The sequence below is a fragment of the Phalangium opilio genome, unplaced genomic scaffold, assembly GCF_054372755.1.
Source record: "Phalangium opilio isolate 3A_F unplaced genomic scaffold, DU_Popi_V2 ptg000230l_1, whole genome shotgun sequence".
Lineage (NCBI taxonomy): Eukaryota > Metazoa > Arthropoda > Arachnida > Opiliones > Phalangiidae > Phalangium > Phalangium opilio.
The window spans coordinates 232,814-355,492 of NW_028324221.1; the positions used below are offsets into that span (position 1 = coordinate 232,814).

Below are 122,679 nucleotides of genomic sequence, written 5' to 3' on the forward strand. Positions count from 1 at the left end.
AATAGCAAGTGCTATTTTGCGTTAATTTAGCAGAGCGTAGTTTCGACCCACGGACCTCTGGGTTACGGGCCCAGCAGGTTTCCACTGCGCCACTCTGCTTACATGATCATTGTATGAACAAACTAACATATATCAAAATAGCAAGTGCTATTTTGCATTAATTTAGCAGAGCTTGGTTTCGATCCACGGAACTCTGGGTTATGGGCCTGCACGCTTCCACTGCGCCACTCTGCTTACATGACCATTGTATGAAAAAACTAACTTATATCAAAATAGCTGGGGCTATTTTGCATTAAATTAGCAGAGCGTGGTTTCGATCCACGGACCTCTGGGTTATGGGCCCAGCACGCTTCCACTGCTCCACTCTGCTTACATGATCATTGTATGAACAAACTAACTTATATCAAAATAGCTGTGGCTATTTTGCATTAAATTAGCAGAGCGTAGTTTCGATCCACGGACCTCTGGGTTATGGGCCCAGCACGCTTCCACTGCGCCACTCTTCTTACATGATCATTGTATGAACAAACTAACTTATAACAAAATAGCAAGTGCTATTTTGCATTAATTTAGCAGAGCGCGGTTTCGATCCACGGACCTCAGGGTTATGGGCCCAGCACGCTTCCACTGCGCCACTCTGCTTACTTGACTATTGTATGAACAAACTAACATATATCAAAATAGCAAGTGCTATTTTGCGTTAATTTAGCAGAGCGTAGTTTCGATCCACGGACCTCTGGGTTATGGGCCCAGCACGCTTCCACTTCTCCACTCTGCTTACATGATCAATGTATGAATAAACTAACATATATCAAAATAGCAAGTGCTATTTTGCACTAATTTAGCAGAGCGTAGTTTCGATCCACGGACCTCTGGGTTACGGGCCCAGCAGGTTTCCACTGCGCCACTCTGCTTACATGATCATTGTATGAACAAACTAACATATATCAAAATAGCAAGTGCTATTTTGTATTAATTTAGCAGAGCTTGGTTTCGATCCACGGAACTCTGGGTTATGGGCCTGCACGCTTCCACTGCGCCACTCTGCTTACATGACCATTGTATGAAAAAACTAACTTATATCAAAATAGCTGGGGCTATTTTGCATTAAATTAGCAGAGCGTGGTTTCGATCCACGGACCTCTGGGTTATGGGCCCAGCACGCTTCCACTGCTCCACTCTGCTTACATGATCATTGTATGAATAAACTAACTGATATCAAAATAGCACGTGCTATTTTGCATTAATTTAGCAAAGCGTGGTTTCGATCCACGGACCTCTGGGTTATGGGCACAGCACGCTTCCACTGCGCCACTCTGCTTACATGATCATTGTATGAACAAACTAACATATATCAAAATAGCAAGTGCTATTTTGCTTTAATTTAGCAGAGCGTAGTTTCGACCCACGGACCTCTGGGTTATGGGCCCAGCACGCTTCCACTTCTCCACTCTGCTTACATGATCAATGTATGAATAAACTAACATATATCAAAATAGCAAGTGCTATTTTGCATTAATTTAGCAAAGCGTGGTTTCGATCCACGGACCTCTGGGTTATGGGCACAGCACGCTTCCACTGCGCCACTCTGCTTACATGACCATTGTATGAAAAAACAAACTTATATCAAAATAGCTGGGGCTATTTTGCATTAAATTAGCAGAGCGTGGTTTCGATCCACGGACCTCTGGGTTATGGGCCCAGCACGTTTCCACTGCGCCACTCTGCTTACATGATCATTGTATGAATAAACTAACTGATATCAAAATAGCAAGTGCTATTTTGCATTAATTTAGCAGAGCGTGGTTTCGATCCACGGACCTCTGGGTTATGGGCGCAGCAGGCTTCCACTGCGCCACTCTGCTTACATGATGATTGTATGAACAAACTAACATATATCAAAATAGCAAGTGCTATTTTGCATTAATTTAGCAGAGCGTGGTTTCGATCCACGGACCTCTGGGTTATGAACCTAGCAGGCTTCCACTGCGCCACTCTGCTTACATGACCATTGTATGAACAAACTAACTTATATCAAAATAGCTGTGGCTATTTTGCATTAAATTAGCAGAGCGTAGTTTCGATCCACGGACCTCTGGGTTATGAGCCCAGCACGCTTCCACTGCGCCACTCTGCTTACATGCTCATTGTATGAACAAACTAACTTATATCAAAATAGCTGTGGCTATTTTGCATTAAATTAGCAGAGCGTAGTTTCGATCCACGGACCTCTGGGTTATGGGCCCAGCACGCTTCCACTGCGCCACTCTTCTTACATGATCATTGTATGAACAAACTAACTTATAACAAAATAGCAAGTGCTATTTTGCATTAATTTAGCAGAGCGCGGTTTCGATCCACGGACCTCAGGGTTATGGGCCCAGCACGCTTCCACTGCGCCACTCTGCTTACTTTACTATTGTATGAACAAACTAACATATATCAAAATAGCAAGTGCTATTTTGCGTTAATTTAGCAGAGCGTAGTTTCGATCCACGGACCTCTGGGTTATGGGCCCAGCACGCTTCCACTTCTCCACTCTGCTTACATGATCAATGTATGAATAAACTAACATATATCAAAATAGCAAGTGCTATTTTGCATTAATTTAGCAGAGCGTAGTTTCGATCCACGGACCTCTGGGTTACGGGCCCAGCAGGTTTCCACTGCGCCACTCTGCTTACATGATCATTGTATGAACAAACTAACATATATCAAAATAGCAAGTGCTATTTTGCATTAATTTAGCAGAGCTTGGTTTCGATCCACGGAACTCTGGGTTATGGGCCTGCACGCTTCCACTGCGCCACTCTGCTTACATGACCATTGTATGAAAAAACTAACTTATATCAAAATAGCTGGGGCTATTTTGCATTAAATTAGCAGAGCGTGGTTTCGATCCACGGACCTCTGGGTTATGGGCCCAGCACGCTTCCACTGCTCCACTCTGCTTACATGATCATTGTATGAATAAACTAACTGATATCAAAATAGCACGTGCTATTTTGCATTAATTTAGCAAAGCGTGGTTTCGATCCACGGACCTCTGGGTTATGGGCACAGCACGCTTCCACTGCGCCACTCTGCTTACATGATCATTGTATGAACAAACTAACATATATCAAAATAGCAAGTGCTATTTTGCGTTAATTTAGCAGAGCGTAGTTTCGACCCACGGACCTCTGGGTTATGGGCCCAGCACGCTTCCACTTCTCCACTCTGCTTACATGATCAATGTATGAATAAACTAACATATATCAAAATAGCAAGTGCTATTTTGCATTAATTTAGCAGAGCGTAGTTTCGATCCACGGACCTCTGGGTTATGGGCCCAGCACGCTTCCACTGCGCCACTCTGCTTACATGCTCATTGTATGAACAAACTAACTTATATCAAAATAGCTGTGGCTATTTTGCATTAAATTAGCAGAGCGTAGTTTCGATCCACGGACCTCTGGGTTATGGGCCCAGCACGCTTCCACTGCGCCACTCTTCTTACATGATCATTGTATGAACAAACTAACTTATAAAAATAGCAAGTGCTATTTTGCATTAATTTAGCAGAGCGCGGTTTCGATCCACGGACCTCAGGGTTATGGGCCCAGCACGCTTCCACTGCGCCACTCTGCTTACTTGACCATTGTATGAACAAACTAACATATATCAAAATAGCAAGTGCTATTTTGCGTTAATTTAGCAGAGCGTAGTTTCGATCCACGGACCTCTGGGTTATGGGCCCAGCACGCTTCCACTTCTCCACTCTGCTTACATGATCAATGTATGAATAAACTAACATATATCAAAATAGCAAGTGCTATTTTGCATTAATTTAGCAGAGCGTAGTTTCGATCCACGGACCTCTGGGTTACGGGCCCAGCAGGTTTCCACTGCGCCACTCTGCTTACATGATCATTGTATGAACAAACTAACATATATCAAAATAGCAAGTGCTATTTTGCATTAATTTAGCAGAGCTTGGTTTCGATCCACGGAACTCTGGGTTATGGGCCTGCACGCTTCCACTGCGCCACTCTGCTTACATGACCATTGTATGAAAAAACTAACTTATATCAAAATAGCTGGGGCTATTTTGCATTAAATTAGCAGAGCGTGGTTTCGATCCACGGACCTCTGGGTTATGGGCCCAGCACGCTTCCACTGCTCCACTCTGCTTACATGATCATTGTATGAATAAACTAACTGATATCAAAATAGCACGTGCTATTTTGCATTAATTTAGCAAAGCGTGGTTTCGATCCACGGACCTCTGGGTTATGGGCACAGCACGCTTCCACTGCGCCACTCTGCTTACATGACCATTGTATGAAAAAACAAACTTATATCAAAATAGCTGGGGCTATTTTGCATTAAATTAGCAGAGCGTGGTTTCGATCCACGGACCTCTGGGTTATGGGCCCAGCACGCTTCCACTGCGCCACTCTGCTTACATGATCATTGTATGAATAAACTAACTGATATCAAAATAGCAAGTGCTATTTTGCATTAATTTAGCAGAGCGTGGTTTCGATCCACGGACCTCTGGGTTATGGGCGCAGCAGGCTTCCACTGCGCCACTCTGCTTACATGATGATTGTATGAACAAACTAACATATATCAAAATAGCAAGTGCTATTTTGCATTAATTTAGCAGAGCGTGGTTTCGATCCACGGACCTCTGGGTTATGAACCTAGCAGGCTTCCACTGCGCCACTCTGCTTACATGACCATTGTATGAACAAACTAACTTATATCAAAATAGCTGTGGCTATTTTGCATTAAATTAGCAGAGCGTAGTTTCGATCCACGGACCTCTGGGTTATGAGCCCAGCACGCTTCCACTGCGCCACTCTGCTTACATGCTCATTGTATGAACAAACTAACTTATATCAAAATAGCTGTGGCTATTTTGCATTAAATTAGCAGAGCGTAGTTTCGATCCACGGACCTCTGGGTTATGGGCCCAGCACGCTTCCACTGCGCCACTCTTCTTACATGATCATTGTATGAACAAACTAACTTATAACAAAATAGCAAGTGCTATTTTGCATTAATTTAGCAGAGCGCGGTTTCGATCCACGGACCTCAGGGTTATGGGCCCAGCACGCTTCCACTGCGCCACTCTGCTTACTTGACCATTGTATGAACAAACTAACATATATCAAAATAGCAAGTGCTATTTTGCGTTAATTTAGCAGAGCGTAGTTTCGATCCACGGACCTCTGGGTTATGGGCCCAGCACGCTTCCACTTCTCCACTCTGCTTACATGATCAATGTATGAATAAACTAACATATATCAAAATAGCAAGTGCTATTTTGCATTAATTTAGCAGAGCGTAGTTTCGATCCACGGACCTCTGGGTTACGGGCCCAGCAGGTTTCCACTGCGCCACTCTGCTTACATGATCATTGTATGAACAAACTAACATATATCAAAATAGCAAGTGCTATTTTGCATTAATTTAGCAGAGCGTGGTTTCGATCCACGGAACTCTGGGTTATGGGCCTGCACGCTTCCACTGCGCCACTCTGCTTACATGACCATTGTATGAAAAAACAAACTTATATCAAAATAGCTGGGGCTATTTTGCATTAAATTAGCAGAGCGTGGTTTCGATCCACGGACCTCTGGGTTATGGGCCCAGCACGCTTCCACTGCGCCACTCTGCTTACATGATCATTGTATGAATAAACTAACTGATATCAAAATAGCAAGTGCTATTTTGCATTAATTTAGCAGAGCGTGGTTTCGATCCACGGACCTCTGGGTTATGGGCGCAGCAGGCTTCCACTGCGCCACTCTGCTTACATGATGATTGTATGAACAAACTAACATATATCAAAATAGCAAGTGCTATTTTGCGTTAATTTAGCAGAGCGTGGTTTCGATCCACGGACCTCTGGGTTATGAACCTAGCAGGCTTCCACTGCGCCACTCTGCTTACATGACCATTGTATGAACAAACTAACTTATATCAAAATAGCTGTGGCTATTTTGCATTAAATTAGCAGAGCGTAGTTTCGATCCACGGACCTCTGGGTTATGAGCCCAGCACGCTTCCACTGCGCCACTCTGCTTACATGCACATTGTATGAACAAACTAACTTATATCAAAATAGCTGTGGCTATTTTGCATTAAATTAGCAGAGCGTAGTTTCGATCCACGGACCTCTGGGTTATGGGCCCAGCACGCTTCCACTGCGCCACTCTTCTTACATGATCATTGTATGAACAAACTAACTTATAACAAAATAGCAAGTGCTATTTTGCATTAATTTAGCAGAGCGCGGTTTCGATCCACGGACCTCAGGGTTATGGGCCCAGCACGCTTCCACTGCGCCACTCTGCTTACTTGACCATTGTATGAACAAACTAACATATATCAAAATAGCAAGTGCTATTTTGCGTTAATTTAGCAGAGCGTAGTTTCGATCCACGGACCTCTGGGTTATGGGCCCAGCACGCTTCCACTTCTCCACTCTGCTTACATGATCAATGTATGAATAAACTAACATATATCAAAATAGCAAGTGCTATTTTGCATTAATTTAGCAGAGCGTAGTTTCGATCCACGGACCTCTGGGTTACGGGCCCAGCAGGTTTCCACTGCGCCACTCTGCTTACATGATCATTGTATGAACAAACTAACATATATCAAAATAGCAAGTGCTATTTTGCATTAATTTAGCAGAGCGTGGTTTCGATCCACGGAACTCTGGGTTATGGGCCTGCACGCTTCCACTGCGCCACTCTGCTTACATGACCATTGTATGAAAAAACAAACTTATATCAAAATAGCTGGGGCTATTTTGCATTAAATTAGCAGAGCGTGGTTTCGATCCACGGACCTCTGGGTTATGGGCCCAGCACGCTTCCACTGCGCCACTCTGCTTACATGATCATTGTATGAATAAACTAACTGATATCAAAATAGCAAGTGCTATTTTGCATTAATTTAGCAGAGCGTGGTTTCGATCCACGGACCTCTGGGTTATGGGCGCAGCAGGCTTCCACTGCGCCACTCTGCTTACATGATGATTGTATGAACAAACTAACATATATCAAAATAGCATGTGCTATTTTGCATTAATTTAGCAGAGCGTGGTTTCGATCCACGGACCTCTGGGTTATGAACCTAGCAGGCTTCCACTGCGCCACTCTGCTTACATGACCATTGTATGAACAAACTAACTTATATCAAAATAGCTGTGGCTATTTTGCATTAAATTAGCAGAGCGTAGTTTCGATCCACGGACCTCTGGGTTATGAGCCCAGCACGCTTCCACTGCGCCACTCTGCTTACATGCTCATTGTATGAACAAACTAACTTATATCAAAATAGCTGTGGCTTTTTGCATTAAATTAGCAGAGCGTAGTTTCGATCCACGGACCTCTGGGTTATGGGCCCAGCACGCTTCCACTGCGCCACTCTTCTTACATGATCATTGTATGAACAAACTAACTTATAACAAAATAGCAAGTGCTATTTTGCATTAATTTAGCAGAGCGCGGTTTCGATCCACGGACCTCAGGGTTATGGGCCCAGCACGCTTCCACTGCGCCACTCTGCTTACTTGACCATTGTATGAACAAACTAACATATATCAAAATAGCAAGTGCTATTTTGCGTTAATTTAGCAGAGCGAAGTTTCGATCCACGGACCTCTGGGTTATGGGCCCAGCACGCTTCCACTTCTCCACTCTGCTTACATGATCAATGTATGAATAAACTAACATATATCAAAATAGCAAGTGCTATTTTGCATTAATTTAGCAGAGCGTAGTTTCGATCCACGGACCTCTAGGTTACGGGCCCAGCAGGTTTCCGCTGCGCCACTCTGCTTACATGATCATTGTATGAACAAACTAACATATATCAAAATAGCAAGTGCTATTTTGCATTAATTTAGCAGAGCGTGGTTTCGATCCACGGACCTCTGGGTTATGAACCTAGCAGGCTTCCACTGCGCCACTCTGCTTACATGACCATTGTATGAACAAACTAACTTATATCAAAATAGCTGTGGCTATTTTGCATTAAATTAGCAGAGCGTAGTTTCGATCCACGGACCTCTGGGTTATGGGCCCAGCACGCTTCCACTGCACCACTCTGCTTACATGCTCATTGTATGAACAAACTAACTTATATCAAAATAGCTGTGGCTATTTTGCATTAAATTAGCAGAGCGTAGTTTCGATCCATGGACCTCTGGGTTATGGGCCCAGCATGCTTCCACTGCGCCACTCTTCTTACATGATCATTGTATGAACAAACTAACTTATAACAAAATAGCAAGTGCTATTTTGCATTAATTTAGCAGAGCGCGGTTTCGATCCACGGACCTCAGGGTTATGGGCCCAGCACGCTTCCACTGCGCCACTCTGCTTACTTGACCATTGTATGAACAAACTAACATATATCAAAATAGCAAGTGCTATTTTGCGTTAATTTAGCAGAGCGTAGTTTCGATCCACGGACCTCTGGGTTATGGGCCCAGCACGCTTCCACTTCTCCACTCTGCTTACATGATCAATGTATGAATAAACTAACATATATCAAAATAGCAAGTGCTATTTTGCATTAATTTAGCAGAGCGTAGTTTCGATCCACGGACCTCTGGGTTACGGGCCCAGCAGGTTTCCACTGCGCCACTCTGCTTACATGATCATTGTATGAACAAACTAACATATATCAAAATAGCAAGTGCTATTTTGCATTAATTTAGCAGAGCGTGGTTTCGATCCACGGAACTCTGGGTTATGGGCCTGCACGCTTCCACTGCGCCACTCTGCTTACATGACCATTGTATGAAAAAACTAACTTATATCAAAATAGCTGGGGCTATTTTGCATTAAATTAGCAGAGCGTGGTTTCGATCCACTGACCTCTGGGTTATGGGTCCAGCACGCTTCCACTGCTCCACTCTGCTTACATGATCATTGTATGAATAAACTAAATGATATCAAAATAGCACGTGCTATTTTGCATTAATTTAGCAAAGCGTGGTTTCGATCCACGGACCTCTGGGTTATGGGCACAGCACGCTTCCACTGCGCCACTCTGCTTACATGATCATTGTATGAATAAACTAACTGATATCAAAATAGCAAGTGCTATTTTGCATTAATTTAGCAGAGCGTAGTTTCGATCCACGGACCTCTGGGTTATGGGCCCAGCACGCTTCCACTGCGCCACTCTGCCTACTTGACCATTGTATGAACAAACTAACATATATCAAAATAGCAAGTGCTATTTTTCATTAATTTAGCAGATCATGGTTTCGACCTACGGACCTCTGGGTTATGGGCCCATCACGCTTCCACTGCGCCACTTTGCTTACATGATCATTGTATGAACAAACTAACTTATATCAAAATAGCTGGGGCTATTTTGCATTAAATTAGCAGAGCGTAGTTTCGATCCACGGACCTCTGGGTTATGGGCCCAGCACGCTTCCACTGCGCCACTCTTCTTACATGATCATTGTATGAACAAACTAACTTATATCAAAATAGCAAGTGCTATTTTGCATTAATTTAGCAGAGCGTGGTTTCGATCCACGGACCTCAGGGTTATGGGCCCAGCACGCTTCCACTGCTCCACTCTGCTTACATGATCATTGTATGAATAAACTAACATATATCAAAAAAGCAAGTGCTATTTTGCATTAATTTAGCAGAGCGTAGTTTCGATCCACGGACCTGTGGGTTACGGGCCCAGCAGGTTTCCACTGCGCCACTCTGCTTACATGATCATTGTATGAACAAACTAACATATATCAAAATAGCAAGTGCTATTTTGCATTAATTTAGAAGAGCGTGGTTTCGATCCACGGAACTCTGGGTTATGGGCCTGCACGCTTCCACTGCGCCACTCTGCTTACATGACCATTGTATGAAAAAACTAACTTATATCAAAATAGCTGGGGCTATTTTGCATTAAATTAGCAGAGCATGGTTTTGATCCACGGACCTCTGGGTTATGGGCCCAGCACGCTTCCACTGCGCCACTCTGCTTACATGATCATTGTATGAATAAACTAACTGATATCAAAATAGCAAGTGCTATTTTGCATTAATTTAGCAGAGCGTAGTTTCGATCCACGGACCTCTGGGTTATGGGCCCAGCACGCTTCCACTGCGCCACTCTGCTTACTTGACCATTGTATGAACAAACTAACATATATCAAAATAGCAAGTGCTATTTTGCATTAAATTAGCAGAGCGTAGTTTCGATCCACGGACCTGTGGGTTATGGGCCCAGCACGCTTCCACTGCGCCACTCTTCTTACATGATCATTGTATGAACAAACTAACTTATATCAAAATAGCAAGTGCTATTTTGCATTAATTTAGCAGAGCGTGGTTTCGATCCACGGACCTCAGGGTTAAGGCCCCAGCACGCTTCCACTACGCCACTCTGCTTACTTGACCATTGTATGAACAAACTAACATATATCAAAATAGCATGTGCTATTTTGCATTAATTTAGCAGAGCATGGTTTCGACCTACGGACCTCTGGGTTATGGGCCTGCACGCTTCCACTGCGCCAATCTGCTTACATGACCATTGTATGAAAAAACTAACTTATATCAAAATAGCTGGGGCTATTTTGCATTAAATTAGCAGAGCGTGGTTTTGATCCACGGACCTCTGGGTTATGGGCCCAGCACGCTTCCACTGCGCCACTCTGCTTACATGATCATTGTATGAATAAACTAACTGATATCAAAATAGCAAGTGCTATTTTGCATTAATTTAGCAGAGCGTGGTTTCGATCCACGGACCTCTGGGTTATGGGCCCAGCACGCTTCCACTGCTCCACTCTGCTTACATGATCATTGTATGAATAAACTAACATATATCAAAATAGCTGTGGTTATTTTGCATTAAATTAGCAGAGCGTAGTTTCGATCCACGGACCTCTTGGTTATGGGCCCAGCACGCTTCCACTGCGCCACTCTGCTTACATGCTCATTGTATGAACAAACTAACTTATATCAAAATAGCTGTGGCTATTTTGCATAAAATTAGCAAAGCGTAGTTTCGATCCACGGACCTCTGGGCTATGGGCCCAGCACGCTTCCACTGCGCCACTCTTCTTACATTATCATTGTATGAACAAACTAACTTATAACAAAATAGCAAGTGCTATTTTGCATTTATTTAGCAGAGCGCGGTTTCGATCCACGGACCTCAGGGTTATGGGCCCAGCACGCTTCCACTGCGCCACTCTGCTTACTTGACCATTGTATGAACAAACTAACATATATCAAAATAGCAAGTGCTATTTTGCGTTAATTTAGCAGAGCGTAGTTTCGATCCACGGACCTCTGGGTTATGGGCCCAGCACGCTTCCACTTCTCCACTCTGCTTACATGATCAATGTATGAATAAACTAACATATATCAAAATAGCAAGTGCTATTTTGCATTAATTTAGCAGAGCGTAGTTTCGATCCACGGACCTCTGGGTTACGGGCCCAGCAGGTTTCCACTGCGCCACTCTGCTTACATGATCATTGTATGAACAAACTAACATATATCAAAATAGCAAGAGCTATTTTGCATTAATTTAGCAGAGCGTGGTTTCGATCCACGGAACTCTGGGTTATGGGCCTGCACGCTTCCACTGCGCCACTCTGCTTACATGACCATTGTATGAAAAAACAAACTTATATCAAAATAGCTGGGGCTATTTTGCATTAAATTAGCAGAGCGTGGTTTCGATCCACGGACCTCTGGGTTATGGGCCCAGCACGCTTCCACTGCGCCACTCTGCTTACATGATCATTGTATGAATAAACTAACTGATATCAAAATAGCAAGTGCTATTTTGCATTAATTTAGCAGAGCGTGGTTTCGATCCACGGACCTCTGGGTTATGGGCGCAGCAGGCTTCCACTGCGCCACTCTGCTTACATGATGATTGTATGAACAAACTAACATATATCAAAATAGCAAGTGCTATTTTGCATTAATTTAGCAGAGCGTGGTTTCGATCCACGGACCTCTGGGTTATGAACCTAGCAGGCTTCCACTGCGCCACTCTGCTTACATGACCATTGTATGAACAAACTAACTTATATCAAAATAGCTGTGGCTATTTTGCATTAAATTAGCAGAGCGTAGTTTCGATCCACGGACCTCTGGGTTATGGGCCCAGCACGCTTCCACTGCACCACTCTGCTTACATGCTCATTGTATGAACAAACTAACTTATATCAAAATAGCTGTGGCTATTTTGCATTAAATTAGCAGAGCGTAGTTTCGATCCATGGACCTCTGGGTTATGGGCCCAGCAAGCTTCCACTGCGCCACTCTTCTTACATGATCATTGTATGAACAAACTAACTTATAACAAAATAGCAAGTGCTATTTTGCATTAATTTAGCAGAGCGCGGTTTCGATCCACGGACCTCAGGGTTATGGGCCCAGCACGCTTCCACTGCGCCACTCTGCTTACTTGACCATTGTATGAACAAACTAACATATATCAAAATAGCAAGTGCTATTTTGCGTTAATTTAGCAGAGCGTAGTTTCGATCCACGGACCTCTGGGTTATGGGCCCAGCACGCTTCCACTGCACCACTCTGCTTACATGCTCATTGTATGAACAAACTAACTTATATCAAAATAGCTGTGGCTATTTTGCATTAAATTAGCAGAGCGTGGTTTTGATCCACGGACCTCTGGGTTATGGGCCCAGCACGCTTCCACTGCGCCACTCTGCTTACATGATCATTGTATGAATAAACTAACTGATATCAAAATAGCAAGTGCTATTTTGCATTAATTTAGCAGAGCGTGGTTTCGATCCACGGACCTCTGGGTTATGGGCCCAGCACGCTTCCACTGCTCCACTCTGCTTACATGATCATTGTATGAATAAACTAACATATATCAAAATAGCTGTGGTTATTTTGCATTAAATTAGCAGAGCGTAGTTTCGATCCACGGACCTCTCGGTTATGGGCCCAGCACGCTTCCACTGCGCCACTCTGCTTACATGCTCATTGTATGAACAAACTAACTTATATCAAAATAGCTGTGGCTATTTTGCATAAAATTAGCAAAGCGTAGTTTCGATCCACGGACCTCTGGGCTATGGGCCCAGCACGCTTCCACTGCGCCACTCTTCTTACATTATCATTGTATGAACAAACTAACTTATAACAAAATAGCAAGTGCTATTTTGCATTAATTTAGCAGAGCGCGGTTTCGATCCACGGACCTCAGGGTTTTGGGCCCAGCACGCTTCCACTGCGCCACTCTGCTTACTTGACCATTGTATGAACAAACTAACATATATCAAAATAGCAAGTGCTATTTTGCGTTAATTTAGCAGAGCGTAGTTTCGATCCACGGACCTCTGGGTTATGGGCCCAGCACGCTTCCACTTCTCCACTCTGCTTACATGATCAATGTATGAATAAACTAACATATATCAAAATAGCAAGTGCTATTTTGCATTAATTTAGCAGAGCGTAGTTTCGATCCACGGACCTCTGGGTTACGGGCCCAGCAGGTTTCCACTGCGCCACTCTGCTTACATGATCATTGTATGAACAAACTAACATATATCAAAATAGCAAGTGCTATTTTGCATTAATTTAGCAGAGCGTGGTTTCGATCCACGGAACTCTGGGTTATGGGCCTGCACGCTTCCACTGCTCCACTCTGCTTACATGATCATTGTATGAATAAACTAACATATATCAAAATAGCTGTGGTTATTTTGCATTAAATTAGCAGAGCGTAGTTTCGATCCACGGACCTCTCGGTTATGGGCCCAGCACGCTTCCACTGCGCCACTCTGCTTACATGCTCATTGTATGAACAAACTAACTTATATCAAAATAGCTGTGGCTATTTTGCATAAAATTAGCAAAGCGTAGTTTCGATCCACGGACCTCTGGGCTATGGGCCCAGCACGCTTCCACTGCGCCACTCTTCTTACATTATCATTGTATGAACAAACTAACTTATAACAAAATAGCAAGTGCTATTTTGCGTTTATTTAGCAGAGCGCGGTTTCGATCCACGGACCTCAGGGTTATGGGCCCAGCACGCTTCCACTGCGCCACTCTGCTTACTTGACCATTGTATGAACAAACTAACATATATCAAAATAGCAAGTGCTATTTTGCGTTAATTTAGCAGAGCGTAGTTTCGATCCACGGACCTCTGGGTTATGGGCCCAGCACGCTTCCACTTCTCCACTCTGCTTACATGATCAATGTATGAATAAACTAACATATATCAAAATAGCAAGTGCTATTTTGCATTAATTTAGCAGAGCGTAGTTTCGATCCACGGACCTCTGGGTTACGGGCCCAGCAGGTTTCCACTGCGCCACTCTGCTTACATGATCATTGTATGAACAAACTAACATATATCAAAATAGCAAGAGCTATTTTGCATTAATTTAGCAGAGCGTGGTTTCGATCCACGGAACTCTGGGTTATGGGCCTGCACGCTTCCACTGCGCCACTCTGCTTACATGACCATTGTATGAAAAAACAAACTTATATCAAAATAGCTGGGGCTATTTTGCATTAAATTAGCAGAGCGTGGTTTCGATCCACGGACCTCTGGGTTATGGGCCCAGCACGCTTCCACTGCGCCACTCTGCTTACATGATCATTGTATGAATAAACTAACTGATATCAAAATAGCAAGTGCTATTTTGCATTAATTTAGCAGAGCGTGGTTTCGATCCACGGACCTCTGGGTTATGGGCGCAGCAGGCTTCCACTGCGCCACTCTGCTTACATGATGATTGTATGAACAAACTAACATATATCAAAATAGCAAGTGCTATTTTGCATTAATTTAGCAGAGCGTGGTTTCGATCCACGGACCTCTGGGTTATGAACCTAGCAGGCTTCCACTGCGCCACTCTGCTTACATGACCATTGTATGAACAAACTAACTTATATCAAAATAGCTGTGGCTATTTTGCATTAAATTAGCAGAGCGTAGTTTCGATCCACGGACCTCTGGGTTATGGGCCCAGCACGCTTCCACTGCACCACTCTGCTTACATGCTCATTGTATGAACAAACTAACTTATATCAAAATAGCTGTGGCTATTTTGCATTAAATTAGCAGAGCGTAGTTTCGATCCATGGACCTCTGGGTTATGGGCCCAGCATGCTTCCACTGCGCCACTCTTCTTACATGATCATTGTATGAACAAACTAACTTATAACAAAATAGCAAGTGCTATTTTGCATTAATTTAGCAGAGCGCGGTTTCGATCCACGGACCTCAGGGTTATGGGCCCAGCACGCTTCCACTGCGCCACTCTGCTTACTTGACCATTGTATGAACAAACTAACATATATCAAAATAGCAAGTGCTATTTTGCGTTAATTTAGCAGAGCGTAGTTTCGATCCACGGACCTCTGGGTTATGGGCCCAGCACGCTTCCACTGCACCACTCTGCTTACATGCTCATTGTATGAACAAACTAACTTATATCAAAATAGCTGTGGCTATTTTGCATTAAATTAGCAGAGCGTGGTTTTGATCCACGGACCTCTGGGTTATGGGCCCAGCACGCTTCCACTGCGCCACTCTGCTTACATGATCATTGTATGAATAAACTAACTGATATCAAAATAGCAAGTGCTATTTTGCATTAATTTAGCAGAGCGTGGTTTCGATCCACGGACCTCTGGGTTATGGGCCCAGCACGCTTCCACTGCTCCACTCTGCTTACATGATCATTGTATGAATAAACTAACATATATCAAAATAGCTGTGGTTATTTTGCATTAAATTAGCAGAGCGTAGTTTCGATCCACGGACCTCTCGGTTATGGGCCCAGCACGCTTCCACTGCGCCACTCTGCTTACATGCTCATTGTATGAACAAACTAACTTATATCAAAATAGCTGTGGCTATTTTGCATAAAATTAGCAAAGCGTAGTTTCGATCCACGGACCTCTGGGCTATGGGCCCAGCACGCTTCCACTGCGCCACTCTTCTTACATTATCATTGTATGAACAAACTAACTTATAACAAAATAGCAAGTGCTATTTTGCATTAATTTAGCAGAGCGCGGTTTCGATCCACGGACCTCAGGGTTTTGGGCCCAGCACGCTTCCACTGCGCCACTCTGCTTACTTGACCATTGTATGAACAAACTAACATATATCAAAATAGCAAGTGCTATTTTGCGTTAATTTAGCAGAGCGTAGTTTCGATCCACGGACCTCTGGGTTATGGGCCCAGCACGCTTCCACTTCTCCACTCTGCTTACATGATCAATGTATGAATAAACTAACATATATCAAAATAGCAAGTGCTATTTTGCATTAATTTAGCAGAGCGTAGTTTCGATCCACGGACCTCTGGGTTACGGGCCCAGCAGGTTTCCACTGCGCCACTCTGCTTACATGATCATTGTATGAACAAACTAACATATATCAAAATAGCAAGTGCTATTTTGCATTAATTTAGCAGAGCGTGGTTTCGATCCACGGAACTCTGGGTTATGGGCCTGCACGCTTCCACTGCGCCACTCTGCTTACATGACCATTGTATGAAAAAACAAACTTATATCAAAATAGCTGGGGCTATTTTGCATTAAATTAGCAGAGCGTGGTTTCGATCCACGGACCTCTGGGTTATGGGCCCAGCACGCTTCCACTGCGCCACTCTGCTTACATGATCATTGTATGAATAAACTAACTGATATCAAAATAGCAAGTGCTATTTTGCATTAATTTAGCAGAGCGTGGTTTCGATCCACGGACCTCTGGGTTATGGGCGCAGCAGGCTTCCACTGCGCCACTCTGCTTACATGATGATTGTATGAACAAACTAACATATATCAAAATAGCAAGTGCTATTTTGCATTAATTTAGCAGAGCGTGGTTTCGATCCACGGACCTCTGGGTTATGAACCTAGCAGGCTTCCACTGCGCCACTCTGCTTACATGACCATTGTATGAACAAACTAACTTATATCAAAATAGCTGTGGCTATTTTGCATTAAATTAGCAGAGCGTAGTTTCGATCCACGGACCTCTGGGTTATGGGCCCAGCACGCTTCCACTGCACCACTCTGCTTACATGCTCATTGTATGAACAAACTAACTTATATCAAAATAGCTGTGGCTATTTTGCATTAAATTAGCAGAGCGTAGTTTCGATCCATGGACCTCTGGGTTATGGGCCCAGCATGCTTCCACTGCGCCACTCTTCTTACATGATCATTGTATGAACAAACTAACTTATAACAAAATAGCAAGTGCTATTTTGCATTAATTTAGCAGAGCGCGGTTTCGATCCACGGACCTCAGGGTTATGGGCCCAGCACGCTTCCACTGCGCCACTCTGCTTACTTGACCATTGTATGAACAAACTAACATATATCAAAATAGCAAGTGCTATTTTGCGTTAATTTAGCAGAGCGTAGTTTCGATCCACGGACCTCTGGGTTATGGGCCCAGCACGCTTCCACTGCACCACTCTGCTTACATGCTCATTGTATGAACAAACTAACTTATATCAAAATAGCTGTGGCTATTTTGCATTAAATTAGCAGAGCGTGGTTTTGATCCACGGACCTCTGGGTTATGGGCCCAGCACGCTTCCACTGCGCCACTCTGCTTACATGATCATTGTATGAATAAACTAACTGATATCAAAATAGCAAGTGCTATTTTGCATTAATTTAGCAGAGCGTGGTTTCGATCCACGGACCTCTGGGTTATGGGCCCAGCACGCTTCCACTGCTCCACTCTGCTTACATGATCATTGTATGAATAAACTAACATATATCAAAATAGCTGTGGTTATTTTGCATTAAATTAGCAGAGCGTAGTTTCGATCCACGGACCTCTCGGTTATGGGCCCAGCACGCTTCCACTGCGCCACTCTGCTTACATGCTCATTGTATGAACAAACTAACTTATATCAAAATAGCTGTGGCTATTTTGCATAAAATTAGCAAAGCGTAGTTTCGATCCACGGACCTCTGGGCTATGGGCCCAGCACGCTTCCACTGCGCCACTCTTCTTACATTATCATTGTATGAACAAACTAACTTATAACAAAATAGCAAGTGCTATTTTGCATTAATTTAGCAGAGCGCGGTTTCGATCCACGGACCTCAGGGTTTTGGGCCCAGCACGCTTCCACTGCGCCACTCTGCTTACTTGACCATTGTATGAACAAACTAACATATATCAAAATAGCAAGTGCTATTTTGCGTTAATTTAGCAGAGCGTAGTTTCGATCCACGGACCTCTGGGTTATGGGCCCAGCACGCTTCCACTTCTCCACTCTGCTTACATGATCAATGTATGAATAAACTAACATATATCAAAATAGCAAGTGCTATTTTGCATTAATTTAGCAGAGCGTAGTTTCGATCCACGGACCTCTGGGTTACGGGCCCAGCAGGTTTCCACTGCGCCACTCTGCTTACATGATCATTGTATGAACAAACTAACATATATCAAAATAGCAAGTGCTATTTTGCATTAATTTAGCAGAGCGTGGTTTCGAATCACGGAACTCTGGGTTATGGGCCTGCACGCTTCCACTGCGCCACTCTGCTTACATGACCATTGTATGAAAAAACAAACTTATATCAAAATAGCTGGGGCTATTTTGCATTAAATTAGCAGAGCGTGGTTTCGATCCACGGACCTCTGGGTTATGGGCCCAGCACGCTTCCACTGCGCCACTCTGCTTACATGATCATTGTATGAATAAACTAACTGATATCAAAATAGCAAGTGCTATTTTGCATTAATTTAGCAGAGCGTGGTTTCGATCCACGGACCTCTGGGTTATGGGCGCAGCAGGCTTCCACTGCGCCACTCTGCTTACATGATGATTGTATGAACAAACTAACATATATCAAAATAGCAAGTGCTATTTTGCATTAATTTAGCAGAGCGTGGTTTCGATCCACGGACCTCTGGGTTATGAACCTAGCAGGCTTCCACTGCGCCACTCTGCTTACATGACCATTGTATGAACAAACTAACTTATATCAAAATAGCTGTGGCTATTTTGCATTAAATTAGCAGAGCGTAGTTTCGATCCACGGACCTCTGGGTTATGGGCCCAGCACGCTTCCACTGCACCACTCTGCTTACATGCTCATTGTATGAACAAACTAACTTATATCAAAATAGCTGTGGCTATTTTGCATTAAATTAGCAGAGCGTAGTTTCGATCCATGGACCTCTGGGTTATGGGCCCAGCATGCTTCCACTGCGCCACTCTTCTTACATGATCATTGTATGAACAAACTAACTTATAACAAAATAGCAAGTGCTATTTTGCATTAATTTAGCAGAGCGCGGTTTCGATCCACGGACCTCAGGGTTATGGGCCCAGCACGCTTCCACTGCGCCACTCTGCTTACTTGACCATTGTATGAACAAACTAACATATATCAAAATAGCAAGTGCTATTTTGCGTTAATTTAGCAGAGCGTAGTTTCGATCCACGGACCTCTGGGTTATGGGCCCAGCACGCTTCCACTTCTCCACTCTGCTTACATGATCAATGTATGAATAAACTAACATATATCAAAATAGCAAGTGCTATTTTGCATTAATTTAGCAGAGCGTAGTTTCGATCCACGGACCTCTGGGTTACGGGCCCAGCAGGTTTCCACTGCGCCACTCTGCTTACATGATCATTGTATGAACAAACTAACATATATCAAAATAGCAAGTGCTATTTTGCATTAATTTAGCAGAGCGTGGTTTCGATCCACGGAACTCTGGGTTATGGGCCTGCACGCTTCCACTGCGCCACTCTGCTTACATGACCATTGTATGAAAAAACTAACTTATATCAAAATAGCTGGGGCTATTTTGCATTAAATTAGCAGAGCGTGGTTTCGATCCACGGACCTCTGGGTTATGTGCCCAGCACGCTACCACTGCTCCACTCTGCTTACATGATCATTGTATGAATAAACTAACTGATATCAAAATAGCACGTGCTATTTTGCATTAATTTAGCAAAGCGTGGTTTCGATCCACGGACCTCTGGGTTATGGGCCCAGCACGCTTCCACTGCGCCACTCTGCTTACATGATCATGGTATGAATAAACTAACTGATATCAAAATAGCAAGTGCTATTTTGCATTAATTTAGCAGAGCGTAGTTTCGATCCACGGACCTCTGGGTTACGGGCCCAGCAGGTTTCCACTGCGCCACTCTGCTTACATGATCATTGTATGAACAAACTAACATATATCAAAATAGCAAGTGCTATTTTGCATTAATTTAGCAGAGCGTGGTTTCGATCCACGGACCTCTGGGTTACGGGCCCAGCATGCTTCCACTGCGCCACTCTTCTTACATGATCATTGTATGAACAAACTAACTTATAACAAAATAGCAAGTGCTATTTTGCATTAATTTAGCAGAGCGCGGTTTCGATCCACGGACCTCAGGGTTATGGGCCCAGCACGCTTCCACTGCGCCACTCTGCTTACTTGACCATTGTATGAACAAACTAACATATATCAAAATAGCAAGTGCTATTTTGCGTTAATTTAGCAGAGCGTAGTTTCGATCCACGGACCTCTGGGTTATGGGCCCAGCACGCTTCCACTTCTCCACTCTGCTTACATGATCAATGTATGAATAAACTAACATATATCAAAATAGCAAGTGCTATTTTGCATTAATTTAGCAGAGCGTAGTTTCGATCCACGGACCTCTGGGTTACGGGCCCAGCAGGTTTCCACTGCGCCACTCTGCTTACATGATCATTGTATGAACAAACTAACATATATCAAAATAGCAAGTGCTATTTTGCATTAATTTAGCAGAGCGTGGTTTCGATCCACGGAACTCTGGGTTATGGGCCTGCACGCTTCCACTGCGCCACTCTGCTTACATGACCATTGTATGAAAAAACTAACTTATATCAAAATAGCTGGGGCTATTTTGCATTAAATTAGCAGAGCGTGGTTTCGATCCACGGACCTCTGGGTTATGTGCCCAGCACGCTACCACTGCTCCACTCTGCTTACATGATCATTGTATGAATAAACTAACTGATATCAAAATAGCACGTGCTATTTTGCATTAATTTAGCAAAGCGTGGTTTCGATCCACGGACCTCTGGGTTATGGGCCCAGCACGCTTCCACTGCGCCACTCTGCTTACATGATCATGGTATGAATAAACTAACTGATATCAAAATAGCAAGTGCTATTTTGCATTAATTTAGCAGAGCGTAGTTTCGATCCACGGACCTCTGGGTTACGGGCCCAGCAGGTTTCCACTGCGCCACTCTGCTTACATGATCATTGTATGAACAAACTAACATATATCAAAATAGCAAGTGCTATTTTGCATTAATTTAGAAGAGCGTGGTTTCGATCCACGGAACTCTGGGTTATGGGCCTGCACGCTTCCACTGCGCCACTCTGCTTACATGACCATTGTATGAAAAAACTAACTTATATCAAAATAGCTGGGGCTATTTTGCATTAAATTAGCAGAGCGTGGTTTTGATCCACGGACCTCTGGGTTATGGGCGCAGCAGGCTTCCACTGCGCCACTCTGCTTTCATGATGATTGTATGAACAAACTAACATATATCAAAATAGCAAATGCTATTTTGCATTAATTTAGCAGAGCGTGGTTTCGATCCACGGACCTCTGGGTTACGGGCCCAGCAGGTTTCCACTGCGCCACTCTGCTTACATGATCATTGTATGAACAAACTAACATATATCAAAATAGCAAGTTTGACCCAAGGACCTCTCGATCTGCAGTCGAATGCTCTACCACTGAGCTATTCCCCCTTGTTCATAGCCGTAATTTCGATTTAACTAAAATAAACGGAATGATCCGTGCTTTTACATTGGGAACTTGGGTTTGAACCAAGGACCTCTCGATCTGCAGTCGAATGCTCTTCCACTGAGCTATTCCCCCTTGTTCACAGCCGTAATGTCGATTTAACTAAAATAAACGGAATGATCCGTGTTGTTACAGGGGGAACTCGGGTTTGAACGAAGGACCTCTCGATCTGCAGTCGAATGCTCTACCACTGAGCTAGTCCCCCTTGTTCAAAACCGTAATGTCGATTTAACCAAAATAAACGAAATGATCCGTGCTGTTACAGGGTGAACTCGGGTTTGACCCAAGGACCTCTCGATCTGCAGTCGAATGCTCTACCACTGAGCTATTCCCCCTTGTTCAAGGCCCCAAAGTCGATTTAACTAAAATAAACGGAATGATCCGTGCTGTTACAGGGGGAACTTGGGTTTGAACCAAGGACCTCTCGATCTGCAGTCGAATGCTCTACCACTGAGCTATTCCCCCTTTTTCAGAACCGTAATGTCGATTTAACAAAAATAAACGGAATGATCCGTGCTGTTACAGGGGGAACTCGGGTTTGAACCAAGGACCTCTCGATTTGCAGTCGAATGCTCTACCACTGAGCTATTCCCCCTTGTTCAAGGCCGTTATGTCGATTTAACTAAAATAAACGGAATGAAACGTGCTGTTACAGGGAGAACTCGGGCTTGAACCAAGGATCTCTCGATCTGCAGTCGAATGCTCTACCACTGAGCTATTCCCCCTTGTTCAAGGCCCCAAAGTCGATTTAACTAAAATAAACGGAATGATCCGTGCTGTTAGAGGGGGAACTCGGGTTTGAACCAAGGACCTCTCGATCTGCAGTCGAATGCTCTACCACTGAGCTATTCCCCCTTGTTCTTAACCGTAATGTCGATTTAACTAAAATAAACGGAATGATCCGTGCTGTTACAGGCGGAACTCGGGCTTGAACCAAGAACCTCTCGATCTGCAGTCGAATGCTCTACCACTTAGCTATTCCCTTTTGTTCAGAGCCGTAATGTCGATTTAACTAAAATAAACGGAATGATCCGTGCTGTTATATGGGGAACTCGCGTTTGAACGAAAGACCTCTCGATCTGCAGTCGAATGCTCAACCACTGAGCTATTCCCCCTTATTCAAGGCCGTTATGTCGATTTAACTAAAATAAACGGAATTAACCGTGCTGTTACAGGGGGAATTCGGGTTTGAACCAAGGACCTCTCGATCTGCAGTCGAATGCTCTACCACTGAGCTATTCCCCCTTGTTCATAGCCGTAATGTCGATTTAACTAAAATAAACGGAATGATCCGTGCTTTTACATAGGGAACTTGGGTTTGAACCAAGGACCTCTCGATCTGCAGTCGAATGCTCTTCCACTGAGCTATTCCCCTTGTTCAAGGTCGTAATGTCGATTTAACTAAAATAAACGGAATGATCCGTGCTTTTACATTGGGAACTTGGGTTTGAACCAAGGACCTCTCGGTCTGCAGTCGAATGCTCTACCACTGAGCTAGTCCCCCTTGTTCAAAACCGTAATGTCGATTTAACCAAAATAAACGAAATGATCCGTGCTGTTACAGGGGGAACTCGGGTTTGACCCAAGGACCTCTCGATCTGTAGTCGAATGCTCTACCACTGAGCTATTCCCCCTTGTTCAAGGCCCCAAAATCGATTTAACTAAAATAAACGGAATGATCCGTGCTGATACAGGGGGAACTTGGGTTTGAACCAAGGACCTCTCGATCTGCAGTCGAATGCTCTACCATTGAGCTATTCCCCCTTTTTCAGAACTGTAATGTCGATTTAACAAAAATAAACGGAATGATCCGTGCTGTTACAGGGGGAACTCGGGTTTGAACCAAGGACCTCTCGATTTGCAGTCGAATGCTCTACCACTGAGCTATTCCCCCTTGTTGAAGGCCGTTATGTCGATTTAACTAAAATAAACGGAATGAAACGTGCTGTTACAGGGAGAACTCGGGCTTGAACCAAGGATCTCTCGATCTGCAGTCGAATGCTCATCCACTGAGCTATTCCCCCTTGTTCAAGGCCCCAAAGTCGATTTAACTAAAATAAACGGAATGATCCGTGCTGTTACAGGGGGAACTCGGGTTTGAACCAAGATCTCTCGATCTGCAGTTGAATGCTCTACCACTGAGCTATTTGCCTTTTTCAGAGCCGTAATGTCGATTGAACTAAAATAAACGGAATGATCCGTGCTACTACAGGGGGGAACTCGGGTTTGAACCAAGGACCTCTCGATCTGCAGTCGAATGCTCTACCACTGAGCTATTCCCCTTGTTCAAGGTCGTAATGTCGATTTAACTAAAATAAACGGAATGATCCGTGCTTTTACATTGGGAACTTGGGTTTGAACCAAGGACCTCTCGGTCTGCAGTCGAATGCTCTACCACTGAGCTAGTCCCCCTTGTTCAAAACCGTAATGTCGATTTAACCAAAATAAACGAAATGATCCGTGCTGTTACAGGGGGAACTCGGGTTTGACCCAAGGACCTCTCGATCTGCAGTCGAATGCTCTACCACTGAGCTATTCCCCCTTGTTCAAGGCCCCAAAGTCGATTTAACTAAAATAAACGGAATGATCCGTGCTGATACAGGGGGAACTTGGGTTTGAACCAAGGACCTCTCGATCTGCAGTCGAATGCTCTACCACTGAGCTATTCCCCCTTTTTCAGAACCGTAATGTCGATTTAACAAAAATAAACGGAATGATCCGTGCTGTTACAGGGGGAACTCGGGTTTGAACCAAGGACCTCTCGATTTGCAGTCGAATGCTCTACCACTGAGCTATTCCCCCTTGTTCAAGGCCGTTATGTCGATTTAACTAAAATAAACGGAATGAAACGTGCTGTTACAGGGAGAACTCGGGCTTGAACCAAGGATCTCTCGATCTGCAGTCGAATGCTCTACCACTGAGCTATTCCCCCTTGTTCAAGGCCCCAAAGTCGATTTAACTAAAATGAACGGAATTATCCGTGCTGTTACAGGGGGAACTTGGGTTTGAACCAAGGACCTCTCGATCTGCAGTCGAACGCTCTACCACTGAGCTATTCCCTCTTTTTCAGAACCGTAATGTCGATTTAACTAAAATAAACGGAATGATCCGTGCTGTTACAGGGGGAACTCGGGTTTGAACCAAGGACTTCTCGATCTGCAGTCGAATGCTCTACCACTTTGCTATTCCCTTTTATTCAGAGCCGTAATGTCGTTTTAACTAAAATAAACGGAATGATCCGTGCTGTTACAGGGGGAACTCGCGTTTGAACGAAGGACCTCTCGATCTGCAGTCGAATGCTCTACCACTGAGCTATTCCCCCTTGTTCAAGGCCGTTATGTCGATTTAACTAAAATAAACGGAATTTACCGTGCTGTTACAGGGAGAACTCGGGCTTGAACCAAGGACCTCTCGATCTGCAGTCGAATGCTCTACCACTGAGCTATTCCCCCTTGTTCTTAACCGTAATGTCGATTTAACTAAAATAAACGGAATGATCCGTGCTGTTACAGGGGGAACTCGGGTTTGAACCAAGGACCTCTCGATCTGCAGTCGAATGCTCTACCACTTAGCTATTCCCTTTTGTACAGAGCCGTAATGTCGATTTAACTAAAATAAACGGAATTATCCGTGCTGTTACAGGGGGAACTCGCGTTTGAACGAAGGACCTCTCGATCTGCAGTCGAATGCTCAACCACTGAGCTATTCCCCCTTGTTCAAGGCAGTTATGTCGATTTAACTAAAATAAACGGAATTAACCGTGCTGTTACAGGGGGAATTCGGGTTTGAACCAAGGACCTCTCGATCTGCAGTCGAATGCTCTACCACTGAGCTATTCCCCCTTGTTCATAGCCGTAATGTCGATTTAACTAAAATAAACGGAATGATCCGTGCTTTTACATTGGGAACTTGGGTTTGAACCAAGGACCTCTCGGTCTGCAGTCGAAAGCTCTACCACTGAGCTAGTCCCCCTTGTTCAGAACCGTAATGTCGATTTAACCAAAATAAACGAAATGATCCGTGCTGTTACAGGGGGAACTCGGGTTTGACCCAAGGACCTCTCGATCTGCAGTCGAATGCTCTACCACTGAGCTATTCCCCCTTGTTCAAGGCCCCAAAGTCGATTTAACTAAAATAAACGGAATGATCCGTGCTGATACAGGGGGAACTTGGGTTTGAACCAAGGACCTCTCGATCTGCAGTCGAATGCTCTACCACTGAGCTATTCCCCCTTTTTCAGAACCGTAATGTCGATTTAACAAAAATAAACGGAATGATCCGTGCTGTTACAGGGGGAACTCGGGTTTGAACCAAGGACCTCTCGATTTGCAGTCGAATGCTCTACCACTGAGCTATTCCCCCTTGTTCAAGGCCGTTATGTCGATTTAACTAAAATAAACGGAATGAAACGTGCTGTTACAGGGGGAACTTGGGTTTGAACCAAGGACCTCTCGATCTGCAGTCGAACGCTCTACCACTTAGCTATTCCCCCTTATTCGTAACCGTAATGTCGATTTAACTAAAATAAACGGAATGATCCGTGCTGTTACAGGGGGAACTCGCGTTTCAACGAAGGACCTCTCGATCTGCAGTCGAATGCTCTACCACTGAGCTATTCCCCCTTGTTCAAGGCCGTTATGTCGATTTAACTAAAATAAACGGAATTAACCGTGCTGTTACAGGGAGAACTCGGGCTTGAACCAAGGACCTCTCGATCTGCAGTCGAATGCTCTACCACTGAGCTATTCCCCCTTGTTCTTAACCGTAATGTCGATTTAACTAAAATAAACGGAATGATCCGTGCTGTTACAGGGGGAACTCGGGTTTGAACCAAGGACCTCTCGATCTGCAGTCGAATGCTCTACCACTTAGCTATTCCCTTTTGTTCAGAGCCGTAATGTCGATTTAACTAAAATAAACGGAATGATCCGTGCTGTTACATGGGGAACTCGCGTTTGAACGAAAGACCTCACGATCTGCAGTCGAATGCTCAACCACTGAGCTATTCCCCCTTGTTCAAGGCCGTTATGTCGATTTAACTAAAATAAACGGAAATAACCGTGCTGTTACAGGGGGAATTCGGGTTTGAACCAAGGACCTCTCGATCTGCAGTCGAATGCTCTTCCACTGAGCTATTCCCCCTTGTTCACAGCCGTAATGTCGATTTAACTAAAATAAACGGAATGATCCGTGTTGTTACAGGGGGAACTCGGGTTTGAACGAAGGACCTCTCGATCTGCAGTCGAATGCTCTACCACTGAGCTATTCCCCCTTTTTCAGAACCGTAATGTCGATTTAACAAAAATAAACGGAATGATCCGTGCTGTTACAGGGGGAACTCGGGTTTGAACCAAGGACCTCTCGATTTGCAGTCGAATGCTCTACCACTGAGCTATTCCCCCTTGTTCAAGGCCGTTATGTCGATTTAACTAAAATAAACGGAATGAAACGTGCTGTTACAGGGGGAACTTGGGTTTGAACCAAGGACCTCTCGATCTGCAGTCGAACGCTCTACCACTGAGCTATTCCCCCTTTTTCAGAACCGTAATGTCGATTTAGCTAAAATAAACGGAATGATCCGTGCGTTTACAGGGGGAACATGGGTTTGAACCAAGGACCTCTCGATCTGCAGTCGAACGCTCTACCACTGAGCTATTCCCCTTTTTCAGAACCGTAATGTCGATTTAACTAAAATAAACGGAATGATCCGTGCTGTTACAGGGGGAACTCGGGTTTGAACCAAGGACTTCTCGATCTGCAGTCGAATGCTCTACCACTTAGCTATTCCCCCTTATTCGTAACCGTAATGTCGATTTAACTAAAATAAACGGAATGATCCGTGCTGTTACAGGGGGAACTCGCGTTTCAACGAAGGACCTCTCGATCTGCAGTCGAATGCTCTACCACTGAGCTATTCCCCCTTGTTCAAGGCCGTTATGTCGATTTAACTAAAATAAACGGAATTAACCGTGCTGTTACAGGGAGAACTCGGGCTTGAACCAAGGACCTCTCGATCTGCAGTCGAATGCTCTTCCACTGAGCTATTCCCCCTTGTTCACAGCCGTAATGTCGATTTAACTAAAATAAACGGAATGATCCGTGATGTTACAGGGGGAACTCGGGTTTGAACGAAGGACCTCTCGATCTGCAGTCGAATGCTCTACCACTGAGCTAGTCCCCCTTGTTCAAGGCCGTTATGTCGATTTAACTAAAATAAACGGAATTAACCGTGCTTTTACAGGGAGAACTCGGGCTTGAACCAAGGACCTCTCGATCTGCAGTCGAATGCTCTTCCACTGAGCTATTCCCCCTTGTTCTTAACCGTAATGTCGATTTAACTAAAATAAACGGAATGATCCGTGCTGTTACAGGGGGAACTCGGGTTTGAACCAAGGACCTCTCGATCTGCAGTCGATTGCTCTACCACTTAGCTATTCCCTTTTGTACAGAGCCGTAATGTCGATTTAACTAAAATAAACGGAATGATCCGTGCTGTTACAGGGGGAACTCGCGTTTGAACGAAGGACCTCTCGATCTGCAGTCGAATGCTCAACCACTGAGCTATTCCCCCTTGTTCAAGGCCGTTATGTCGATTTAACTAAAATAAACGGAATTAACCGTGCTGTTACAGGGGGAATTCGGGTTTGAACCAAGGACCTCTCGATCTGCAGTCGAATGCTCTACCACTGAGCTATTCCCCCTTGTTCATAGCCGTAATGTCGATTTAACTAAAATAAACGGAATGATCCGTGCTTTTACATTGGGAACTTGGGTTTGAACCAAGGACCTTTTGGTCTGCAGTCGAATGCTCTACCACTGAGCTAGTCCCCCTTGTTCAAAACCGTAATGTCGATTTAACCAAAATAAACGAAATGATCCGTGCTGTTACAGGGGGAACTCGGGTTTGACCCAAGGACCTCTCGATCTGCAGTCGAATGCTCTACCACTGAGCTATTCCCCCTTGTTCAAGGCCCCAAAGTCGATTTAACTAAAATAAACGGAATGATCCGTGCTGATACAGGGGGAACTTGGGTTTGAACCAAGGACCTCTCGATCTGCAGTCGAATGCTCTACCACTGAGCTATTTCCCCTTTTTCAGAACCGTAATGTCGATTTAACAAAAATAAACGGAATGATCCGTGCTGTTACAGGGGGAACTCGGGTTTGAACCAAGGACCTCTCGATTTGCAGTCGAATGCTCTACCACTGAGCTATTCCCCCTTGTTCAAGGCCGTTATGTCGATTTAACTAAAATAAACGGAATGAAACGTGCTGTTACAGGGGGAACTTGGGTTTGAACCAAGGACCTCTCGATCTGCAGTCGAACGCTCTACCACTTAGCTATTCCCCCTTATTCGTAACCGTAATGTCGATTTAACTAAAATAAACGGAATGATCCGTGCTGTTACAGGGGGAACTCGCGTTTCAACGAAGGACCTCTCGATCTGCAGTCGAATGCTCTACCACTGAGCTATTCCCCCTTGTTCAAGGCCGTTATGTCGATTTAACTAAAATAAACGGAATTTACCGTGCTGTTACAGGGAGAACTCGGGCTTGAACCAAGGACCTCTCGATCTGCAGTCGAATGCTCTACCACTGAGCTATTCCCCCTTGTTCTTAACCGTAATGTCGATTTAACTAAAATAAACGGAATGATCCGTGCTGTTACAGGGGGAACTCGGGTTTGAACCAAGGACCTCTCGATCTGCAGTCGAATGCTCTACCACTTAGCTATTCCCTTTTGTACAGAGCCGTAATGTCGATTTAACTAAAATAAACGGAATGATCCGTGCTGTTACAGGGGGAACTCGCGTTTGAACGAAGGACCTCTCGATCTGCAGTCGAATGCTCAACCACTGAGCTATTCCCCCTTGTTCAAGGCCGTTATGTCGATTTAACTAAAATAAACGGAATTAACCGTGCTGTTACAGGGGGAATTCGGGTTTGAACCAAGGACCTCTCGATCTGCAGTCGAATGCTCTACCACTGAGCTATTCCCCCTTGTTCATAGCCGTAATGTCGATTTAACTAAAATAAACGGAATGATCCGTGCTTTTACATTGGGAACTTGGGTTTGAACCAAGGACCTTTTGGTCTGCAGTCGAATGCTCTACCACTGAGCTAGTCCCCCTTGTTCAAAACCGTAATGTCGATTTAACCAAAATAAACGAAATGATCCGTGCTGTTACAGGGGGAACTCGGGTTTGACCCAAGGACCTCTCGATCTGCAGTCGAATGCTCTACCACTGAGCTATTCCCCCTTGTTCAAGGCCGTTATGTCGATTTAACTAAAATAAACGGAATGAAACGTGCTGTTACAGGGGGAACTTGGGTTTGAACCAAGGACCTCTCGATCTGCAGTCGAACGCTCTACCACTTAGCTATTCCCCCTTATTCGTAACCGTAATGTCGATTTAACTAAAATAAACGGAATGATCCGTGCTGTTACAGGGGGAACTCGCGTTTCAACGAAGGACCTCTCGATCTGCAGTCGAATGCTCTACCACTGAGCTATTCCCCCTTGTTCAAGGCCGTTATGTCGATTTAACTAAAATAAACGGAATTAACCGTGCTGTTACAGGGAGAACTCGGGCTTGAACCAAGGACCTCTCGATCTGCAGTCGAATGCTCTACCACTGAGCTATTCCCCCTTGTTCTTAACCGTAATGTCGATTTAACTAAAATAAACGGAATGATCCGTGCTGTTACAGGGGGAACTCGGGTTTGAACCAAGGACCTCTCGATCTGCAGTCGAATGCTCTACCACTTAGCTATTCCCTTTTGTTCAGAGCCGTAATGTCGATTTAACTAAAATAAACGGAATGATCCGTGCTGTTACATGGGGAACTCGCGTTTGAACGAAAGACCTCACGATCTGCAGTCGAATGCTCAACCACTGAGCTATTCCCCCTTGTTCAAGGCCGTTATGTCGATTTAACTAAAATAAACGGAATTAACCGTGCTGTTACAGGGGGAATTCGGGTTTGAACCAAGGACCTCTCGATCTGCAGTCGAATGCTCTTCCACTGAGCTATTCCCCCTTGTTCACAGCCGTAATGTCGATTTAACTAAAATAAACGGAATGATCCGTGTTGTTACAGGGGGAACTCGGGTTTGAACGAAGGACCTCTCGATCTGCAGTCGAATGCTCTACCACTGAGCTATTCCCCCTTTTTCAGAACCGTAATGTCGATTTAACAAAAATAAACGGAATGATCCGTGCTGTTACAGGGGGAACTCGGGTTTGAACCAAGGACCTCTCGATTTGCAGTCGAATGCTCTACCACTGAGCTATTCCCCCTTGTTCAAGGCCGTTATGTCGATTTAACTAAAATAAACGGAATGAAACGTGCTGTTACAGGGGGAACTTGGGTTTGAACCAAGGACCTCTCGATCTGCAGTCGAACGCTCTACCACTGAGCTATTCCCCCTTTTTCAGAACCGTAATGTCGATTTAACTAAAATAAACGGAATGATCCGTGCGTTTACAGGGGGAACATGGGTTTGAACCAAGGACCTCTCGATCTGCAGTCGAACGCTCTACCACTGAGCTATTCCCCTTTTTCAGAACCGTAATGTCGATTTAACTAAAATAAACGGAATGATCCGTGCTGTTACAGGGGGAACTCGGGTTTGAACCAAGGACTTCTCGATCTGCAGTCGAATGCTCTACCACTTAGCTATTCCCCCTTATTCGTAACCGTAATGTCGATTTAACTAAAATAAACGGAATGATCCGTGCTGTTACAGGGGGAACTCGCGTTTCAACGAAGGACCTCTCGATCTGCAGTCGAATGCTCTACCACTGAGCTATTCCCCCTTGTTCAAGGCCGTTATGTCGATTTAACTAAAATAAACGGAATTAACCGTGCTGTTACAGGGAGAACTCGGGCTTGAACCAAGGACCTCTCGATCTGCAGTCGAATGCTCTTCCACTGAGCTATTCCCCCTTGTTCACAGCGGTAATGTCGATTTAACTAAAATAAACGGAATGATCCGTGATGTTACAGGGGGAACTCGGGTTTGAACGAAGGACCTCTCGATCTGCAGTCGAATGCTCTACCACTGAGCTAGTCCCCCTTGTTCAAGGCCGTTATGTCGATTTAACTAAAATAAACGGAATTAACCGTGCTGTTACAGGGAGAACTCGGGCTTGAACCAAGGACCTCTCGATCTGCAGTCGAATGCTCTTCCACTGAGCTATTCCCCCTTTTTCAGAACCGTAATGTCGATTTAACTAAAATAAACGGAATGATCCGTGCTGTTACAGGGGGAACTCGGGTTTGAACCAAGGACTTCTCGATCTGCAGTCGAATGCTCTACCACTTAGCTATTCCCCCTTATTCGTAACCGTAATGTCGATTTAACTAAAATAAACGGAATGATCCGTGCTGTTACAGGGGGAGCTCGCGTTTCAACGAAGGACCTCTCGATCTGCAGTCGAATGCTCTACCACTGAGCTATTCCCCCTTGTTCAAGGCCGTTATGTCGATTTAACTAAAATAAACGGAATTAACCGTGCTGCTACAGGGAGAACTCGGGTTTGAACCAAGGACCTCTCGATCTGCAGTCGAATGCTCTACCACTTAGCTATTCCCTTTTGTACAGAGCCGTAATGTCGATTTAACTAAAATAAACGGAATGATCCGTGCTGTTACAGGGGGAACTCGCGTTTGAACGAAGGACCTCTCGATCTGCAGTCGAATGCTCAACCACTGAGCTATTCCCCCTTGTTCAAGGCCGTTATGTCGATTTAACTAAAATAAACGGAATTAACCGTGCTGTTACAGGGGGAATTCGGGTTTGAACCAAGGACCTCTCGGTCTGCAGTCGAATGCTCTACCACTGAGCTAGTCCCCCTTGTTCAAAACCGTAATGTCGATTTAACCAAAATAAACGAAATGATCCGTGCCGTTACAGGGGGAACTCGGGTTTGACCCAAGGACCTCTCGATCTGCAGTCGAATGCTCTACCACTGAGCTATTCCCCCTTGTTCAAGGCCCCAAAGTCGATTTAACTAAAATAAACGGAATGATCCGTGCTGATACAGGGGGAACTTGGGTTTGAACCAAGGACCTCTCGATCTGCATTCGAATGCTCTACCACTGAGCTATTCCCCCTTTTTCAGAACCGTAATGTCGATTTAACAAAAATAAACGGAATGATCCGTGCTGTTACAGGGGGAACTCGGGTTTGAACCAAGGACCTCTCGATTTGCAGTCGAATGCTCTACCACTGAGCTATTCCCCCTTGTTCAAGGCCGTTATGTCGATTTAACTAAAATAAACGGAATGAAACGTGCTGTTACAGGGGGAACTTGGGTTTGAACCAAGGACCTCTCGATCTGCAGTCGAACGCTCTACCACTGAGCTATTCCCCCTTTTTCAGAACCGTAATGTCGATTTAACTAAAATAAACGGAATGATCCGTGCGTTTACAGGGGGAACATGGGTTTGAACCAAGGACCTCTCGATCTGCAGTCGAACGCTCTACCACTGAGCTATTCCCCCTTTTTCAGAACCGTAATGTCGATTTAACTAAAATAAACGGAATGATCCGTGCTGTTACAGGGGGAACTCGGGTTTGAACCAAGGACTTCTCGATCTGCAGTCGAATGCTCTACCACTTAGCTATTCCCCCTTATTCGTAACCGTAATGTCGATTTAACTAAAATAAACGGAATGATCCGTGCTGTTACAGGGGGAACTCGCGTTTCAACGAAGGACCTCTCGATCTGCAGTCGAATGCTCTACCACTGAGCTATTCCCCCTTGTTCAAGGCCGTTATGTCGATTTAACTAATATAAACGGAATTAACCGTGCTGTTACAGGGAGAACTCGGGCTTGAACCAAGGACCTCTCGATCTGCAGTCGAATGCTCTACCACTGAGCTATTCCCCCTTGTTCTTAACCGTAATGTCGATTTAACTAAAATAAACGGAATGATCCGTGCTGTTACAGGGGGAACTCGGGTTTGAACCAGGGACCTCTCGATCTGCAGTCGAATGCTCTACCACTTAGCTATTCCCTTTTGTTCAGAGCCGTAATGTCGATTTAACTAAAATAAACGGAATGATCCGTGCTGTTACATGGGGAACTCGCGTTTGAACGAAAGACCTCACGATCTGCAGTCGAATGCTCAACCACTGAGCTATTCCCCCTTGTTCAAGGCCGTTATGTCGATTTAACTAAAATAAACGGAATTAACCGTGCTGTTACAGGGGGAATTCGGGTTTGAACCAAGGACCTCTCGATCTGCAGTCGAATGCTCTACCACTGAGCTATTCCCCCTTGTTCATAGCCTTATTTCGATTTAACTAAAATAAACGGAATGATCCGTGCTTTTACATTGAGAACTTGGGTTTGAACCAAGGACCTCTCGATCTGCAGTCGAATGCTCTTCCACTGAGCTATTCCCCCTTGTTCACAGCCGTAATGTCGATTTAACTAAAATAAACGGAATGATCCGTGTTGTTACAGGGGGAACTCGGGTTTGAACGAAGGACCTCTCGATCTGCAGTCGAATGCTCTACCACTGAGCTATTCCCCCTTTTTCAGAACCGTAATGTCGATTTAACAAAAATAAACGGAATGATCCGTGCTGTTACAGGGGGAACTCGGGTTTGAACCAAGGACCTCTCGATTTGCAGTCGAATGCTCTACCACTGAGCTATTCCCCCTTGTTCAAGGCCGTTATGTCGATTTAACTAAAATAAACGGAATGAAACGTGCTGTTACAGGGGGAACTTGGGTTTGAACCAAGGACCTCTCGATCTGCAGTCGAACGCTCTACCACTGAGCTATTCCCCCTTTTTCAGAACCGTAATGTCGATTTAACTAAAATAAACGGAATGATCCGTGCGTTTACAGGGGGAACATGGGTTTGAACCAAGGACCTCTCGATCTGCAGTCGAACGCTCTACCACTGAGCTATTCCCCCTTTTTCAGAACCGTAATGTCGATTTAACTAAAATAAACGGAATGATCCGTGCTGTTACAGGGGGAACTCGGGTTTGAACCAAGGACTTCTCGATCTGCAGTCGAATGCTCTACCACTTAGCTATTCCCCCTTATTCGTAACCGTAATGTCGATTTAACTAAAATAAACGGAATGATCCGTGCTGTTACAGGGGGAACTCGCGTTTCAACGAAGGACCTCTCGATCTGCAGTCGAATGCTCTACCACTGAGCTATTCCCCCTTGTTCAAGGCCGTTATGTCGATTTAACTAAAATAAACGGAATTAACCGTGCTGTTACAGGGAGAACTCGGGCTTGAACCAAGGACCTCTCGATCTGCAGTCGAATGCTCTTCCACTGAGCTATTCCCCCTTGTTCACAGCCGTAATGTCGATTTAACTAAAATAAACGGAATGATCCGTGATGTTACAGGGGGAACTCGGGTTTGAACGAAGGACCTCTCGATCTGCAGTCGAATGCTCTACCACTGAGCTAGTCCCCCTTGTTCAAGGCCGTTATGTCGATTTAACTAAAATAAACGGAATTAACCGTGCTGTTACAGGGAGAACTCGGGCTTGAACCAAGGACCTCTCGATCTGCAGTCGAATGCTCTTCCACTGAGCTATTCCCCCTTTTTCAGAACCGTAATGTCGATTTAACTAAAATAAACGGAATGATCCGTGCTGTTACAGGGGGAACTCGGGTTTGAACCAAGGACTTCTCGATCTGCAGTCGAATGCTCTACCACTTAGCTATTCCCCCTTATTCGTAACCGTAATGTCGATTTAACTAAAATAAACGGAATGATCCGTGCTGTTACAGGGGGAACTCGCGTTTCAACGAAGGACCTCTCGATCTGCAGTCGAATGCTCTACCACTGAGCTATTCCCCCTTGTTCAAGGCCGTTATGTCGATTTAACTAAAATAAACGGAATTAACCGTGCTGTTACAGGGAGAACTCGGGCTTGAACCAAGGACCTCTCGATCTGCAGTCGAACGCTCTACCACTGAGCTATTCCCCCTTTTTCAGAACCGTAATGTCGATTTAACTAAAATAAACGGAATGATCCGTGCTGTTACAGGGGGAACTCGGGTTTGAACCAAGGACTTCTCGATCTGCAGTCGATTGCTCTACCACTTAGCTATTCCCCCTTATTCGTAACCGTAATGTCGATTTAACTAAAATAAACGGAATGATCCGTGCTGTTACAGGGGGAACTCGCGTTTCAACGAAGGACCTCTCGATCTGCAGTCGAATGCTCTACCACTGAGCTATTCCCCCTTGTTCAAGGCCGTTATGTCGATTTAACTAAAATAAACGGAATTAACCGTGCTGTTACAGGGAGAACTCGGGCTTGAACCAAGGACCTCTCGATCTGCAGTCGAATGCTCTACCACTGAGCTATTCCCCCTTGTTCTTAACCGTAATGTCGATTTAACTAAAATAAACGGAATGATCCGTGCTGTTACAGGGGGAACTCGGGTTTGAACCAAGGACTTCTCGATCTGCAGTCGAATGCTCTACCACTTAGCTATTCCCCCTTATTCGTAACCGTAATGTCGATTTAACTAAAATAAACGGAATGATCCGTGCTGTTACAGGGGGAACTCGCGTTTCAACGAAGGACCTCTCGATCTGCAGTCGAATGCTCTACCACTGAGCTATTCCCCCTTGTTCAAGGCCGTTATGTCGATTTAACTAAAATAAACGGAATTAACCGTGCTGTTACAGGGAGAACTCGGGCTTGAACCAAGGACCTCTCGATCTGCAGTCGAATGCTCTACCACTGAGCTATTCCCCCTTGTTCTTAACCGTAATGTCGATTTAACTAAAATAAACGGAATGATCCGTGCTGTTACAGGGGGAACTCGGGTTTGAACCAAGGACCTCTCGATCTGCAGTCGAATGCTCTACCACTTAGCTATTCCCTTTTGTTCAGAGCCGTAATGTCGATTTAACTAAAATAAACGGAATGATCCGTGCTGTTACAGGGAGAACTCGGGCTTGAACCAAGGACCTCTCGATCTGCAGTCGAATGCTCTTCCACTGAGCTATTCCCCCTTTTTCAGAACCGTAATGTCGATTTAACTAAAATAAACGGAATGATCCGTGCTGTTACAGGGGGAACTCGGGTTTGAACCAAGGACTTCTCGATCTGCAGTCGAATGCTCTACCACTTAGCTATTCCCCCTTATTCGTAACCGTAATGTCGATTTAACTAAAATAAACGGAATGATCCGTGCTGTTACAGGGGGAACTCGCGTTTCAACGAAGGACCTCTCGATCTGCAGTCGAATGCTCTACCACTGAGCTATTCCCCCTTGTTCAAGGCCGTTATGTCGATTTAACTAAAATAAACGGAATTAACCGTGCTGTTACAGGGAGAACTCGGGCTTGAACCAAGGACCTCTCGATCTGCAGTCGAACGCTCTACCACTGAGCTATTCCCCCTTTTTCAGAACCGTAATGTCGATTTAACTAAAATAAACGGAATGATCCGTGCTGTTACAGGGGGAACTCGGGTTTGAACCAAGGACTTCTCGATCTGCAGTCGATTGCTCTACCACTTAGCTATTCCCCCTTATTCGTAACCGTAATGTCGATTTAACTAAAATAAACGGAATGATCCGTGCTGTTACAGGGGGAACTCGCGTTTCAACGAAGGACCTCTCGATCTGCAGTCGAATGCTCTACCACTGAGCTATTCCCCCTTGTTCAAGGCCGTTATGTCGATTTAACTAAAATAAACGGAATTAACCGTGCTGTTACAGGGAGAACTCGGGCTTGAACCAAGGACCTCTCGATCTGCAGTCGAATGCTCTACCACTGAGCTATTCCCCCTTGTTCTTAACCGTAATGTCGATTTAACTAAAATAAACGGAATGATCCGTGCTGTTACAGGGGGAACTCGGGTTTGAACCAAGGACTTCTCGATCTGCAGTCGAATGCTCTACCACTTAGCTATTCCCCCTTATTCGTAACCGTAATGTCGATTTAACTAAAATAAACGGAATGATCCGTGCTGTTACAGGGGGAACTCGCGTTTCAACGAAGGACCTCTCGATCTGCAGTCGAATGCTCTACCACTGAGCTATTCCCCCTTGTTCAAGGCCGTTATGTCGATTTAACTAAAATAAACGGAATTAACCGTGCTGTTACAGGGAGAACTCGGGCTTGAACCAAGGACCTCTCGATCTGCAGTCGAATGCTCTACCACTGAGCTATTCCCCCTTGTTCTTAACCGTAATGTCGATTTAACTAAAATAAACGGAATGATCCGTGCTGTTACAGGGGGAACTCGGGTTTGAACCAAGGACCTCTCGATCTGCAGTCGAATGCTCTACCACTTAGCTATTCCCTTTTGTTCAGAGCCGTAATGTCGATTTAACTAAAATAAACGGAATGATCCGTGCTGTTACATGGGGAACTCGCGTTTGAACGAAAGACCTCTCGATCTGCAGTCAAATGCTCAACCACTGAGCTATTCCCCCTTGTTCAAGGCCGTTATGTCGATTTAACTAAAATAAACGGAATTAACCGTGCTGTTACAGGGGGAATTCGGGTTTGAACCAAGGACCTCTCGATCTGCAGTCGAATGCTCTACCACTGAGCTATTCCCCCTTGTTCATAGCCGTAATTTCGATTTAACTAAAATAAACGGAATGATCCGTGCTTTTACATTGGGAACTTGGGTTTGAACCAAGGACCTCTCGATCTGCAGTCGAATGCTCTTCCACTGAGCTATTCCCCCTTGTTCACAGCCGTAATGTCGATTTAACTAAAATAAACGGAATGATCCGTGTTGTTAAAGGGGGAACTCGGGTTTGAACGAAGGACCTCTCGATCTGCAGTCGAATGCTCTACCACTGAGCTAGTCCCCCTTGTTCAAAACCGTAATGTCGATTTAACCAAAATAAACGGAATGATCCGTGCTGTTAAAGGGGGAACTCGCGTTTCAACGAAGGACCTCTCCATCTGCAGTCGAATGCTCTACCACTGAGCTATTCCCCCTTGTTCAAGGCCGTTATGTCGATTTAACTAAAATAAACGGAATTAACCGTGCTGTTACAGGGAGAACTCGGGCTTGAACCAAGGACCTCTCGATCTGCAGTCGAATGCTCTACCACTGAGCTATTCCCCCTTGTTCTTAACCGTAATGTCGATTTAACTAAAATAAACGGAATGATCCGTGCTGTTACAGGGGGAACTCGGGTTTGAACCAAGGACTTCTCGATCTGCAGTCGAATGCTCTACCACTTAGCTATTCCCCCTTATTCGTAACCGTAATGTCGATTTAACTAAAATAAACGGAATGATCCGTGCTGTTACAGGGGGAACTCGGGTTTGAACTAAGGACTTCTCGATCTGCAGTCGAATGCTCTACCACTTAGCTATTCCCCCTTATTCGTAACCGTAATGTCGATTTAACTAAAATAAACGGAATGATCCGTGCTGTTACAGGGGGAACTCGCGTTTCAACGAAGGACCTCTCGATCTGCAGTCGAATGCTCTACCACTGAGCTATTCCCCCTTGTTCAAGGCCGTTATGTCGATTTAACTAAAATAAACGGAATTAACCGTGCTGTTACAGGGAGAACTCGGGCTTGCACCAAGGACCTCTCGATCTGCAGTCGAATGCTCTTCCACTGAGCTATTCCCCCTTTTTCAGAACCGTAATGTCGATTTAACTAAAATAAACGGAATGATCCGTGCTGTTACAGGGGGAACTCGGGTTTGAACCAAGGACTTCTCGATCTGCAGTCGAATGCTCTACCACTTAGCTATTCCCCCTTATTCGTAACCGTAATGTCGATTTAACTAAAATAAACGGAATGATCCGTGCTGTTACAGGGGGAACTCGCGTTTCAACGAAGGACCTCTCGATCTGCAGTCGAATGCTCTACCACTGAGCTATTCCCCCTTGTTCAAGGCCGTTATGTCGATTTAACTAAAATAAACGGAATTAACCGTGCTGTTACAGGGAGAACTCGGGCTTGAACCAAGGACCTCTCGATCTGCAGTCGAACGCTCTACCACTGAGCTATTCCCCCTTTTTCAGAACCGTAATGTCGATTTAACTAAAATAAACGGAATGATCCGTGCTGTTACAGGGGGAACTCGGGTTTGAACCAAGGACTTCTCGATCTGCAGTCGATTGCTCTACCACTTAGCTATTCCCCCTTATTCGTAACCGTAATGTCGATTTAACTAAAATAAACGGAATGATCCGTGCTGTTACAGGGGGAACTCGCGTTTCAACGAAGGACCTCTCGATCTGCAGTCGAATGCTCTACCACTGAGCTATTCCCCCTTGTTCAAGGCCGTTATGTCGATTTAACTAAAATAAACGGAATTAACCGTGCTGTTACAGGGAGAACTCGGGCTTGAACCAAGGACCTCTCGATCTGCAGTCGAATGCTCTACCACTGAGCTATTCCCCCTTGTTCTTAACCGTAATGTCGATTTAACTAAAATAAACGGAATGATCCGTGCTGTTACAGGGGGAACTCGGGTTTGAACCAAGGACTTCTCGATCTGCAGTCGAATGCTCTACCACTTAGCTATTCCCCCTTATTCGTAACCGTAATGTCGATTTAACTAAAATAAACGGAATGATCCGTGCTGTTACAGGGGGAACTCGCGTTTCAACGAAGGACCTCTCGATCTGCAGTCGAATGCTCTACCACTGAGCTATTCCCCCTTGTTCAAGGCCGTTATGTCGATTTAACTAAAATAAACGGAATTAACCGTGCTGTTACAGGGAGAACTCGGGCTTGAACCAAGGACCTCTCGATCTGCAGTCGAATGCTCTACCACTGAGCTATTCCCCCTTGTTCTTAACCGTAATGTCGATTTAACTAAAATAAACGGAATGATCCGTGCTGTTACAGGGGGAACTCGGGTTTGAACCAAGGACCTCTCGATCTGCAGTCGAATGCTCTACCACTTAGCTATTCCCTTTTGTTCAGAGCCGTAATGTCGATTTAACTAAAATAAACGGAATGATCCGTGCTGTTACAGGGAGAACTCGGGCTTGAACCAAGGACCTCTCGATCTGCAGTCGAATGCTCTTCCACTGAGCTATTCCCCCTTTTTCAGAACCGTAATGTCGATTTAACTAAAATAAACGGAATGATCCGTGCTGTTACAGGGGGAACTCGGGTTTGAACCAAGGACTTCTCGATCTGCAGTCGAATGCTCTACCACTTAGCTATTCCCCCTTATTCGTAACCGTAATGTCGATTTAACTAAAATAAACGGAATGATCCGTGCTGTTACAGGGGGAACTCGCGTTTCAACGAAGGACCTCTCGATCTGCAGTCGAATGCTCTACCACTGAGCTATTCCCCCTTGTTCAAGGCCGTTATGTCGATTTAACTAAAATAAACGGAATTAACCGTGCTGTTACAGGGAGAACTCGGGCTTGAACCAAGGACCTCTCGATCTGCAGTCGAACGCTCTACCACTGAGCTATTCCCCCTTTTTCAGAACCGTAATGTCGATTTAACTAAAATAAACGGAATGATCCGTGCTGTTACAGGGGGAACTCGGGTTTGAACCAAGGACTTCTCGATCTGCAGTCGATTGCTCTACCACTTAGCTATTCCCCCTTATTCGTAACCGTAATGTCGATTTAACTAAAATAAACGGAATGATCCGTGCTGTTACAGGGGGAACTCGCGTTTCAACGAAGGACCTCTCGATCTGCAGTCGAATGCTCTACCACTGAGCTATTCCCCCTTGTTCAAGGCCGTTATGTCGATTTAACTAAAATAAACGGAATTAACCGTGCTGTTACAGGGAGAACTCGGGCTTGAACCAAGGACCTCTCGATCTGCAGTCGAATGCTCTACCACTGAGCTATTCCCCCTTGTTCTTAACCGTAATGTCGATTTAACTAAAATAAACGGAATGATCCGTGCTGTTACAGGGGGAACTCGGGTTTGAACCAAGGACTTCTCGATCTGCAGTCGAATGCTCTACCACTTAGCTATTCCCCCTTATTCGTAACCGTAATGTCGATTTAACTAAAATAAACGGAATGATCCGTGCTGTTACAGGGGGAACTCGCGTTTCAACGAAGGACCTCTCGATCTGCAGTCGAATGCTCTACCACTGAGCTATTCCCCCTTGTTCAAGGCCGTTATGTCGATTTAACTAAAATAAACGGAATTAACCGTGCTGTTACAGGGAGAACTCGGGCTTGAACCAAGGACCTCTCGATCTGCAGTCGAATGCTCTACCACTGAGCTATTCCCCCTTGTTCTTAACCGTAATGTCGATTTAACTAAAATAAACGGAATGATCCGTGCTGTTACAGGGGGAACTCGGGTTTGAACCAAGGACCTCTCGATCTGCAGTCGAATGCTCTACCACTTAGCTATTCCCTTTTGTTCAGAGCCGTAATGTCGATTTAACTAAAATAAACGGAATGATCCGTGCTGTTACATGGGGAACTCGCGTTTGAACGAAAGACCTCTCGATCTGCAGTCAAATGCTCAACCACTGAGCTATTCCCCCTTGTTCAAGGCCGTTATGTCGATTTAACTAAAATAAACGGAATTAACCGTGCTGTTACAGGGGGAATTCGGGTTTGAACCAAGGACCTCTCGATCTGCAGTCGAATGCTCTACCACTGAGCTATTCCCCCTTGTTCATAGCCGTAATTTCGATTTAACTAAAATAAACGGAATGATCCGTGCTTTTACATTGGGAACTTGGGTTTGAACCAAGGACCTCTCGATCTGCAGTCGAATGCTCTTCCACTGAGCTATTCCCCCTTGTTCACAGCCGTAATGTCGATTTAACTAAAATAAACGGAATGATCCGTGTTGTTAAAGGGGGAACTCGGGTTTGAACGAAGGACCTCTCGATCTGCAGTCGAATGCTCTACCACTGAGCTAGTCCCCCTTGTTCAAAACCGTAATGTCGATTTAACCAAAATAAACGGAATGATCCGTGCTGTTAAAGGGGGAACTCGCGTTTCAACGAAGGACCTCTCCATCTGCAGTCGAATGCTCTACCACTGAGCTATTCCCCCTTGTTCAAGGCCGTTATGTCGATTTAACTAAAATAAACGGAATTAACCGTGCTGTTACAGGGAGAACTCGGGCTTGAACCAAGGACCTCTCGATCTGCAGTCGAATGCTCTACCACTGAGCTATTCCCCCTTGTTCTTAACCGTAATGTCGATTTAACTAAAATAAACGGAATGATCCGTGCTGTTACAGGGGGAACTCGGGTTTGAACCAAGGACTTCTCGATCTGCAGTCGAATGCTCTACCACTTAGCTATTCCCCCTTATTCGTAACCGTAATGTCGATTTAACTAAAATAAACGGAATGATCCGTGCTGTTACAGGGGGAACTCGGGTTTGAACCAAGGACTTCTCGATCTGCAGTCGAATGCTCTACCACTTAGCTATTCCCCCTTATTCGTAACCGTAATGTCGATTTAACTAAAATAAACGGAATGATCCGTGCTGTTACAGGGGGAACTCGCGTTTCAACGAAGGACCTCTCGATCTGCAGTCGAATGCTCTACCACTGAGCTATTCCCCCTTGTTCAAGGCCGTTATGTCGATTTAACTAAAATAAACGGAATTAACCGTGCTGTTACAGGGAGAACTCGGGCTTGCACCAAGGACCTCTCGATCTGCAGTCGAATGCTCTTCCACTGAGCTATTCCCCCTTTTTCAGAACCGTAATGTCGATTTAACTAAAATAAACGGAATGATCCGTGCTGTTACAGGGGGAACTCGGGTTTGAACCAAGGACTTCTCGATCTGCAGTCGAATGCTCTACCACTTAGCTATTCCCCCTTATTCGTAACCGTAATGTCGATTTAACTAAAATAAACGGAATGATCCGTGCTGTTACAGGGGGAACTCGCGTTTCAACGAAGGACCTCTCGATCTGCAGTCGAATGCTCTACCACTGAGCTATTCCCCCTTGTTCAAGGCCGTTATGTCGATTTAACTAAAATAAACGGAATTAACCGTGCTGTTACAGGGAGAACTCGGGCTTGAACCAAGGACCTCTCGATCTGCAGTCGAATGCTCTTCCACTGAGCTATTCCCCCTTTTTCAGAACCGTAATGTCGATTTAACTAAAATAAACGGAATGATCCGTGCTGTTACAGGGGGAACTCGGGTTTGAACCAAGGACTTCTCGATCTGCAGTCGAATGCTCTACCACTTAGCTATTCCCCCTTATTCGTAACCGTAATGTCGATTTAACTAAAATAAACGGAATGATCCGTGCTGTTACAGGGGGAACTCGCGTTTCAACGAAGGACCTCTCGATCTGCAGTCGAATGCTCTACCACTGAGCTATTCCCCCTTGTTCAAGGCCGTTATGTCGATTTAACTAAAATAAACGGAATTAACCGTGCTGTTACAGGGAGAACTCGGGCTTGAACCAAGGACCTCTCGATCTGCAGTCGAACGCTCTACCACTGAGCTATTCCCCCTTTTTCAGAACGGTAATGTCGATTTAACTAAAATAAACGGAATGATCCGTGCTGTTACAGGGGGAACTCGGTTTTGAACCAAGGACTTCTCGATCTGCAGTCGATTGCTCTACCACTTAGCTATTCCCCCTTATTCGTAACCGTAATGTCGATTTAACTAAAATAAACGGAATGATCCGTGCTGTTACAGGGGGAACTCGCGTTTCAACGAAGGACCTCTCGATCTGCAGTCGAATGCTCTACCACTGAGCTATTCCCCCTTGTTCAAGGCCGTTATGTCGATTTAACTAAAATAAACGGAATTAACCGTGCTGTTACAGGGAGAACTCGGGCTTGAACCAAGGACCTCTCGATCTGCAGTCGAATGCTCTACCACTGAGCTATTCCCCCTTGTTCTTAACCGTAATGTCGATTTAACTAAAATAAACGGAATGATCCGTGCTGTTACAGGAGGAACTCGGGTTTGAACCAAGGACTTCTCGATCTGCAGTCGAATGCTCTACCACTTAGCTATTCCCCCTTATTCGTAACCGTAATGTCGATTTAACTAAAATAAACGGAATGATCCGTGCTGTTACAGGGGGAACTCGCGTTTCAACGAAGGACCTCTCGATCTGCAGTCGAATGCTCTACCACTGAGCTATTCCCCCTGGTTCAAGGCCGTTATGTCGATTTAACTAAAATAAACGGAATTAACCGTGCTGTTACAGGGAGAACTCGGGCTTGAACCAAGGACCTCTCGATCTGCAGTCGAATGCTCTACCACTGAGCTATTCCCCCTTGTTCTTAACCGTAATGTCGATTTAACTAAAATAAACGGAATGATCCGTGCTGTTACAGGGGGAACTCGGGTTTGAACCAAGGACCTCTCGATCTGCAGTCGAATGCTCTACCACTTAGCTATTCCCTTTTGTTCAGAGCCGTAATGTCGATTTAACTAAAATAAACGGAATGATCCGTGCTGTTACATGGGGAACTCGCGTTTGAACGAAAGACCTCTCGATCTGCAGTCAAATGCTCAACCACTGAGCAATTCCCCCTTGTTCAAGGCCGTTATGTCGATTTAACTAAAATAAACGGAATTAACCGTGCTGTTACAGGGGGAATTCGGGTTTGAACCAAGGACCTCTCGATCTGCAGTCGAATGCTCTACCACTGAGCTATTCCCCCTTGTTCATAGCCGTAATTTCGATTTAACTAAAATAAACGGAATGATCCGTGCTTTTACATTGGGAACTTGGGTTTGAACCAAGGACCTCTCGATCTGCAGTCGAATGCTCTTCCACTGAGCTATTCCCCCTTGTTCACAGCCGTAATGTCGATTTAACCAAAATAAACGGAATGATCCGTGTTGTTAAAGGGGGAACTCGGGTTTGAACGAAGGACCTCTCGATCTGCAGTCGAATGCTCTACCACTGAGCTAGTCCCCCTTGTTCAAAACCGTAATGTCGATTTAACCAAAATAAACGGAATGATCCGTGCTGTTACAGGGGGAACTCGCGTTTCAACGAAGGACCTCTCCATCTGCAGTCGAATGCTCTACCACTGAGCTATTCCCCCTTGTTCAAGGCCGTTATGTCGATTTAACTAAAATAAACGGAATTAACCGTGCTGTTACAGGGAGAACTCGGGCTTAAACCAAGGACCTCTCGATCTGCAGTCGAATGCTCTACCACTGAGCTATTCCCCCTTGTTCTTAACCGTAATGTCGATTTAACTAAAATAAACGGAATGATCCGTGCTGTTACAGGGGGAACTCGGGTTTGAACCAAGGACTTCTCGATCTGCAGTCGAATGCTCTACCACTTAGCTATTCCCCCTTATTCGTAACCGTAATGTCGATTTAACTAAAATAAACGGAATGATCCGTGCTGTTACAGGGGGAACTCGCGTTTCAACGAAGGACCTCTCGATCTGAAGTCGAATGCTCTACCACTGAGCTATTCCCCCTTGTTCAAGGCCGTTATGTCGATTTAACTAAAATAAACGGAATTTACCGTGCTGTTACAGGGAGAACTCGGGCTTGAACCCAGGACCTCTCGATCTGCAGTCGAATGTTCTACCACTGAGCTATTCCCCCTTGTTCTTAACCGTAATGTCGATTTAACTAAAATAAACGGAATGATCTTTGCTGTTACAGGGGGAACTCGGGTTTGAACCAAGGACCTCTCGATCTGCAGTCGAATGCTCTACCACTGAGCTATTCCCCCTTGTTCACAGCCGTAATGTCGATTTAACTAAAATAAACGGAATGATCCGTGCTGTTACATGGGGAACTCGCGTTTGAACGAAAGACCTCTCGATCTGCAGTCAAATGCTCAACCACTGAGCTATTCCCCCTTGTTCAAGGCCGTTATGTCGATTTAACTAAAATAAACGGAATTAACCGTGCTGTTACAGGGGGAATTCGGGTTTGAACCAAGGACCTCTCGATCTGCAGTCGAATGCTCTACCACTGAGCTATTCCCCCTTGTTCATAGCCGTAATTTCGATTTAACTAAAATAAACGGAATGATCCGTGCTTTTACATTGGGAACTTGGGTTTGAACCAAGGACCTCTGGATCTGCAGTCGAATGCTCTTCCACTGAGCTATTCCCCCTTGTTCACAGCCGTAATGTCGATTTAACTAAAATAAACGGAATGATCCGTGTTGTTACAGGGGGAACTCGGGTTTGAACGAAGGACCTCTCGATCTGCAGTCGAATGCTCTACCACTGAGCTAGTCCCCCTTGTTCAAAACCGTAATGTCGATTTAACCAAAATAAACGAAATGATCCGTGCTGTTACAGGGGGAACTCGGGTTTGACCCAAGGACCTCTCGATCTGCAGTCGAATGCTCTACCACTGAGCTATTCCCCCTTGTTCAAGGCCCCAAAGTCGATTTAACTAAAATAAACGGAATGATCCGTGCTGTTACAGGGGGAACTTGGGTTTGAACCAAGGACCTCTCGATCTGCAGTCGAATGCTCTACCACTGAGCTATTCCCCCTTTTTCAGAACCGTAATGTCGATTTAACAAAAATAAACGGAATGATCCGTGCTGTTACAGGGGGAACTCGGGTTTGAACCAAGGACCTCTCGATTTGCAGTCGAATGCTCTACCACTGAGCTATTCCCCCTTGTTCAAGGCCGTTATGTCGATTTAACTAAAATAAACGGAATGAAACGTGCTTTTACATAGGGAACTTGGGTTTGAACCAAGGACTTCTCGATCTGCAGTCGAATGCTCTTCCACTGAGCTATTCCCCCTTGTTCACAGCTGTAATGTCGATTTAACTAAAATAAACGGAATGAAACGTGCTGTTACAGGGAGAACTCGGGCTTGAACCAAGGACCTCTCGATCTGCAGTCGAATGCTCTACCACTGAGCTATTCCCCCTTGTTCAAGGCCCCAAAGTCGATTTAACTAAAATAAACGGAATGATCCGTGCTGTTACAGGGGGAACTTGGGTTTGAACCAAGGACCCCTCGATCTGCAGTCGAATGCTCTACCACTGAGCTATTCCCCCTTTTTCAGAACCGTAATGTCGATTTAACAAAAATAAACGGAATGATCCGTGCTGTTACAGGGGGAACTCGGGTTTGAACCAAGGACCTCTCGATTTGCAGTCGAATGCTCTACCACTGAGCTATTCCCCCTTTTTCAAGGCCGTTATGTCGATTTAACTAAAATAAACGGAATGAAACGTGCTGTTACAGGGAGAACTCGGGCTTGAACCAAGGATCTCTCGATCTGCAGTCGAATGCTCCACCACTGAGCTATTCCCCCTTGTTCAAGGCCCCAAAGTCGATTTAACTAAAATAAACGGAATGATCCGTGCTGTTACAGGGGGAACTCGGGTTTGAACCAAGATCTCTCGATCTGCAGTCGAATGCTCTACCACTGAGCTATTCCCCCTTTTTCAGAGCCGTAATGTCGATTGAACTAAAACAAACGGAATGATCCGTGCTACTACAGGGGGGAACTCGGGTTTGAACCAAGGACCTCTCGATCTGCAGTCGAATGCTCTACCACTGAGCTATTCCCCTTGTTCAAGGTCGTAATGTCGATTTAACTAAAATAAACGGAATGATCCGTGCTTTTACATTGGGAACTTGGGTTTGAACCAAGGACCTCTCGGTCTGCAGTCGAATGCTCTACCACTGAGCTAGTCCCCCTTGTTCAAAACCGTAATGTCGATTTAACCAAAATAAACGAAATGATCCGTGCTGTTACAGGGGGAACTCGGGTTTGACCCAAGGACCTCTCGATCTGCAGTCGAATGCTCTACCACTGAGCTATTCCCCCTTGTTCAAGGCACCAAAGTCGATTTAACTAAAATATACGGAATGATCCGTGCTGATACAGGGGGAACTTGGGTTTGAACCAAGGACCTCTCGATCTGCAGTCGAATGCTCTACCACTGAGCTATTCCCCCTTTTTCAGAACCGTAATGTCGATTTAACAAAAATAAACGAAATGATCCGTGCTGTTACAGGGGGAACTCGGGTTTGAACCAAGGACCTCTCGATCTGCAGTCGAATGCTCTACCACTGAGCTATTCCCCCTTGTTCTTAACCGTAATGTCGATTTAACTAAAATAAACGGAATGATCCGTGCTGTTACAGGGGGAACTCGGGTTTGAACCAAGGACCTCTCGATCTGCAGTCGAATGCTCTACCACTTAGCTATTCCCTTTTGTTCAGAGCCGTAATGTCGATTTAACTAAAATAAACGTAATGATCCGTGCTGTTACATGGGGAACTCGCGTTTGAACGAAAGACCTCTCGATCTGCAGTCGAATGCTCAACCACTGAGCTATTCCCCCTTGTTCAAGGCCGTTATGTCGATTTAACTAAAATAAACGGAATTAACCGTGCTGTTACAGGGGGAATTCGGGTTTGAACCAAGGACCTCTCGATCTGCAGTCGAATGCTCTACCACTGAGCTATTCCCCCTTGTTCATAGCCGTAATTTCGATTTAACTAAAATAAACGGAATGATCCGTGCTTTTACATTGGGAACTTGGGTTTGAACCAAGGACTTCTCGATCTGCAGTCGAATGCTCTTCCACTGAGCTATTCCCCCTTGTTCTTAACCGTAATGTCGATTTAACTAAAATAAACGGAATGATCCGTGCTGTTACAGGGGGAACTCGGGTTTGAACCAAGGACCTCTCGATCTGCAGTCGAATGCTCTACCACTGAGCTATTCCCCCTTGTTCAAGGCCCCAAAGTCGATTTAACTAAAATAAACGGAATGATCCGTGCTGTTTTAGGGGGAACTTGGGTTTGAACCAAGGACCTCTCGATCTGCAGTCGAATGCTCTACCACTGAGCTATTCCCCCTTTTTCAGAACCGTAATGTCGATTTAACAAAAATAAACGGAATGATCCGTGCTGTTACAGGGGGAACTCGGGTTTGAACCAAGGACCTCTCGATTTGCAGTCGAATGCTCTACCACTGAGCTATTCCCCCTTGTTCAAGGCCGTTATGTCGATTTAACTAAAATAAACGGAATGAAACGTGCTTTTACAGGGAGAACTCGGGCTTGAACCAAGGACCTCTCGATCTGCAGTCGAATGCTCTACCACTGAGCTATTCCCCCTTGTTCAAGGCCCCAAAGTCGATTTAACTAAAATAAACGGAATGATCCGTGCTGTTACAGGGGGAACTTGGGTTTGAACCAAGGACCCCTCGATCTGCAGTCGAATGCTCTACCACTGAGCTATTCCCCCTTTTTCAGAACCGTAATGTCGATTTAACAAAAATAAACGGAATGATCCGTGCTGTTACAGGGGGAACTCGGGTTTGAACCAAGGACCTCTCGATTTGCAGTCGAATGCTCTACCACTGAGCTATTCCCCCTTGTTCAAGGCCGTTATGTCGATTTAACTAAAATAAACGGAATGAAACGTGCTTTTACAGGGAGAACTCGGGCTTGAACCAAGGACCTCTCGATCTGCAGTCGAATGCTCTACCACTGAGCTATTCCCCCTTGTTCAAGGCCCCAAAGTCGATTTAACTAAAATAAACGGAATGATCCGTGCTGTTACAGGGGGAACTTGGGTTTGAACCAAGGACCCCTCGATCTGCAGTCGAATGCTCTACCACTGAGCTATTCCCCCTTTTTCAGAACCGTAATGTCGATTTAACAAAAATAAACGGAATGATCCGTGCTGTTACAGGGAGAACTCGGGCTTGAACCAAGGATCTCTCGATCTGCAGTCGAATGCTCTACCACTGAGCTATTCCCCCTTGTTCAAGGCCCCAAAGTCGATTTAACTAAAATAAACGGAATGATCCGTGCTGTTACAGGGGGAACTCGGGTTTGAACCAAGATCTCTCGATCTGCAGTCGAATGCTCTACCACTGAGCTATTCCCCCTTTTTCAGAGCCGTAATGTCGATTGAACTAAAACAAACGGAATGATCCGTGCTACTACAGGGGGGAACTCGGGTTTGAACCAAGGACCTCTCGATCTGCAGTCGAATGCTCTACCACTGAGCTATTCCCCTTGTTCAAGGTCGTAATGTCGATTTAACTAAAATAAACGGAATGATCCGTGCTTTTACATTGGGAACTTGGGTTTGAACCAAGGACCTCTCGGTCTGCAGTCGAATGCTCTACCACTGAGCTAGTCCCCCTTGTTCAAAACCGTAATGTCGATTTAACCAAAATAAACGAAATGATCCGTGCTGTTAAAGGGGGAACTCGGGTTTGACCCAAGGACCTCTCGATCTGCAGTCGAATGCTCTACCACTGAGCTATTCCCCCTTGTTCAAGGCCCCAAAGTCGATTTAACTAAAATAAACGGAATGATCCGTGCTGATACAGGGGGAACTTGGGTTTGAACCAAGGACCTCTCGATCTGCAGTCGAATGCTCTACCACTGAGCTATTCCCCCTTTTTCAGAACCGTAATGTCGATTTAACAAAAATAAACGAAATGATCCGTGCTGTTACAGGGGGAACTCGGGTTTGAACCAAGGACCTCTCGATCTGCAGTCGAATGCTCTACCACTGAGCTATTCCCCCTTGTTCTTAACCGTAATGTCGATTTAACTAAAATAAACGGAATGATCCGTGCTGTTACAGGGGGAACTCGGGTTTGAACCAAGGACCTCTCGATCTGCAGTCGAATGCTCTACCACTTAGCTATTCCCTTTTGTTCAGAGCCGTAATGTCGATTTAACTAAAATAAACGTAATGATCCGTGCTGTTACATGGGGAACTCGCGTTTGAACGAAAGACCTCTCGATCTGCAGTCGAATGCTCAACCACTGAGCTATTCCCCCTTGTTCAAGGCCGTTATGTCGATTTAACTAAAATAAACGGAATTAACCGTGCTGTTACAGGGGGAATTCGGGTTTGAACCAAGGACCTCTCGATCTGCAGTCGAATGCTCTACCACTGAGCTATTCCCCCTTGTTCACAGCCGTAATGTCGATTTAACTAAAATAAACGGAATGATCCGCGTTGTTACAGGGGTAACTCGGGTTTGAACGAAGGACCTCTCGATCTGCAGTCGAATGCTCTACCACTGAGCTAGTCCCCCTTGTTCAAAACCGTAATGTCGATTTAACCAAAATAAACGAAATGATCCGTGCTGTTACAGGGGGAACTCGGGTTTGACCCAAGGACCTCTCGATCTGCAGTCGAATGCTCTACCACTGAGCTATTCCCCCTTGTTCAAGGCCCCAAAGTCGATTTAACTAAAATAAACGGAATGATCCGTGCTGTTACAGGGGGAACTTGGGTTTGAACCAAGGACCTCTCGATCTGCAGTCGAATGCTCTACCACTGAGCTATTCCCCCTTTTTCAGAACCGTAATGTCGATTTAACAAAAATAAACGGAATGATCCGTGCTGTTACAGGGGGAACTCGGGTTTGAACCAAGGACCTCTCGATTTGCAGTCGAATGCTCTACCACTGAGCTATTCCCCCTTGTTCAAGGCCGTTATGTCGATTTAACTAAAATAAACGGAATGAAACGTGCTGTTACAGGGAGAACTCGGGCTTGAACCAAGGATCTCTCGATCTGCAGTCGAATGCTCTACCACTGAGCTATTCCCCCTTGTTCAAGGTCCCAAAGTCGATTTAACTAAAATAAACGGAATGATCCGTGCTGTTACAGGGGGAACTCGGGTTTGAACCAAGGACCTCTCGATCTGCAGTCGAATGCTCTACCACTGAGCTATTCCCCCTTGTTCTTAACCGTAATGTCGATTTAACTAAAATAAACGGAATGATCCGTGCTGTTACAGGGGGAACTCGGGTTTGAACCAAGAACCTCTCGATCTGCAGTCGAATGCTCTACCACTTAGCTATTCCCTTTTGTTCAGAGCCGTAATGTCGGTTTAACTAAAATAAACGGAATGATCCGTGCTGTTACATGGGGAACTCGCGTTTGAACGAAAGACCTCTCGATCTGCAGTCGAATGCTCAACCACTGAGCTATTCCCCCTTGTTCAAGGCCGTTATGTCGATTTAACTAAAATAAACGGAATTAACCGTGCTGTTACAGGGGGAATTCTGGTTTGAACCAAGGACCTCTCGATCTGCAGTCGAATGCTCTACCACTGAGCTATTCCCCCTTGTTCATAGCCGTAATGTCGATTTAACTAAAATAAACGGAATGATCCGTGCTTTTACATAGGGAACTTGGGTTTGAACCAAGGACCTCTCGATCTGCAGTCGAATGCTCTTCCACTGAGCTATTCCCCCTTGTTCACAGCTGTAATGTCGATTTAACTAAAATAAACGGAATGAAACGTGCTGTTACAGGGAGAACTCGGGCTTGAACCAAGGACTTCTCGATCTGCAGTCGAATGCTCTACCACTGAGCTATTCCCCCTTGTTCAAGGCCCCAAAGTCGATTTAACTAAAATAAACGGAATGATCCGTGCTGTTACAGGGGGAACTTGGGTTTGAACCAAGGACCTCTCGATCTGCAGTCGAATGCTCTACCACTGAGCTATTCCCCCTTTTTCAGAACCGTAATGTCGATTTAACAAAAATAAACGGAATGATCCGTGCTGTTACAGGGGGAACTCGGGTTTGAACCAAGGACCTCTCGATTTGCAGTCGAATGCTCTACCACTGAGCTATTCCCCCTTGTTCAAGGCCGTTATGTCGATTTAACTAAAATAAACGGAATGAAACGTGCTGTTACAGGGAGAACTCGGGCTTGAACCAAGGATCTCTCGATCTGCAGTCGAATGCTCTACCACTGAGCTATTCCCCCTTGTTCAAGGCCCCAAAGTCGATTTAACTAAAATAAACGGAATGATCCGTGCTGTTACAGGGGGAACTCGGGTTTGAACCAAGATCTCTCGATCTGCAGTCGAATGCTCTACCACTGACCTATTCCCCCTTTTTCAGAGCCGTAATGTCGATTGAACTAAAACAAACGGAATGATCCGTGCTACTACAGGGGGGGAACTCGGGTTTGAACCAAGGACCTCTCGATCTGCAGTCGAATGCTCTACCACTGAGCTATTCCCCTTGTTCAAGGTCGTAATGTCGATTTAACTAAAATAAACGGAATGATCCGTGCTTTTACATTGGGAACTTGGGTTTGAACCAAGGACCTCTCGGTCTGCAGTCGAATGCTCTACCACTGAGCTAGTCCCCCTTGTTCAAAACCGTAATGTCGATTTAACCAAAATAAACGAAATGATCCGTGCTGTTACAGGGGGAACTCGGGTTTGACCCAAGGACCTCTCGATCTGCAGTCGAATGCTCTACCACTGAGCTATTCCCCCTTGTTCAAGGCCCCAAAGTCGATTTAACTAAAATAAACGGAATGATCCGTGCTGATACAGGGGGAACTTGGGTTTGAACCAAGGACCTCTCGATCTGCAGTCGAATGCTCTACCACTGAGCTATTCCCCCTTTTTCAGAACCGTAATGTCGATTTAACAAAAATAAACGAAATGATCCGTGCTGTTACAGGGGGAACTCGGGTTTGAACCAAGGACCTCTCGATCTGCAGTCGAATGCTCTACCACTGAGCTATTCCCCCTTGTTCTTAACCGTAATGTCGATTTAACTAAAATAAACGGAATGATCCGTGCTGTTACAGGGGGAACTCGGGTTTGAACCAAGGACCTCTCGATCTGCAGTCGAATGCTCTACCACTTAGCTATTCCCTTTTGTTCAGAGCCGTAATGTCGATTTAACTAAAATAAACGGAATGATCCGTGCTGTTACAGGGGGAACTCGCGTTTGAACGAAAGACCTCTCGATCTGCAGTCGAATGCTCAACCACTGAGCTATTCCCCCTTGTTCAAGGCCGTTATGTCGATTTAACTAAAATAAACGGAATCAACCGTGCTGTTACAGGGGGAATTCGGGTTTGAACCAAGGACCTCTCGATCTGCAGTCGAATGCTCTACCACTGAGCTATTCCCCCTTGTTCATAGCCGTAATTTCGATTTAACTAAAATAAACGGAATGATCCGTGCTTTTACATTGGGAACTTCGGTTTGAACCAAGGACCTCTCGATCTGCAGTCGAATGCTCTTCCACTGAGCTATTCCCCCTTGTTCACAGCCGTAATGTCGATTTAACTAAAATAAACGGAATGATCCGTGCTTTTACATTGGGAACTTGGGTTTGAACCAAGGACCTCTCGGTCTGCAGTTGAATGCTCTACCACTGAGCTAGTCCCCCTTGTTCAAAACCGTAATGTCGATTTAACCAAAATAAACGAAATGATCCGTGCTGTTACAGGGGGAACTCGGGTTTGAACCAAGGACCTCTCGATCTGCAGTCGAATGCTCTACCACTGAGCTATTCCCCTTGTTCAAGGTCGTAATGTCGATTTAACTAAAATAAACGGAATGATCCGTGCTTTTACATTGGGAACTTGGGTTTGAACCAAGGACCTCTCGATCTGCAGTCGAATGCTCTACCACTGAGCTATTCCCCCTTTTTCAGAACCGTAATGTCGATTTAACAAAAATAAACGAAATGATCCGTGCTGTTACAGGGGGAACTCGGGTTTGAACCAAGGACCTCTCGATCTGCAGTCGAATGCTCTACCACTGAGCTATTCCCCCTTGTTCTTAACCGTAATGTCGATTTAACTAAAATAAACGGAATGATCCGTGCTGTTACAGGGGGAACTCGGGTTTGAACCAAGGACCTCTCGATCTGCAGTCGAATGCTCTACCACTTAGCTATCCCCTTTTGTTCAGAGCCGTAATGTCGATTTAACTAAAATAAACGGAATGATCCGTGCTGTTACAGGGGGAACTCGCGTTTGAACGAAAGACCTCTCAATCTGCAGTCGAATGCTCAACCACTGAGCTATTCCCCCTTGTTCAAGGCCGTTATGTCGATTTAACTAAAATAAACGGAATCAACCGTGCTGTTACAGGGGGAATTCGGGTTTGAACCAAGGACCTCTCGATCTGCAGTCGAATGCTCTACCACTGAGCTATTCCCCCTTGTTCATAGCCGTAATTTCGATTTAACTAAAATAAACGGAATGATCCGTGCTTTTACATTGGGAACTTCGGTTTGAACCAAGGACCTCTCGATCTGCAGTCGAATGCTCTTCCACTGAGCTATTCCCCCTTGTTCACAGCCGTAATGTCGATTTAACTAAAATAAACGGAATGATCCGTGTTGTTACAGGGGGAACTCGGGTTTGAACGAAGGACCTCTCGATCTGCAGTCGAATGCTCTACCACTGAGCTAGTCCCCCTTGTTTAAAACCGTAATGTCGATTTAACCAAAATAAACGAAATGATCCGTGCTGTTACAGGGGGAACTCGGGTTTGACCCAAGGACCTCTCGATCTGCAGTCGAATGCTCTACCACTGAGCTATTCCCCCTTGTTCAAGGCCCCAAAGTCGATTTAACTAAAATAAACGGAATTATCCGTGCTGTTACAGGGGGAACTTGGGTTTGAACCAAGGACCTCTCGATCTGCAGTCGAATGCTCTACCACTGAGCTATTCCCCCTTTTTCAGAACCGTAATGTCGATTTAACAAAAATAAACGGAATGATCCGTGCTGTTACAGGGGGAACTCGGGTTTGAACCAAGGACCTCTCGATTTGCAGTCGAATGCTCTACCACTGAGCTATTCCCCCTTGTTCAAGGCCGTTATGTCGATTTAACTAAAATAAACGGAATGAAACGTGCTGTTACAGGGAGAACTCGGGCTTGAACCAAGGATCTCTCGATCTGCAGTCGAATGCTCATCCACTGAGCTATTCCCCCTTGTTCAAGGCCCCAAAGTCGATTTAACTAAAATAAACGGAATGATCCGTGCTGTTACAGGGGGAACTCGGGTTTGAACCAAGATCTCTCGATCTGCAGATGAATGCTCTACCACTGAGCTATTCCCCCTTTTTCAGAGCCGTAATGTCGATTGAACTAAAATAAACGGAATGATCCGTGCTACTACAGGGGGGAACTCGGGTTTGAACCAAGGACCTCTCGATCTGCAGTCGAATGCTCTACCACTGAGCTATTCCCCTTGTTCAAGGTCGTAATGTCGATTTAACTAAAATAAACGGAATGATCCGTGCTTTACATTGGGAACTTGGGTTTGAACCAAGGACCTCTCGGTCTGCAGTCGAATGCTCTACCACTGAGCTAGTCCCCCTTGTTCAAAACCGTAATGTCGATTTAACCAAAATAAACGAAATGATCCGTGCTGTTACAGGGGGAACTCGGGTTTGACCCAAGGACCTCTCGATCTGCAGTCGAATGCTCTACCACTGAGCTATTCCCCCTTGTTCAAGGCCCCAAAGTCGATTTAACTAAAATAAACGGAATGATCCGTGCTGATACAGGGGGAACTTGGGTTTGAACCAAGGACCTCTCGATCTGCAGTCGAATGCTCTTCCACTGAGCTACTCTCCCTTGTTCACAGCTGTAATGTCGATTTAACTAAAATAAACGGAATGAAACGTGCTGTTACAGGGAGAACTCGGGCTTGAACCAAGGACCTCTCGATCTGCAGTCGAATGCTCTACCACTGAGCTATTCCCCCTTGTTCAAGGCCCCAAAGTCGATTTAACTAAAATAAACGGAATGATCCGTGCTGTTACAGGGGGAACTTGGGTTTGAACCAAGGACCTCTCGATCTGCAGTCGAATGCTCTACCACTGAGCTATTCCCCCTTTTTCAGAACCGTAATGTCGATTTAACAAAAATAAACGGAATGATCCGTGCTGTTACAGGGGGAACTCGGGTTTGAACCAAGGACCTCTCGATTTGCAGTCGAATGCTCTACCACTGAGCTATTCCCCCTTGTTCAAGGCCGTTATGTCGATTTAACTAAAATAAACGGAATGAAACGTGCTGTTACAGGGAGAACTCGGGCTTGAACCAAGGATCTCTCGATCTGCAGTCGAATGCTCTACCACTGAGCTATTCCCCCTTCTTCAAGGCCCCAAAGTCGATTTAACTAAAATAAACGGAATGATCCGTGCTGTTACAGGGGGAACTCGGGTTTGAACCAAGATCTCTCGATCTGCAGTCGAATGCTCTACCACTGAGCTATTCCCCCTTTTTCAGAGCCGTAATGTCGATTGAACTAAAACAAACGGAATGATCCGTGCTACTACAGGGGGGAACTCGGGTTTGAACCAAGGACCTCTCGATCTGCAGTCGAATGCTCTACCACTGAGCTATTCCCCTTGTTCAAGGTCGTAATGTCGATTTAATTAGAATAAACGGAATGATCCGTGCTTTTACATTGGGAACTTGGGTTTGAACCAAGGACCTCTCGGTCTGCAGTCGAATGCTCTACCACTGAGCTAGTCCCCCTTGTTCAAAACCGTAATGTCGATTTAACCAAACTAAACGAAATGATCCGTGCTGTTACAGGGGGAACTCGGGTTTGACCCAAGGACCTCTCGATCTGCAGTCGAATGCTCTACCACTGAGCTATTCCCCCTTGTTCAAGGCCCCAAAGTCGATTTAACTAAAATAAACGGAATGATCCGTGCTGATACAGGGGGAACTTGGGTTTGAACCAAGGACCTCTCGATCTGCAGTCGAATGCTCTACCACTGAGCTATTCCCCCTTTTTCAGAACCGTAATGTCGATTTAACAAAAATAAACGAAATGATCCGTGCTGTTACAGGGGGAACTCGGGTTTGAACCAAGGACCTCTCGATTTGCAGTCGAATGCTCTACCACTGAGCTATTCCCCCTTGTTCAAGGCCGTTATGTCGATTTAACTAAAATAAACGGAATGAAACGTGCTGTTACAGGGAGAACTCGGGCTTGAACCAAGGATCTCTCGATCTGCAGTCGAATGCTCATCCACTGAGCTATTCCCCCTTGTTCAAGGCCCCAAAGTCGATTTAACTAAAATAAACGGAATGATCCGTGCTGTTACAGGGGGAACTCGGGTTTGAACCAAGATCTCTCGATCTGCAGTTGAATGCTCTACCACTGAGCTATTCCCCCTTTTTCAGAGCCGTAATGTCGATTGAACTAAAATAAACGGAATGATCCGTGCTACTACAGGGGGGAACTCGGGTTTGAACCAAGGACCTCTCGATCTGCAGTCGAATGCTCTACCACTGAGCTATTCCCCTTGTTCAAGGTCGTAATGTCGATTTAACTAAAATAAACGGAATGATCCGTGCTTTACATTGGGAACTTGGGTTTGAACCAAGGACCTCTCGGTCTGCAGTCGAATGCTCTACCACTGAGCTAGTCCCCCTTGTTCAAAACCGTAATGTCGATTTAACCAAAATAAACGAAATGATCCGTGCTGTTACAGGGGGAACTCGGGTTTGACCCAAGGACCTCTCGATCTGCAGTCGAATGCTCTACCACTGAGCTATTCCCCCTTGTTCAAGGCCCCAAAGTCGATTTAACTAAAATAAACGGAATGATCCGTGCTGATACAGGGGGAACTTGGGTTTGAACCAAGGACCTCTCGATCTGCAGTCGAATGCTCTTCCACTGAGCTACTCTCCCTTGTTCACAGCTGTAATGTCGATTTAACTAAAATAAACGGAATGAAACGTGCTGTTACAGGGAGAACTCGGGCTTGAACCAAGGACCTCTCGATCTGCAGTCGAATGCTCTACCACTGAGCTATTCCCCCTTGTTCAAGGCCCCAAAGTCGATTTAACTAAAATAAACGGAATGATCCGTGCTGTTACAGGGGGAACTTGGGTTTGAACCAAGGACCTCTCGATCTGCAGTCGAATGCTCTACCACTGAGCTATTCCCCCTTTTTCAGAACCGTAATGTCGATTTAACAAAAATAAACGGAATGATCCGTGCTGTTACAGGGGGAACTCGGGTTTGAACCAAGGACCTCTCGATTTGCAGTCGAATGCTCTACCACTGAGCTATTCCCCCTTGTTCAAGGCCGTTATGTCGATTTAACTAAAATAAACGGAATGAAACGTGCTGTTACAGGGAGAACTCGGGCTTGAACCAAGGATCTCTCGATCTGCAGTCGAATGCTCTACCACTGAGCTATTCCCCCTTCTTCAAGGCCCCAAAGTCGATTTAACTAAAATAAACGGAATGATCCGTGCTGTTACAGGGGGAACTCGGGTTTGAACCAAGATCTCTCGATCTGCAGTCGAATACTCTACCACTGAGCTATTCCCCCTTTTTCAGAGCCGTAATGTCGATTGAACTAAAACAAACGGAATGATCCGTGCTACTACAGGGGGGAACTCGGGTTTGAACCAAGGACCTCTCGATCTGCAGTCGAATGCTCTACCACTGAGCTATTCCCCTTGTTCAAGGTCGTAATGTCGATTTAATTAGAATAAACGGAATGATCCGTGCTTTTACATTGGGAACTTGGGTTTGAACCAAGGACCTCTCGGTCTGCAGTCGAATGCTCTACCACTGAGCTAGTCCCCCTTGTTCAAAACCGTAATGTCGATTTAACCAAACTAAACGAAATGATCCGTGCTGTTACAGGGGGAACTCGGGTTTGACCCAAGGACCTCTCGATCTGCAGTCGAATGCTCTACCACTGAGCTATTCCCCCTTGTTCAAGGCCCCAAAGTCGATTTAACTAAAATAAACGGAATGATCCGTGCTGATACAGGGGGAACTTGGGTTTGAACCAAGGACCTCTCGATCTGCAGTCGAATGCTCTACCACTGAGCTATTCCCCCTTTTTCAGAACCGTAATGTCGATTTAACAAAAATAAACGAAATGATCCGTGCTGTTACAGGGGGAACTCGGGTTTGAACCAAGGACCTCTCGATTTGCAGTCGAATGCTCTACCACTGAGCTATTCCCCCTTGTTCAAGGCCGTTATGTCGATTTAACTAAAATAAACGGAATGAAACGTGCTGTTACAGGGAGAACTCGGGCTTGAACCAAGGATCTCTCGATCTGCAGTCGAATGCTCTACCACTGAGCTATTCCCCCTTCTTCAAGGCCCCAAAGTCGATTTAACTAAAATAAACGGAATGATCCGTGCTGTTACAGGGGGAACTCGGGTTTGAACCAAGATCTCTCGATCTGCAGTCGAATGCTCTACCACTGAGCTATTCCCCCTTTTTCAGAGCCGTAATGTCGATTGAACTAAAACAAACGGAATGATCCGTGCTACTACAGGGGGGAACTCGGGTTTGAACCAAGGACCTCTCGATCTGCAGTCGAATGCTCTACCACTGAGCTATTCCCCTTGTTCAAGGTCGTAATGTCGATTTAATTAGAATAAACGGAATGATCCGTGCTTTTACATTGGGAACTTGGGTTTGAACCAAGGACCTCTCGGTCTGCAGTCGAATGCTCTACCACTGAGCTAGTCCCCCTTGTTCAAAACCGTAATGTCGATTTAACCAAACTAAACGAAATGATCCGTGCTGTTACAGGGGGAACTCGGGTTTGACCCAAGGACCTCTCGATCTGCAGTCGAATGCTCTACCACTGAGCTATTCCCCCTTGTTCAAGGCCCCAAAGTCGATTTAACTAAAATAAACGGAATGATCCGTGCTGATACAGGGGGAACTTGGGTTTGAACCAAGGACCTCTCGATCTGCAGTCGAATGCTCTACCACTGAGCTATTCCCCCTTTTTCAGAACCGTAATGTCGATTTAACAAAAATAAACGAAATGATCCGTGCTGTTACAGGGGGAACTCGGGTTTGAACCAAGGACCTCTCGATTTGCAGTCGAATGCTCTACCACTGAGCTATTCCCCCTTGTTCAAGGCCGTTATGTCGATTTAACTAAAATAAACGGAATGAAACGTGCTGTTACAGGGAGAACTCGGGCTTGAACCAAGGATCTCTCGATCTGCAGTCGAATGCTCATCCACTGAGCTATTCCCCCTTGTTCAAGGCCCCAAAGTCGATTTAACTAAAATAAACGGAATGATCCGTGCTGTTACAGGGGGAACTCGGGTTTGAACCAAGATCGCTCGATCTGCAGTTGAATGCTCTACCACTGAGCTATTCCCCCTTTTTCAGAGCCGTAATGTCGATTGAACTAAAATAAACGGAATGATCCGTGCTACTACAGGGGGGAACTCGGGTTTGAACCAAGGACCTCTCGATCTGCAGTCGAATGCTCTACCACTGAGCTATTCCCCTTGTTCAAGGTCGTAATGTCGATTTAACTAAAATAAACGGAATGATCCGTGCTTTTACATTGGGAACTTGGGTTTGAACCAAGGACCTCTCGGTCTGCAGTCGAATGCTCTACCACTGAGCTAGTCCCCCTTGTTCAAAACCGTAATGTCGATTTAACCAAAATAAACGAAATGATCCGTGCTGTTACAGGGGGAACTCGGTTTTGACCCAAGGACCTCTCGATCTGCAGTCGAATGCTCTACCACTGAGCTATTCCCCCTTGTTCAAGGCCCCAAAGTCGATTTAACTAAAATAAACGGAATGATCCGTGCTGATACAGGGGGAACTTGGGTTTGAACCAAGGACCTCTCGATCTGCAGTCGAATGCTCTTCCACTGAGCTACTCTCCCTTGTTCACAGCTGTAATGTCGATTTAACTAAAATAAACGGAATGAAACGTGCTGTTACAGGGAGAACTCGGGCTTGAACCAAGGACCTCTCGATCTGCAGTCGAATGCTCTACCACTGAGCTATTCCCCCTTGTTCAAGGCCCCAAAGTCGATTTAACTAAAATAAACGGAATGATCCGTGCTGTTACAGGGGGAACTTGGGTTTGAACCAAGGACCTCTCGATCTGCAGTCGAATGCTCTACCACTGAGCTATTCCCCCTTTTTCAGAACCGTAATGTCGATTTAACAAAAATAAACGGAATGATCCGTGCTGTTACAGGGGGAACTCGGGTTTGAACCAAGGACCTCTCGATTTGCAGTCGAATGCTCTACCACTGAGCTATTCCCCCTTGTTCAAGGCCGTTATGTCGATTTAACTAAAATAAACGGAATGAAACGTGCTGTTACAGGGAGAACTCGGGCTTGAACCAAGGATCTCTCGATCTGCAGTCGAATGCTCTACCACTGAGCTATTCCCCCTTCTTCAAGGCCCCAAAGTCGATTTAACTAAAATAAACGGAATGATCCGTGCTGTTACAGGGGGAACTCGGGTTTGAACCAAGATCTCTCGATCTGCAGTCGAATGCTCTACCACTGAGCTATTCCCCCTTTTTCAGAGCCGTAATGTCGATTGAACTAAAACAAACGGAATGATCCGTGCTACTACAGGGGGGAACTCGGGTTTGAACCAAGGACCTCTCGATCTGCAGTCGAATGCTCTACCACTGAGCTATTCCCCTTGTTCAAGGTCGTAATGTCGATTTAATTAGAATAAACGGAATGATCCGTGCTTTTACATTGGGAACTTGGGTTTGAACCAAGGACCTCTCGGTCTGCAGTCGAATGCTCTACCACTGAGCTAGTCCCCCTTGTTCAAAACCGTAATGTCGATTTAACCAAACTAAACGAAATGATCCGTGCTGTTACAGGGGGAACTCGGGTTTGACCCAAGGACCTCTCGATCTGCAGTCGAATGCTCTACCACTGAGCTATTCCCCCTTGTTCAAGGCCCCAAAGTCGATTTAACTAAAATAAACGGAATGATCCGTGCTGATACAGGGGGAACTTGGGTTTGAACCAAGGACCTCTCGATCTGCAGTCGAATGCTCTACCACTGAGCTATTCCCCCTTTTTCAGAACCGTAATGTCGATTTAACCAAACTAAACGAAATGATCCGTGCTGTTACAGGGGGAACTCGGGTTTGACCCAAGGACCTCTCGATCTGCAGTCGAATGCTCTACCACTGAGCTATTCCCCCTTGTTCAAGGCCCCAAAGTCGATTTAACTAAAATAAACGGAATGATCCGTGCTGATACAGGGGGAACTTGGGTTTGAACCAAGGACCTCTCGATCTGCAGTCGAATGCTCTACCACTGAGCTATTCCCCCTTTTTCAGAACCGTAATGTCGATTTAACAAAAATAAACGAAATGATCCGTGCTGTTACAGGGGGAACTCGGGTTTGAACCAAGGACCTCTCGATTTGCAGTCGAATGCTCATCCACTGAGCTATTCCCCCTTGTTCAAGGCCCCAAAGTCGATTTAACTAAAATAAACGGAATGATCCGTGCTGTTACAGGGGGAACTCGGGTTTGAACCAAGATCTCTCGATCTGCAGTTGAATGCTCTACCACTGAGCTATTCCCCCTTTTTCAGAGCCGTAATGTCGATTGAACTAAAATAAACGGAATGATCCGTGCTACTACAGGGGGGAACTCGGGTTTGAACCAAGGACCTCTCGATCTGCAGTCGAATGCTCTACCACTGAGCTATTCCCCTTGTTCAAGGTCGTAATGTCGATTTAACTAAAATAAACGGAATGATCCGTGCTTTTACATTGGGAACTTGGGTTTGAACCAAGGACCTCTCGGTCTGCAGTCGAATGCTCTACCACTGAGCTAGTCCCCCTTGTTCAAAACCGTAATGTCGATTTAACCAAAATAAACGAAATGATCCGTGCTGTTACAGGGGGAACTCGGGTTTGACCCAAGGACCTCTCGATCTGCAGTCGAATGCTCTACCACTGAGCTATTCCCCCTTGTTCAAGGCCCCAAAGTCGATTTAACTAAAATAAACGGAATGATCCGTGCTGATACAGGGGGAACTTGGGTTTGAACCAAGGACCTCTCGATCTGCAGTCGAATGCTCTTCCACTGAGCTATTCTCCCTTGTTCACAGCTGTAATGTCGATTTAACTAAAATAAACGGAATGAAACGTGCTGTTACAGGGAGAACTCTGGCTTGAACCAAGGACCTCTCGATCTGCAGTCGAATGCTCTACCACTGAGCTATTCCCCCTTGTTCAAGGCCCCAAAGTCGATTTAACTAAAATAAACGGAATGATCCGTGCTGTTACAGGGGGAACTCGGGTTTGAACCAAGATCTCTCGATCTGCAGTCGAATGCTCTACCACTGAGCTATTCCCCCTTTTTCAGAGCCGTAATGTCGATTGAACTAAAATAAACGGAATGATCCGTGCTACTACAGGGGGGAACTCGGGTTTGAACCAAGGACCTCTCGATCTGCAGTCGAATGCTCTACCACTGAGCTATTCCCCCTTTTTCAGAGCCGTAATGTCGATTGAACTAAAATAAACGGAATGATCCGTGCTACTACAGGGGGGAACTTGGGTTTGAACCAAGGACCTCTCGATCTGCAGTCGAATGCTCTACCACTGAGCTATTCCCCCTTGTTCATAGCCGTAATTTCGATTTAACTAAAATAAACGGAATGATCCGTGCTGTTACAGGGGGAACTCGGGTTTGAACCAAGATCTCTCGATCTGCAGTCGAATGCTCTACCACTGAGCTATTCCCCCTTTTTCAGAGCCGTAATGTCGATTGAACTAAAACAAACGGAATGATCCGTGCTACTACAGGGGGGAACTCGGGTTTGAACCAAGGACCTCTCGATCTGCAGTCGAATGCTCTACCACTGAGCTATTCCCCTTGTTCAAGGTCGTAATGTCGATTTAATTAGAATAAACGGAATGATCCGTGCTTTTACATTGGGAACTTGGGTTTGAACCAAGGCCCTCTCGGTCTGCAGTCGAATGCTCTACCACTGAGCTAGTCCCCCTTGTTCAAAACCGTAATGTCGATTTAACCAAACTAAACGAAATGATCCGTGCTGTTACAGGGGGAACTCGGGTTTGACCCAAGGACCTCTCGATCTGCAGTCGAATGCTCTACCACTGAGCTATTCCCCCTTGTTCAAGGCCCCAAAGTCGATTTAACTAAAATAAACGGAATGATCCGTGCTGATACAGGGGGAACTTGGGTTTGAACCAAGGACCTCTCGATCTGCAGTCGAATGCTCTACCACTGAGCTATTCCCCCTTTTTCAGAACCGTAATGTCGATTTAACAAAAATAAACGAAATGATCCGTGCTGTTACAGGGGGAACTCGGGTTTGAACCAAGGACCTCTCGATTTGCAGTCGAATGCTCTACCACTGAGCTATTCCCCCTTGTTCAAGGCCGTTATGTCGATTTAACTAAAATAAACGGAATGAAACGTGCTGTTACAGGGAGAACTCGGGCTTGAACCAAGGATCTCTCGATCTGCAGTCGAATGCTCATCCACTGAGCTATTCCCCCTTGTTCAAGGCCCCAAAGTCGATTTAACTAAAATAAACGGAATGATCCGTGCTGTTACAGGGGGAACTCGGGTTTGAACCAAGATCTCTCGATCTGCAGTTGAATGCTCTACCACTGAGCTATTCCCCCTTTTTCAGAGCCGTAATGTCGATTGAACTAAAATAAACGGAATGATCCGTGCTGTTACAGGGGGAACTCGGGTTTGACCCAAGGACCTCTCGATCTGCAGTCGAATGCTCTACCACTGAGCTATTCCCCCTTGTTCAAGGCCCCAAAGTCGATTTAACTAAAATAAACGGAATGATCCGTGCTGATACAGGGGGAACTTGGGTTTGAACCAAGGACCTCTCGATCTGCAGTCGAATGCTCTACCACTGAGCTATTCCCCCTTTTTCAGAACCGTAATGTCGATTTAACAAAAATAAACGAAATGATCCGTGCTGTTACAGGGGGAACTCGGGTTTGAACCAAGGACCTCTCGATTTGCAGTCGAATGCTCATCCACTGAGCTATTCCCCCTTGTTCAAGGCCCCAAAGTCGATTTAACTAAAATAAACGGAATGATCCGTGCTGTTACAGGGGGAACTCGGGTTTGAACCAAGATCTCTCGATCTGCAGTTGAATGCTCTACCACTGAGCTATTCCCCCTTTTTCAGAGCCGTAATGTCGATTGAACTAAAATAAACGGAATGATCCGTGCTACTACAGGGGGGAACTCGGGTTTGAACCAAGGACCTCTCGATCTGCAGTCGAATGCTCTACCACTGAGCTATTCCCCTTGTTCAAGGTCGTAATGTCGATTTAACTAAAATAAACGGAATGATCCGTGCTTTTACATTGGGAACTTGGGTTTGAACCAAGGACCTCTCGGTCTGCAGTCGAATGCTCTACCACTGAGCTAGTCCCCCTTGTTCAAAACCGTAATGTCGATTTAACCAAAATAAACGAAATGATCCGTGCTGTTACAGGGGGAACTCGGGTTTGACCCAAGGACCTCTCGATCTGCAGTCGAATGCTCTACCACTGAGCTATTCCCCCTTGTTCAAGGCCCCAAAGTCGATTTAACTAAAATAAACGGAATGATCCGTGCTGATACAGGGGGAACTTGGGTTTGAACCAAGGACCTCTCGATCTGCAGTCGAATGCTCTTCCACTGAGCTATTCTCCCTTGTTCACAGCTGTAATGTCGATTTAACTAAAATAAACGGAATGAAACGTGCTGTTACAGGGAGAACTCTGGCTTGAACCAAGGACCTCTCGATCTGCAGTCGAATGCTCTACCACTGAGCTATTCCCCCTTGTTCAAGGCCCCAAAGTCGATTTAACTAAAATAAACGGAATGATCCGTGCTGTTACAGGGGGAACTCGGGTTTGAACCAAGATCTCTCGATCTGCAGTCGAATGCTCTACCACTGAGCTATTCCCCCTTTTTCAGAGCCGTAATGTCGATTGAACTAAAATAAACGGAATGATCCGTGCTACTACAGGGGGGAACTCGGGTTTGAACCAAGGACCTCTCGATCTGCAGTCGAATGCTCTACCACTGAGCTATTCCCCCTTTTTCAGAGCCGTAATGTCGATTGAACTAAAATAAACGGAATGATCCGTGCTACTACAGGGGGGAACTTGGGTTTGAACCAAGGACCTCTCGATCTGCAGTCGAATGCTCTACCACTGAGCTATTCCCCCTTGTTCATAGCCGTAATTTCGATTTAACTAAAATAAACGGAATGATCCGTGCTGTTACAGGGGGAACTCGGGTTTGAACCAAGATCTCTCGATCTGCAGTCGAATGCTCTACCACTGAGCTATTCCCCCTTTTTCAGAGCCGTAATGTCGATTGAACTAAAACAAACGGAATGATCCGTGCTACTACAGGGGGGAACTCGGGTTTGAACCAAGGACCTCTCGATCTGCAGTCGAATGCTCTACCACTGAGCTATTCCCCTTGTTCAAGGTCGTAATGTCGATTTAATTAGAATAAACGGAATGATCCGTGCTTTTACATTGGGAACTTGGGTTTGAACCAAGGCCCTCTCGGTCTGCAGTCGAATGCTCTACCACTGAGCTAGTCCCCCTTGTTCAAAACCGTAATGTCGATTTAACCAAACTAAACGAAATGATCCGTGCTGTTACAGGGGGAACTCGGGTTTGACCCAAGGACCTCTCGATCTGCAGTCGAATGCTCTACCACTGAGCTATTCCCCCTTGTTCAAGGCCCCAAAGTCGATTTAACTAAAATAAACGGAATGATCCGTGCTGATACAGGGGGAACTTGGGTTTGAACCAAGGACCTCTCGATCTGCAGTCGAATGCTCTACCACTGAGCTATTCCCCCTTTTTCAGAACCGTAATGTCGATTTAACAAAAATAAACGAAATGATCCGTGCTGTTACAGGGGGAACTCGGGTTTGAACCAAGGACCTCTCGATTTGCAGTCGAATGCTCTACCACTGAGCTATTCCCCCTTGTTTAAGGCCGTTATGTCGATTTAACTAAAATAAACGGAATGAAACGTGCTGTTACAGGGAGAACTCGGGCTTGAACCAAGGATCTCTCGATCTGCAGTCGAATGCTCATCCACTGAGCTATTCCCCCTTGTTCAAGGCCCCAAAGTCGATTTAACTAAAATAAACGGAATGATCCGTGCTGTTACAGGGGGAACTCGGGTTTGAACCAAGATCTCTCGATCTGCAGTTGAATGCTCTACCACTGAGCTATTCCCCCTTTTTCAGAGCCGTAATGTCGATTGAACTAAAATAAACGGAATGATCCGTGCTACTACAGGGGGGAACTCGGGTTTGAACCAAGGACCTCTCGATCTGCAGTCGAATGCTCTACCACTGAGCTATTCCCCTTGTTCAAGGTCGTAATGTCGATTTAACTAAAATAAACGGAATGATCCGTGCTTTTACATTGGGAACTTGGGTTTGAACCAAGGACCTCTCGGTCTGCAGTCGAATGCTCTACCACTGAGCTAGTCCCCCTTGTTCAAAACCGTAATGTCGATTTAACCAAAATAAACGAAATGATCCGTGCTGTTACATGGGGAACTCGGGTTTGACCCAAGGACCTCTCGATCTGCAGTCGAATGCTCTACCACTGAGCTATTCCCCCTTGTTCAAGGCCCCAAAGTCGATTTAACTAAAATAAACGGAATGATCCGTGCTGATACAGGGGGAACTTGGGTTTGAACCAAGGACCTCTCGATCTGCAGTCGAATGCTCTTCCACTGAGCTATTCTCCCTGGTTCACAGCTGTAATGTCGATTTAACTAAAATAAACGGAATGAAACGTGCTGTTACAGGGAGAACTCGGGCTTGAACCAAGGACCTCTCGATCTGCAGTCGAATGCTCTACCACTGAGCTATTCCCCCTTGTTCAAGGCCCCAAAGTCGATTTAACTAAAATAAACGGAATGATCCGTGCTGTTACAGGGGGAACTTGGGTTTGAACCAAGGACCTCTCGATCTGCAGTCGAATGCTCTACCACTGAGCTATTCCCCCTTTTTCAGAACCGTAATGTCGATTTAACAAAAATAAACGGAATGATCCGTGCTGTTACAGGGGGAACTCGGGTTTGAACCAAGGACCTCTCGATTTGCAGTCGAATGCTCTACCACTGAGCTATTCCCCCTTGTTCAAGGCCGTTATGTCGATTTAACTAAAATAAACGGAATGAAACGTGCTGTTACAGGGAGAACTCGGGCTTGAACCAAGGATCTCTCGATCTGCAGTCGAATGCTCTACCACTGAGCTATTCCCCCTTGTTCAAGGCCCCAAAGTCGATTTAACTAAAATAAACGGAATGATCCGTGCTGTTACAGGGGGAACTCGGGTTTGAACCAAGATCTCTCGATCTGCAGTTGAATGCTCTACCACTGAGCTATTCCCCCTTTTTCAGAGCCGTAATGTCGATTGAACTAAAATAAACGGAATGATCCGTGCTACTACAGGGGGGAACTCGGGTTTGAACCAAGGACCTCTCGATCTGCAGTCGAATGCTCTACCACTGAGCTATTCCCCTTGTTCAAGGTCGTAATGTCGATTTAACTAAAATAAACGGAATGATCCGTGCTTTTACATTGGGAACTTGGGTTTGAACCAAGGACCTCTCGGTCTGCAGTCGAATGCTCTACCACTGAGCTAGTCCCCCTTGTTCAAAACCGTAATGTCGATTTAACCAAAATAAACGAAATGATCCGTGCTGTTACAGGGGGAACTCGGGTTTGACCCAAGGACCTCTCGATCTGCAGTCGAATGCTCTACCACTGAGCTATTCCCCCTTGTTCAAGGCCCCAAAGTCGATTTAACTAAAATAAACGGAATGATCCGTGCTGATACAGGGGGAACTCGGGTTTGAACCAAGGACCTCTCGATCTGCAGTCGAATGCTCTACCACTGAGCTATTCCCCCTTGTTCTTAACCGTAATGTCGATTTAACTAAAATAAACGGAATGATCCGTGCTGTTACAGGGGGAACTCGGGTTTGAACCAAGGACCTCTCGATCTGCAGTCGAATGCTCTACCACTTAGCTATTCCCTTTTGTTCAGAGCCGTAATGTCGATTTAACTAAAATAAACGGAATGATCCGTGCTGTTACATGGGGAACTCGCGTTTGAACGAAAGACCTCTCGATCTGCAGTCGAATGCTCAACCACTGAGCTATTCCCCCTTGTTCAAGGCCGTTATGTCGATTTAACTAAAATAAACGGAATTAACCGTGCTGTTACAGGGGGAATTCGGGTTTGAACCAAGGACCTCTCGATCTGCAGTCGAATGCTCTACCACTGAGCTATTCCCCCTTGTTCATAGCCGTAATTTCGATTTAACTAAAATAAACGGAATGATCCGTGCTTTTACATTGGGAACTTGGGTTTGAACCAAGGACCTCTCGATCTGCAGTCGAATGCTCTTCCACTGAGCTATTCCCCCTTGTTCACAGCCGTAATGTCGATTTAACTAAAATAAACGGAATGATCCGTGTTGTTACAGGGGGAACTCGGGTTTGAACGAAGGACCTCTCGATCTGCAGTCGAATGCTCTACCACTGAGCTAGTCCCCCTTGTTCAAAACCGTAATGTCGATTTAACCAAAATAAACGAAATGATCCGTGCTGTTACAGGGGGAACTCGGGTTTGACCCAAGGACCTCTCGATCTGCAGTCGAATGCTCTACCACTGAGCTATTCCCCCTTGTTCAAGGCCCCAAAGTCGATTTAACTAAAATAAACGGAATGATCCGTGCTGTTACAGGGGGAACTTGGGTTTGAACCAAGGACCTCTCGATCTGCAGTCGAATGCTCTACCACTGAGCTATTCCCCCTTTTTCAGAACCGTAATGTCGATTTAACAAAAATAAACGGAATGATCCGTGCTGTTACAGGGGGAACTCGGGTTTGAACCAAGGACCTCTCGATTTGCAGTCGAATGCTCTACCACTGAGCTATTCCCCCTTGTTCAAGGCCGTTATGTCGATTTAACTAAAATAAACGGAATTAACCGTGCTGTTACAGGGGGAATTCGGGTTTGAACCAAGGACCTCTCGATCTGCAGTCGAATGCTCTACCACTGAGCTATTCCCCCTTGTTCATAGCCGTAATGTCGATTTAACTAAAATAAACGGAATGATCCGTGCTTTTACATAGGGAACTTGGGTTTGAACCAAGGACCTCTCGATCTGCAGTCGAATGCTCTTCCACTGAGCTATTCCCCCTTGTTCACAGCTGTAATGTCGATTTAACTAAAATAAACGGAATGAAACGTGCTGTTACAGGGAGAACTCGGGCTTGAACCAAGGACTTCTCGATCTGCAGTCGAATGCTCTACCACTGAGCTATTCCCCCTTGTTCAAGGCCCCAAAGTCGATTTAACTAAAATAAACGGAATGATCCGTGCTGTTACAGGGGGAACTTGGGCTTGAACCAAGGACCTCTCGATCTGCAGTCGAATGCTCTACCACTGAGCTATTCCCCCTTTTTCAGAACCGTAATGTCGATTTAACAAAAATAAACGGAATGATCCGTGCTGTTACAGGGGGAACTCGGGTTTGAACCAAGGACCTCTCGATTTGCAGTGGAATGCTCTACCACTGAGCTATTCCCCCTTGTTCAAGGCCGTTATGTCGATTTAACTAAAATAAACGGAATGAAACGTGCTGTTACAGGGAGAACTCGGGCTTGAACCAAGGATCTCTCGATCTGCAGTCGAATGCTCTACCACTGAGCTATTCCCCCTTGTTCAAGGCCACAAAGTCGATTTAACTAAAATAAACGGAATGATCCGTGCTGTTACAGGGGGAACTCGGGTTTGAACCAAGATCTCTCGATCTGCAGTCGAATGCTCTACCACTGAGCTATTCCCCCTTTTTCAGAGCCGTAATGTCGATTGAACTAAAACAAACGGAATGATCCGTGCTACTACAGGGGGGAACTCGGGTTTGAACCAAGGACCTCTCGATCTGCAGTCGAATGCTCTACCACTGAGCTATTCCCCTTGTTCAAGGTCGTAATGTCGATTTAACTAAAATAAACGGAATGATCCGTGCTTTTACATTGGGAACTTGGGTTTGAACCAAGGACCTCTCGGTCTGCAGTCGAATGCTCTACCACTGAGCTAGTCCCCCTTGTTCAAAACCGTAATGTCGATTTAACCAAAATAAACGAAATGATCCGTGCTGTTACAGGGGGAACTCGGGTTTGACCCAAGGACCTCTCGATCTGCAGTCGAATGCTCTACCACTGAGCTATTCCCCCTTGTTCAAGGCCCCAAAGTCGATTTAACTAAAATAAACGGAATGATCCGTGCTGATACAGGGGGAACTTGGGTTTGAACCAAGGACCTCTCGATCTGCAGTCGAATGCTCTACCACTGAGCTATTGCCCCTTTTTCAGAACCGTAATGTCGATTTAACAAAAATAAACGAAATGATCCGTGCTGTTACAGGGGGAACTCGGGTTTGAACCAAGGACCTCTCGATCTGCAGTCGAATGCTCTACCACTGAGCTATTCCCCCTTGTTCTTAACCGTAATGTCGATTTAACTAAAATAAACGGAATGATCCGTGCTGTTACAGGGGGAACTCGGGTTTGAACCAAGGACCTCTCGATCTGCAGTCGAATGCTCTACCACTTAGCTATTCCCTTTTGTTCAGAGCCGTAATGTCGATTTAACTAAAATAAACGGAATTATCCGTGCTGTTACATGGGGAACTCGCGTTTGAACGAAAGACCTCTCGATCTGCAGTCGAATGCTCAACCACTGAGCTATTCCCCCTTGTTCAAGGCCGTTATGTCGATTTAACTAAAATAAACGGAATTAACCGTGCTGTTACAGGGGAAATTCGGGTTTGAACCAAGGACCTCTCGATCTGCAGTCGAATGCTCTACCACTGAGCTATTCCCCCTTGTTCATAGCCGTAATTTCGATTTAACTAAAATAAACGGAATGATCCGTGCTTTTACATTGGGAACTTGGGTTTGAACCAAGGACCTCTCGATCTGCAGTCGAATGCTCTTCCACTGAGCTATTCCCCCTTGTTCACAGCCGTAATGTCGATTTAACTAAAATAAACGGAATGATCCGTGTTGTTACAGGGGGAACTCGGGTTTGAACGAAGGACCTCTCGATCTGCAGTCGAATGCTCTACCACTGAGCTAGTCCCCCTTGTTCAAAACCGTAATGTCGATTTAACCAAAATAAACGAAATGATCCGTGCTGTTACAGGGGAAACTCGGGTTTGACCCAAGGACCTCTCGATCTGCAGTCGAATGCTCTACCACTGAGCACTTCCCCCTTGTTCAAGGCCCCAAAGTCGATTTAACTAAAATAAACGGAATGATCCGTGCTGTTACAGGGGGAACTTGGGTTTGAACCAAGGACCTCTCGATCTGCAGTCGAATGCTCTACCACTGAGCTATTCCCCCTTTTTCAGAACCGTAATGTCGATTTAACAAAAATAAACGGAATGATCCGTGCTGTTACAGGGGGAACTCGGGTTTGAACCAAGGACCTCTCGATTTGCAGTCGAATGCTCTACCACTGAGCTATTCCCCCTTGTTCAAGGCCGTTATGTCGATTTAACTAAAATAAACGGAATGAAACGTGCTGTTACAGGGAGAACTCGGGCTTGAACCAAGGATCTCTCGATCTGCAGTCGAATGCTCTACCACTGAACTATTCCCCCTTGTTCAAGGTCCCAAAGTCGATTTAACTAAAATAAACGGAATGATCCGTGCTGTTACAGGGGGAACTCGGGTTTGAACCAAGGACCTCTCGATCTGCAGTCGAATGCTCTACCACTGAGCTATTCCCCCTTGTTCTTAACCGTAATGTCGATTTAACTAAAATAAACGGAATGATCCGTGCTGTTACAGGGGGAACTCGGGTTTGAACCAAGAACCTCTCGATCTGCAGTCGAATGCTCTACCACTTAGCTATTCCCTTTTGTTCAGAGCCGTAATGTCGGTTTAACTAAAATAAACGGAATGATCCGTGCTGTTACATGGGGAACTCGCGTTTGAACGAAAGACCTCTCGATCTGCAGTCGAATGCTCAACCACTGAGCTATTCCCCCTTGTTCAAGGCCGTTATGTCGATTTAACTAAAATAAACGGAATTAACCGTGCTGTTACAGGGGGAATTCGGGTTTGAACCAAGGACCTCTCGATCTGCAGTCGAATGCTCTACCACTGAGCTATTCCCCCTTGTTCATAGCCGTAATGTCGATTTAACTAAAATAAACGGAATGATCCGTGCTTTTACATAGGGAACTTGGGTTTGAACCAAGGACCTCTCGATCTGCAGTCGAATGCTCTTCCACTGAGCTATTCCCCCTTGTTCACAGCTGTAATGTCGATTTAACTAAAATAAACGGAATGAAACGTGCTGTTACAGGGAGAACTCGGGCTTGAACCAAGGACTTCTCGATCTGCAGTCGAATGCTCTACCACTGAGCTATTCCCCCTTGTTCAAGGCCCCAAAGTCGATTTAACTAAAATAAACGGAATGATCCGTGCTGTTACAGGGGGAACTTGGGTTTGAACCAAGGACCTCTCGATCTGCGGTCGAATGCTCTACCACTGAGCTATTCCCCCTTTTTCAGAACCGTAATGTCGATTTAACAAAAATAAACGGAATGATCCGTGCTGTTACAGGGGGAACTCGGGTTTGAACCAAGGACCTCTCGATTTGCAGTCGAATGCTCTACCACTGAGCTATTCCCCCTTGTTCAAGGCCGTTATGTCGATTTAACTAAAATAAACGGAATGAAACGTGCTGTTACAGGGAGAACTCGGGCTTGAACCAAGGATTTCTCGATCTGCAGTCGAATGCTCTACCACTGAGCTATTCCCCCTTGTTCAAGGCCCCAAAGTCGATTTAACTAAAATAAACGGAATGATCCGTGCTGTTACAGGGGGAACTCGGGTTTGAACCAAGATCTCTCGATCTGCAGTCGAATGCTCTACCACTGAGCTATTCCCCCTTTTTCAGAGCCGTAATGTCGATTGAACTAAAATAAACGGAATGATCCGTGCTACTACAGGGGGGAACTCGGGTTTGAACCAAGGACCTCTCGATCTGCAGTCGAATGCTCTACCACTGAGCTATTCCCCTTGTTCAAGGTCGTAATGTCGATTTAACTAAAATAAACGGAATGATCCGTGCTTTTACATTGGGAACTTGGGTTTGAACCAAGGACCTCTCGGTCTGCAGTCGAATGCTCTACCACTGAGCTAGTCCCCCTTGTTCAAAACCGTAATGTCGATTTAACCAAAATAAACGAAATGATCCGTGCTGTTACAGGGGGAACTCGGGTTTGACCCAAGGACCTCTCGATCTGCAGTCGAATGCTCTACCACTGAGCTATTCCCCCTTGTTCAAGGCCCCAAAGTCGATTTAACTAAAATAAACGGAATGATCCGTGCTGATACAGGGGGAACTTGGGTTTGAACCAAGGACCTCTCGATCTGCAGTCGAATGCTCTACCACTGAGCTATTCCCCCTTTTTCAGAACCGTAATGTCGATTTAACAAAAATAAACGAAATGATCCGTGCTGTTACAGGGGGAACTCGGGTTTGAACCAAGGACCTCTCGATTTGCAGTCGAATGCTCTACCACTGAGCTATTCCCCCTTGTTCAAGGCCGTTATGTCGATTTAACTAAAATAAACGGAATGAAACGTGCTGTTACAGGGAGAACTCGGGCTTGAACCAAGGATCTCTCGATCTGCAGTCGAATGCTCATCCACTGAGCTATTCCCCCTTGTTCAAGGCCCCAAAGTCGATTTAACTAAAATAAACGGAATGATCCGTGCTGTTACAGGGGGAACTCGGGTTTGAACCAAGATCTCTCGATCTGCAGTTGAATGCTCTACCACTGAGCTATTCCCCCTTTTTCAGAGCCGTAATGTCGATTGAACTAAAATAAACGGAATGATCCGTGCTACTACAGGGGGGAACTCGGGTTTGAACCAAGGACCTCTCGATCTGCAGTCGAATGCTCTACCACTGAGCTATTCCCCTTGTTCAAGGTCGTAATGTCGATTTAACTAAAATAAACGGAATGATCCGTGCTTTTACATTGGGAACTTGGGTTTGAACCAAGGACCTCTCGGTCTGCAGTCGAATGCTCTACCACTGAGCTATTCCCCCTTGTTCAGAGCCGTAATGTCGATTGAACTAAAATAAACGGAATGATCCGTGCTACTACAGGGGGGAACTCGGGTTTGAACCAAGGACCTCTCGATCTGCAGTCGAATGCTCTACCACTGAGCTATTCCCCTTGTTCAAAACCGTAATGTCGATTTAACCAAAATAAACGAAATGATCCGTGCTGTTACAGGGGGAACTCGGGTTTGACCCAAGGACCTCTCGATCTGCAGTCGAATGCTCTACCACTGAGCTATTCCCCCTTGTTCAAGGCCCCAAAGTCGATTTAACTAAAATAAACGGAATGATCCGTGCTGATACAGGGGGAACTTGGGTTTGAACCAAGGACCTCTCGATCTGCAGTCGAATGCTCTTCCACTGAGCTATTCCCCCTTGTTCACAGCTGTAATGTCGATTTAACTAAAATAAACGGAATGAAACGTGCTGTTACAGGGAGAACTCGGGCTTGAACCAAGGACCTCTCGATCTGCATTCGAATGCTCTACCACTGAGCTATTCCCCCTTGTTCAAGGCCCCAAAGTCGATTTAACTAAAATAAACGGAATGATCCGTGCTGTTACAGGGGGAACTTGGGTTTGAACCAAGGACCTCTCGATCTGCAGTCGAATGCTCTACCACTGAGCTATTCCCCCTTTTTCAGAACCGTAATGTCGATTTAACAAAAATAAACGGAATGATCCGTGCTGTTACAGAGGGAACTCGGGTTTGAACCAAGGACCTCTCGATTTGCAGTCGAATGCTCTACCACTGAGCTATTCCCCCTTGTTCAAGGCCGTTATGTCGATTTAACTAAAATAAACGGAATGAAACGTGCTGTTACAGGGAGAACTCGGGCTTGAACCAAGGATCTCTCGATCTGCAGTCGAATGCTCTACCACTGAGCTATTCCCCCTTGTTCAAGGCCCCAAAGTCGATTTAACTAAAATAAACGGAATGATCCGTGCTGTTACAGGGGGAACTCGGGTTTGAACCAAGATCTCTCGATCTGCAGTCGAATGCTCTACCACTGAGCTATTCCCCCTTTTTCATAGCCGTAATGTCGATTGAACTAAAATAAACGGAATGATCCGTGCTACTACAGGGGGGAACTCGGGTTTGAACCAAGGACCTCTCGATCTGCAGTCGAATGCTCTACCACTGAGCTATTCCCCTTGTTCAAGGTCGTAATGTCGATTTAACTAAAATATACGGAATGATCCGTGCTTTTACATTGGGAACTTGGGTTTGAACCAAGGACCTCTCGGTCTGCAGTCGAATGCTCTACCACTGAGCTAGTCCCCCTTGTTCAAAACCGTAATGTCGATTTAACCAAAATAAACTAAATGATCCGTGCTGTTACAGGGGGAACTCGGGTTTGACCCAAGGACCTCTCGATCTGCAGTCGAATGCTCTACCACTGAGCTATTCCCCCTTGTTCAAGGCCCCAAAGTCGATTTAACTAAAATAAACGGAATGATCCGTGCTGATACAGGGGGAACTTGGGTTTGAACCAAGGACCTCTCGATCTGCAGTCGAATGCTCTACCACTGAGCTATTCCCCCTTTTTCAGAACCGTAATGTCGATTTAACAAAAATAAACGGAATGATCCGTGCTGTTACAGGGGGAACTCGGGTTTGAACCAAGGACCTCTCGATTTGCAGTGGAATGCTCTACCACTGAGCTATTCCCCCTTGTTCAAGGCCGTTATGTCGATTTAACTAAAATAAACGGAATGAAACGTGCTGTTACAGGGAGAACTCGGGCTTGAACCAAGGATCTCTCGATCTGCAGTCGAATGCTCATCCACTGAGCTATTCCCCCTTGTTCAAGTCCCCAAAGTCGATTTAACTAAAATAAACGGAATGATCCGTGCTGTTACAGGGGGAACTCGGGTTTGAACCAAGATCTCTCGATCTGCAGTTGAATGCTCTACCACTGAGCTATTCCCCCTTTTTCAGAGCCGTAATGTCGATTGAACTAAAATAAACGGAATGATCCGTGCTACTACAGGGGGGAACTCGGGTTTGAACCAAGGACCTCTCGATCTGCAGTCGAATGCTCTACCACTGAGCTATTCCCCTTGTTCAAGGCCCCAAAGTCGATTTAACTAAAATGAACGGAATGATCCGTGCTGCTACAGGGGGAACTTGGGTTTGAACCAAGGACCTCTCGATCTGCAGTCGAACGCTCTACCACTGAGCTATTCCCTCTTTTTCAGAACCGTAATGTCGATTTAACTAAAATAAACGGAATGATCCGTGTGTTTACAAGGGGAACATGGGTTTGAACCAAGTACCTCTCGATCTGCAGTCGAACGCTCTACCACTGAGCTATTCCCCCTTTTTCAGAACCGTAATGTCGTTTAACTAAAATAAACGGAATGATCCGTGCTGTTACAGGGGGAACTCGGGTTTGAACCAAGGACTTCTCGATCTGCAGTCGAATGCTCCTCCACTTAGCTATTCCCCCTTATTCGTAACCGTAATGTCGATTTAACTTAAATAAAAGGAATGATCCGTGCTGTTACAGGGGGAACTCGGGTTTGAACCAAGGACTTCTCGATCTGCAGTCGAATGCTCTACCACTTAGCTATTCCCCCTTATTCGTAACCGTAATGTCGATTTAACTTAAATAAAAGGAATGATCCGTGCTGTTACAGGGGGAACTCGCGTTTCAACGAAGGACCTCTCGATCTGCAGTCGAATGCTCTACCACTGAGCTATTCCCCCTTGTTCAAGGCCGTTATGTCGATTTAACTAAAATAAACGGAATTAACCGTGCTGTTACAGGGAGAACTCGGGCTTGAACCAAGGCCCTCTCGATCTGCAGTCGAATGCTCTACCACTTAGCTATTCCCTTTTGTTCAGAGCCGTAATGTCGATTTAACTAAAATAAACGGAATGATCCGTGCTGTTACATGGGGAACTCGCGTTTGAACGAAAGACCTCTCGATCTGCAGTCGAATGCTCGACCACTGAGCTATTCCCCCTTGTTCAAGGCCGTTATGTCGATTTAACTAAAATAAACGGAATGATCCGTGCTTTTACATTGGGAACTTGGGTTTGAACCAAGGACCTCTCGATCTGCAGTCGAATGCTCTTCCACTGAGCTATTCCCCCTTGTTCACAGCCGTAATGTCGATTTAACTAAAATAAACGGAATGATCCGTGTTGTTACAGGGGGAACTCGGGTTTGAACGAAGGACCTCTCGATCTGCAGTCGAATGCTCTACCACTGAGCTAGTCCCCCTTGTTCAAAACCATAATGTCGATTTAACCAAAATAAACGAAATGATCCGTGCTGTTACAGGGGGAACTCGGGTTTGACCCAAGGACCTCTCGATCTGCAGTCGAATGCTCTACCACTGAGCTATTCCCCCTTGTTCAAAGCCCCAAAGTCGATTTAACTAAAATAAACGGAATGATCCGTGCTGTTACAGGGGGATCTTGGGTTTGAACCAAGGACCTCTCGATCTGCAGTCGAATGCTCTACCACTGAGCTATTCCCCCTTTTTCTGAACCGTAATGTCGATTAAACAAAAATAAACGGAATGATCCGTGCTGTTACAGGGGGAACTCGGGTTTGAACCAAGGACCTCTCGATTTGCAGTCGAATGCTCTACAACTGAGCTATTCCCCCTTGTTCAAGGCCGTTATGTCGATTTAACTAAAATAAACGGAATGAAACGTGCTGTTACAGGGAGAACTCGGGCTTGAACCAAGGATCTCTCGATCTGCAGTCGAATGCTCTACCACTGAGCTATTCCCCCTTGTTCAAGGCCCCAAAGTCGATTTAACTAAAATAAACGGAATGATCCGTGCTGTTACAGGGGGAACTCGGGTTTGAACCAAGATCTCTCGATCTGCAGTCGAATGCTCTACCACTGAGCTATTCCCCCTTTTTCAGAGCCGTAATGTCGATTGAACTAAAATAAACGGAATGATCCGTGCTACTACAGGGGGGAACTCTTGTTTGAACCAAGATCTCTCGATCTGCAGTTGAATGCTCTACCACTGAGCTATTCCCCCTTTTTCAGAGCCGTAATGTCGATTGAACTAAAATAAACGGAATGATCCGTGCTACTACAGGGGGGAACTCGGGTTTGAACCAAGGACCTCTCGATCTGCAGTCGAATGCTCTACCACTGAGCTATTCCCCTTGTTCAAGGCCCCAAAGTCGATTTAACTAAAATGAACGGAATGATCCGTGCTGCTACAGGGGGAACTTGGGTTTGAACCAAGGACCTCTCGATCTGCAGTCGAACGCTCTACCACTGAGCTATTCCCTCTTTTTCAGAACCGTAATGTCGATTTAACTAAAATAAACGGAATGATCCGTGTGTTTACAAGGGGAACATGGGTTTGAACCAAGTACCTCTCGATCTGCAGTCGAACGCTCTACCACTGAGCTATTCCCCCTTTTTCAGAACCGTAATGTCGTTTAACTAAAATAAACGGAATGATCCGTGCTGTTACAGGGGGAACTCGGGTTTGAACCAAGGACTTCTCGATCTGCAGTCGAATGCTCCTCCACTTAGCTATTCCCCCTTATTCGTAACCGTAATGTCGATTTAACTTAAATAAAAGGAATGATCCGTGCTGTTACAGGGGGAACTCGGGTTTGAACCAAGGACTTCTCGATCTGCAGTCGAATGCTCTACCACTTAGCTATTCCCCCTTATTCGTAACCGTAATGTCGATTTAACTTAAATAAAAGGAATGATCCGTGCTGTTACAGGGGGAACTCGCGTTTCAACGAAGGACCTCTCGATCTGCAGTCGAATGCTCTACCACTGAGCTATTCCCCCTTGTTCAAGGCCGTTATGTCGATTTAACTAAAATAAACGGAATTAACCGTGCTGTTACAGGGAGAACTCGGGCTTGAACCAAGGCCCTCTCGATCTGCAGTCGAATGCTCTACCACTTAGCTAATCCCTTTTGTTCAGAGCCGTAATGTCGATTTAACTAAAATAAACGGAATGATCCGTGCTGTTACATGGGGAACTCGCGTTTGAACGAAAGACCTCTCGATCTGCAGTCGAATGCTCAACCACTGAGCTATTCCCCCTTGTTCAAGGCCGTTATGTCGATTTAACTAAAATAAACGGAATGATCCGTGCTTTTACATTGGGAACTTGGGTTTGAACCAAGGACCTCTCGATCTGCAGTCGAATGCTCTTCCACTGAGTTATTCCCCCTTGTTCACAGCCGTAATGTCGATTTAACTAAAATAAACGGAATGATCCGTGTTGTTACAGGGGGAACTCGGGTTTGAACGAAGGACCTCTCGATCTGCAGTCGAATGCTCTACCACTGAGCTAGTCCCCCTTGTTCAAAACCATAATGTCGATTTAACCAAAATAAACGAAATGATCCGTGCTGTTACAGGGGGAACTCGGGTTTGACCCAAGGACCTCTCGATCTGCAGTCGAATGCTCTACCACTGAGCTATTCCCCCTTGTTCAAAGCCCCAAAGTCGATTTAACTAAAATAAACGGAATGATCCGTGCTGTTACAGGGGGAACTTGGGTTTGAACCAAGGACCTCTCGATCTGCAGTCGAATGCTCTACCACTGAGCTATTCCCCCTTTTTCTGAACCGTAATGTCGATTAAACAAAAATAAACGGAATGATCCGTGCTGTTACAGGGGGAACTCGGGTTTGAACCAAGGACCTCTCGATTTGCAGTCGAATGCTCTACAACTGAGCTATTCCCCCTTGTTCAAGGCCGTTATGTCGATTTAACTAAAATAAACGGAATGAAACGTGCTGTTACAGGGAGAACTCGGGCTTGAACCAAGGATCTCTCGATCTGCAGTCGAATGCTCTACCACTGAGCTATTCCCCCTTGTTCAAGGCCCCAAAGTCGATTTAACTAAAATAAACGGAATGATCCGTGCTGTTACAGGGGGAACTCGGGTTTGAACCAAGATCTCTCGATCTGCAGTCGAATGCTCTACCACTGAGCTATTCCCCCTTTTTCAGAGCCGTAATGTCGATTGAACTAAAATAAACGGAATGATCCGTGCTACTACAGGGGGGAACTCTTGTTTGAACCAAGGACCTCTCGATCTGCAGTCGAATGCTCTACCACTGAGCTATTCCCCTTGTTCAAGGTCGTAATGTCGGTTTAACTAAAATAAACGGAATGATCCGTGCTGTTACAGGGAGAACTCGGGTTTGAACCAAGGACCTCTCGATCTGCAATCGAATGCTCTACCACTGAGCTATTCCCCCTTGTTCATAGCCGTAATGTCGATTTAACTAAAATAACCGGAATGATCCGTGCTTTTACAGGGGGAACTTGGGTTTGAACCAAGGACCTCTCGATCTGCAGTCGAATGCTCTACCACTGAGCTATTCCCCCTTTTTCAGAGCCGTAATGTCGATTGAACTAAAATAAACGGAATGATCCGTGCTACTACAGGGGGGAACTCGGGTTTGAACCAAGGACCTCTCGATCTGCAGTCGAATGCTCTACCACTGAGCTATTCCCCTTGTTCAAGGTCGTAATGTCGGTTTAACTAAAATAAACGGAATGATCCGTGCTGTTACAGGGGGAATTCGGGTTTGAACCAAGGACCTCTCGATCTGCAGTCGAATGCTCTACCACTGAGCTATTCCCCCATGTTCATAGCCGTAATGTCGATTTAACTAAAATAAACGGAATGATCCGTGCGTTTACAGGGGGAACTTGGGTTTGAACCAAGGACCTCTCGATCTGCAGTCGAATGCTCTACCACTGAGCTAGTCCCCCTTGTTCAAAACCGTAATGTCGATTTAACCAAAATAAACGAAATGATCCGTGCTGTTACAGGGGGAACTCGGGTTTGAACCAAGGACCTCTCGATCTGCAGTCGAATGCTCTACCACTGAGCTATTCCCCCTTGTTCAAGGCCCCAAAGTCGATTTAACTAAAATAAACGGAATGATCCGTGCTGTTACAGGGGGAACTTGGGTTTGAACCAAGGACCTCTCGATCTGCAGTCGAACGCTCTACCACTGAGCTATTCCCCCTTTTTCAGAACCGTAATGTCGATTTAACTAAAATAAACGGAATGATCCGTGCTGTTACAGGGGGAACTCGGGTTTGAACCAAGGACTTCTCGATCTGCAGTCGAATGCTCTACCACTGAGCTATTCCCCCTTGTTCAAGGCCCCAAAGTCGATTTAACTAAAATAAACGGAATGATCCGTGCTGTTACAGGGGGAACTCGGGTTTGACCAAAGGACCTCTCGATCTGCAGTCGAAAGCTCTACCACTGAGCTATTCCCCCTTGTTCAAGGCCCCAAAGTCGATTTAACTAAAATAAACGGAATGATCCGTGCTGTTACAGGGGAAACTCGGGTTTGAACCAAGATCTCTCGATCTGCAGTCGAATGCTCTACCACTGAGCTATTCCCCCTTTTTCAGAGCCGTAATGTCGATTGAACTAAAATAAACGGATTGATCCGTGCTACTACAGGGGGGAACTCGGTTTTGAACCAAGGACCTCTCGATCTGCAGTCGAATGCTCTACCACTGAGCTATTCCCCTTGTTCAGGGTCGTAATGTCGGTTTAACTAAAATAAACGGAATGATCCGTGCTGTTACAGGGAGAACTCGGGTTTGAACCAAGGACCTCTCGATCTGCAGTCGAATGCTCTACCACTGAGCTATTCCCCCTTGTTCATAGCCGTAATGTCGATTTAACTAAAATAACCGGAATGATCCGTGCTTTTACAGGGGGAACTTGGGTTTGAACCAAGGACCTCTCGATCTGCAGTCGAATGCTCTACCACTGAGGTATTCCCCCTTTTTCAGAGCCGTAATGTCGATTGAACTAAAATAAACGGAATGATCCGTGCTACTACAGGGGGGAACTCGGGTTTGAACCAAGGACCTCTCGATCTGCAGTCGAATGCTCTACCACTGAGCTATTCCCCCTTTTTCAGAGCCGTAATGTCGATTGAACTAAAATAAACGGATTGATCCGTGCTACTACAGGGGGGAACTCGGTTTTGAACCAAGGACCTCTCGATCTGCAGTCGAATGCTCTACCACTGAGCTATTCCCCTTGTTCAGGGTCGTAATGTCGGTTTAACTAAAATAAACGGAATGATCCGTGCTGTTACAGGGAGAACTCGGGTTTGAACCAAGGACCTCTCGATCTGCAGTCGAATGCTCTACCACTGAGCTATTCCCCCTTGTTCATAGCCGTAATGTCGATTTAACTAAAATAACCGGAATGATCCGTGCTTTTACAGGGGGAACTTGGGTTTGAACCAAGGACCTCTCGATCTGCAGTCGAATGCTCTACCACTGAGGTATTCCCCCTTTTTCAGAGCCGTAATGTCGATTGAACTAAAATAAACGGAATGATCCGTGCTACTACAGGGGGGAACTCGGGTTTGAACCAAGGACCTCTCGATCTGCAGTCGAATGCTCTACCACTGAGCTATTCCCCTTGTTCAAGGTCGTAATGTCGGTTTAACTAAAATAAACGGAATGATCCGTGCTGTTACAGGGGGAATTCGGGTTTGAACCAAGGACCTCTCGATCTGCAGTCGAATGCTCTACCACTGAGCTATTCCCCCATGTTCATAGCCGTAATGTCGATTTAACTAAAATAAACGGAATGATCCGTGCTGTTACAGGGGGAATTCGGGTTTGAACCAAGGACCTCTCGATCTGCAGTCGAATGCTCTACCACTGAGCTATTCCCCCATGTTCATAGCCGTAATGTCGATTTAACTAAAATAAACGGAATGATCCGTGCGTTTACAGGGGGAACTTGGGTTTGAACCAAGGACCTCTCGATCTGCAGTCGAATGCTCTACCACTGAGCTAGTCCCCCTTGTTCAAAACCGTAATGTCGATTTAACCAAAATAAACGAAATGATCCGTGCTGTTACAGGGGGAACTCGGGTTTGAACCAAGGACCTCTCGATCTGCAGTCGAATGCTCTACCAGTGAGCTATTCCCCCTTTTTCAGAACCGTAATGTCGATTTAACTAAAATAAACGGAATGATCCGTGCTGTTACAGGGGGAACTCGGGTTTGAACCAAGGACTTCTCGATCTGCAGTCGAATGCTCTACCACTTAGCTATTCCCCCTTATTCGTAACCGTAATGTCGATTTAACTAAAATAAACGGAATGATCCGTGCTGTTACAGGGGGAACTCGCGTTTGAACCAAGATCTCTCGATCTGCAGTCGAATGCTCTACCAGTGAGCTATTCCCCCTTTTTCAGAGCCGTAATGTCGATTTAACTAAAATAAACGGAATGATCCGTGCGTTTACAGGGGGAACTTGGGTTTGAACCAAGGACCTCTCGATCTGCAGTCGAATGCTCTACCACTGAGCTAGTCCCCCTTGTTCAAAACCGTAATGTCGATTTAACCAAAATAAACGAAATGATCCGTGCTGTTACAGGGGGAACTCGGGTTTGAACCAATGACATCTCGATCTGCAGTCGAATGCTCTACCACTGAGCTATTCCCCCTTGTTCAAGGCCCCAAAGTCGATTTAACTAAAATAACCGGAATGATCCGTGCTGTTACAGGGGGAACTCGGGTTTGACCCAAGGACCTCTCGATCTGCAGTCGAAAGCTCTACCACTGAGCTATTCCCCCTTGTTCAAGGCCCCAAAGTCGATTTAACTAAAATAAACGGAATGATCCGTGCTGTTACAGGGGAAACTCGGGTTTGAACCAAGATCTCTCGATCTGCAGTCGAATGCTCTACCACTGAGCTATTCCCCCTTTTTCAGAGCCGTAATGTCGATTGAACTAAAATAAACGGATTGATCCGTGCTACTACAGGGGGGAACTCGGTTTTGAACCAAGGACCTCTCGATCTGCAGTCGAATGCTCTACCACTGAGCTATTCCCCTTGTTCAGGGTCGTAATGTCGGTTTAACTAAAATAAACGGAATGATCCGTGCTGTTACAGGGAGAACTCGGGTTTGAACCAAGGACCTCTCGATCTGCAGTCGAATGCTCTACCACTGAGCTATTCCCCCTTGTTCATAGCCGTAATGTCGATTTAACTAAAATAACCGGAATGATCCGTGCTTTTACAGGGGGAACTTGGGTTTGAACCAAGGACCTCTCGATCTGCAGTCGAATGCTCTACCACTGAGGTATTCCCCCTTTTTCAGAGCCGTAATGTCGATTGAACTAAAATAAACGGAATGATCCGTGCTACTACAGGGGGGAACTCGGGTTTGAACCAAGGACCTCTCGATCTGCAGTCGAATGCTCTACCACTGAGCTATTCCCCTTGTTCAAGGTCGTAATGTCGGTTTAACTAAAATAAACGGAATGATCCGTGCTGTTACAGGGGGAATTCGGGTTTGAACCAAGGACCTCTCGATCTGCAGTCGAATGCTCTACCACTGAGCTATTCCCCCATGTTCATAGCCGTAATGTCGATTTAACTAAAATAAACGGAATGATCCGTGCGTTTACAGGGGGAACTTGGGTTTGAACCAAGGACCTCTCGATCTGCAGTCGAATGCTCTACCACTGAGCTAGTCCCCCTTGTTCAAAACCGTAATGTCGATTTAACCAAAATAAACGAAATGATCCGTGCTTTTACAGGGGGAACTCGGGTTTGAACCAAGGACCTCTCGATCTGCAGTCGAATGCTCTACCACTGAGCTATTCCCCCTTGTTCAAGGCCCCAAAGTCGATTTAACTAAAATAAACGGAATGATCCGTGCTGTTACAGGGGGAACTTGGGTTTGAACCAAGGACCTCTCGATCTGCAGTCGAATGCTCTACCACTGAGCTATTCCCCCTGTTTCAGAACCGTAATGTCGATTTAACTAAAATAAACGGAATGATCCGTGCTGTTACAGGGGGAACTCGGGTTTGAACCAAGGACCTCTCGATCTGCAGTTGAATGCTCTACCACTTAGCTATTCCCCCTTATTCGTAACCGTAATGTCGATTTAACTAAAATGAACGGAATGATCCGTGCTGTTACAGGGGGAACTAGGGTTTGAACCAAGGACCTCTCGATCTGCAGTCGAATGCTCTACCACTGAGCTATTCCCCCTTGCTCAAGGCCCCAAAGTCGATTTAACTAAAATAAACGGAATGATCCGTGCTGTTACAGGGGGAACTTGGGTTTGAACCAAGGACCTCTCGATCTGCAGTCGAATGCTCTACCACTGAGCTAGTCCCCCTTGTTCAAAACCGTAATGTCGATTTAACCAAAATAAACGAAATGATCCGTGCTGTTACAGGGGGAACTCGGGTTTGAACCAATGACCTCTCGATCTGCAGTCGAATGCTCTACCACTGAGCTATTCCCCCTTGTTCAAGGCCCCAAAGTCGATTTAACTAAAATAAACGGAATGATCCGTGCTGTTACAGGGGGAACTCGGGTTTGACCCAAGGACCTCTCGATCTGCAGTCGAATGCTCTACCACTGAGCTATTCCCCCTTGTTCAAGGCCCCAAAGTCGATTTAACTAAAATAAACGGAATGATCCGTGCTGTTACAGGGGAAACTCGGGTTTGAACCAAGATCTCTCGATCTGCAGTCGAATGCTCTACCACTGAGCTATTCCCCCTTTTTCAGAGCCGTAATGTCGATTGAACTAAAATAAACGGATTGATCCGTGCTACTACAGGGGGGAACTCGGTTTTGAACCAAGGACCTCTCGATCTGCAGTCGAATGCTCTACCACTGAGCTATTCCCCTTGTTCAGGGTCGTAATGTCGGTTTAACTAAAATAAACGGAATGATCCGTGCTGTTACAGGGAGAACTCGGGTTTGAACCAAGGACCTCTCGATCTGCAGTCGAATGCTCTACCACTGAGCTAGTCCCCCTTGTTCAAAACCGTAATGTCGATTTAACCAAAATAAACGAAATGATCCGTGCTTTTACAGGGGGAACTCGGGTTTGAACCAAGGACCTCTCGATCTGCAGTCGAATGCTCTACCACTGAGCTATTCCCCCTTGTTCAAGGCCCCAAAGTCGATTTAACTAAAATAAACGGAATGATCCGTGCTGTTACAGGGGGAACTTGGGTTTGAACCAAGGACCTCTCGATCTGCAGTCGAATGCTCTACCACTGAGCTATTCCCCCTGTTTCAGAACCGTAATGTCGATTTAACTAAAATAAACGGAATGATCCGTGCTGTTACAGGGGGAACTCGGGTTTGAACCAAGGACCTCTCGATCTGCAGTTGAATGCTCTACCACTTAGCTATTCCCCCTTATTCGTAACCGTAATGTCGATTTAACTAAAATGAACGGAATGATCCGTGCTGTTACAGGGGGAACTAGGGTTTGAACCAAGGACCTCTCGATCTGCAGTCGAATGCTCTACCACTGAGCTATTCCCCCTTGCTCAAGGCCCCAAAGTCGATTTAACTAAAATAAACGGAATGATCCGTGCTGTTACAGGGGGAACTTGGGTTTGAACCAAGGACCTCTCGATCTGCAGTCGAATGCTCTACCACTGAGCTAGTCCCCCTTGTTCAAAACCGTAATGTCGATTTAACCAAAATAAACGAAATGATCCGTGCTGTTACAGGGGGAACTCGGGTTTGAACCAATGACCTCTCGATCTGCAGTCGAATGCTCTACCACTGAGCTATTCCCCCTTGTTCAAGGCCCCAAAGTCGATTTAACTAAAATAAACGGAATGATCCGTGCTGTTACAGGGGGAACTCGGGTTTGACCCAAGGACCTCTCGATCTGCAGTCGAATGCTCTACCACTGAGCTATTCCCCCTTGTTCAAGGCCCCAAAGTCGATTTAACTAAAATAAACGGAATGATCCGTGCTGTTACAGGGGAAGTTCGGGTTTGAACCAAGATCTCTCGATCTGCAGTCGAATGCTCTACCACTGAGCTATTCCCCCTTTTTCAGAGCCGTAATGTCGATTGAACTAAAATAAACGGATTGATCCGTGCTACTACAGGGGGGAACTCGGTTTTGAACCAAGGACCTCTCGATCTGCAGTCGAATGCTCTACCACTGAGCTATTCCCCTTGTTCAGGGTCGTAATGTCGGTTTAACTAAAATAAACGGAATGATCCGTGCTGTTACAGGGAGAACTCGGGTTTGAACCAAGGACCTCTCGATCTGCAGTCGAATGCTCTACCACTGAGCTATTCCCCCTTGTTCATAGCCGTAATGTCGATTTAACTAAAATAACCGGAATGATCCGTGCTTTTACAGGGGGAACTTGGGTTTGAACCAAGGACCTCTCGATCTGCAGTCGAATGCTCTACCACTGAGGTATTCCCCCTTTTTCAGAGCCGTAATGTCGATTGAACTAAAATAAACGGAATGATCCGTGCTACTACAGGGGGGAACTCGGGTTTGAACCAAGGACCTCTCGATCTGCAGTCGAATGCTCTACCACTGAGCTATTCCCCTTGTTCAAGGTCGTAATGTCGGTTTAACTAAAATAAACGGAATGATCCGTGCTGTTACAGGGGGAATTCGGGTTTGAACCAAGGACCTCTCGATCTGCAGTCGAATGCTCTACCACTGAGCTATTCCCCCATGTTCATAGCCGTAATGTCGATTTAACTAAAATAAACGGAATGATCCGTGCGTTTACAGGGGGAACTTGGGTTTGAACCAAGGACCTCTCGATCTGCAGTCGAATGCTCTACCACTGAGCTAGTCCCCCTTGTTCAAAACCGTAATGTCGATTTAACCAAAATAAACGAAATGATCCGTGCTTTTACAGGGGGAACTCGGGTTTGAACCAAGGACCTCTCGATCTGCAGTCGAATGCTCTACCACTGAGCTATTCCCCCTTGTTCAAGGCCCCAAAGTCGATTTAACTAAAATAAACGGAATGATCCGTGCTGTTACAGGGGGAACTTGGGTTTGAACCAAGGACCTCTCGATCTGCAGTCGAATGCTCTACCACTGAGCTATTCCCCCTGTTTCAGAACCGTAATGTCGATTTAACTAAAATAAACGGAATGATCCGTGCTGTTACAGGGGGAACTCGGGTTTGAACCAAGGACCTCTCGATCTGCAGTTGAATGCTCTACCACTTAGCTATTCCCCCTTATTCGTAACCGTAATGTCGATTTAACTAAAATGAACGGAATGATCCGTGCTGTTACAGGGGGAACTAGGGTTTGAACCAAGGACCTCTCGATCTGCAGTCGAATGCTCTACCACTGAGCTATTCCCCCTTGCTCAAGGCCCCAAAGTCGATTTAACTAAAATAAACGGAATGATCCGTGCTGTTACAGGGGGAACTTGGGTTTGAACCAAGGACCTCTCGATCTGCAGTCGAATGCTCTACCACTGAGCTAGTCCCCCTTGTTCAAAACCGTAATGTCGATTTAACCAAAATAAACGAAATGATCCGTGCTGTTACAGGGGGAACTCGGGTTTGAACCAATGACCTCTCGATCTGCAGTCGAATGCTCTACCACTGAGCTATTCCCCCTTGTTCAAGGCCCCAAAGTCGATTTAACTAAAATAAACGGAATGATCCGTGCTGTTACAGGGGGAACTCGGGTTTGACCCAAGGACCTCTCGATCTGCAGTCGAATGCTCTACCACTGAGCTATTCCCCCTTGTTCAAGGCCCCAAAGTCGATTTAACTAAAATAAACGGAATGATCCGTGCTGTTACAGGGGAAACTCGGGTTTGAACCAAGATCTCTCGATCTGCAGTCGAATGCTCTACCACTGAGCTATTCCCCCTTTTTCAGAGCCGTAATGTCGATTGAACTAAAATAAACGGATTGATCCGTGCTACTACAGGGGGGAACTCGGTTTTGAACCAAGGACCTCTCGATCTGCAGTCGAATGCTCTACCACTGAGCTATTCCCCTTGTTCAGGGTCGTAATGTCGGTTTAACTAAAATAAACGGAATGATCCGTGCTGTTACAGGGAGAACTCGGGTTTGAACCAAGGACCTCTCGATCTGCAGTCGAATGCTCTACCACTGAGCTAGTCCCCCTTGTTCAAAACCGTAATGTCGATTTAACCAAAATAAACGAAATGATCCGTGCTTTTACAGGGGGAACTCGGGTTTGAACCAAGGACCTCTCGATCTGCAGTCGAATGCTCTACCACTGAGCTATTCCCCCTTGTTCAAGGCCCCAAAGTCGATTTAACTAAAATAAACGGAATGATCCGTGCTGTTACAGGGGGAACTTGGGTTTGAACCAAGGACCTCTCGATCTGCAGTCGAATGCTCTACCACTGAGCTATTCCCCCTGTTTCAGAACCGTAATGTCGATTTAACTAAAATAAACGGAATGATCCGTGCTGTTACAGGGGGAACTCGGGTTTGAACCAAGGACCTCTCGATCTGCAGTTGAATGCTCTACCACTTAGCTATTCCCCCTTATTCGTAACCGTAATGTCGATTTAACTAAAATGAACGGAATGATCCGTGCTGTTACAGGGGGAACTAGGGTTTGAACCAAGGACCTCTCGATCTGCAGTCGAATGCTCTACCACTGAGCTATTCCCCCTTGCTCAAGGCCCCAAAGTCGATTTAACTAAAATAAACGGAATGATCCGTGCTGTTACAGGGGGAACTTGGGTTTGAACCAAGGACCTCTCGATCTGCAGTCGAATGCTCTACCACTGAGCTAGTCCCCCTTGTTCAAAACCGTAATGTCGATTTAACCAAAATAAACGAAATGATCCGTGCTGTTACAGGGGGAACTCGGGTTTGAACCAATGACCTCTCGATCTGCAGTCGAATGCTCTACCACTGAGCTATTCCCCCTTGTTCAAGGCCCCAAAGTCGATTTAACTAAAATAAACGGAATGATCCGTGCTGTTACAGGGGGAACTCGGGTTTGACCCAAGGACCTCTCGATCTGCAGTCGAATGCTCTACCACTGAGCTATTCCCCCTTGTTCAAGGCCCCAAAGTCGATTTAACTAAAATAAACGGAATGATCCGTGCTGTTACAGGGGAAACTCGGGTTTGAACCAAGATCTCTCGATCTGCAGTCGAATGCTCTACCACTGAGCTATTCCCCCTTTTTCAGAGCCGTAATGTCGATTGAACTAAAATAAACGGATTGATCCGTGCTACTACAGGGGGGAACTCGGTTTTGAACCAAGGACCTCTCGATCTGCAGTCGAATGCTCTACCACTGAGCTATTCCCCTTGTTCAGGGTCGTAATGTCGGTTTAACTAAAATAAACGGAATGATCCGTGCTGTTACAGGGAGAACTCGGGTTTGAACCAAGGACCTCTCGATCTGCAGTCGAATGCTCTACCACTGAGCTATTCCCCCTTGTTCATAGCCGTAATGTCGATTTAACTAAAATAACCGGAATGATCCGTGCTTTTACAGGGGGAACTTGGGTTTGAACCAAGGACCACTCGATCTGCAGTCGAATGCTCTACCACTGAGGTATTCCCCCTTTTTCAGAGCCGTAATGTCGATTGAACTAAAATAAACGGAATGATCCGTGCTACTACAGGGGGGAACTCGGGTTTGAACCAAGGACCTCTCGATCTGCAGTCGAATGCTCTACCACTGAGCTATTCCCCTTGTTCAAGGTCGTAATGTCGGTTTAACTAAAATAAACGGAATGATCCGTGCTGTTACAGGGGGAATTCGGGTTTGAACCAAGGACCTCTCGATCTGCAGTCGAATGCTCTACCACTGAGCTATTCCCCCATGTTCATAGCCGTAATGTCGATTTAACTAAAATAAACGGAATGATCCGTGCGTTTACAGGGGGAACTTGGGTTTGAACCAAGGACCTCTCGATCTGCAGTCGAATGCTCTACCACTGAGCTAGTCCCCCTTGTTCAAAACCGTAATGTCGATTTAACCAAAATAAACGAAATGATCCGTGCTGTTACAGGGGGAACTCGGGTTTGAACCAAGGACCTCTCGATCTGCAGTCGAATGCTCTACCACTGAGCTATTCCCCCTTGTTCAAGGCCCCAAAGTCGATTTAACTAAAATAAACGGAATGATCCGTGCTGTTACAGGGGGAACTTGGGTTTGAACCAAGGACCTCTCGATCTGCAGTCGAATGCTCTACCACTGAGCTATTCCCCCTGTTTCAGAACCGTAATGTCGATTTAACTAAAATAAACGGAATGATCCGTGCTGTTACAGGGGGAACTCGGGTTTGAACCAAGGACCTCTCGATCTGCAGTTGAATGCTCTACCACTTAGCTATTCCCCCTTATTCGTAACCGTAATGTCGATTTAACTAAAATAAACGGAATGATCCGTGCTGTTACAGGGGGAACTAGGGTTTGAACCAAGGACCTCTCGATCTGCAGTCGAATGCTCTACCACTGAGCTATTCCCCCTTGCTCAAGGCCCCAAAGTCGATTTAACTAAAATAAACGGAATGATCCGTGCTGTTACAGGGGGAACTTGGGTTTGAACCAAGGACCTCTCGATCTGCAGTCGAATGCTCTACCACTGAGCTATTCCCCCTTTTTCAGAACCGTAATGTCGATTTAACTAAAATAAACGGAATGATCCGTGCTGTTACAGGGGGAACTCGGGTTTGAACCAAGGACCTCTCGATCTGCAGTCGAATGCTCTACCACTTAGCTATTCCCCCTTATTCGTAACCGTAATGTCGATTTAACTAAAATAAACGGAATGATCCGTGCCGTTACAGGGGGAACTCGGGTTTGAACCAAGGACCTCTCGATCTGCAGTCGAATGCTCTACCACTGAGCTATTCCCCCTTGTTCAAGGCCCCAAAGTCGATTTAACTAAAATAAACGGAATGATCCGTGCTGTTACAGGGGGAACTTGGGTTTGAACCAAGGACCTCTCGATCTGCAGTCGAATGCTCTACCACTGAGCTATTCCCCCTTTTTCAGAACCGTAATGTCGATTTAGCTAAAATAAACGGAATGATCCGTGCTGTTACAGGGGGAACTCGGGTTTGAACCAAGGACCTCTCGATCTGCAGTCGAATGCTCTACCACTTAGCTATTCCCCCTTATTCGTAACCGTAATGTCGATTTAACTAAAATAAACGGAATGATCCGTGCTGTTACAGGGGGAACTAGGGTTTGAACCAAGGACCTCTCGATCTGCAGTCGAATGCTCTACCACTGAGCTATTCCCCCTTGTTCAAAGCCGTAATGTCGATTTAACTAAAATAAACGGAATGATCCGTGCTTTTACAGGGGGAACTTGGGTTTGAACCAAGGACCTCTCGATCTGCAGTCGAATGCTCTACCACTGAGCTAGTCCCCCTTGTTCAAAACCGTAATGTCGATTTAACCAAAATAAACGAAGTGATGCGTGCTGTTACAGGGGGAACTCGGGTTTGAACCAAGGACCTCTCGATCTGCAGTCGAATGCTCTACCACTGAGCTATTCCCCCTTGTTCAAGGCCCCAAAGTCGATTTAACTAAAATAAACGGAATGATCCGTGCTGTTACAGGGGGAACTTGGGTTTGAACCAAGGACCTCTCGATCTGCAGTCGAATGCTCTACCACTTAGCTATTCCCTTTTGTTCAAAGCCGTAATGTCGATTTAACTAAAATAAACGGAATTAACCGTGCTGTTACAGGGAGAACTCAGGCTTGAACCAAGGACCTCTCGATCTGCAGTCGAATGCTCTACCACTGAGCTATTCCCCCTTGTTGTTAAACGTAATGTCGATTTAACTAAAAGAAACGAAATGATCCGTGCTGTTACAGGGGGAATTCGGGTTTGAACCAAGGACCTCTCGATCTGCAGTCGAATGCTCTCGCTTAGTCTAGAATATTTTGATTCACACACTTTGGAACCCTCGCGGGTCTCCTCTATTACAGTGGAGCGAATTCTTCGCTACGCTGTGGCCACAGGTCTATTCAAGGCCTGATTACGAGGTTGCACAATATTCCCTTGGCATCGGTGCTAGGGCGCGAGCCCCCTACTTACTAATAATAATAATAGTAATAATATTAAAAGCGTACTGATTTGTTGATGTAAAATATGAGAGTTATTCAGATGCCCTTTAATTATTAGTGATAATTCCAATTCATTTCATAAACATTTTTCGTATTCATTATTATTGCATGATAGCGTTAGTGGTTGATAAGTGAGTGTCATTAATTTGCATTTTTAATAACCGGTTTCATCGAGCTTGTTTTGTATGTCAAACGTTCATTGCGATGGTTTTAATGCCAAGTTTCAATGCAAATTGAATTGCGATGGTTTTAATTATGAAGTTTCAATGCAAATTGAATTGCGATGGTTTTAATTATGAAGTTTCAATGCAAATTGAATTGCGATGGTTTGAATTACGAAGTTTCAATGCAAATTGAGTTGATAGTCCACGGTGATGAAAGATTAACAAGCGAAGTAATTGAGGTATAATCGGGTGGAGAAGGAGGGGGGATTTGGGGTGTTTCACCACTTTCGGACACGGGGTAGTCAGTTCCTGTAGGGTAGGCATTCTGATAAGTCCCTTATTCCCTCAAAACTTTGTCGCCCAGAAGCTAGGCTTACCGAAGTGAGCTAGACTCCCGACAGTACATATACTGCTCTTATTAGGCAACCTTTGTTTGAAGAAGTTATTTTGCGAATCCTTTTACTAGCCGTTGTCTTTCCTCACAAAGTTCACATAATGTCCCTCGGCTAACGATTCACCTTTATGAATAATCACCCCTTTAGTTTTAAAAAGCATTTTGTTCATTGTGATTTTGTAAGCAGACAATCGAGCAGACGACGATTGTGACGTCGTCTGCTCGATCATGTGACGATTCTCCCCAGGGCCGGAAATAAGAAAAATTTCTTATAGGACATGTGTCCAGTGACCCCCTATTTGACTGGAAAATTTATAGGACATAGTCCACTGGAGTGTGCAAAATAGTGTCGCACCTGCATAGTCAAGCTATCAAAACTTCGGAAAATTTATTGGTCAAACTGTCCAGTGACCCCCTTTGTTTTTAAAAAAATTATGGGACATTTGATAATTTTATTGGACAATGTCCAGTGTCCTGCGCTTATTTCCGGCCCTGATTCTCCCACTATATATGCGAGAGAACCGATAGAACGAGGAGTTGCTATCGGGTATTCGCGGAGACCAGTCCGGTTTGATATTAGTTAGATGTTGGAATAGGAAAGTAACCTAGTTTCGGTTTTGTTAGAATAATTTTGAGAAACGAGTCCCAGAAATAAAGAAAAGACTTCGTACGATATAACAAGGTAAATTGTTTCAAATTATTTACGCACGATGTATGCTCTAGCCTTTTGGTTCGTTACAATTTGATTTTCGAAACATTAATTGGTCGACCATCTTTGTAATCGCCACATAGAAGACACAGAAATACGTACTTTCCGCTGGATATCAATACATCCGTAGGATTATTACAAAATACGCATGGCACCTCTGTTAATGTCATCCTTTTTTCCAAAGATTTCCAATCAATTTTATCTCGGATTTTAGCGGAAGATTGAAAATGTTGCTTTCAACAATATTCTCCGAATCTTGTTCAACTTGACTTTTTAGGCATTTGGTAACGTTTCGGGATTTTGACCAAAACAGATCATTTAGAGCCTTATAGTAATCGGCTTCCATTTCTTGGCTTAGAGTCGTCAAGAGGACCATCAAAAATTCCCTCGCGTCTTGTTCCTCATTTTGCGTAAAATGATTTCCAACAGCGATTCTCAGTTCCAACCCTTTACGATTGAAACTTCCTTGAGAACTCTCTATGTCGTTTATCGTGTTATGGAGGCAACGTAAAACTGGTTTTTCAACGAATAATCCAGTGTAAGATTTAACCAATTCTCTCAATTCCGCCACTAATAAGAGTAGTTGCAAAACGCTATTAGAATAGCACGATACTTGATCATCGTTAGCTAAACCCTTCAAGGGAAAACTATCCAAACTTTGTTGGGCTTTCCTTTTCTTCTTTGGTGTTTCTTCACATCTCTCTTCCTCGCCTTCTAAAAGGCTTTTAGATAGAGTAGGTGCACTTCTTTTTTTACATTGGCTATTTTCGACTCCGTTATTTCCAAAACAGGCAGATCTGGCCTATATTTTTTGCAAAGCCTGTTATACTCCATTATGGCTCGTCCATCCGCCTTAATTTTAGTCGGATCGAACTGTAATAGATGGAGTCCGGCCAAGGACTTCACTCTCGATAAAGCCACATACGCCATGCCCGTTTCGAATAAATTCGGACCCAAATCCATAATGGCGCATTTTAAACTCATGCCTTGGCTTTTGTGTATCGTAATAGCGTACGCCAGGATGATGGGAAACTGGGAGCGTTTAACGTAAATGTTTGCCATGAGCAAAAATTTGACGCAAATTTTCTCAACTAAAAAGTCAGTGTTAGCGTCGTCGTTATTCGGTTCGCAATCTACTCTTAGAAAAATCCCAGTAACGTTTCCATGTTCGTCCTTCTTGAAGCCAGTTTCGAAACTCATCGTACCATTTACAACGCCTTTTTCAAAACTGATATTCCTTCTGACCATTATTCGGCAGCCAACGCAAAAAACTAACTCGCTCTCCAAACCGCCTGTTTTGGACGGTTCGTTTTGTAGCCCTTGCAGTCTCCTGAGAATGTTTTTATTCATTTTTCTGCCATAGTCAGCGAGTCTATCCTGACAAGGAATGACTTCAACTTCCTCGCCGTTTTTTCGCAGCATATCAAAGTTGAATTTTACGCACATGGCTAATTTAGGCATCAAACAAATTGGGTGAAACCCTTCATTGGACAGCTTAATGAAAAGGTCCATAGCCACCTCGATGTGTTGTCCGTCAGCAACCAATCTACTTTTTAAGGTTGCAACATCAGCTTCGGAAATATTTCCAATTCTAACTCTGCTTAAAATGTCGCTGTAGCTTTGGTCGTTGGCTTGTCTAACATTTTGCGTTAGTTCATCGTATTTAAAAAACTTCCAAAGATCACTTCCTCCGATGCAATTGAATCCAAGTCTGGCTTCTTCGGAAGTGATTTTGATAAACGCGGGATTTCCTTGAACCGGAGGCAATTGGAAAAAGTCTCCCAAAACAAGAATAAATACAACTCCACCAAATGGTTGGTTCATTTCCCAAAATTCGTTCAGCCTCAAGTGAACGTGAGTCAGTAAAACCGATGAGACCATAGAAATTTCATCAATAATTAACAGTTTTAAATTACCCAAAGTCTCTTTCATAATGCTTATATTCTCAGAACTCAGGGAATGGTATTCGGCGATACGCCCATGATCTACCGGCAACATTAGTAATCTGTGTAACGTTACGCCATTAACTTTCAACGCTGCCAAACCCGTTGGTGCGGCAATGGCCACGCTAGCAGGATTTTGAAAGCGTCGCCTTACAGCGCTGGCGAGAGTGTCGATAAGAAACGATTTGCCAGTTCCACCAGGTCCCGACACAAAAAGGCACTTGTTTCTAGATTTTTCTCCCTCTTGGGAGAAGTGATTCATGATGTGATCATAAATTCGCCTTTGATCCGAGTTTAGTAACGCCACATTGTCAACATCAGTCTCTAAATTCATTTCCATGGCAGCTTCCACATCAGCCATCGCGTGTTCAGTTTCGATAACAATTTCTTTCCCTTGCAGCGCATTTTCATCGTCATCACTTTCTGTCTCCGAAGTTATGGTTTCTGGCTCTTTCTCCTTTTTAGAAGTGTTCCGTTTCTTTTCAACTTCTTTGGAAACCGAGAGTTTTCGTGATATTCTCTCATGTCTTTTAACACCGAAAGCGAGTTTTCGAAAGCATTGGCGTATGTTTCAAACTCGCCCAATAGCTCAGTTTCGTCACGCCACGGTTTGAAGAGGATCAGTAGAGCGTGACAATGCTGTTCTTTCTCCTCTATCGGGTCGTGAATAAAGTGCTCTATTATGTAGGGCTTAATTCTCTTTCTCATGAAACCCAGATTGTTTTTCAACTGGATTACATTCGCATTTTTCTCGACACCCTCAGAGCACATCGCATAATCGTAAAACTGACCAAATTCCCGCAACATAAGATTTTCCAAGCTGTCAGGACAATTCGGATATTTGTCGTCGACGAACCCTTTTTGGCAAGTGTCCTTGCTTTCGGGGTCAGTTTCCCTCAAACGCGCGAGTTCCTTGTAACCTTTCAAAACTCTCGTTCGGTTTTCTTTTAAGTTAGTTTTAATAAATTTAGTGCTGTCGGACTTGTTGTAAAGGTCTTGGCCCAGCATCATATCGAGAGCTTCATAAATTCCTATTTGCTTGTACGTCAAAGATTTCAATCTAGAGGCAAATAATTTTTTGAACAAACTTTCGTTGCCTAACTCGGCAAAACTTTGGTCCATGTCAGCCCGGTCTCCCTTTGTCACGTAAGCCGTGACATAGTTTGCCACTATTTCCGATTTGTCAGCGACAAATTGCATATCCATGTTGGCTTTAGAAGCCAAAAGTAGCGTGGGATTGTAATCATTGATTAAAACTTCGTGCTGTTTTCTCGGCAAGTCGTACAGTCGTTTCTGCACCTTTTTCATTTTACGGTGCCGAGTAACTGCTCTAACAGAATTCATAGTGGCAATGTTTGTTACGTTTCGAGGGAAACCGTAACGACACACTTTCAATCCTTTTTTAGAATTTTTCACCTTCTTATAACAACTGGAGGTGCATTTGTGAGTTGCGAATTTTTTTACCAGCTGGTGTAGTTCCGGACTTACCGATGCTCTTGGCATCGAACACGTGACGTGTTTTTACACGTAATTCAAAATAGTCTCGGTCGAAGAAGTTCCAATCTTTGGAGCGTCCTTGGCCCACAAAAGCATATGAGGTAAACCCCGAGATTGGTATTCAACCCGCCAAAAATGATGTTCTATCATGCCAAGAACTGGATTTTGCTTACACAAGACAAAGTTAATTAACAGCGACCGCACTTTGTTGTGAAAGTGCAAATTGACGCTAAGTGGGTCGAAATTCAACAATTCAGCCACCGTCATCGACTCTACTTCTGGAACGTCTGAATTCACTTTTCTCAAGTGATCGTGCAGTTCCATATCATCGTACTCGGCCGGATTAAAGGTTAAAAGCCAGGTGGGAGGACCATATTCCCGAATCATCGCTAAAACGTTTCTAAGAACTTTATACCAGTAGTCGTTAGTTATTCGAATATGACCCAAGAAAGTAGCTAAATTACTCTCACTTTCTTTATCGCCAGATTCAACGCAACTGAGCAAATTTTCAACCCCAATTGGCATGGGTTTTTTAACACGAAGAACGTAGTTCAAACTTCTAGAAATCGCTTTCATTTCGCATTCTTGATAAGAATGGAACAAATACGCGTAATCTCGTCTAAAAATTGGACTCTTGTTCAAAAGACGGGATAAACGATACTCGGTTTCCGTTATTTTCCCAAATGGTCAATCATCGTGCTTGCCAAAGCGACCCTTAGGGAACAAATGAACAAAGCTCACGTATTCCAAGTTTTTGTCCCAAGTGCTAACTGGCTCGGCTTCGACGCGCTTCATTTGGAAAGCGCCAAGTAAATCTTTCGGTGGTTGAACGTTCACTGGATGAATAGAGTAATGATCATATAGATCATTGGCTTCACCCTCAGATAGTTTTCGCAACAAAGCCTCGGGCTGTGTTAGAATTTTGTAGGCGTCGCCTGGTGCAAGGCTAGACTGATTTTCATCCTGCTCCTGCATGTTCGAAGCGTTTTGGTCACCTTGGACGTCGTGACTACTATCCGCTGGTCCTTCTGTTGGAAGCGCGTGTCAACGCATCAGATCCATCATTAATTAACGCAAGTGGATCTGTTACGCTCAGTAATGCTTCTGGAGTCAATGAATTTTCATTTCCATCAATTTCTTGCGTGCCACAAATATATTCCTCATTCATTGTCGAAATATCAATGTCTTTGTAAAAAGGGTTTATCTTTTTCAGCACACTGAATGCTTTCAACACTTTTTCGAGGCAAACAACCTGTTGCCAAACTTTTTGTCCGCTATGGGAACGCCATTCACCAAGATATGCAGTTCGTGATTTTTGGGCAATGTCTTGGGAAACATCTTCAAATTTTTCTCCACGGGTATTGGAAGATAAATTACTCTTCCCTTCAAAGCTTTAACCGTGCCAAACTGCATGTTGGAGTTGGTTTTGGTGCCTAACCGCACCACAGTGTGGAAGGCCTTCACAAGCTGAATTAAAACATTCTCAAACATGTTTAAACTGGTGACATCTGGTGGAGGATTGTCAACTGCCAAGTTGTTCAGAAAACATCTGATGGGAACTTTACCCTTTCCCAAATCCGTAGCGCAGTAACGACATAGCAGCATGTCTGCTTCTCTCGTGTCGGAATAATTCATTATCCAGCCAGCTCTTAAAATCAGATAGGCCTCGTTCTCAATAACAGCTCTGTTTACCAGTTTTTCTACTGCTCCTAAATCAGATTTTTTCAGTAATCTTAAACAGCAGTCGCAAGGCGTGTCGTGAAATTCGTTGGTGTTTAGCATTGCCCGAGCGAATTGATTCTCGTAAAGACTCAAGATTTCACTATCATCGAGAGTGGGCCGAGGAGCGTTAATGCTTCCTGTGGGAGCATTGTTTTGTTCGTTGTTTAAATTTTTCCCACGTGTGGCTAGGATTTTTCTCGATTGCACCATGACATTCGTCAGAGAATCGTAATCACCACGTTCAATTTCAGTTGAAATTTTAGTTAGCGTGTTAAGCAACGCTTTGACTTGATACATCTTATTCAGAATACTTCTAATTTCCGAATAATGAAGAGCCAATTCAGCGAAAGAACGCAAATGACTTTGGCACTCTTCGCTATCAGTGCAGTAAGAGGTGTGTCCTAGAAACGGAACTATTTTCACCATTACTTCGGCTCCATCTGGTGGTATAAACACGTTTGATTTTTTGCAAAATTCTTTTCTTAATTCGCAAAGGTCCAAATCAGACTCAAAAATTTTAGTCAAAGATTTTTCATTCGCATTGGCAACTTTGTTTACGAAAGCTAGTACTTTTGCAATGGCTCGAGTTCGAACATTACAAATATCACTGCATTCCCAATATACAGTTTTGTTTTGGGTTTCAATAAACCCCCCTTCATTGATCACAAAATTTGCTTTTGGATTCTTCTCTTCAGTTTCAACAATGTTGAAAAGATTTGTAACAACTCCCTACTCATTAACTTGTAAAACACGTTCAACGTTACTAGTTGCGTTATTGATTTTTATGTCAACGAAATTTCCCATTTCGTCAACAAACAATTCTTTTGTCGAACTGAAGCACGGTCTCTCAGAACTTTTCGTACACGACCATCAGAATCCAATTGAAAAATTTTGCTGTAATGTGACTCATCGCCATTTTTCAATATTTTTCCATTATTTCCAATCAGATAATAGGTTGTTTCATGGAAATAGGCCTTTTTCATGCTACTGTGAAGCGTTTTTCCACTCACAACGTCTGCCAAATTGTCACTATCAATGGACCCAAATTTTTTGATTTTCTCAACAAAATCCTTAAATTCACTAACAACCCCCGTTAGTTGGGCGTGGTAAGCCGAATATAATTGCCTTTTCAAATGCAATACTCTACCAGCTAGCACTTGGCATTTTAGCTTGTGAGAGATAGACTTTGTGCGTTGTTTTTTAGTCTCACCGTTAAAAGACTCTGACGCCGCCAGTCTTTCAGTTAGACGTTTGACTAGAAACCTTTAATAGCTTTCAGCTATAATTTTTTTGTTTTTCGTTTTGAAAATCCCCGCATTGAGGAGCTTTTTCGCAAAACCAAATTTATCTACTTTAGTTGGTTTAGGTTTGGGTTTTAATTTTTTGGAGCAAAAACCAACATTATTGGTGCCACCTGGTGCCATAGCCCTTTTACCACTTTTTGCTGTACCACGCGCAAGTTTATGCTGAACATGGTTATTTGCTTTTCTTCTCTGAATATTGTCCTGGTTTTTCAGATAGTATTTCTTATTTTCAAGTTGTCTACTTTGCTGTTTTTGCAAAGCTTTGCTCTTAACTAACAGTTGCAATTTACTTTGCGCTCTTTCTTTTTGCTTTGCTAAGCATCTATTTTTTCTGTTTATCTTTTCTCGACAAAACATTATGAAAATTTGTGAGTCGCACAAAAGAGCAAATCTTTTTCAACCTCTGCAGAGTTTTAATCAGTACAAGCAGTACCGTATTTGACACAGATTGCAATAGGTCTCAAATAAGCCTTAATCCCATACTGGAACTTGCAATTTGGATACACAAAGAAATCCAATTAATGGGAGCACAGAAAGAACCCAATTAATGGGAGCACAGAAAGAACCCAATTATTGGGAGCACAAAAAGAACCCAATTAATGGGAGCACAAAAAGAACCCAATTAATGGGAGCACAAAAAGAACCCAATTAATGGGAGCACAAAAAGAACCCAATTAATGGGACCCAGTGTCAAAAAAACCTCTGACAGAATTGCAAATCGTAAAAAGAAAAAAAAATACAATTTAAATTAATGAAAATAAAATAATTGCAAGGGAAACTGAAACTTATTAAGGCTAAGAATGAAAGAGACAATTTCACAATCTAAAATGAGAACAAAATTATGTTAATGTACAGTAGGAACATAAAAAATATTAAAAATACTTAGTTTATAGATCATATAAAACCTTAAAAATTAACATTCGTGGCAAGTAATATTCTTTTACAAGTCTTCGGAATATGAACGAGGTGGAAATTGGAACAATTCCCGCCGAAACAGAAGCCAAGAGATTAAGCCTTTTTAATTTATTGCCCTCTGGAGTCTGGAACAGTAGCATGGATCAATTATACCTCGAAACGTTGCTGTAAAAACATGCTTCAATCCAGTTTTAATTGCTCTATGCTACTTCTCCTAGCCCGGGGAATATTTTTGGCGGGAAATTACTTTTGTTTTCTAAATCGAGCAGTTTTCCAACCTCGTAAGTATGTTTTGAACACAATTTTTAATAGTTAAAATTATTAATAAACGGGTTTTGAAGCTAATTCATAGAATTCAAATTTATAATGTTTAAAATTATTGTCAAAATTTAAACTAGATAGAAAGTAATTGATCGTAAACTATTCAATGAAATTTTTTGTCGGTTTGGAAGGCAAAAATATCAACGTAACGAATGCGTACTTTCACGGCGGCGCCGGAAAGCGGGGACGCGGTGGTGGCCGCGGTAACGGGCCAGGCGGCCGAAGTAAACGGGGCGGCGGTCGGTGGCAATGGATAAGGAGTTGCACAAGTGCAAAAAGCCAGGACACCTAAAGCGGGACTGCCCGCAAAATAGAGGTACTACCTATATTCGATTGCTTATCCTGGGGCTACCTAAAATCTTCTATGCACTTGGTTAAAATTCTCATTAAGGGAAACGAGTTTTTAATTTAATAAAATAAAAAATAATAAATTTGAATTTAAAAAAGAAAGTGAAGTTCCCTACTATCCCTAGGTGGCCCTAATGCAAGCAATCTTAGCTAGAGCCTTTTATCGCCATGGCTTTCAATGCGTAAAAAATAATTGGCAATGAGGTAGAAAGGTATTCTACGGTATAAAAGTATATAGAGAGAAAGGGGTTTTAGACTTAAATTGTAGGACAGAGATTGACCATGAAATAAAACCCTTCAAAATTTTCAACGGTCAAAGCTAGTACTGCATTGCATGCTGGGAAATAAGGTTTTTTTCATATGCTCCCTTGCGCATGCGCGAGCGGTATATTTTTTAAGTCAGAAAGACTGAAGTAAAATAGACAGAGTTCAGGATATAGTTTTTATAGTCCCATTTCAAAATAAAAATTCTAGATTTAGTAAGACGAGTGCTTGGAGGGTAAATTTAACCTTAGTTTCAATTGCAAAACTTCAAGCACTCTACAGACTAAAGAATCTATACCATTCTTTGCCTCTTGGGACTTATATTTTGAATGGGCCAAGGCTTAGTAATGTATATACTAACTAGTGCAAAGCTTATATGTCTAGAGCTTGACACAACATCGTGAACCACCTTTCACACTCATTTTGAAATTATCTTAATTAAATTAGACCGGTCACTGATAATATGATGTTCAATTTATAATAACTACTTGGAAGACGCTAAGCCTAGGTCTGAAAACATTCAAAATTGATGAAGCAGACGATTGTTAGTCTATGTTCCCAATCAAAATATGTTATTTTACTCTCAGGATAGCACCAGCATCGTAACAAGTTTCACCCCTCTTGCAGCCCCTTTATGAAAAAAACCTTTTCGGCCTCGCGCGACAGCCCAACTTGTTTAGTTTATCTCATGGTCTATTATAAAAAGTATATTGCACATAATCCAGCCAAAGGTGTTAAAGGCTCTAGCATATATATACTTGACTTATATACGGTTGCATGGTAGACGACGCGTTGCCGGTTTCACCGGCGGAAACGGGTTCGGTGGGCGTCGAGTCGCCTGTGGTAGTGGTGACACCCCCACCACCACCACCACAATCATCATCATCAACAAAGGGCACCACAAGAGGGTGGAACCATGGAGACGTCATTGTAAATATTTTGTAAGTACTAAGCCACATTTAAAAAAGTTAACACTTTTATTAAATTGGGGGACAGGAAAAGAAGTTACATTTGGGGTCTTTTTTCATGAATCTCTTGAAAGCCTTAAGTCTTAAATAAGTTTACAACCTCAATTCTTTTCTTGAGTTTCAATTAAAAATTTTCATTGAAGATAATTAATATATATTTCTTATATTTTTTGTAGCATCATCACCATATTAATCTTCATTTAATTTTTTATGCCATAATTTGTTTTCAATTAAAATTTCATTTAACCAAATAAATGAATTTCATCCATAATTATTTCATTCTTTTTAATTAATTTTAATGAACTAATATTCCATTCTTATTAATCCATTTTAGTAAATTTTTATTTCTTTTAACATAAGAAATGGCTTTCGAGCCATTTTTTTATCCTTTGAACCTGAGAAATGCTTTCGGAGCCATTTAGTTATACCTTAAAGCATAGCGCGGCTCCAGTGAATCCCCTTCAAATTTGCTTTCCTTACGAACCCCAGTTTTGGCTGGGCTAAGGCAGGAGCCATTTGTGGGCGGGATTCATAAGTGCACTTATAAATCCCGCCCACCAGCCTTTGTCAAGCAACACCTGGAGTTCAGGAGGAAAGTCGCCTTGTAGGGGATCCTCTGGAGCACCGATATGCTTAAAACTTAAGGAAGTATTAATGGTCCGTTTAAATCAATCCATTTTAATAAAATTCATCCATTGAACTTAAGAAAACGTTTCCCAGTTATTTCTTTATCCCTTGAATTGAAGACTCATTTTCCCAGCCATGTTGTTATTTTTTAAAAATTCAATTAACTTTCCCATCATTATTCCATTATTTTTGATCCATTTTAATAAATTAATGTTCGTTCTAATTAATCCATTTTAATAAATTTTATCCCTTAAACTGAAGAAAATTTTTACCAGTCATTTCATTACCCCTTGAACATAGGAAATGATTTCCCAACCATTATATCTTTTGAAAAAAATAAACTTAACTTTTCCATCCTTATTCCATTCTTTTTGATTCACAACCATTTATTTTCCAGTTATCTAAAAAATGGTTGACCCGTTTAAAGCTACAAATATATTTGATAAAGACATTTTCTTATCCCTTTAACTCCTATTAACAAAAATAAACAATTTATACTAATATGAATGTATCATTAATTGCTGTAAGCAAATATTAATAAATTAAACAATTTCTTTATCAACTCGCGTTAATCAATTTCTTCAATCTTCATAACTCAATGAAATTTAGTCGAGTTTTAAAGCAAATAAATGGTGTGGTTTCGATTAAACAAACGCCACTAGATGCTCCCAGGGTCGAAAAGGTGTAGCTAACTGGCCTGCTAAGCTCAGTAAAATTAAATTTCCTAAATTATCATGTTTTTTGTAAAAGATCCGAAACTTGTAATTTCCTGATTTAAAAAGAAAATATCTACCTTTCTTTAGTTAAAACAAACGCCACTACATGCTCCCGTAGTCCAAGAGTGGAGTTGACAGGGTTTATTTGTTTATCACTGTGTAAAGGGATTTAATTAGCCTCTATGCCTAATTGCTAATTAAGTCATAATTGTCCAATTGCTAATTCCAATTCAATTAGTTGCCAGTTAATAGGGACTTGGCAATTCGGGCTTAACTCCGCCCCAGCGCCATTATGGTATGTTTTTTAACAGAATGAAAGCTATATAAGCCCCTCCTCCTGGTATGTTTTTTAGCACTAATGGAAGGTAGCCTGACGTTCCATGACGTAGTACTGCCAAATCCCTATTAGCACAGCTCTGGTTTGTTTGGTGACAGGGTTTTATAACGAACACGGCATGGTCTTTTAACTACAACAACCAGCTGTCATGAACTTTTGACCGATACTTGCTAAAATCAATGAATTTATACTTACTAAAATCAATGAATTTATAAATTATCGGCCAAAACCTAACTTTAAATTCTTTTGAATTAAATTATAATTAAGTTTAACTTACGAAAAAAATAAAATTAGACCTAATTAGCCCCTTCTTTTATATGAAAAGTGAAACAATTTCCCTTAAGGAAATCATAGGCAGAGCAGACGACGCATTGTGTAACCAAATGGCTATAGCTGTAAATATCTCCTACCTACCGTACTACCTACAGCCGAAAAGTACTATTGCTAAGACCGAGGCTTAGCACTCAATAAATATCTCCTTCCTACCGTACTACCTACAGCCGAAAAGTACTATTGCTAAGACCGAGGCTTAGCACTCAATAAATATCTCCTTCCTACCGTACTACCTACAGCCGAAAAGTACTATTGCTAAGACCGAGGCTTAGCACTCAATAAATGAAATTTAATTCATAAATTATTGACTAAATCGTACCCTTAAATTTTTTTTGTATTGAATGAAAATAAAGTATTACTTACAAATAATATTAAAATCAGATCTTTCAAAGCTCAACAACGTTCTCAAAGTTCAATAATAATCTTTATGGTGACAAAGCGCAGCGGCCATTGCCCAAAAGATTTAGTTTCTCCCTCTATTACTATATACATAGTTTCCAAACCTACGTCATAAATGACGTAGCCTGCACAACGTAAGTCAAAGCATGATTAAAAAACATGAAAATTAGCACTTAAACTTCATTTTTCTCAAAAACCTTAAAAATGGTCCTAGAAAAAGGTTTAAATTTTGATATAAAACCGTTCCCAAACGTAACAAACGAATATTTCATGTCAAAAGGGTGGCCACAAAATGGCTAAATTTGAGAAAAACTCCATGTTATTTCTATGGGAAAATTTAACTTTTTCACCAAAAACACTGACAAATTTTATGCAAATGAAAACCACCCTTAGCAACTTTTTTTTTATACAATAAACTAATGGGTGGATCTTTTTGAAATTTCAACCACATATTGAGGGACCGAATTGTAATTCTGTGGATGTTTTTCAAAACAATTAATACAATACAAAAAAAACTACATCCAAACAAAAAACCCTCCTTATACATTAAGAGCAGTCTTATCTAAGAGAGCTACCGCTCTCCAAGAATAGATCTACGCGAATGCGAGTTGATATATTTATTTTTAATTCGCAAACGTAACCTGACCCAACCACTTCTGCCAATGTTAAATAAATCATTTTTAATGAACATACTAATTTGAAGAACGTAAAATATTAATGTTGTATTTAAATTACACTTGGAAGTGAACATTGCGTCATTTGGCATATTTATTGTCGTTTACAAACCTAACCGCACCTATCTTAATGTTAGTTGATTCTTTATTGTTTTTGATACACATTTTAGCTAATTTTTTTTGCTAATTTTCAAAAGTTCACATTTCATAGTCGTTTTACGAAAAAATAAAATTAAAACGGAAATTAGCTAAGATTAAAGGATTTAGCCATGAGTCGTAGGAAATATGTTTCTTTTACGGTTTCATTGGTTCGAATCTTCTGAAATATTTGTGAGAAGTATATTGAAGGGCTTTAAATTATCGTGCAAAGGTTCAGAATTTTAAAATTAATAGTTTTTTTTTTCAAAATTCATTTAAATTTTGTGCTTATCACAGTAACATAGACATTTTTTAGCAATAGAACCATTATTTATGTACAGAGTGACTAGTCTTTTAGTGTTAATCGGTTAGTCGCACTAGTGCTTAATTTTTAAATCGCGAATTAGAGATATATGTTATGTTTAACCAGATCAAACAATCAATGAAAAAGTTTCATACTTATTTTTGGTAATTTATTTTCTTCTTTTACATGTTACTGTTATGACTTGCGTAACTTTAATTTATAGGTGTTTAACCGTTCTATTAATTTGTTTTAAGACCCCGTTGACATTGTCTCTTCCCTCGCTTAATTTTTAATAAATAGTACAAAGTTTTTAAATTTCTTGTATAGACACGATTTTAATACTAATCTACCGTATTCCGGATGAGTATACCAAGGCTTATAGCACGATTTTAATTGAACAATCTGAGGCAAAATGATGCGTCGTGTTCTTCACATTAGGAACTTTTAAGTTATTTTCTAATATGCATCATCTTGAACCAGACTTTTCAGTTAAAAATCTTGAGTTAAGACTTGGCACACGCATCGATAATAAGATGCATTCGTCCGAAAATGTGCCCTGCCGCGGCCCTACCTAAAATTTGACCCTGGCGACGGCCCTGTGTATTAAAACCTATGGTAGTTAGTCAAAGATTCCTCAACATTGTAAATATTTGTATATTTGTATACTGTTGTTTTTTATATTTCTGTATTGTTCTCTTTTTTCTTATCCCTGTGTATAATCTCGTGAGCCAGTAGGCTTTTTTTATACACAATTAACTCCATTCATTCAAAATCCAGGTTAAGCAAAATTTTATTATTATAATCCAACAAATCATTTTCATTATATTTTGATGTTCAAGAACCTAATAATTTGCCAATTTTTAATTACAACTATTTAGTCGATTTTCTAGGCTCGGACTATTGATTTGTTTCCAGGAACACAAGCACACACAAACAAATTATGATATATTATTAGAAAATGGAGGTTAAAGCTAAACTAAATTACTTGCTTAACTGGTTGATTAATTACATAACTAAGTCTGATAGGCGATCTTCCTCTCTAAATAATCGTGAGAACTACTACCTAAGTTTATATAAAATAACACCAGCCTTTTTGAAAATATTGCTCGTTTTGTAGGTCAGATTAGTTTAGGTTTGGTTAGTGTTAGGTAAGGCTTAGTTTGGGTTTGGTGTCTTTAAGCCCTACGGTCCCAAATTTTAAGAATCGAACCTCTTAATACTAGTCGTGTGCATATATACATTACCTATAATTTATAGGTAAATGCTATAAACTGAATTATTTTTTTTTCAATAAAAGAATCTTTTTATCCTCGGCTGCGTTTAAAAATAAAATATTTGTTAATGTCTTTTTTATAGGCATTATATTACGTTAGGAAATTATATTTGGGTACTCGTTCTATGTTTAGACTTCTTTGCAGTGTTACGTAATGCACATGACTTAAAAATAACAATAAATATTAAACAACGTTTTTATAATGGTACATTTCTTCAATTTAAAAATATTTCGTTCTTGTAGACTATAAATTTTGCTTAATATTTTACAAAGTACTTCGATTTAGTGCTCATTTTACCTAGCCACTCAATCGTTATAGGTTAATTAGATTTTAGCAGGGTAAGATAGAATATCTCCGTTCCCGGGAATTATTATTTGAATTTCACCGGGAACATTTAAGCCAAGATGTTTGTACCATTTGATGAATACGAAAATTTGCGGCGTTTGTTGGCCGAATGGGACTATGGTATTATGGGAGGAAAGCGGTTAATCACCATAAGCAAATCAAATTGATATTCTGTAGATAGGGTATAAATGTGGGGTATATTTCGTGAATAGAGGCTTAAATTCGCCTGGCACCGGATCGACAACACCCTCTTCGCCTGCCACCGGATCGCCAGAACCCATTTCTCCTGCCACCGGATCGCCAACACCCATTTCGCCTGCCACCGGATTGTCAGCACCCTCTTCGACTTCCAGAGGATCGCCAGCACCCTCTTCGCCTGTCACCGGATCTCCAACACCCTCTTCGCCTGGCACCCGGATCGCTAGCACCCATTTCGAATGCCACCGGATCGCCAGCACCCATTTGGAATGCCACCGGATCGCCAGCACCCACTTCGCCTGCCACCGGATCTAAAACACCCACTTCGCCTGCCACCGGATCTCCAACACCCATTTCGCCTGCCACCGGATCGGCAGCACCAACTTCGCCTGCCACCGGATCACCCGCACCCACTCCGCCTGCCACCGGATCGCCAGCACCCATTTCTCCTGCCACCGGATCGCCAACACCCTCTTCGCCTGTCACCGGATCGCCAACACCCTCTTCGCCTGTCACCGGATCGCCAACACCCTCTTCGCCTGTCACCGGATCACCAACACCCTCTTCGCCTGTCACCGGATCACCAACACCCTCTTCGCCTGGCACCGGATCGCCAGCACCCATTTCTCCTGCCACCGGATCGCCAACACCCATTTCGCCTGCCACCGGATCGCCAGCACCCTTTTCTCCTGCCACCGGATCGCCAGCTTCCTCTTCGCCTGTCACCGGATCTCCAACACCCTCTTCGCCTTCCAGAGGATCGCCAACACCCTCTTCGCCTGGCACCGGATCGCCAACACCCTCTTCGCCTGGCACCGGATCGACAACACCCTCTTCGCCTGGCACCGGATCGCCAACACCCTCTTCGCCTGGCACCGGATCGACAACACCCTCTTCGCCTGGCACCGGATCGTCAACACCCTTTTCGCCTGCCACCGGATCGCCAGAACACATTTCTCCTGCCACCGGATCGCCAACACACATTTCGCCTGCCACCGGATTGTCAGCACCCTCTTCGCCTTCCAGAGGATCGCCAGCACCCTCTTCGCCTGTCACCGGATCGACAACACCCTGTACGCCTGGCACCGGATCGACAACACCCTCTTCGCCTGGCACCGGATCGACAACACCCTCTTCGCCTGGCACCGGATCGACAACACCCTCTTCGCCTGGCACCGGATCGCCAACAACCTCTTCGCCTGCCACCGGATCGCCAGAACCCATTTCTCCTGCCACCAGATTGTCAGCACCCTCTTCGCCTTCCAGAGGATCGCCAGCACCCTCTTCGCCTGTCACCGGATCTCCAACACCCTCTTCGCCTGGCACCGGATCGTCAACACCCTCTTCGCCTGGCACCGGCTCGACAACACCCTCTTCGCCTGGCACCGGCTCGACAACACCCTCTTCGCCTGGCACCGGCTCGACAACACCCTCTTCGCCTGCCACCGGATCGCCATCACCCATTTCTCCTGCCACCGGATCGCCAACACCCTCTTCGCCTGTCACCGGATCGCCAACACCCTCTTCGCCTGGCACCGGATCGCCAGCACCCAATTCTCCTGCCACCGGATCGCTAGCACCCATTTCTCCTGCCACCGGATCGCTAGCACCCATTTCTCCTGCCACCGGATCGCCAACATCCATTTCACCTGCCACCGGATCGCCAACACCCATTTCGCCTGCCACCGGATCGTCAGCACCCTCTTCGCCTGTCACCGGATCGCCCACACCCACTTGGCCTGCCACCGGACTGTTGACGGGGAAGTGATGATAACGTCTGTCGGGTGTCTATGGGCTGAGGATATGAAGGTCGGCTGTGGGGTCTGCTTTGCGGTCTGCTTGCGGTGGGCTGGCGTCTTTGTGAGTCGTTGTGTAAGGCGTCAATGGCTGTGGCCGTGCTAAGGCGAGCGTTGGCTATGGACGTTTTATGTTGAGTTGAGGATTCAGCGGCTTGACACATGGCGATGCCTTTAAGGGGAGATCGATGTTTGGGCATGATAACATTTGGCGACGTAGTCCAGTGTTACCGATGCCCCTTATGAGTTGAGTGCAGGTGGGCGAGTCGGTGTATGGCCCTAGGTCGCAATTTTTTACTTGTGACTTCAGTAGAGCTGAGTAACCTTGGAAGGATTGATGATAAGCTTGTTTGGTTTCGAAGAACATATTCCTATAGTTTGTGACGTTTCTATACGGAGCGTAGTGATCATCGATAGCGTGTAAGATCAGGTCCATTGTCAATGGTGCGACAGCAGGGGGAATGGGAGTGAGCGGTGTTATTGTGAACGTGTCATAGAGTCTGCTACCTGCAGGTCCCAGGACAAAAAGGAGCGTGGCAATCTGTGTTTCCATGGGGTCCGCTGCGAGACGCGTGGCAAGGGCGTACATTTCTAATGTTGTTAATTTCAATAAGAACTGCTACTTCATGGAGTAAATTTTATATTTTTATTTAAAATTTAAAACTTTGGGAGCTTTAATAAAAAATGATATAAAAAGGGGCAATGTCACCTTCAATCTATGTAAAAACATGAAAATTGGTTACTTGTAAAATTAAATTATTTTAGTTCATTTTAAAAATTGTCTGAGGAAGGACGCGGTCCGAAAGCTACCAAAGTTTTAAATTTTAAATTTTAAAAAAACATATAAAATTTACTCCAGGAAGTAGCAGTTCTTATTGAAATTAACAACATCAGAAATATTAAAGTACCATGGATCAGAAATTCAATATCTACGATAAGGGCGTACATCTTGAATTCGTTTCTGTATTCTGCCCATGATGCTGCTGGGTTGCTTCCAGGATTGAATTGAGCTGGGCTTTTGAAAGATGTCATTGTTGCTGGTGTGGAAGCGTCTGGCGTGTCTTGGCTGGTTACTGGGACTGTGGTTAGGTGCATCCCACTTCTGACACCATGTTATACTTTTAAAAACATTGTCAATTTAATCGAGAGTTAAAATTTTATTTTAACACGAGTCATCTCATAGCAATTAATGTCATAATTTTGTCTTTCGTTTGGTTTATATATGGTTTGTTTTACATGAAGTTGGTTTTTATCTTTTAGGTTAGATTAGTTTTTTGGTAGGCCTAACTGTTATCCATTTGAAATTTTAGTGGGGGGATCTTTATACAACACTCGGGTTATGCATAACTCACCTTATAAACTTGTACATATTGTTATGCCTGACTCATCTTATAAACTTGCACTTGCACAAATCCCCTCGACCATTAACGATTTAGTGAATATCCCTTCGATTATTTTAAAATCGGCAACGATTTAGTGAATATCCCCTCGATTCTCTTTTAATATTACTTACCTGTGATTGCCAAGTCAAGATATGTTTGATACGAACAAAAATGTATCAAATACGCTGAACAATACTTTTAATGAATTAAACTGGTCCCATTTGAATTTATACTCTACCGTTTACAAAAATATCTCATCGAAAAGATGAATACACCAAAAAAATATTGCCTACCAAAGAATTCATTGCGGAATTGAGTGAATTCGAGTGCGATCTTAAAAAATTCGAGCTTATTTTTTGAATTCAAATCAAATCATGCTCATTTTTGGGAAAACATTTGAATTCATTAAAAAATTTGGGAATACACTGGAATTCATAAGATTTCACACAATTATTTCGGAGAATTCAGTAAATATAAAATGATTTTTATGAATTCCTGAAGTTTGATCAGGAATTCACTTGAATTCAAAGGGCTATTCTTGATTCGTTAGAATTCACTTGAATACATGGAATATTTCGTGGAACTCAGATGTGAGTTTTTGGAATTCCCATGGAATTCAGTCAGTGGTGAACACCAAATTCGCGAGTTAGAAGACCCTTGCCCTATGTAGAAGTTTATAAGGTAATTACCTGCGATTGCCATTTCACGATATTTTTGATACGAACAAAAATGTAGAATAATGATAGAGTCAAAGAATATTGGTTATTAATTGGGAAAAGGACTTATTTTAAAACATAATTGTTCAATTGTCGATTGAATGAGAACAGACTTGCTCTACATGGGATCTAAGAACGCTTTACGGCGGAGAGGGCACGAAGCGAGGCTTGGCCCATATATGTAACATGTTAATGTTTTTGATAGATTCAATTGCAAATCAAGGAACTTGATGGAAGTTGTCTTCAAAGTTAATATATACTGAGTAATGACATCGTTCCCATGAAAAGTATTGTCACTTGCATGAAGTGTCAATTTTGATTCAATTTTAAAAATGGATTTTTATAGACCATCAAAAATGAATAACAGTGCGATATTTGACCACCTGAAAACATATTCGATGTGATTATAGATGTATTTGTTGAGTTTTTGACAAGTAGAACATTTTGAATCTAGAAATGACTGCGAAGTTGATTTTAGTTTGGTTTAAACGGTGGAACATTCTGCTTAGTTGAATTCTGTAAATCTACACCAACAAACTATATATTGTCAGGAGTTCATAATAACCCTCCTTCGAGGGGGGAAGTACTAAACTTGCCATAGAGCTAATGGTAAAAAATCGCGAACAACAAGATTTTGTCGTTGCGCATAGAACTTGTATGCAATGGACGCACTTCTTTTTTTCTACTTTTTATTACTTCTTAAGACAACTTTGGCAAAACTGTTGCCACATCTTAGACTTATCGAATCGGTCACAAAATTATGACATTGGGCAAGTGAATTGTTCTATTACTTTACTCTTTAATTTCTGAACAATGGATAATTATGAAGAAAAAACAAAAAACCAGGTCATGGTCTAAAATACGACCGGAAGTCGTTCTTAAGAACTTGTATGCAATGGACGCACTTCTGTTTTTCTACTTTTAATTGGTTCTTAAGACAACTTTGGCAAAAGTGTTAACGAATTGGTCACAAAATTATGACAAATTGGGCAAGTGAATTTTTTTAGTACTTTATGACAAATTTATGAGTTCACAAAAGACATACAGATACCAGTGTGTGTTCATTAATATTCCTACAGAACATCCGCATAGAAGGCTAAAAACATTACAAAATTATACTAATAATTCATTAGGGAGTCATAATAGTAAAACTAAACATAATCTTAATTCCCGGATGAAGTTATCTGAAGCAATTTGGGAGCTTATTAAAATTCAAAAGCAAATTGAGGATGAGTAAGCAGTAAAACGCTATAAAGAAATCAAAACCACTAATCATATGGATGATTTCCATCTTAAATTAGCGAGATTTTTTCAGTTGGCGCAACTAAAAGACGATTTTTTCAGTTGGCGCAACTAAAAGACTTTTTTATCAGGCACATAAAAATGAAGACTTGGATAAAAAATACGAGTTTGATAAGTTAAATCAGATTTAAAAGTCCCGAAAAATAAGGGGGAGGTTAAAGTTTTTACACTATTTGAGTCTTGAAACAGGTGTTCTTGCAAGTACAACATAAATTATGGATTGCCATGTTTACATATATTTTTTGCAACATGTCAGGCTAATATTGATCTTTTTAATGAATATTTAGTTAATGATGGGTGGAAAAAGATAAATATTTTTCAGAATGCTGGCACATGCGTACCTGTTGCAATTTGCCTTACCATATCACGTAAAGGGGTAAAATTTCTAACCAAAGAACACAAGTTTAATAAGCTTTCACCCTTGGCGAAACAGTTGTGTGATTTGGCTTCGAGTGGCGGTACGCTTGAGTTTAAAGAGAAGTACGCATTTTTATTAGAGTTGGCAGTTAAATGAAAGGGTTTCTTTGTCTGTAGGTAAAACTGAAAATGATATTTTGGCATCAAATAAGTATATATCTAGTAAAGACTCAACTTCTAGTCAATGGGACACTAAGGAGTCTGAAAATTATTGTCAGAAGAATATAATTGGGGTTAGCGGGGAGCCTGTATATAGTGATAAGGGGGATAAAAGTGATTTTTGTGGGGAGGTTACAGATGGTAGAGGGGATAACATTGGAGTTGGTGGGGAGCTTATAGATGGTGATAGAGGTGATAATAATGGAGTTGATGGTGAGAGAGGTGATAATATTGGAGTTGATGGTGAGAGAGGTGATAATATTGGAGTTGATGAGGAGCCTACAGATGGTGAGAGAGGTGATAATATTGGAATTGATGGGGAGCCTACAGATGGTGAGAGAGGTGATAATATTGGAGTTAGTAGTGAGCCTTCAAATTTAGAACTTAATCAAGAGCAAGCTGTAGTTAATAACAATGTTACGGGGTTGGCCGCTGATATTTCAGTTATGAAACCAAATCCCTTAGTATGCTATGGTTATTCTTCTGACAGTCTTTGTTCACCGCAGAAATCTGACTTAGTCAAGCCACCAAGCCCAGTTGAGGTGAATTCTAGTATAATTTTGAGCAATATGAAACCATCTTATTTTAAAGACTCCTGCTAGTAGCTTAAGTGAACAGGATTTTTCACATGCAGAAGGTATCTGTGATAGGATAGTTTTTGAAAGTGGCGCTTTATCGTCGTTTTTAACAGAAACCACTGCAATTGCCCCATTGTCCTTTGACTGTGTAAATACCTTAAATGAAAAAGTTAATTCCAAGGAGGGAAATGGTTTAAAGGCTCTTTCAAAACGTGATATTGCAAGTGATAATTCATGTGATAAGTTTCTAGGATCCTGTGATATTAATTTGAACAATAAGTCTGACGCACACGCACCAAACATTAGACCTTCAACTTCAACAATCCAATGGTAATTAAACTTTACAATTAATTTAGTACCTATTTCTGGATTTTGTCAGTAGTCTAATTCAACGACTGTTTGTCTAAATTTCAGTCAAAATACTCCACCCAAGGCTAGTGGGCTAAAGAAATTGACGCAAAAGCCCAAAATTAAGAAAGTAGCTACAAAAACTATTGGAGAAAAGAGAAACCCGAAAGAAAACCCCAACATTAAAGACCATATTGTAGTTTTACAAGCAAAGACCGAGACAAAGAAGGTTGTTGTCAACAGTGAACCCTGTAGTCTAAAGTCACAGAAACAATTTGAAAAGATACCACAAACATTGGTGGCATCTGCACCATCAAAATTAAAAAAGAGAGTGCAATTAGTGTCTTTAAATGATTATGACCGAATGTTTCAAAACGTATTTAGTTTTGCATTGGGATCTATCGAAGTTGCAATTGAAACCATGGAATTAGAATTTGACGAATTGAATTTGCTCTCATGGGCTTTAAAATTAGATAATGACACAACCAAAGAAATCCTTAAAACGGAGATACAAGAACTTCTAACTAACACCAGCATGGATAAATTTGTGGCCGAGTCCGATTCGATTAAATTTTCTAGTAGATTTATGGAAAACATAATGCAAACCACATTAGAAATTAAGGTAAAAACAAATTAATAATAACTTAATTATTTAATTAATAAATTAATGGATAATAATTAATAGGAGCCAGAAGTAACTATTCTTCAAAAAAGAGCCGCAATACAATTTTTATTACGCGAAATATTTGGAAGAAGCCTACGATACGATGGAATCTCAAACATTCCAATAGTTGATGAGCAACTCGAAGAGGAAAAAAGCTTGGATAGTTTTTTTTCGTTGTTGGAACGTTACTTAGAACCTTAAAATCATCTACTGAAGGCCTGCTAATTTTCAATGAATTAACATGCGAAAAAGATCATCAAGAATGTGTCGAAATCAAAACAAGGCATTGGACAGAACAGCAAGATCGTGGGGGTTTAATTTACGCGAAGAAGGACACTTACAAATTCTTTATGAGGATTCACAAGGTCATATTCAATATTTTTAGTAAAAAAACAACCAAAGACTGAACAGAAAACCTGAAGTTAAACAAATACTGGATCAAGATGAACAATTACAGATTGACTGGAAAACAGTATGCGAAAGGAGTGGGGTTCTACAAGAAGCAGGGGAAAAACTTTTAAACAAAAAGATTGACAAATTAATCAACACTGACGCTAATGGTCATGTGAAAAATGAGAAAAACGACTTAAAAGAGCAGCAGAGATTAAACAACACAAAAGCAAGGGCAAAGAGAAGTTTGAGACAACAGTTAAGTGATATTGGCAATTCCGGGGTGGGCAAAACAAAGCTGAAAAAATGTTCCTAAAATCAATGTATGGCAAAAAATAGTGAAAAAATGTTCCTAAATGTAATTTTCTGTGATAAAATGTTCTTAAAAGGACTTTGGCTCAAAGTAATTTTATATGATGACATGTTCTTAAAAGAACTTTGGCTAAAAGTAATTTATGTGATAAAACGTTCCTAAATTTACATATAGAAATGAAATAAACAAGTACAGTAAAAATGTTTACTGACAAATATTTTATTGACAATTTTTTCCTAAGACTTTTATTTTTATATTTTCTCTTTTTATTGCTGCGAGTTTAGGGCCATTATTGCAAAATTGTTGATAGGTGGGGTTCTGGCCAGATCCCAGAGCTTGTCTGTGGTGACTAAATTCGTTCTCAAGAGGGTCTTGATTGAAATTTGCTGTCAAAATAAATTTCGCGCCTTTAGACAGCCAAAAGGGTATTATTTCTACCATTGCTTTAGCTGTAATATAGTTTCATGGTTAATATTTTGCAAATTCTGAGTTGAAAATGTATTGACATACTAGTTTTTTTTAATCCAGAGATTGTTTCTTGACTAAGCAACATTTTTTTCCTTTCTTGGGTTGTGTAAGGCTTTTCACTTTTACTTTCTCTATTTTTCACATCCTCTTCCCAATCGCTAAGGTACTTAAAAAAATCCTCTCTGAGCCACTGTTTGAAACATTAATTTTAAAATAGATAGTGTATTAATATTTGGATTTATTTTTGTCATACCTTAAGTCTCATGTCAGTTGAACTTTCATATGGGTTCACCCATGGGTTGCGAGTTTGGCATCCGCTTTTAAGGTTTCTCACGTTCATGCAGTCAAACCAGTTGTTGAAAGTTCTTAAAAATAGTGTGGTCTCTGATACTGCTTCTCCAAACTCTTGTTAAATTGCATTTGCAACAGTGGCGCTGAGAACCTGAGTGGCTAATCTAACCATCATTTTAGCTTGAGGTTGGGGATATACGTGATCATCGCTTAATTTATGTGCTTTCCTCAAAGTGGATCGGCTACGTTCAAGTTCGTATAAGTTCATAATAGTAGTCCATACTAAGTCTTGCCCGTTTTTATACATCAGACGGATTTTGCAACCATCTCGGCTGTTTAGAAGACAGTTTCTGACTGTTTTAATCAAATGTGGTGGGTCGAAGATAAAATAGATGAACCTCTCCTCATCAAAAGCATGAACATTTAAACACTTGTAGGAATCTCCTCCTTTTGCGTGCTTGGTGAAAACCTTTCTATTTGTGGATGCACCATCACCAATAACGGCTATCACTTTAAAACCTTTAAGTTCGAGAAGGGCAATAGCTCGCCATACAAGGAAATTAAGTTCATCGCCAGTTATCGAATCAGTAGGAAAATGAGCCAGTGGAAATTTAAAATTCATTGTTGTGCCTCGAATCATAAAAACCAATGCATGCGTTGCAATGGGCTTTTCTTTCTTATCAAATAGCTGATGCTCAATTGCAGCAATTTTATCGTACGGATCACTGATTTTTGTGTAACCAATTAGATCCCCTGTTTTCTTACTGTAAATTAGGTCCTCTTTAATTTTCATTTCATCTATCAACAATGAAAAGTATTTTTGATAGTCTTTAAGAGTATTAATCTTCGCTTCTTCCGCTAGTTTATTAAACATAGTAGGTTGAAAATTTGGTTTTCTTCCTATATCACTTGAATTTCGAAGCAAAGTTGAATAACTAGGTAAACTAAGAATTCCCGAAGACTCCAGTGACTTGTATAGACTGGGAGATTTATGATACATATACAAACACCAGTGTACAACTTATGGGTCCCATCGCCTACTTTTTTTGCTTTTTAATTGGCTCATTTTTAGTTGAGTTGCCAAAAAAAGTTTCGGAAAGTCAAGATTTCTCATAGTTGGATTAAAATGTTTTTCAAGAACATCAGATAGCCAATCATTAGCTTTTTCACCAATATTCTCTCCATTCTTCATAATCAATTTACTGATTTGTTTCTCTCGTCTACTAAGTCTTCGCTTTATGTTAGTTATGTTAGTTTTTGTCTTTTTCAATTCATGAAGAATTTCTTCGTGGCTTAGAGCTTTAAATGACGATATTCTACGTTTTTCTTTTTTCTTTCGAAATATGTAAAGGCGAAAGTAACTACGTAGCTTAACGCACTTGCCACACCTGTTCATTTGAGAAAGAAGGCAGCATGAAACATGTCGTACCGAATTGGTAGGCCAACACATCACACCATTTGGAACAGCTTTTTGTTTCAAAATATCTTTGTATGATTCTTTATGATTCCCGGAACACACTTTCATGTGACTCAATTTTTGCAATAAGTTGGTCAAATCTTCTGGGCAGGTTACTTTTGTACATAAATTCGGTAGTAAGGCATGTTCTTTTATACGTTGATTCAATATTCTTAGCTTTAAACTGAAGTCAAGGTCTATAGTTATTAAAGCTAGCACAGATCCTATTTCATGGTTAATCTTCGATAGTTTTAAACCTCCAGCATCATAGGCAACAGCCCATTCCTTTGGGAACTCGTAAAACTTAAACATTTCCTCAACAACAGTTGAACTTTGTACTATTTCTTCGTGAACAAATGACTCTACAGGGCTAGAAAGGTTCATAATTAACTCGTTTTTTGGTTTGTGAAGAGCCTTTTGAGTTCCACAATAGTTATGATCTAGAATAAATGATGGGGTTGATGAAGACTGCACATCATAAATCTATGAAATATCAAATAAGTATTATAGTCCAAGCAGATCAACAAGAAAGATTTTTAATGACATGCAGGAACTGTTTGTTGTTCACTTTGTTTATATTCAAGATTGGAACATTCCATTGCTAATGATTCATGCCTTAGATGGTTTTCTAAATCCTTCCGAGGAATAATATTTGGTTCCAAAATTACAGCCGATTTATTTTGAGAAACCTGCCTCAGAATTGACACTGGCCTACATATTTTGACTTCAGTTGTCACAATGGTAAAGTCTTAAAAATTTTAAACACATGTTATAAATAAGTACGACTAAGTAGTATTGACTAAAGCTTACCATCTGTCTTTTTAAGCCATAGCTGACTTTTAAAAAAATCGTCTTTTAAATGTTTACAACAGAGGTACGTATTAGGTCCAATGTCATCTACCGTAAATCCGTTCCTATATTTTGCTAGCCAGTTTACCCATTGAATGCAATATACTTTTTTAGTTTTATATTTGGGAAAGGGTATAAACCAAACTCCTTTCATATGAGGCTTATGGCGCGTTCCCATTATCCAACTTAAGTCAGCTGACTTGTCCGCCAGACTAGTAAGACTGGCTGGTCAGGTCGGTCTCAAATCAGGTCACC

The 122,679-nt window shown here is 43.9% G+C and overlaps 183 non-coding genes across 183 annotated transcripts; all 183 read right to left on the reverse strand.

Moving 5' to 3' along the window:
- Positions 1–22,255: 22,255 nt before the first annotated feature.
- TRNAC-GCA (transfer RNA cysteine (anticodon GCA)) lies at positions 22,256–22,327 on the reverse strand. Its single transcript has one exon. It is a non-coding gene; the product is annotated as a tRNA-Cys (tRNA).
- A 58-nt stretch (positions 22,328–22,385) lies between these two features.
- Positions 22,386–22,457, reverse strand: TRNAC-GCA (transfer RNA cysteine (anticodon GCA)). Its single transcript has one exon. It is a non-coding gene; the product is annotated as a tRNA-Cys (tRNA).
- A 58-nt stretch (positions 22,458–22,515) lies between these two features.
- On the reverse strand, positions 22,516–22,587 carry TRNAC-GCA (transfer RNA cysteine (anticodon GCA)). Its single transcript has one exon. It is a non-coding gene; the product is annotated as a tRNA-Cys (tRNA).
- Positions 22,588–22,645: 58 nt separating this feature from the next.
- Positions 22,646–22,717, reverse strand: TRNAC-GCA (transfer RNA cysteine (anticodon GCA)). The gene has a single exon. It is a non-coding gene; the product is annotated as a tRNA-Cys (tRNA).
- Positions 22,718–23,424: 707 nt separating this feature from the next.
- On the reverse strand, positions 23,425–23,496 carry TRNAC-ACA (transfer RNA cysteine (anticodon ACA)). The gene has a single exon. It is a non-coding gene; the product is annotated as a tRNA-Cys (tRNA).
- A 58-nt stretch (positions 23,497–23,554) lies between these two features.
- Positions 23,555–23,626, reverse strand: TRNAC-GCA (transfer RNA cysteine (anticodon GCA)). Its single transcript has one exon. It is a non-coding gene; the product is annotated as a tRNA-Cys (tRNA).
- Positions 23,627–23,684: 58 nt separating this feature from the next.
- Positions 23,685–23,756, reverse strand: TRNAC-GCA (transfer RNA cysteine (anticodon GCA)). The gene has a single exon. It is a non-coding gene; the product is annotated as a tRNA-Cys (tRNA).
- A 706-nt stretch (positions 23,757–24,462) lies between these two features.
- TRNAC-GCA (transfer RNA cysteine (anticodon GCA)) lies at positions 24,463–24,534 on the reverse strand. The gene has a single exon. It is a non-coding gene; the product is annotated as a tRNA-Cys (tRNA).
- A 58-nt stretch (positions 24,535–24,592) lies between these two features.
- On the reverse strand, positions 24,593–24,664 carry TRNAC-GCA (transfer RNA cysteine (anticodon GCA)). Its single transcript has one exon. It is a non-coding gene; the product is annotated as a tRNA-Cys (tRNA).
- A 58-nt stretch (positions 24,665–24,722) lies between these two features.
- On the reverse strand, positions 24,723–24,794 carry TRNAC-GCA (transfer RNA cysteine (anticodon GCA)). Its single transcript has one exon. It is a non-coding gene; the product is annotated as a tRNA-Cys (tRNA).
- Positions 24,795–25,242: 448 nt separating this feature from the next.
- On the reverse strand, positions 25,243–25,314 carry TRNAC-GCA (transfer RNA cysteine (anticodon GCA)). The gene has a single exon. It is a non-coding gene; the product is annotated as a tRNA-Cys (tRNA).
- A 708-nt stretch (positions 25,315–26,022) lies between these two features.
- On the reverse strand, positions 26,023–26,094 carry TRNAC-GCA (transfer RNA cysteine (anticodon GCA)). Its single transcript has one exon. It is a non-coding gene; the product is annotated as a tRNA-Cys (tRNA).
- A 58-nt stretch (positions 26,095–26,152) lies between these two features.
- TRNAC-GCA (transfer RNA cysteine (anticodon GCA)) lies at positions 26,153–26,224 on the reverse strand. Its single transcript has one exon. It is a non-coding gene; the product is annotated as a tRNA-Cys (tRNA).
- Positions 26,225–26,542: 318 nt separating this feature from the next.
- Positions 26,543–26,614, reverse strand: TRNAC-GCA (transfer RNA cysteine (anticodon GCA)). The gene has a single exon. It is a non-coding gene; the product is annotated as a tRNA-Cys (tRNA).
- A 578-nt stretch (positions 26,615–27,192) lies between these two features.
- TRNAC-GCA (transfer RNA cysteine (anticodon GCA)) lies at positions 27,193–27,264 on the reverse strand. Its single transcript has one exon. It is a non-coding gene; the product is annotated as a tRNA-Cys (tRNA).
- A 58-nt stretch (positions 27,265–27,322) lies between these two features.
- Positions 27,323–27,394, reverse strand: TRNAC-GCA (transfer RNA cysteine (anticodon GCA)). Its single transcript has one exon. It is a non-coding gene; the product is annotated as a tRNA-Cys (tRNA).
- A 1,487-nt stretch (positions 27,395–28,881) lies between these two features.
- Positions 28,882–28,953, reverse strand: TRNAC-GCA (transfer RNA cysteine (anticodon GCA)). The gene has a single exon. It is a non-coding gene; the product is annotated as a tRNA-Cys (tRNA).
- Positions 28,954–29,011: 58 nt separating this feature from the next.
- Positions 29,012–29,083, reverse strand: TRNAC-GCA (transfer RNA cysteine (anticodon GCA)). The gene has a single exon. It is a non-coding gene; the product is annotated as a tRNA-Cys (tRNA).
- A 318-nt stretch (positions 29,084–29,401) lies between these two features.
- On the reverse strand, positions 29,402–29,473 carry TRNAC-GCA (transfer RNA cysteine (anticodon GCA)). Its single transcript has one exon. It is a non-coding gene; the product is annotated as a tRNA-Cys (tRNA).
- A 968-nt stretch (positions 29,474–30,441) lies between these two features.
- TRNAC-GCA (transfer RNA cysteine (anticodon GCA)) lies at positions 30,442–30,513 on the reverse strand. Its single transcript has one exon. It is a non-coding gene; the product is annotated as a tRNA-Cys (tRNA).
- Positions 30,514–31,091: 578 nt separating this feature from the next.
- TRNAC-GCA (transfer RNA cysteine (anticodon GCA)) lies at positions 31,092–31,163 on the reverse strand. The gene has a single exon. It is a non-coding gene; the product is annotated as a tRNA-Cys (tRNA).
- A 58-nt stretch (positions 31,164–31,221) lies between these two features.
- On the reverse strand, positions 31,222–31,293 carry TRNAC-GCA (transfer RNA cysteine (anticodon GCA)). The gene has a single exon. It is a non-coding gene; the product is annotated as a tRNA-Cys (tRNA).
- Positions 31,294–33,040: 1,747 nt separating this feature from the next.
- Positions 33,041–33,112, reverse strand: TRNAC-GCA (transfer RNA cysteine (anticodon GCA)). The gene has a single exon. It is a non-coding gene; the product is annotated as a tRNA-Cys (tRNA).
- A 58-nt stretch (positions 33,113–33,170) lies between these two features.
- On the reverse strand, positions 33,171–33,242 carry TRNAC-GCA (transfer RNA cysteine (anticodon GCA)). The gene has a single exon. It is a non-coding gene; the product is annotated as a tRNA-Cys (tRNA).
- Positions 33,243–33,300: 58 nt separating this feature from the next.
- Positions 33,301–33,372, reverse strand: TRNAC-GCA (transfer RNA cysteine (anticodon GCA)). Its single transcript has one exon. It is a non-coding gene; the product is annotated as a tRNA-Cys (tRNA).
- Positions 33,373–33,690: 318 nt separating this feature from the next.
- Positions 33,691–33,762, reverse strand: TRNAC-GCA (transfer RNA cysteine (anticodon GCA)). The gene has a single exon. It is a non-coding gene; the product is annotated as a tRNA-Cys (tRNA).
- A 707-nt stretch (positions 33,763–34,469) lies between these two features.
- TRNAC-GCA (transfer RNA cysteine (anticodon GCA)) lies at positions 34,470–34,541 on the reverse strand. Its single transcript has one exon. It is a non-coding gene; the product is annotated as a tRNA-Cys (tRNA).
- Positions 34,542–34,599: 58 nt separating this feature from the next.
- Positions 34,600–34,671, reverse strand: TRNAC-GCA (transfer RNA cysteine (anticodon GCA)). The gene has a single exon. It is a non-coding gene; the product is annotated as a tRNA-Cys (tRNA).
- A 58-nt stretch (positions 34,672–34,729) lies between these two features.
- Positions 34,730–34,801, reverse strand: TRNAC-GCA (transfer RNA cysteine (anticodon GCA)). Its single transcript has one exon. It is a non-coding gene; the product is annotated as a tRNA-Cys (tRNA).
- A 968-nt stretch (positions 34,802–35,769) lies between these two features.
- TRNAC-GCA (transfer RNA cysteine (anticodon GCA)) lies at positions 35,770–35,841 on the reverse strand. Its single transcript has one exon. It is a non-coding gene; the product is annotated as a tRNA-Cys (tRNA).
- Positions 35,842–36,159: 318 nt separating this feature from the next.
- Positions 36,160–36,231, reverse strand: TRNAC-GCA (transfer RNA cysteine (anticodon GCA)). The gene has a single exon. It is a non-coding gene; the product is annotated as a tRNA-Cys (tRNA).
- Positions 36,232–36,549: 318 nt separating this feature from the next.
- TRNAC-GCA (transfer RNA cysteine (anticodon GCA)) lies at positions 36,550–36,621 on the reverse strand. The gene has a single exon. It is a non-coding gene; the product is annotated as a tRNA-Cys (tRNA).
- A 578-nt stretch (positions 36,622–37,199) lies between these two features.
- Positions 37,200–37,271, reverse strand: TRNAC-GCA (transfer RNA cysteine (anticodon GCA)). Its single transcript has one exon. It is a non-coding gene; the product is annotated as a tRNA-Cys (tRNA).
- A 318-nt stretch (positions 37,272–37,589) lies between these two features.
- On the reverse strand, positions 37,590–37,661 carry TRNAC-GCA (transfer RNA cysteine (anticodon GCA)). Its single transcript has one exon. It is a non-coding gene; the product is annotated as a tRNA-Cys (tRNA).
- Positions 37,662–37,979: 318 nt separating this feature from the next.
- TRNAC-GCA (transfer RNA cysteine (anticodon GCA)) lies at positions 37,980–38,051 on the reverse strand. The gene has a single exon. It is a non-coding gene; the product is annotated as a tRNA-Cys (tRNA).
- Positions 38,052–38,889: 838 nt separating this feature from the next.
- On the reverse strand, positions 38,890–38,961 carry TRNAC-GCA (transfer RNA cysteine (anticodon GCA)). Its single transcript has one exon. It is a non-coding gene; the product is annotated as a tRNA-Cys (tRNA).
- An 838-nt stretch (positions 38,962–39,799) lies between these two features.
- Positions 39,800–39,871, reverse strand: TRNAC-GCA (transfer RNA cysteine (anticodon GCA)). Its single transcript has one exon. It is a non-coding gene; the product is annotated as a tRNA-Cys (tRNA).
- A 318-nt stretch (positions 39,872–40,189) lies between these two features.
- On the reverse strand, positions 40,190–40,261 carry TRNAC-GCA (transfer RNA cysteine (anticodon GCA)). Its single transcript has one exon. It is a non-coding gene; the product is annotated as a tRNA-Cys (tRNA).
- A 318-nt stretch (positions 40,262–40,579) lies between these two features.
- TRNAC-GCA (transfer RNA cysteine (anticodon GCA)) lies at positions 40,580–40,651 on the reverse strand. The gene has a single exon. It is a non-coding gene; the product is annotated as a tRNA-Cys (tRNA).
- A 578-nt stretch (positions 40,652–41,229) lies between these two features.
- On the reverse strand, positions 41,230–41,301 carry TRNAC-GCA (transfer RNA cysteine (anticodon GCA)). Its single transcript has one exon. It is a non-coding gene; the product is annotated as a tRNA-Cys (tRNA).
- Positions 41,302–41,619: 318 nt separating this feature from the next.
- On the reverse strand, positions 41,620–41,691 carry TRNAC-GCA (transfer RNA cysteine (anticodon GCA)). Its single transcript has one exon. It is a non-coding gene; the product is annotated as a tRNA-Cys (tRNA).
- Positions 41,692–42,009: 318 nt separating this feature from the next.
- TRNAC-GCA (transfer RNA cysteine (anticodon GCA)) lies at positions 42,010–42,081 on the reverse strand. Its single transcript has one exon. It is a non-coding gene; the product is annotated as a tRNA-Cys (tRNA).
- Positions 42,082–42,919: 838 nt separating this feature from the next.
- Positions 42,920–42,991, reverse strand: TRNAC-GCA (transfer RNA cysteine (anticodon GCA)). The gene has a single exon. It is a non-coding gene; the product is annotated as a tRNA-Cys (tRNA).
- Positions 42,992–44,219: 1,228 nt separating this feature from the next.
- Positions 44,220–44,291, reverse strand: TRNAC-GCA (transfer RNA cysteine (anticodon GCA)). Its single transcript has one exon. It is a non-coding gene; the product is annotated as a tRNA-Cys (tRNA).
- A 318-nt stretch (positions 44,292–44,609) lies between these two features.
- TRNAC-GCA (transfer RNA cysteine (anticodon GCA)) lies at positions 44,610–44,681 on the reverse strand. The gene has a single exon. It is a non-coding gene; the product is annotated as a tRNA-Cys (tRNA).
- A 318-nt stretch (positions 44,682–44,999) lies between these two features.
- Positions 45,000–45,071, reverse strand: TRNAC-GCA (transfer RNA cysteine (anticodon GCA)). Its single transcript has one exon. It is a non-coding gene; the product is annotated as a tRNA-Cys (tRNA).
- A 1,358-nt stretch (positions 45,072–46,429) lies between these two features.
- On the reverse strand, positions 46,430–46,501 carry TRNAC-GCA (transfer RNA cysteine (anticodon GCA)). The gene has a single exon. It is a non-coding gene; the product is annotated as a tRNA-Cys (tRNA).
- Positions 46,502–47,209: 708 nt separating this feature from the next.
- On the reverse strand, positions 47,210–47,281 carry TRNAC-GCA (transfer RNA cysteine (anticodon GCA)). Its single transcript has one exon. It is a non-coding gene; the product is annotated as a tRNA-Cys (tRNA).
- Positions 47,282–47,339: 58 nt separating this feature from the next.
- On the reverse strand, positions 47,340–47,411 carry TRNAC-GCA (transfer RNA cysteine (anticodon GCA)). Its single transcript has one exon. It is a non-coding gene; the product is annotated as a tRNA-Cys (tRNA).
- Positions 47,412–47,599: 188 nt separating this feature from the next.
- Positions 47,600–47,671, reverse strand: TRNAC-GCA (transfer RNA cysteine (anticodon GCA)). The gene has a single exon. It is a non-coding gene; the product is annotated as a tRNA-Cys (tRNA).
- Positions 47,672–47,729: 58 nt separating this feature from the next.
- Positions 47,730–47,801, reverse strand: TRNAC-GCA (transfer RNA cysteine (anticodon GCA)). The gene has a single exon. It is a non-coding gene; the product is annotated as a tRNA-Cys (tRNA).
- A 58-nt stretch (positions 47,802–47,859) lies between these two features.
- TRNAC-GCA (transfer RNA cysteine (anticodon GCA)) lies at positions 47,860–47,931 on the reverse strand. Its single transcript has one exon. It is a non-coding gene; the product is annotated as a tRNA-Cys (tRNA).
- Positions 47,932–48,119: 188 nt separating this feature from the next.
- Positions 48,120–48,190, reverse strand: TRNAC-GCA (transfer RNA cysteine (anticodon GCA)). Its single transcript has one exon. It is a non-coding gene; the product is annotated as a tRNA-Cys (tRNA).
- Positions 48,191–48,638: 448 nt separating this feature from the next.
- TRNAC-GCA (transfer RNA cysteine (anticodon GCA)) lies at positions 48,639–48,710 on the reverse strand. The gene has a single exon. It is a non-coding gene; the product is annotated as a tRNA-Cys (tRNA).
- A 58-nt stretch (positions 48,711–48,768) lies between these two features.
- Positions 48,769–48,840, reverse strand: TRNAC-GCA (transfer RNA cysteine (anticodon GCA)). The gene has a single exon. It is a non-coding gene; the product is annotated as a tRNA-Cys (tRNA).
- Positions 48,841–49,418: 578 nt separating this feature from the next.
- TRNAC-GCA (transfer RNA cysteine (anticodon GCA)) lies at positions 49,419–49,490 on the reverse strand. The gene has a single exon. It is a non-coding gene; the product is annotated as a tRNA-Cys (tRNA).
- A 58-nt stretch (positions 49,491–49,548) lies between these two features.
- On the reverse strand, positions 49,549–49,620 carry TRNAC-GCA (transfer RNA cysteine (anticodon GCA)). Its single transcript has one exon. It is a non-coding gene; the product is annotated as a tRNA-Cys (tRNA).
- Positions 49,621–49,678: 58 nt separating this feature from the next.
- TRNAC-GCA (transfer RNA cysteine (anticodon GCA)) lies at positions 49,679–49,750 on the reverse strand. Its single transcript has one exon. It is a non-coding gene; the product is annotated as a tRNA-Cys (tRNA).
- A 58-nt stretch (positions 49,751–49,808) lies between these two features.
- TRNAC-GCA (transfer RNA cysteine (anticodon GCA)) lies at positions 49,809–49,880 on the reverse strand. Its single transcript has one exon. It is a non-coding gene; the product is annotated as a tRNA-Cys (tRNA).
- Positions 49,881–49,938: 58 nt separating this feature from the next.
- On the reverse strand, positions 49,939–50,010 carry TRNAC-GCA (transfer RNA cysteine (anticodon GCA)). The gene has a single exon. It is a non-coding gene; the product is annotated as a tRNA-Cys (tRNA).
- Positions 50,011–50,068: 58 nt separating this feature from the next.
- TRNAC-GCA (transfer RNA cysteine (anticodon GCA)) lies at positions 50,069–50,140 on the reverse strand. Its single transcript has one exon. It is a non-coding gene; the product is annotated as a tRNA-Cys (tRNA).
- A 58-nt stretch (positions 50,141–50,198) lies between these two features.
- TRNAC-GCA (transfer RNA cysteine (anticodon GCA)) lies at positions 50,199–50,270 on the reverse strand. The gene has a single exon. It is a non-coding gene; the product is annotated as a tRNA-Cys (tRNA).
- Positions 50,271–50,328: 58 nt separating this feature from the next.
- On the reverse strand, positions 50,329–50,400 carry TRNAC-GCA (transfer RNA cysteine (anticodon GCA)). The gene has a single exon. It is a non-coding gene; the product is annotated as a tRNA-Cys (tRNA).
- A 58-nt stretch (positions 50,401–50,458) lies between these two features.
- TRNAC-GCA (transfer RNA cysteine (anticodon GCA)) lies at positions 50,459–50,530 on the reverse strand. Its single transcript has one exon. It is a non-coding gene; the product is annotated as a tRNA-Cys (tRNA).
- Positions 50,531–50,588: 58 nt separating this feature from the next.
- TRNAC-GCA (transfer RNA cysteine (anticodon GCA)) lies at positions 50,589–50,659 on the reverse strand. The gene has a single exon. It is a non-coding gene; the product is annotated as a tRNA-Cys (tRNA).
- A 448-nt stretch (positions 50,660–51,107) lies between these two features.
- TRNAC-GCA (transfer RNA cysteine (anticodon GCA)) lies at positions 51,108–51,179 on the reverse strand. Its single transcript has one exon. It is a non-coding gene; the product is annotated as a tRNA-Cys (tRNA).
- Positions 51,180–51,237: 58 nt separating this feature from the next.
- Positions 51,238–51,309, reverse strand: TRNAC-GCA (transfer RNA cysteine (anticodon GCA)). Its single transcript has one exon. It is a non-coding gene; the product is annotated as a tRNA-Cys (tRNA).
- A 708-nt stretch (positions 51,310–52,017) lies between these two features.
- TRNAC-GCA (transfer RNA cysteine (anticodon GCA)) lies at positions 52,018–52,089 on the reverse strand. The gene has a single exon. It is a non-coding gene; the product is annotated as a tRNA-Cys (tRNA).
- A 58-nt stretch (positions 52,090–52,147) lies between these two features.
- TRNAC-GCA (transfer RNA cysteine (anticodon GCA)) lies at positions 52,148–52,219 on the reverse strand. The gene has a single exon. It is a non-coding gene; the product is annotated as a tRNA-Cys (tRNA).
- A 58-nt stretch (positions 52,220–52,277) lies between these two features.
- TRNAC-GCA (transfer RNA cysteine (anticodon GCA)) lies at positions 52,278–52,349 on the reverse strand. The gene has a single exon. It is a non-coding gene; the product is annotated as a tRNA-Cys (tRNA).
- A 58-nt stretch (positions 52,350–52,407) lies between these two features.
- TRNAC-GCA (transfer RNA cysteine (anticodon GCA)) lies at positions 52,408–52,479 on the reverse strand. Its single transcript has one exon. It is a non-coding gene; the product is annotated as a tRNA-Cys (tRNA).
- Positions 52,480–53,187: 708 nt separating this feature from the next.
- TRNAC-GCA (transfer RNA cysteine (anticodon GCA)) lies at positions 53,188–53,259 on the reverse strand. The gene has a single exon. It is a non-coding gene; the product is annotated as a tRNA-Cys (tRNA).
- Positions 53,260–53,317: 58 nt separating this feature from the next.
- TRNAC-GCA (transfer RNA cysteine (anticodon GCA)) lies at positions 53,318–53,389 on the reverse strand. The gene has a single exon. It is a non-coding gene; the product is annotated as a tRNA-Cys (tRNA).
- A 58-nt stretch (positions 53,390–53,447) lies between these two features.
- On the reverse strand, positions 53,448–53,519 carry TRNAC-GCA (transfer RNA cysteine (anticodon GCA)). Its single transcript has one exon. It is a non-coding gene; the product is annotated as a tRNA-Cys (tRNA).
- A 578-nt stretch (positions 53,520–54,097) lies between these two features.
- TRNAC-GCA (transfer RNA cysteine (anticodon GCA)) lies at positions 54,098–54,169 on the reverse strand. Its single transcript has one exon. It is a non-coding gene; the product is annotated as a tRNA-Cys (tRNA).
- A 58-nt stretch (positions 54,170–54,227) lies between these two features.
- Positions 54,228–54,299, reverse strand: TRNAC-GCA (transfer RNA cysteine (anticodon GCA)). Its single transcript has one exon. It is a non-coding gene; the product is annotated as a tRNA-Cys (tRNA).
- Positions 54,300–55,007: 708 nt separating this feature from the next.
- TRNAC-GCA (transfer RNA cysteine (anticodon GCA)) lies at positions 55,008–55,079 on the reverse strand. The gene has a single exon. It is a non-coding gene; the product is annotated as a tRNA-Cys (tRNA).
- A 187-nt stretch (positions 55,080–55,266) lies between these two features.
- TRNAC-GCA (transfer RNA cysteine (anticodon GCA)) lies at positions 55,267–55,338 on the reverse strand. The gene has a single exon. It is a non-coding gene; the product is annotated as a tRNA-Cys (tRNA).
- An 838-nt stretch (positions 55,339–56,176) lies between these two features.
- On the reverse strand, positions 56,177–56,248 carry TRNAC-GCA (transfer RNA cysteine (anticodon GCA)). The gene has a single exon. It is a non-coding gene; the product is annotated as a tRNA-Cys (tRNA).
- A 58-nt stretch (positions 56,249–56,306) lies between these two features.
- Positions 56,307–56,378, reverse strand: TRNAC-GCA (transfer RNA cysteine (anticodon GCA)). Its single transcript has one exon. It is a non-coding gene; the product is annotated as a tRNA-Cys (tRNA).
- An 836-nt stretch (positions 56,379–57,214) lies between these two features.
- Positions 57,215–57,286, reverse strand: TRNAC-GCA (transfer RNA cysteine (anticodon GCA)). The gene has a single exon. It is a non-coding gene; the product is annotated as a tRNA-Cys (tRNA).
- A 58-nt stretch (positions 57,287–57,344) lies between these two features.
- On the reverse strand, positions 57,345–57,416 carry TRNAC-GCA (transfer RNA cysteine (anticodon GCA)). The gene has a single exon. It is a non-coding gene; the product is annotated as a tRNA-Cys (tRNA).
- A 58-nt stretch (positions 57,417–57,474) lies between these two features.
- TRNAC-GCA (transfer RNA cysteine (anticodon GCA)) lies at positions 57,475–57,546 on the reverse strand. The gene has a single exon. It is a non-coding gene; the product is annotated as a tRNA-Cys (tRNA).
- A 58-nt stretch (positions 57,547–57,604) lies between these two features.
- TRNAC-GCA (transfer RNA cysteine (anticodon GCA)) lies at positions 57,605–57,676 on the reverse strand. The gene has a single exon. It is a non-coding gene; the product is annotated as a tRNA-Cys (tRNA).
- A 58-nt stretch (positions 57,677–57,734) lies between these two features.
- On the reverse strand, positions 57,735–57,805 carry TRNAC-GCA (transfer RNA cysteine (anticodon GCA)). The gene has a single exon. It is a non-coding gene; the product is annotated as a tRNA-Cys (tRNA).
- Positions 57,806–58,253: 448 nt separating this feature from the next.
- On the reverse strand, positions 58,254–58,325 carry TRNAC-GCA (transfer RNA cysteine (anticodon GCA)). The gene has a single exon. It is a non-coding gene; the product is annotated as a tRNA-Cys (tRNA).
- Positions 58,326–58,383: 58 nt separating this feature from the next.
- TRNAC-GCA (transfer RNA cysteine (anticodon GCA)) lies at positions 58,384–58,455 on the reverse strand. The gene has a single exon. It is a non-coding gene; the product is annotated as a tRNA-Cys (tRNA).
- Positions 58,456–59,291: 836 nt separating this feature from the next.
- Positions 59,292–59,363, reverse strand: TRNAC-GCA (transfer RNA cysteine (anticodon GCA)). The gene has a single exon. It is a non-coding gene; the product is annotated as a tRNA-Cys (tRNA).
- Positions 59,364–59,421: 58 nt separating this feature from the next.
- Positions 59,422–59,493, reverse strand: TRNAC-GCA (transfer RNA cysteine (anticodon GCA)). Its single transcript has one exon. It is a non-coding gene; the product is annotated as a tRNA-Cys (tRNA).
- Positions 59,494–59,551: 58 nt separating this feature from the next.
- Positions 59,552–59,623, reverse strand: TRNAC-GCA (transfer RNA cysteine (anticodon GCA)). The gene has a single exon. It is a non-coding gene; the product is annotated as a tRNA-Cys (tRNA).
- A 58-nt stretch (positions 59,624–59,681) lies between these two features.
- TRNAC-GCA (transfer RNA cysteine (anticodon GCA)) lies at positions 59,682–59,753 on the reverse strand. Its single transcript has one exon. It is a non-coding gene; the product is annotated as a tRNA-Cys (tRNA).
- A 577-nt stretch (positions 59,754–60,330) lies between these two features.
- TRNAC-GCA (transfer RNA cysteine (anticodon GCA)) lies at positions 60,331–60,402 on the reverse strand. The gene has a single exon. It is a non-coding gene; the product is annotated as a tRNA-Cys (tRNA).
- Positions 60,403–60,460: 58 nt separating this feature from the next.
- Positions 60,461–60,532, reverse strand: TRNAC-GCA (transfer RNA cysteine (anticodon GCA)). The gene has a single exon. It is a non-coding gene; the product is annotated as a tRNA-Cys (tRNA).
- A 58-nt stretch (positions 60,533–60,590) lies between these two features.
- On the reverse strand, positions 60,591–60,662 carry TRNAC-GCA (transfer RNA cysteine (anticodon GCA)). The gene has a single exon. It is a non-coding gene; the product is annotated as a tRNA-Cys (tRNA).
- Positions 60,663–60,720: 58 nt separating this feature from the next.
- TRNAC-GCA (transfer RNA cysteine (anticodon GCA)) lies at positions 60,721–60,791 on the reverse strand. The gene has a single exon. It is a non-coding gene; the product is annotated as a tRNA-Cys (tRNA).
- A 448-nt stretch (positions 60,792–61,239) lies between these two features.
- On the reverse strand, positions 61,240–61,311 carry TRNAC-GCA (transfer RNA cysteine (anticodon GCA)). Its single transcript has one exon. It is a non-coding gene; the product is annotated as a tRNA-Cys (tRNA).
- A 58-nt stretch (positions 61,312–61,369) lies between these two features.
- On the reverse strand, positions 61,370–61,441 carry TRNAC-GCA (transfer RNA cysteine (anticodon GCA)). The gene has a single exon. It is a non-coding gene; the product is annotated as a tRNA-Cys (tRNA).
- Positions 61,442–62,278: 837 nt separating this feature from the next.
- Positions 62,279–62,350, reverse strand: TRNAC-GCA (transfer RNA cysteine (anticodon GCA)). Its single transcript has one exon. It is a non-coding gene; the product is annotated as a tRNA-Cys (tRNA).
- A 58-nt stretch (positions 62,351–62,408) lies between these two features.
- TRNAC-GCA (transfer RNA cysteine (anticodon GCA)) lies at positions 62,409–62,480 on the reverse strand. The gene has a single exon. It is a non-coding gene; the product is annotated as a tRNA-Cys (tRNA).
- Positions 62,481–62,538: 58 nt separating this feature from the next.
- Positions 62,539–62,610, reverse strand: TRNAC-GCA (transfer RNA cysteine (anticodon GCA)). The gene has a single exon. It is a non-coding gene; the product is annotated as a tRNA-Cys (tRNA).
- A 58-nt stretch (positions 62,611–62,668) lies between these two features.
- TRNAC-GCA (transfer RNA cysteine (anticodon GCA)) lies at positions 62,669–62,740 on the reverse strand. Its single transcript has one exon. It is a non-coding gene; the product is annotated as a tRNA-Cys (tRNA).
- A 58-nt stretch (positions 62,741–62,798) lies between these two features.
- Positions 62,799–62,869, reverse strand: TRNAC-GCA (transfer RNA cysteine (anticodon GCA)). Its single transcript has one exon. It is a non-coding gene; the product is annotated as a tRNA-Cys (tRNA).
- Positions 62,870–63,317: 448 nt separating this feature from the next.
- On the reverse strand, positions 63,318–63,389 carry TRNAC-GCA (transfer RNA cysteine (anticodon GCA)). Its single transcript has one exon. It is a non-coding gene; the product is annotated as a tRNA-Cys (tRNA).
- A 188-nt stretch (positions 63,390–63,577) lies between these two features.
- Positions 63,578–63,649, reverse strand: TRNAC-GCA (transfer RNA cysteine (anticodon GCA)). Its single transcript has one exon. It is a non-coding gene; the product is annotated as a tRNA-Cys (tRNA).
- Positions 63,650–64,616: 967 nt separating this feature from the next.
- Positions 64,617–64,687, reverse strand: TRNAC-GCA (transfer RNA cysteine (anticodon GCA)). Its single transcript has one exon. It is a non-coding gene; the product is annotated as a tRNA-Cys (tRNA).
- A 59-nt stretch (positions 64,688–64,746) lies between these two features.
- On the reverse strand, positions 64,747–64,818 carry TRNAC-GCA (transfer RNA cysteine (anticodon GCA)). Its single transcript has one exon. It is a non-coding gene; the product is annotated as a tRNA-Cys (tRNA).
- A 59-nt stretch (positions 64,819–64,877) lies between these two features.
- On the reverse strand, positions 64,878–64,949 carry TRNAC-GCA (transfer RNA cysteine (anticodon GCA)). The gene has a single exon. It is a non-coding gene; the product is annotated as a tRNA-Cys (tRNA).
- Positions 64,950–65,007: 58 nt separating this feature from the next.
- On the reverse strand, positions 65,008–65,078 carry TRNAC-GCA (transfer RNA cysteine (anticodon GCA)). Its single transcript has one exon. It is a non-coding gene; the product is annotated as a tRNA-Cys (tRNA).
- A 448-nt stretch (positions 65,079–65,526) lies between these two features.
- On the reverse strand, positions 65,527–65,598 carry TRNAC-GCA (transfer RNA cysteine (anticodon GCA)). Its single transcript has one exon. It is a non-coding gene; the product is annotated as a tRNA-Cys (tRNA).
- Positions 65,599–65,656: 58 nt separating this feature from the next.
- TRNAC-GCA (transfer RNA cysteine (anticodon GCA)) lies at positions 65,657–65,728 on the reverse strand. Its single transcript has one exon. It is a non-coding gene; the product is annotated as a tRNA-Cys (tRNA).
- A 447-nt stretch (positions 65,729–66,175) lies between these two features.
- Positions 66,176–66,247, reverse strand: TRNAC-GCA (transfer RNA cysteine (anticodon GCA)). Its single transcript has one exon. It is a non-coding gene; the product is annotated as a tRNA-Cys (tRNA).
- Positions 66,248–67,214: 967 nt separating this feature from the next.
- On the reverse strand, positions 67,215–67,285 carry TRNAC-GCA (transfer RNA cysteine (anticodon GCA)). Its single transcript has one exon. It is a non-coding gene; the product is annotated as a tRNA-Cys (tRNA).
- A 59-nt stretch (positions 67,286–67,344) lies between these two features.
- TRNAC-GCA (transfer RNA cysteine (anticodon GCA)) lies at positions 67,345–67,416 on the reverse strand. The gene has a single exon. It is a non-coding gene; the product is annotated as a tRNA-Cys (tRNA).
- A 59-nt stretch (positions 67,417–67,475) lies between these two features.
- Positions 67,476–67,547, reverse strand: TRNAC-GCA (transfer RNA cysteine (anticodon GCA)). Its single transcript has one exon. It is a non-coding gene; the product is annotated as a tRNA-Cys (tRNA).
- Positions 67,548–67,605: 58 nt separating this feature from the next.
- TRNAC-GCA (transfer RNA cysteine (anticodon GCA)) lies at positions 67,606–67,676 on the reverse strand. Its single transcript has one exon. It is a non-coding gene; the product is annotated as a tRNA-Cys (tRNA).
- A 448-nt stretch (positions 67,677–68,124) lies between these two features.
- On the reverse strand, positions 68,125–68,196 carry TRNAC-GCA (transfer RNA cysteine (anticodon GCA)). The gene has a single exon. It is a non-coding gene; the product is annotated as a tRNA-Cys (tRNA).
- Positions 68,197–68,254: 58 nt separating this feature from the next.
- On the reverse strand, positions 68,255–68,326 carry TRNAC-GCA (transfer RNA cysteine (anticodon GCA)). The gene has a single exon. It is a non-coding gene; the product is annotated as a tRNA-Cys (tRNA).
- An 837-nt stretch (positions 68,327–69,163) lies between these two features.
- Positions 69,164–69,235, reverse strand: TRNAC-GCA (transfer RNA cysteine (anticodon GCA)). The gene has a single exon. It is a non-coding gene; the product is annotated as a tRNA-Cys (tRNA).
- Positions 69,236–69,293: 58 nt separating this feature from the next.
- Positions 69,294–69,365, reverse strand: TRNAC-GCA (transfer RNA cysteine (anticodon GCA)). The gene has a single exon. It is a non-coding gene; the product is annotated as a tRNA-Cys (tRNA).
- Positions 69,366–69,423: 58 nt separating this feature from the next.
- TRNAC-GCA (transfer RNA cysteine (anticodon GCA)) lies at positions 69,424–69,495 on the reverse strand. The gene has a single exon. It is a non-coding gene; the product is annotated as a tRNA-Cys (tRNA).
- A 58-nt stretch (positions 69,496–69,553) lies between these two features.
- TRNAC-GCA (transfer RNA cysteine (anticodon GCA)) lies at positions 69,554–69,625 on the reverse strand. Its single transcript has one exon. It is a non-coding gene; the product is annotated as a tRNA-Cys (tRNA).
- Positions 69,626–70,202: 577 nt separating this feature from the next.
- Positions 70,203–70,274, reverse strand: TRNAC-GCA (transfer RNA cysteine (anticodon GCA)). Its single transcript has one exon. It is a non-coding gene; the product is annotated as a tRNA-Cys (tRNA).
- An 838-nt stretch (positions 70,275–71,112) lies between these two features.
- Positions 71,113–71,184, reverse strand: TRNAC-GCA (transfer RNA cysteine (anticodon GCA)). The gene has a single exon. It is a non-coding gene; the product is annotated as a tRNA-Cys (tRNA).
- A 58-nt stretch (positions 71,185–71,242) lies between these two features.
- Positions 71,243–71,314, reverse strand: TRNAC-GCA (transfer RNA cysteine (anticodon GCA)). Its single transcript has one exon. It is a non-coding gene; the product is annotated as a tRNA-Cys (tRNA).
- Positions 71,315–71,762: 448 nt separating this feature from the next.
- TRNAC-GCA (transfer RNA cysteine (anticodon GCA)) lies at positions 71,763–71,834 on the reverse strand. The gene has a single exon. It is a non-coding gene; the product is annotated as a tRNA-Cys (tRNA).
- A 188-nt stretch (positions 71,835–72,022) lies between these two features.
- On the reverse strand, positions 72,023–72,094 carry TRNAC-GCA (transfer RNA cysteine (anticodon GCA)). The gene has a single exon. It is a non-coding gene; the product is annotated as a tRNA-Cys (tRNA).
- Positions 72,095–72,152: 58 nt separating this feature from the next.
- Positions 72,153–72,223, reverse strand: TRNAC-GCA (transfer RNA cysteine (anticodon GCA)). Its single transcript has one exon. It is a non-coding gene; the product is annotated as a tRNA-Cys (tRNA).
- A 578-nt stretch (positions 72,224–72,801) lies between these two features.
- On the reverse strand, positions 72,802–72,873 carry TRNAC-GCA (transfer RNA cysteine (anticodon GCA)). The gene has a single exon. It is a non-coding gene; the product is annotated as a tRNA-Cys (tRNA).
- Positions 72,874–73,711: 838 nt separating this feature from the next.
- On the reverse strand, positions 73,712–73,783 carry TRNAC-GCA (transfer RNA cysteine (anticodon GCA)). Its single transcript has one exon. It is a non-coding gene; the product is annotated as a tRNA-Cys (tRNA).
- A 58-nt stretch (positions 73,784–73,841) lies between these two features.
- On the reverse strand, positions 73,842–73,913 carry TRNAC-GCA (transfer RNA cysteine (anticodon GCA)). Its single transcript has one exon. It is a non-coding gene; the product is annotated as a tRNA-Cys (tRNA).
- Positions 73,914–74,101: 188 nt separating this feature from the next.
- Positions 74,102–74,173, reverse strand: TRNAC-GCA (transfer RNA cysteine (anticodon GCA)). The gene has a single exon. It is a non-coding gene; the product is annotated as a tRNA-Cys (tRNA).
- A 708-nt stretch (positions 74,174–74,881) lies between these two features.
- Positions 74,882–74,953, reverse strand: TRNAC-GCA (transfer RNA cysteine (anticodon GCA)). The gene has a single exon. It is a non-coding gene; the product is annotated as a tRNA-Cys (tRNA).
- Positions 74,954–75,011: 58 nt separating this feature from the next.
- On the reverse strand, positions 75,012–75,083 carry TRNAC-GCA (transfer RNA cysteine (anticodon GCA)). The gene has a single exon. It is a non-coding gene; the product is annotated as a tRNA-Cys (tRNA).
- Positions 75,084–75,271: 188 nt separating this feature from the next.
- TRNAC-GCA (transfer RNA cysteine (anticodon GCA)) lies at positions 75,272–75,342 on the reverse strand. The gene has a single exon. It is a non-coding gene; the product is annotated as a tRNA-Cys (tRNA).
- Positions 75,343–75,790: 448 nt separating this feature from the next.
- Positions 75,791–75,862, reverse strand: TRNAC-GCA (transfer RNA cysteine (anticodon GCA)). The gene has a single exon. It is a non-coding gene; the product is annotated as a tRNA-Cys (tRNA).
- A 58-nt stretch (positions 75,863–75,920) lies between these two features.
- Positions 75,921–75,992, reverse strand: TRNAC-GCA (transfer RNA cysteine (anticodon GCA)). The gene has a single exon. It is a non-coding gene; the product is annotated as a tRNA-Cys (tRNA).
- Positions 75,993–76,829: 837 nt separating this feature from the next.
- Positions 76,830–76,901, reverse strand: TRNAC-GCA (transfer RNA cysteine (anticodon GCA)). The gene has a single exon. It is a non-coding gene; the product is annotated as a tRNA-Cys (tRNA).
- A 188-nt stretch (positions 76,902–77,089) lies between these two features.
- On the reverse strand, positions 77,090–77,161 carry TRNAC-GCA (transfer RNA cysteine (anticodon GCA)). Its single transcript has one exon. It is a non-coding gene; the product is annotated as a tRNA-Cys (tRNA).
- A 58-nt stretch (positions 77,162–77,219) lies between these two features.
- On the reverse strand, positions 77,220–77,291 carry TRNAC-GCA (transfer RNA cysteine (anticodon GCA)). The gene has a single exon. It is a non-coding gene; the product is annotated as a tRNA-Cys (tRNA).
- A 58-nt stretch (positions 77,292–77,349) lies between these two features.
- TRNAC-GCA (transfer RNA cysteine (anticodon GCA)) lies at positions 77,350–77,421 on the reverse strand. Its single transcript has one exon. It is a non-coding gene; the product is annotated as a tRNA-Cys (tRNA).
- Positions 77,422–77,479: 58 nt separating this feature from the next.
- TRNAC-GCA (transfer RNA cysteine (anticodon GCA)) lies at positions 77,480–77,550 on the reverse strand. Its single transcript has one exon. It is a non-coding gene; the product is annotated as a tRNA-Cys (tRNA).
- Positions 77,551–77,998: 448 nt separating this feature from the next.
- On the reverse strand, positions 77,999–78,070 carry TRNAC-GCA (transfer RNA cysteine (anticodon GCA)). Its single transcript has one exon. It is a non-coding gene; the product is annotated as a tRNA-Cys (tRNA).
- A 2,136-nt stretch (positions 78,071–80,206) lies between these two features.
- TRNAC-GCA (transfer RNA cysteine (anticodon GCA)) lies at positions 80,207–80,278 on the reverse strand. Its single transcript has one exon. It is a non-coding gene; the product is annotated as a tRNA-Cys (tRNA).
- A 58-nt stretch (positions 80,279–80,336) lies between these two features.
- TRNAC-GCA (transfer RNA cysteine (anticodon GCA)) lies at positions 80,337–80,407 on the reverse strand. Its single transcript has one exon. It is a non-coding gene; the product is annotated as a tRNA-Cys (tRNA).
- Positions 80,408–82,024: 1,617 nt separating this feature from the next.
- TRNAC-GCA (transfer RNA cysteine (anticodon GCA)) lies at positions 82,025–82,096 on the reverse strand. Its single transcript has one exon. It is a non-coding gene; the product is annotated as a tRNA-Cys (tRNA).
- Positions 82,097–82,284: 188 nt separating this feature from the next.
- TRNAC-GCA (transfer RNA cysteine (anticodon GCA)) lies at positions 82,285–82,356 on the reverse strand. The gene has a single exon. It is a non-coding gene; the product is annotated as a tRNA-Cys (tRNA).
- A 58-nt stretch (positions 82,357–82,414) lies between these two features.
- Positions 82,415–82,485, reverse strand: TRNAC-GCA (transfer RNA cysteine (anticodon GCA)). Its single transcript has one exon. It is a non-coding gene; the product is annotated as a tRNA-Cys (tRNA).
- Positions 82,486–82,673: 188 nt separating this feature from the next.
- Positions 82,674–82,745, reverse strand: TRNAC-GCA (transfer RNA cysteine (anticodon GCA)). The gene has a single exon. It is a non-coding gene; the product is annotated as a tRNA-Cys (tRNA).
- A 58-nt stretch (positions 82,746–82,803) lies between these two features.
- On the reverse strand, positions 82,804–82,875 carry TRNAC-GCA (transfer RNA cysteine (anticodon GCA)). Its single transcript has one exon. It is a non-coding gene; the product is annotated as a tRNA-Cys (tRNA).
- A 448-nt stretch (positions 82,876–83,323) lies between these two features.
- TRNAC-GCA (transfer RNA cysteine (anticodon GCA)) lies at positions 83,324–83,395 on the reverse strand. The gene has a single exon. It is a non-coding gene; the product is annotated as a tRNA-Cys (tRNA).
- Positions 83,396–83,453: 58 nt separating this feature from the next.
- TRNAC-GCA (transfer RNA cysteine (anticodon GCA)) lies at positions 83,454–83,525 on the reverse strand. The gene has a single exon. It is a non-coding gene; the product is annotated as a tRNA-Cys (tRNA).
- Positions 83,526–83,583: 58 nt separating this feature from the next.
- Positions 83,584–83,655, reverse strand: TRNAC-GCA (transfer RNA cysteine (anticodon GCA)). Its single transcript has one exon. It is a non-coding gene; the product is annotated as a tRNA-Cys (tRNA).
- Positions 83,656–83,843: 188 nt separating this feature from the next.
- Positions 83,844–83,914, reverse strand: TRNAC-GCA (transfer RNA cysteine (anticodon GCA)). The gene has a single exon. It is a non-coding gene; the product is annotated as a tRNA-Cys (tRNA).
- Positions 83,915–84,102: 188 nt separating this feature from the next.
- On the reverse strand, positions 84,103–84,174 carry TRNAC-GCA (transfer RNA cysteine (anticodon GCA)). Its single transcript has one exon. It is a non-coding gene; the product is annotated as a tRNA-Cys (tRNA).
- Positions 84,175–84,363: 189 nt separating this feature from the next.
- On the reverse strand, positions 84,364–84,435 carry TRNAC-GCA (transfer RNA cysteine (anticodon GCA)). Its single transcript has one exon. It is a non-coding gene; the product is annotated as a tRNA-Cys (tRNA).
- Positions 84,436–84,623: 188 nt separating this feature from the next.
- On the reverse strand, positions 84,624–84,695 carry TRNAC-GCA (transfer RNA cysteine (anticodon GCA)). The gene has a single exon. It is a non-coding gene; the product is annotated as a tRNA-Cys (tRNA).
- Positions 84,696–86,182: 1,487 nt separating this feature from the next.
- TRNAC-GCA (transfer RNA cysteine (anticodon GCA)) lies at positions 86,183–86,253 on the reverse strand. The gene has a single exon. It is a non-coding gene; the product is annotated as a tRNA-Cys (tRNA).
- A 188-nt stretch (positions 86,254–86,441) lies between these two features.
- TRNAC-GCA (transfer RNA cysteine (anticodon GCA)) lies at positions 86,442–86,513 on the reverse strand. The gene has a single exon. It is a non-coding gene; the product is annotated as a tRNA-Cys (tRNA).
- Positions 86,514–87,091: 578 nt separating this feature from the next.
- On the reverse strand, positions 87,092–87,163 carry TRNAC-GCA (transfer RNA cysteine (anticodon GCA)). Its single transcript has one exon. It is a non-coding gene; the product is annotated as a tRNA-Cys (tRNA).
- A 58-nt stretch (positions 87,164–87,221) lies between these two features.
- Positions 87,222–87,293, reverse strand: TRNAC-GCA (transfer RNA cysteine (anticodon GCA)). The gene has a single exon. It is a non-coding gene; the product is annotated as a tRNA-Cys (tRNA).
- Positions 87,294–87,481: 188 nt separating this feature from the next.
- TRNAC-GCA (transfer RNA cysteine (anticodon GCA)) lies at positions 87,482–87,553 on the reverse strand. The gene has a single exon. It is a non-coding gene; the product is annotated as a tRNA-Cys (tRNA).
- A 448-nt stretch (positions 87,554–88,001) lies between these two features.
- Positions 88,002–88,072, reverse strand: TRNAC-GCA (transfer RNA cysteine (anticodon GCA)). The gene has a single exon. It is a non-coding gene; the product is annotated as a tRNA-Cys (tRNA).
- Positions 88,073–88,390: 318 nt separating this feature from the next.
- Positions 88,391–88,462, reverse strand: TRNAC-GCA (transfer RNA cysteine (anticodon GCA)). Its single transcript has one exon. It is a non-coding gene; the product is annotated as a tRNA-Cys (tRNA).
- A 58-nt stretch (positions 88,463–88,520) lies between these two features.
- On the reverse strand, positions 88,521–88,592 carry TRNAC-GCA (transfer RNA cysteine (anticodon GCA)). The gene has a single exon. It is a non-coding gene; the product is annotated as a tRNA-Cys (tRNA).
- Positions 88,593–88,780: 188 nt separating this feature from the next.
- Positions 88,781–88,852, reverse strand: TRNAC-GCA (transfer RNA cysteine (anticodon GCA)). The gene has a single exon. It is a non-coding gene; the product is annotated as a tRNA-Cys (tRNA).
- A 707-nt stretch (positions 88,853–89,559) lies between these two features.
- TRNAC-GCA (transfer RNA cysteine (anticodon GCA)) lies at positions 89,560–89,631 on the reverse strand. Its single transcript has one exon. It is a non-coding gene; the product is annotated as a tRNA-Cys (tRNA).
- Positions 89,632–90,209: 578 nt separating this feature from the next.
- TRNAC-GCA (transfer RNA cysteine (anticodon GCA)) lies at positions 90,210–90,281 on the reverse strand. The gene has a single exon. It is a non-coding gene; the product is annotated as a tRNA-Cys (tRNA).
- A 58-nt stretch (positions 90,282–90,339) lies between these two features.
- TRNAC-GCA (transfer RNA cysteine (anticodon GCA)) lies at positions 90,340–90,411 on the reverse strand. The gene has a single exon. It is a non-coding gene; the product is annotated as a tRNA-Cys (tRNA).
- A 188-nt stretch (positions 90,412–90,599) lies between these two features.
- TRNAC-GCA (transfer RNA cysteine (anticodon GCA)) lies at positions 90,600–90,671 on the reverse strand. The gene has a single exon. It is a non-coding gene; the product is annotated as a tRNA-Cys (tRNA).
- A 448-nt stretch (positions 90,672–91,119) lies between these two features.
- Positions 91,120–91,190, reverse strand: TRNAC-GCA (transfer RNA cysteine (anticodon GCA)). The gene has a single exon. It is a non-coding gene; the product is annotated as a tRNA-Cys (tRNA).
- Positions 91,191–91,508: 318 nt separating this feature from the next.
- TRNAC-GCA (transfer RNA cysteine (anticodon GCA)) lies at positions 91,509–91,580 on the reverse strand. Its single transcript has one exon. It is a non-coding gene; the product is annotated as a tRNA-Cys (tRNA).
- Positions 91,581–91,638: 58 nt separating this feature from the next.
- On the reverse strand, positions 91,639–91,710 carry TRNAC-GCA (transfer RNA cysteine (anticodon GCA)). The gene has a single exon. It is a non-coding gene; the product is annotated as a tRNA-Cys (tRNA).
- Positions 91,711–91,898: 188 nt separating this feature from the next.
- On the reverse strand, positions 91,899–91,970 carry TRNAC-GCA (transfer RNA cysteine (anticodon GCA)). Its single transcript has one exon. It is a non-coding gene; the product is annotated as a tRNA-Cys (tRNA).
- Positions 91,971–92,418: 448 nt separating this feature from the next.
- Positions 92,419–92,489, reverse strand: TRNAC-GCA (transfer RNA cysteine (anticodon GCA)). Its single transcript has one exon. It is a non-coding gene; the product is annotated as a tRNA-Cys (tRNA).
- A 188-nt stretch (positions 92,490–92,677) lies between these two features.
- On the reverse strand, positions 92,678–92,749 carry TRNAC-GCA (transfer RNA cysteine (anticodon GCA)). Its single transcript has one exon. It is a non-coding gene; the product is annotated as a tRNA-Cys (tRNA).
- Positions 92,750–93,327: 578 nt separating this feature from the next.
- On the reverse strand, positions 93,328–93,399 carry TRNAC-GCA (transfer RNA cysteine (anticodon GCA)). The gene has a single exon. It is a non-coding gene; the product is annotated as a tRNA-Cys (tRNA).
- A 58-nt stretch (positions 93,400–93,457) lies between these two features.
- Positions 93,458–93,529, reverse strand: TRNAC-GCA (transfer RNA cysteine (anticodon GCA)). Its single transcript has one exon. It is a non-coding gene; the product is annotated as a tRNA-Cys (tRNA).
- Positions 93,530–93,717: 188 nt separating this feature from the next.
- TRNAC-GCA (transfer RNA cysteine (anticodon GCA)) lies at positions 93,718–93,789 on the reverse strand. The gene has a single exon. It is a non-coding gene; the product is annotated as a tRNA-Cys (tRNA).
- Positions 93,790–93,847: 58 nt separating this feature from the next.
- TRNAC-GCA (transfer RNA cysteine (anticodon GCA)) lies at positions 93,848–93,919 on the reverse strand. Its single transcript has one exon. It is a non-coding gene; the product is annotated as a tRNA-Cys (tRNA).
- Positions 93,920–94,107: 188 nt separating this feature from the next.
- On the reverse strand, positions 94,108–94,179 carry TRNAC-GCA (transfer RNA cysteine (anticodon GCA)). The gene has a single exon. It is a non-coding gene; the product is annotated as a tRNA-Cys (tRNA).
- Positions 94,180–94,237: 58 nt separating this feature from the next.
- Positions 94,238–94,309, reverse strand: TRNAC-GCA (transfer RNA cysteine (anticodon GCA)). Its single transcript has one exon. It is a non-coding gene; the product is annotated as a tRNA-Cys (tRNA).
- A 188-nt stretch (positions 94,310–94,497) lies between these two features.
- On the reverse strand, positions 94,498–94,569 carry TRNAC-GCA (transfer RNA cysteine (anticodon GCA)). The gene has a single exon. It is a non-coding gene; the product is annotated as a tRNA-Cys (tRNA).
- A 188-nt stretch (positions 94,570–94,757) lies between these two features.
- Positions 94,758–94,829, reverse strand: TRNAC-GCA (transfer RNA cysteine (anticodon GCA)). The gene has a single exon. It is a non-coding gene; the product is annotated as a tRNA-Cys (tRNA).
- Between the last annotated feature and the right edge of the window lie 27,850 nt (positions 94,830–122,679).